Below are 126774 nucleotides of genomic sequence, written 5' to 3' on the forward strand. Positions count from 1 at the left end.
CACTGTAAGCAGTCTGGTCAGCAAACCACCAGGAAACACATGACTCTCTCTCTCTCTCTCTCTCTCTCTCTCTCTCTCTCTCTCTCTCTCTCTCTAACACACCCACACACACGCACGCACACCCCCCACACCCACATACACACACACTTCAGATGTGTAGGACACTGTGTATAGGCCTACAAGACATTCCCCGGAAAATGTGTCTTCTAGTTTAAACAAAACTCTCGATTCTTTTAAGCAGCACTTTACATCCTAAAGGGTTAGGTTTAGAAGGCATGTAATACGCGCGTTTCTTATAAAACACCTTCTTTAAAACGTTTACCTCCTAAAGGGACCTATTTAGAAGGTATGTAAAGTTTTTTTTTTTCATTTATTTTTTCTTTTTTACATTTCTTCGGGTATATCAATGTTTTAGAGTATTTATTTCAGTAAAGTTTTATTCAAAGTCATGCCATTTTCTCAAAAAGTGCAATCAATAAAGTTTAATTTATTTCACAAGCTTACATTCTGCTCATTTATGTTCACATTCAACCACCATGTATTTTCTAACAGTGGAGCTATACAAAACAAACCCCACAATCTAAATTTAATGTGTGGTTGCAAGATAAAAATTCTAATTTATTGAATTAATTAAATATTTAAAGTTGTACACATTATTTTGATGAGTTGTGTTGACATAATAATGTTGATAATTACATCAACTTAATATTGTGTGTAATTTCTGCGTTAATTGATTTAAAACAAAATTTACGTTGTAGTACATTTACATTTATTCATTTAACAGAGTGTTAGAGGACCTGTAGACTGAACAAATACTAAGGACATTACAATTTGAATATCATTTCACTTACAATTAAATTCTACTAAAGCAATGAATTTGGGGCATGTTCTCAGGTGTATAGGCTACACCTGCTAATACATTTGATGGACTATTTTGCACTAGTACACGTAGCTAATGCTAGTCATATTTAGCAGTGTAATTTGAATATCCACTCTTTAGTTTACCGTAGCAGTGGAAAAGAAGGAAAAAGTTTCATTTGACAAATCTGTTCATCTAGAGAGGGCTTTTCATTTGTGCTATAGGAAAGATAAGCATGATTACATTTCTGCTTATTCATGTAAACCTCAACTACATTGTGTAATCTAATTTCATGTATTGATACATTTTTTATTTTATTTTTTAAAATCTTTTGTCATTCGCACACGTAGCCTTCTAGCTCCACAGCCTTTGGACTGTGGATAGTTCTATGAGAGATAAAAGTAGTAGACACAGAGTGTTTATTTTTTGTCTATATTGCTCATTTCATTCAGTGCTTTAACGTCTATAAATCCTGCAGAGATGTTACGTATGAGATTTGTAATGTAAATCACGCTGGATTTTACTTACTATTGTTATAAAACTTAAAGGCAGTCATTTTTCCTGGATTAAAAGACTGCATTCTACTGCAGACAATCTAAATGGAGAAACATAATTTTAAAAATGATTGTCAACTTAACAACTTGTGCTCATAATTATGGTAATGTAGTACATGACACTTAAATTCCTTTTAAATAATGTGAAAATAAAGTGCGTTTGTGTGCGTCATATTTTTGTTTGGATGTGTAATACACATGGCCGTACCATGTATGGTAACGTTTGTGTCACGAATGGATGTGAACCAGATTTAACATAACTATACATATTTTTATGACCTACCACAGAGTGTTAGAAAAACATGAGTGTGCAACTTGTGTGTGTGTGGGATACACATGGCCGTACCAGGTATGGTCACGAATGGATGTGAACCAGATTTAACATAACTATACATATTTTTATGACCTACCACAGAGTGTTAGAAAAAACATGAGTGTGCAACTTGTGTGTGTGTGTGGTGGGGTGGGGGGGGGGGGGGGGGGACACATGGCCGTACCAGGTATGGTCACGATTTGGATGTGAACCAGATTTAACATAACTATATATATTTTTATGACCTACCACAGAGTGTTAGAAAAAACATGAGTGTGCAACTTGTGTGTGTGTGTGTGGTGGGGGGGCGGCGGCGGGGGAACACATGGCCATACCAGGTATGGTCACGATTTGGATGTGAACCAGATTTAACATAACTATTCATATTTTTATGACCTACCACAGAGAGTTTCATATTCTATGTGAAAAGAAAGAACATGTGTGCAACGTGTGTGGGGCGGAAAAACACATGGCCGCACCATGTATGCTCACGAATGGATGTGATCCAGATTTAACATAACTATTCATATTTTTATGATCATGACCTTTGATCTAGATATAGAGAGTTAGAATGTGTATCTTTTTGACCTTTGACCTATACCTGTCAAAACTACGGTTACAATATATACAAACTATTTCTCTCTCACATCACGTGACGTCTTACCTGTGTCTATCGACCTATCAGATCCTGGCACCTTGATGCACCATACCTTTCCACCTATCACTTCTCTGGGGGTGAGAGGCTTTGTGTTTAAGGTCTGGTGGGAATACTACATGGCAATGACTGGCCAGACTGAGAGCAGTGTCAAAGAACATTACAAAGAATAAAAATGCCATGAACTACAACAGTTCAGAAATATTAAGACTGTCTTGCTTTGTTTTTTTTTTTTTTTTGTAATTTTTTTTATTTAGCACCATTCAGGTATTGCAAACTATGTAAGCCATTTAAAAGAGTATGCATTAATTAAGTTATATAGTTTATATATTTTGTAGGGGGTGGGGGTGGATGGTGGTTGGGTGGCAGTCACTTTTGTTGAATAAATTTAGCTTATATTATTTTGTAAATAAAGGTTGTTGATTCACATCTCTCATTCACTAGTTTGAATTATTTGATGATTTGTATGTTTTAAAACATGTTTACCAATGGATTGCACACATCACACTATACTAATTTTGATACATTTCAGTTATAGTTTAGGTACTGTTAAAAGGTCTGTTTATAATGCATTAATTCTCTCATTCTTTCATTGTTATACATGTTTTTGCAGTACCAACCCTTGTCTTTATCCTGGCAAGGGTTGTAGTGGATCTCTGTGTGGAAACCAACATGGACATGGGGAGAAAATGTAAAACTTAGGAACAGACAGTAACCTTAGTTCAAGATTAAGCTGGGGACCATCTAGCTGTGAGGAGACAATGCTACCTGTTGCACCATTGTGCCACCCCATAATGAATTTTTGTGTCATAAGTTTGATGTAGTGTATAGAGATACCTAGTCATACATGACTGCATATAATGCAAGCACATTAGTCCATTAGTCAAAGATGGATATAAACATATTTGTGGAAGCAATATTTATTGCATTGAAATTCATATTTACTGATACATACAAACATTAACTAGGCCTACACATGAACAATTTTAATTGTAGGTACTGCAAAAACATGTATAACAATTGAATTCATACCTTATACACATATATTAAAAATATTTTAACTCCATACATATATAGACATCGGTTATAAACTTTTATCTATCTATCTACATTTACTGTTACAAATATATTATCTAATTAATAAATAATGACAAATATTTTGTAATCATGTATACACATTGTATAAATGATTAAGCCTCTTTTAGAATATTATACAGTCATGGGGAAAAGAAATCATAATCACTGATTGGAAATGCCAATCAGCCTACAACGCATGTCTTTGGACTGGGGTTAACTGGAATACCCAGAGGAAACCCCCAAAGCACAGGAAGAATATGCAAATTCTGTGCACACAGGGCAAAGGTGGGAATCAAACCCCCAACCCTGGAGGTGCAAGGCAAGCATGCTAACCTCTAAGCCCTAGATTTCAATATATAGTCATTTCCCCCAAAATGTAAACCAACATTCAGAAATCAGATGGGGAAAAAATAAGTACCCCTTCCTACTTCCACAATCATTAAGAGAATAATAAGCAGCCAGGTGTTACTAAATAAATACACAAGATTGGTTAATCAACACAAAGTGTAACTGTCTCTCTAAAAGCAGAACTTTTATATAGGCGGTTTGGTGTTCTGGAGCATTCAGGTGTGTGTCTACATCATGTCAAGTAGAAAAGACATCATCCATGACCTTAGAGGAGGAATTGTTGCTGCTTGTCTATCTGAGAAAGGGTTATAAGGCCATCTCCAAACAATTTGAAATTCACCATTCTACACTGAGAAGGATTGTTTACAACTGGAGAGCCTACAAGACAGTTGCCAATCTTCCCAGGAGTGGGGGTCCCAGCAAATTAAGTCCAAGGCCAGACCGTTTAATGCTTTGAGATATATTAAGAAAAATCCAAAAGCTACATCAAGTGAGCTACAGGCCTCTGTAAGCACATAAAATATTTATGTTCATGACAACACAATCAGATAAAGATTAACAAGTATGCCTTTCATGGAAAGGTGGCTAGGAGAAAAAATATGGCCCACCTGGTCTCTGAATGTTGGTTTACTTTTTAGAAAAAAAGAATACTGAAATCTGTTGTGTTTTTGCTGTCACCTGATGTTATTTGTTTGTTTATAAAAGTTGGTGAGGACCACAGAATTGTTGTTTAGGCCCTGATAAATAAAAAACAATGGAGGGGGCTGTACATTATTTTCCCCCATGACTGTATATTGTAAGGGTACAGGACATGTACAATGTAATTTTATAATCTACTGACATCTGTAAAGCATGTGGACTGTAGAACTTCTGATTAAAAATGCTTCTAACTAAAGCTGATGATGATTTTCAATCTAATTTAATGTTGCAATACAGTCTAAAAGGCATTAAAAGTGTTCAATTTCTATCTTAAGAAAAGAATGCTTAAATTAACTGATTTAGAGGTCACAGTTTTCCCTGGTCTTATTTTCTTCAACATTATTTACTTTTATCTTGTGAAAGACCATGCCGTCTGGTTGCTCTCTCCATTTCAGTGTGATGTTGTCTGTTATCCCATGCTCAGTCAGTTTTTGTTTGATCTGAAAAACAAAATATGGCATTTATTAGTAAACAAAGCAGAATATGGCCACTAAAATCTTATGAGAGTTGTGTGCTACTGAGACTGAATACAACAGAAAGATTATAATTGATAAAGTCTAAAGTTCTTAATGCTATAAAAAGGGACTGTATATTAAATTCTGAAGAGTTTGTCAAACCTTCTGTAAGATTGCTGCTTTTACTGCAGGATCATTCACATCCTGATCCGATTTAACCTTCATTCTTATGCTTTGTTTTTTTGTAAAATCTGAAGGCAGAAACATATGCAAAATTTAACTTGCATTTTAAAAGCCATTGAAACAAGTGAAAAATATGCGCCTGAACACAACTTTAACTCACCTGAGAGGCAGAAGAAAGGCATTATCTCAGAGCATTGTGTAGGATAAACCAGGCCATTACTAATACTACCACAATTATCAGTCATCACCACACTCCATGGGTCTTGCCCCCAATTAATGTTAGAGAAGTTGGTCTGGTCTGACCACTTCCATAGGTCTCTGAACAGACCAACCCAAGAATCAGAAGTGACTGTTTGTTGTAAAATAGAATATTCCTGTGCATCTATCACACTAGCCAGGTCTGTGTGATGCTGTCTGCAGTATGTCTGAGCATCATGAAATACCATAGAAGTAGAAATAAGAATGTATCTGCTGGGCCCAGTGTTTCCGACTGTCAGAATTTAAAAACACACAATTAACTACTGATTCAAAAATGGTTAAAATAGTAAACAGTTTGCTTGATTAAAAACATTGACATTTATTAATTTAGATACTTTAACTCATTATTCACAAATACTTCATGTGAGGTTTTTACAATCAGAGTATTTTATATATAATCAGCACTAGTGGTATAAAGTGCAAAGAGGGGTCTATACTGACATTTGAATTTCACACATGTAGATTTTTCCACATGTTAAAGTTTATTTTTTGTTCTCTCGAAAAGATCTATGGAATTGTTATACAGAATTATAAGATTTTCAGGCCCACAGTTTCACACAGATCACGCTATTTTCTGTTTCTCGAAGTTCATAAAGATGTTGTTTCTAATTGGTCTTTCTTGACCACCTGGGTGGTGAAAATCACTTAGATATCTTCTTGTGCATGTGTGCATACATGTTAAGACCTTGCAATAAATACTGCTGTCATAAAGCCATCGTTTCCCTTTCTTCTTTTTGGATTTCAGATTTTAAAATTTCAGAACCCGAAAAACAAATTCCAAAATTAAAATCACAAAAATACAGATTTTCTGTAAATTAGGTCAAAGATGAATCATCCTAAAATATCATGGAAAATCAGACACACATGTGATGAGCTTGGGGCTCAGGTTGAACCTCAGGGAAAGTTGCTTCTCCAGTTGAGAACGACTTTTCTAGGGGTTATATGGAATTCAAATATGATGAGGGCGTGCCTTTCCCCAACACGCAACCCTTGAACAAGATAAACATTGAGCAAGATAAAGTTAGGTCTGGGAATCCCCTACAGTCTCTATGGAGCCTTGTTGGCCTTATGGCACCAGCAACAAACATCATACTGTTGAGCCCATTGTTGAGGGGCTGAGGCCTGGGGATTGGAGGCTCCATCCACAAGTGCGTGAGTTCATACGGCGGAGGTTCGACCGAGCAGAAGCGAACGTGTTTGCCTCCAAGGAGACAACACGTTTCCTGCTGTGGTTTGCTTTCACTCCTCCCACACCAAAGGAAAAAAGGTCCGGTCTGGAAGCCTTTCCCCTGATCTCTCTGCTGCCACAGGCTTTAGTGAGAGTTCACCAACATCGTGCTGCTAATAGCACCGAATTGGCCAGCTTGAATTTGGTTCTTGGAGATAATAACTCTGCTAGTTGGCACTATCTGGGAGATTCCCATTCTTAGGGAACTATTGTCTCAAGCCAGAAGGTTGATTTATCACCCTCAACCAGAACTATGGAACTGAGGTTGTAGAGACCATGTTAAATGCTAGGAATGTCAGTGAGATCCAGTAAACTGTGCAATGACTACTGTCCTGGAGTTCTTACAGGAACATTTCTTAGCAAGGTTGGCTCCTTCTACAATCAGGGTCTACATGGCCACCATTTTGGCCAGCCAAGCCCCTACTGATGGAGCCTCTGTGACAGGCCATACCCTAAGTATGACTGAGTGGATATATTCGCTCCCACAGTGTGAAGCTCACGCAACATTGAGTTCCTTTTGAAAGGGAACATTTGGGTTATGCATGTAACCCTGTTCCCCTGAGAAGGGAACTAGATGTTGCATAGCGTTGTCACACTGACCCTTCAAAAAAATGAAAATACGGAAAAGGGGAAGTAAAAAATACAACAAATGTTGTACCTGCTTGTCTGGCCTACAGTCTAATTCAGTTTCGTCTCATTAGTAAGAGTATGAAAGACTTTCCAAATCAGGTCGACAAAATATGTAGTGTCTGCCTGCTAAGCTGCTAAGTGACTACCTCAATTTGACTGAAGTAGGTAGTACAGCTAGAATAAAACACATGCAAACAATAATACATAACACTATTTGCAATATTTACCAATTACAATTATACTTACAATTTATTCACAATATTTACCAATTACATTAATAAAATAATCTATACCAGTTGTGTAAAACAGTTACTGATTTAGTTACTGACCGACTGCTCTGAACACTGAGAGTCTGACAGATGCTGATTTTTAGATATCAGTTATGTCATTACTGTTTCAATGATTTGCGGTGGATTCTGAGGGTAATGACTGATACATGTAACATTTTTTTCTATGTAAACAAACATGAGATGCTGCATTGACATAATTGATCATTTGATTCACTATACTGAATTTCACCACAAGTGATGACACATTTGAGATGACTGACAGCAACATTGGAAGGTCTCCGAATGTGTTTGCGCACACACACAAGTTAACTAAGTGATTTTCACTTCCTATTTGGATTGCATTAAACCAGTAGTATTTTGTCTATTGTCTCCTTTTAAATGATAGCTCCAATTGTTGTTGTTGTTGTTGTTGTTGTTTTTTTTTTTTTTTTAGATGTGCTGTTTAACATCTTTGACACTTTATAATTTAAGTTCACTGAGCACATTTAAAACAGTTTTTTTTTAACCTTCATTTCCTACTAAATGGTATATTGAATATGATGTTCCTCACCATCAAAGCAAACAAAGGGAAGTGGAGTGGTACATGATGCATCAAACCAACACCACTGATTTAAAGCACCACAACCTTCCATTAGGTTGTTAGGCTCTCCGGGACACCAAACTGTGAAACTTCCTAGTGGTTGATTGTCCATGGACCAGCGCCAGCTATTAGGTTCATTGTACAGGCCAATCCAAGCGCTGGAAGAGAATTGTTGTTTCTGTGCCTCATTTTGAAACTTAATCATGTCGTCATTGCCTTCAACAGTAGCCAGGTCAATGTAGTTGTCTCGGCAGTAAGTCTGAGCATCACTCCAATTTTTCCCCTGTTGGACTAGGTGGTATTTATAAGGTACAGACAGGACGAGGAGGAAAACATCTGTAGATGATATATTAGAATAAGAGGTTTTTACAACACTAGGTCTGCTAAAAAGGACATCTTTCAAATTCCTTATTTAATCTTTGCTTTTCAGGTTTTGAAACAAATATTAACAACAATTTTATTTCTCTCTTGTATATGAAACAACAACCCAAAATTAGGCAAATAGTTTTCCGGATTTTTCTGGCATTGCACCATTTATCAATAATTTGGGCCATTTCTCAATAATGTGATCAATTTTTTAGTAAAATTGTGTGCAAATGTTTGCGTAAGCCAGGCCTATCCAAAAATCTGTGCCAGATTTACAAAAAAGTTTCAGAAACTCTTACTTTCTCCATACTTGCATATGTATATTGATAAATGCCAATCACCCATAAAGTGCAGAACATGTCCCTGACATTAGTTCATTTGCATCTAGTGATGCTCACAAATTTCCATAAAAGGTAAAACTCCCAGAGTGCTGTGAAGGCATGAAATTACGGGTAAACCGCGAAAGTAAGTTTAAGAAGCATAAGTGGAAGTTACTTTTACTCGTGTCTATGCCAGTGAATATATTTAGCAGTGTAACAGCACCTACAATGGCAAAAATATGGAGCAATTACTAGAGATTGACCGATATAGTTTTTTTTTTATAACCAATACTGATACCAATATTAGCATGTTTATGTGCCCGATAACCCGACATGCCGAACCAATATTTATTTATTGTTTTACTTCTGTTTTTGACACAATGTTAACACTTTCACTTCCAATTTTGTCAATTTCTCTTCCTCCTTGGATACAAAGCAAAACAAAACAAATAAAAACTTTTATTTATACACCAAGGAATAGAGGGGTCTGCAAGAGTACACAAAGTAAAGTGCACTGTTACTAAAGTTTGTCACTATTTCTTAGCACACATCTAACACATCTAATTTGTACATTAATGGCTGTTATAGCGGTCCTGCGCACGATTTATCTGTTGATCCCATATTAAAAAACTCATAGCCAATTATGGGAAAATGTTTAAATATCGGGAAGAATATTGGTAAATCCAATTATAGGTCTCTAGCAGTTACAGAAATGACAAATTACAAAAGAGGCAAATTAGGTCATGAATTAACTGATGTGAAAAGAAAAGGGCTTGATATGTGAACAGAGGGGAAAGATACCCAGGTGATCATGGACACCAAACACATGATACAGGGAAACTGGTATTTTTAAATTAAGTGTCTCAGTGACTGAGGCCGAAAGTCTCTCGCACTGATGTGCTCGCTCTAAATTGTTGCACAGCATTAAAAGAAGATATGGCAAAAGTAAATGATTTATGAGGCAGTTTTCATCCTCCAAAAAGTCATTCTGCACTCTATATTTGTTTCCTCATAAGCATGGCTTGTGCAAAATTTTTTGTCAGCTAAGTCTAACACCTACACCTATGCAAAGACCAACATGTCTTTCTTTTATTTGATGGCTTTTTTGACTTGGTTGAATGACTAGTCTTATTTGTTTAAACCAGGGTTCTTCAATCTTAACCACAATGTGCCTGTGTGGCTGCAGGCTTTCATTACACATTTAATAGCACATTTGATAGCTGATTGGAAATTAAGATGAACTGATTAAACAAATATGCTCGGTTGGATTGAAAGCCTGCAGCCACACTGGCCCTTTGCGGATAACAGTGAAGACCTCTAGTTTAAACCATCACACTTATTAGAACATCTAAAGAGTTTTGTCTGTCTAGCAAAATAGCGTGAGTTGGCTATTCACAATAGTTATTTCTTTCCACTCACCTGTGAGAGACAGAAGTTGGAATATGATTCTCCCCATCATTGATATGGTACTGAGGAAATAAGACACGAGGGAATAAACAATTTAAACTGATCTGTGAGAAATCAAGTGAGATTATCTCAGCAGGCCACCTTGAAATAGTGTGATCGGGAAGTAATATTGGTAACTGAAGGCACATAAAATTTTCTTAAATGGAAGTCACTCACTTTGACTTCATCCTGAGTGCTGTACCACAAAGCAGGGCTTAAAAACTTAGGGTTTCAGTAAGGTAGCTTAACCACACATGCACAAGTGGGCTTAATAGGTGTCACAACGTAGGTTAACACCTTGTTAAGTTGAGCCAGACTTTCCTCATCAAGTCATCACCATAGACGGTGTATGTCAAACTGGCATGTCAAAATGCTTTTTAAAGAAAAGGGTTCAATTTCATTTCAATTCACATGGCACTCAAAGTAAAAGTAAATGCAAGTGAAATAATTAGCAGCAAATTTTTATTGCTAATTTCAGCTGCAATGCCACTGCCGTTTGTAACGACATCAGTTACGTGTATGCATATAGAGAAAACAAGCATGTTACAATTTTGCCATGTTACAATTGTGTGGGCATCCCATACAATAGCTCGATCTCCTTTAAGCAAGAATGTAACATCTTTAGTTACCAAACATCAATCAATTACGTTTAACATTAGACAGAATAACAAAAAATGTACTAGCATAAATTGGTTGCAGCACCTTTACTCTATTTCTGTTAAACATAACAATAGTCCATATGGATCAAATGTACCTACTGACAAATAAAATAATTAAAATAATAAAAAAGGAAAAGTATAAAATATGTTAACTTACTGTAGAGCACACTAAGGAAAAATGTCTGTTTTTAAAAAGGACCTCTGAGTCATCGGAACTTCTTCTAGTCTTTGACAAGTTAAGCTGGCATTTTATAAGAGTCTCTCATGCAAAACATCTCCCATTCTTCCCCATGTGACAGTGGAGGATTCAGCCTAGTGTAGTTTTCATCTGATTGGCCAACACTAATTGTGAATTCTAAATGTGAATTATTAAGTACAGTGCCCTCCACTAATATTCAATTCAATTCAATTCAATTCAATTTTATTTGTATAGCACTTTTTACAATAGACATTGTCTCAAAGCAGCTTTAAAGAAATATATAAACACGGTATACAGATATTAAAAGTGCAAATTTATCCCAATTGAGCAACCGGTGGCGACGTTGGCAAGGAAAAACTCCGTAAGATGTTAAGAGGAAGAAACCGTGAGAGGAACCAGACTCAGAAGGGAACCCATCCTCATCTGGGTAACAACAGATAGTGTGAAAAAGTTCATTATGGTTTTGTATAAAGTCTGTTTGGCCTTAGAAGCAGCCGTAGTCCAAGCAATCTAGAATTGGAGAAGATGAGAGCTCCATCCAGAGGTAGGAAATCCAAAACGGATCGGGCAGGTCAGGAGAGCAGAAAGGATCAGGATCTCTAGTATCTCCATAAAATCGTGTGTGGCTCAACAGAAGGAGAGAGGGAGAGAAAAGATTATTAGGACTGTGCTTAGTGTAACAGAAAGTCTAGTCAGGGTAGGCTTGAGTAAACAAATACGTTTTAAGCCTAGACTTAAACACTGAGACTGTGTCTGAGTCCCGAACACTAATTGGAAGACTGTTCCATAAATGTGGGGCGCTATAAGAGAAAGCTCTTCCCCCTGCTGTAGCCCTCGCTATTTGAGGTACCGTCAAATAGCCTGCATCTTTTGATCTAAGTAGGCGTGGCGGATCATAGAAAACCAAAAGGTCGCTTAGATACTGTGGCGCGAGACCATTTAGTGCTTTATAGGTTAATAATAGTATTTTATAATCAATGCAAGATTTCACTGGGAGCCAATGCAGTGCGGATAAGATCGGGGTGATGTGGTCGTATCTTCTAGTTCTAGTAAGGACTCTAGCAGCTGCATTCTGGACTAACTGGAGTTTGTTTAGAGATGACAAAAGCATGAACTAGTATTTCTGCATCATGTATTGACAATATATTTCTTATATGAAAGAAGGCTATCCTAGTAATATTATCTACATGAGCATCAAATGATAGACTGGAGTCAATAATCACACTAAGGTCTTTTACTGGTGTACATGATGAAACAGAAAGTCCATCCAGAGTTATTATGGGATCAGAAAGCTTACTTCTAGCTACACATGGTCCTAACACAAGTACTTCTGTCTTATCAGAATGAAGTAAAAGGAAGTTAGTTAGCATCTAACGTCTAATGTCCTTTACACATTCCTCAACTTTATTAACCTGCTGTCTGTCCTCTGGCTTCGCTGAAAAATACAACTGTGTATCATCAGCATAACAGTGGAGGCTAATTCCATGTTTACGAATAATTTGACCTAGAGGTAGTATATAAAGTAAAAAGCAGTGGGCCTAAAACAGAACCTTGTGGAACACCAAATTTAACCTTGGTATGCGTGAAGAAGTCTCCATTGACATCTATGAACTGATAACGATCGGTCAAATAAGACCTGAGCCAGGAGAGGACTGTTCCAGTAATGCCAACAACATTTTCTAATCTATCAAGGAGAATAGTATGAGCTATAGTATCAAAAGCTGCACTAAGGTCAAGTAACATAAGAAGCGAGACACAACCCTGATCAGAGACCAGTAGTAGGTCATTTACTACTTCAACTAACGCTGTCTCTGTGCTATGATGAGGCTGAAATCCTGACTGATACATTACATGAATGTTATTCCTGTGCAACTATGAGCATAACTACTGTGCTACAAACTTTTCTAAGATCTTGGAGAAGAAGGGGAGATTTGATATAGGTCTATAGCTGGACAGTTGAGAGGGGTCAAGGTCAGGGTTTTTAATCAGGGGTTTAATAACTACTAATTTAAGTGATTTAGGTACATAGCCAGTGCTAAGGGAAGAATTGATTATATTTGAAAGAGGTTCAATTACTCCAGGACAAATCTGTTTAAAGAAACATGTAGGTACAGGATCTAGTTTGCAAGTTGATTAATTCGCTAAAGAGATTAAAGAGCACACTAGCAACAAAGGGTCAGAAAGGTTCTGACCCCTTGGAGGACAAAGGAGGACAAATCATGAATTGCAAATCTATCTTGACTCATCTCTGAGCATGTTTTGATAGCCAAGTCAGTAATTTGTTTAAATATGTAAATGTTTGGTGTATAGCACCATATCTTAGAACAAGGCTGGAATAACAGGGTATGAGGTTTTTAAAACTGGGATTTTTTTTTGGTATTTGTAGAATGTAATATTATTACAGGACAAAAGAGTCCAGTGTGTTTATATAAAGGGTTGCCTCAAGCTCGGTTAATCGATAACCATGGAGAACTGATTCATTTTAGATTGTAGAAATAGATAGAAAGGATAGATTTGTTTTATTATTGGTTTGAGTAAGATATCAATAGCCTATAAGTAATTAATTAAGCAATTATTCTAATGCCTTACATCTTGCTGTGTATTTTTACAACTTGCTTTGTATTTTTACAAAAAAATTAACTTTGACAAATGTATTAAATCTCAGTTTTCAACAGAATAATTCGAAATTATAAAGGGTTTGAGTTCTAAAATAATTTGACTTGACTTCTGGCAATAGCTGAGGGATTACAGGACAAGGCAGTGGGGTTCAACATAATGCCTTTTTCTAACACAAAACAGTCAAAACACAAAAACACAATACTTATTTTACTAGTGAAAACGAAACCTTTTGGAAATGTCCTTCTAAAGACATATCAGACCTGTCTTTGGATGAAAAACATTGAAAAACATAGCTGAAAAAGGGGTTCTTCAAGAAAATGATGAGGCAGCATAAGAGGAAAGTGAAAATTACAACAAATGGCAAAGGAAAATGCAGAGATTGATTAGAAAAGAATAAAACATATAGCTGAAATGCTGACACAGGCAAGAAACTATAGTTATAGTATAGTATAGTATAGTATAGTATAGTATAGTATAGCATAGTATAGTATAGTATAGTATATAATAATTACTGAAGAGGAGAATGAGATGGCCATTGCGGCAGCAGTCAGTGTGTGTTATGTAATAAATTACAATATCGTTATTCAATATCTTTATATCTCCAAGCATTTACAGTAGTTCACATAAGGGGTCAAATGAGAGCTCTATAGCCGGCATAAAGAAGGCATTTGGTTTACTACTCCTGGCAAAAATTATGGAATTCATCACACTTGGAGGATGTTTACTTGGCTTTTTTACTTCATACCAAATAAACAAATCACAGATTTGACACAAAACAATTTTTGTTTTATAGCTGAACATTCTGACTTTGTGAAATATACCTCAAACAAATTAAATTAAATTATTTTAATTAATGGCACATTTTTTCCCCAAATCAAGTAGTAGGAAAAATTGTGGAATCGCTCAATGTTGAGGAAATAATTATGGAACCACCTTGTAATTTGCCTTTTTAAATACCAGTCTAAAAATGCAAATTAATCTGCATTTAAAAGAGAGTCCTTACAGACCTTAACAAGCTGGGAGAGCTGAGTGGACCATGGAGATTATATTCTGACCCCCTCCTGCATCATCAGCGCCACTGAATGGGCACTGGACCAGGCCCTAGCGTGCCTCCCAAGGTCGCACATCCCTGCAGCATGCCCGCCCGGCAAGCAGTTTGTCCCAAAAAACAGCGGATGGAGCTCACCACCTGGGCCCACACGGCAGTGGCGACGTGCCACCCGGGTGTACATCGTACCTGCTGGTTGTTGGCCGAGAAGTACTGGTGGCCCAACATGTCCAGGGAGGTGCAGCATATGGTGTCCTCGTGCCCTACTTGCGCCCAGGCCAAGGTACGGCAGACACTGCCCGCCAGCAAGCTTAAGCCTCTACCCATTCCAGCACGCCCATGGTCCCACCTGACTTCATCACAGACTTACCGGAGTCGCAGGGTAGAACAAAAATTCCTAGTGATCATCGATCAATTTTCAAAGTCCCTGTGTCTCATCCCACTACCCGCCATCCCGTCTGCATTTACCATAGCCGAGCTACTGTTCCAGTATGTGTTCAGGGACTTTGGGATCCTGGAGGAGATTGTGAGTGATCGGGGTCCACAATTCACGTCAAGAGTCTCGGCCATCTTCATGGAGAAGATGGGCATCACCGTTGGCCTCACCTCAGGGTACCATCCCCAGGCTAATGGACAGGTAGAGAGAGAGGGCCAATCATGAAATTGCTAGGTTCCTCCGGACCTTTTGTGCCACGGACCCGGAGGAATGTGCAAATTCCTTCCGTGGGCAGAGTATGTGCAGAACTCCCTACGACACTCGGTGACCCCCTTCCAGTGTGTCTTGGGCTACCAGCCACCATTATTCCCCTGGAACCCCAACCCCACCGACTCGCCATTGGTTGAAGAGTGGTTCCACAGGAGTGAGCAGGTTTGGGAACGCGCACACCAATACCTAGTGCAGGCCACACGCAACTCCAAACGAAAGGCGGATCGTCACTGGAGGGAACACCCCAACTCCCAACCTGGTGAGAGAGTGTAGCTTTCTACGAAGGACCTGAAGCAGCCATTCCTGTGCAGGAAACTCAATCCCAGGTATATCGGACCCTTCAGAATTAAGAGACAAATCAATGAGGTCATGTACAAACTAGAAGTACCCAAGCACAGCCACATTGCCCCGTCGTTTCATGTCTCACACCTTAAACCAGTTATCCCGGGTACATTAGCCAAGACGGTGCCAGGTGACTCACCACCGGAGCCATTAGAGATAGACGGCCAACCAGCCTACCGCGTCAAGACCATCCTGAACTCCAGGTGCAGAAGAGGTAAACTGGAGTACCTGGTCGACTGGGAAGGATATGGCCCAGAAGAGCAGTGCTGGATCCCATCTCAGGACATTCTGGACCCAAACCTGTGTAGGGACTTTCATTCCGCTCACCCAGCAAAGCCTGGACCGCGGAGGAGGGGTAGGCCTCGAAAGGGCTCGGCTCCTGGTGTGAGCCCTTCGGGGGGGGGGGTCTGTCACCATTTTGTCAACCAAAAAGGTTTCAAGTGTTTTTGTAATAAGCATTGAATTTTATTGAATTTTTTGTACAATCATTAGTTTGAGGTATGTTTTATGGAGCCAGAATGTTCAGCTCTTAAACAAAAATAGTTTTTTGTCATATCTGCTATTTGTTCATTTGCCGAGAAGTAAAAAAGTCAGGTGAACATCCTGTAAGTGTGGTGATTCCATAATTTTTTGCCAGCGGTAGTAGGTTTACTGAATTAAAAGAAGCTGATCATGAATTTGTACCTGAATATAATTTGCAAGCCCAGTGAATAATATGCCTTGCTGAAATGCTTTGCATTGATGTTTTGCTTTTTTCACCGCACCATAGGTGTAACAGGGCAGCGTGGGGGTAAAATGCTTTAAAAACATGTTAAATACAGCCATTCTAAAATTTAAGATAAAAAAGGTTTCAAGTGTTTTTGTAATAAGCATTGAATTTTATTGAATTTTTTGTATAATTATCAGTTTGAGGTATGTTTTATGGAGCCAGAATGTTCAGCTCTTAAACAACAATAGTTTTTTGTCATATCTGAGATTTGTTCATTTGCCCAGAAGTAAAAAAAGCCAGGTGAACATCCTCTAAGTGTGGTGATTCCATAATTTTTTGACAGGGGTAGTAGGTTTACTGAATTAAAAGAAGCTGATCATGAATTTGTACCTGAATACAATTTGCAAGCCCAGTGAATAATTTGCCTTGCTTAAATGCTTTGCATTGATGTTTTGCATTGATGTTGTGCTTTTTGCACCGCACCATAGGTGTAACATGGCAGCGTGGGGGTAAAATGCTTTAAAAACATGTTAAATACAGCCATTCTAAAATTTAAGATAAAAAAAAGGTTTCAAGTGTTTTTGTAATAAGCATAGAATTGTATTGGATTTTCTGTATAATCATTGTAAACAAGTGTAAATTTGAACTAATTATAAAGGTTTGGTGTTATAAGACATTATAAGACATTATAAGACATTAAGATATTATAAGACAAGCTAAATAATTAAAGGGTAATAATTTTTTTTTTGCTAACTACAACAAAGAGAAATCAAACACTGTAAGACATTTCAAGTTGGTTAAACTGATATATAATAATTACTGATGAGGAAGAAGGAGATGGGCAGATACTGGTAGGGTGTAAGATTGTACTTTGCAGGGAAGATACAGATGACATCATGATAAGGTCCTCAGAGCACTGGCTGACATTTTGGTGCAGGAGAGATGGAAAAAGCGCCGGACCCACATGAAACCGTATCCATCCATTCAGTTCATCGGGGAGGGGGAGAAACCATCCTCCTATAAGAACAAGAAGAGTCTCCTGCAGTCAGCACAGCGTGGAAGATGAGGGTGGACCTGGGAAGAAAACTACAGTTTCCCAAGGTCGTCCAAAAAAAGTTGTTCCCTGAGGCCTGACATGGTCTGAGGAGGTAAGGACTATTACCCTGATTGAACTGAGGGTCCCATGGGAAGACGGATGCAAAGAGGCCTCGGAGATGAAAGCCACCAAGTAACAGGATCTGATCCAACAATGCAGGGACAAAGGGCTGCAGGCCTGGCTATTTCCAATTAGGGTTGCATGGTATACCGGAACTACAGTAGTATTGCAATACCAAAGCTTCAAAATACTGCCGATGCCATTTTTTTAAGCAGTAGAATTGTCAAAACAGTAGTACCAAAAGTAATGTTGTATGTGCAGCAGTTAATACTATTTTCGCTAAAGAGACACATCCCACTTTTTTTGCAGAATACACGAAGTTTAGTACATTACATTTAAACAACATTAAAGATTACCTTAAAGATTTTTTGTTTGCTACCAAGCGAGCTAACGTTATGCTAACCGCTGTGTGTAAATACTAAAATCACGTTTGTACAAGGTGCTTGAAGTGCTGAATTTGTCTATCAATAAACATGAAATCGCTAAATAACTTTAAAGTGTTTATTTTTGACAGAATGGTCTGCACTTATATAAGGCTTTTATCCAAAGCACTTTACACTGTGTCTCATTCACCCATTCACACACACACTCACACACCAATGGTAGCAGAGCTGCCATGAAAGGTGCTAACTTGCCATCAGGAGCAAGTTAGGGTTCAGTGTCTTGCCCAAGGAGTGCATGTGGGGTCATGCGAGGGTATCGAAATGCCAACCCTACGATTAGTGGACAACCTGCTCTACCACCTGAACCATAACCACCCACAACATTAATACACTAGAACATTAATATAATGCTTTCACTCAAACTATGACTCCCTTTTGCAACCTCTCCTCCTGCTACTGATTCACTCATTTTAAAAGAAACAGCACTAGTACACTTTTCAGAAGACCACTTTAGTGACTTTTTTCCACTCAAAAAGCACCTAGTGACAAATCTAGCAACTGCTCATTCGATGTTGTCAACAGTTGTAATTACACCCTGCTTTTGTAGCAGTTATAACTGTTTGTCTACAGCTTCTCTCAAGGCATAAGGTACCGTTTAACTCCAAAATTTTGGATTGACACTTTCCATGACTTTTGGAAACGCTGAAAACCCCGTTTTAGTTTGAAAACTCTGGGCACGCATTTCAGTGTAAACAGAACAAAATGAAGACTTTTGATAACGAAGGCATATCTCTGCCCACACTCGCCCCTCGATTGGTTCTTCTGGATCACTGCGTATCCTTCCCTGATTCGTCAAGCCCCTACCATATGACCATTATGCTACCTTGATTGTATACACAACCACACGGAGACTGAACCACAAGCCATTGAGGCAAGCTATGATTAGAGCGATCAGCAACAAATCTCATTTCAAGTGGCATAAGCCCTACATGGAATGCCGGTTTGTTGTGCCTGCCGGTGACTAGCGACCAACTTCCTGTTTGAATGTGCATGAATGGCCATATAAAATGCGTATACGGTCATTTAGTGTGGATGGAGATCGTTTCTGAAACACAACGGAAACGCCAGTGTGGACAAGGATCATTTTCATTTTAAAACACTGTTTTAAAAGGAAACGCACTATTGAAAACAGGGCCTCAGTGTGTGTTCTTTCATGAATTACAATATCTTTATCTAATCCTCTTAGAGCAATAAGGGGTCAAAGGAGCTCAGGTTTCAAGAGAAACAAAAGGAGGATAATAAATTGCAAATTTGTTTTGACTCTTCTCTGAGCATCATTTGCTAGGCAAAATGCTTTGATGATGTTTTGCACTGCACCATTTCTTAGAACAAGGTTGGTGTAACAGGGCAACATGAAGTAAAAGGTTTTAAATCTTGCTGAACAGGGTTTTTATTTTCTGTATTGTTAAAGTCTAATATTATTACAGCAACATAAAAAGCTTCAAAGTGTTTTTGGAATAAGTACCATGATAAAAGGTTGGCTCAAAATTTCTGACCATGGAGAACCGGATCATAGGACTATAGTCAAGACCGCCACTGTCGAGTCCAAACCAAGTCCAAAACCAGGACTAGCTGAGCTCAAGTGAAGACCACGTCCAAATGAAAGTGAGTCTGAGCCGAGATTGAGACCAAAATTCAGAAATACTTTTAGGGTCCCCTGTTAAACATCCTGTATACCATGACTGGAATGTACAACTTCTCAAACCAGAAAAAGCAAGGCTGCAATAATACAAAACAGTAGCTACTTTAACCTAACACATATTCTCTAAGCAGAGAGAGACAGAGATAGGCAAAGTTAATTCTTATGGACTAGATTACACTGGTGAGCAAATTATTTACAAATAAATAACTTTATATGCATTTTTAAAAATGAAGAAAAAGTGTGATCTCTACAACATGATCATGGCATGGATTTTGGTTCCAGATGGGCTGATTTGAGAATTTCAGAAACTGTTGCTCTCCTGGAACACACACAACAATCTCTAGAGTTTGAGTTGAATGGTGCAAAAAACCTCGTATGAGCAACAGTTGTTGCGTTTCGAACAGAACTCTGAGGTCACAGAAGGTACAGGCTCACAGAAACTGGAAAAACATAGCCTGATCTGATTAATCTTGATTTCTGCTGAGGGACACAGATGGTAGGGTTAGAATTTGGTGCCAAAAGCATAAATCCAGGGACCCAACCTGCCAACAGTCCAGGATGGTGGAGATGGTGTAATGGTGTGTGGAATGTTTTCTTGACACACTTTGGGCCCGTTAATACCAACCAACCATCGTTTGAATGCCACAACCTATTTGAGTATTGTTGCTGACCATGTGTATCCCGTCATGGTCAGAAATTACACATCTTCTAATGGCTCCTTCCAGCCTAATAATGCACCAGTAAAACTATACAGAGTAGTTATCTGAGTTACTGTAGCCTTTCAGTCAGCCAGTCTGGCTATTCTCCTTGACCTCTCTCATCAACAAGGTGTTTCCATCTGCAGAACTGGATTACATTTTTAATTTATTGCACCATTCTGAGTAAACATTTTGAGTGACTGTTGTGTGTGAAATTACCAGGAGATCAGCAGTTGTAGAAATACTCAAACCAGGACCATCTGGCACCAACAATCATGCCACGGTCAAAATCACTGAGATCATAATTTTTCTCCATTCTGATGGTTGAGGTGAACAATACCCAAAGCTGTAGGCCTGTATTGGCATGATTTTATGCATTGCGCTGCTGCCATACAACTGGTGTGGTGAAAATTTTCTTCAGCCAAAGGTAAAAAACTTCTCATATATCAAAAAATATAGACTTTATTATGCAAACTAAAAAGCCGAGCTGGTCTGCAGGTCAACTGATGGATGCAGCTTTAGCACATGTTTTTATACAATTTCAAAACTATTATCTCTCCAGCTGGGATTTCTCTTCACGCAGTCACAGACTTTGATAACAGCTCCCTGAAGCCTGCAAATTATATACAATATCCCAGAAATAAATTTTTTTGAGAGTGAGCGAGAGAGAGAGACCAGAGAATTTCTAATAATAGATGGGCTCTGGAGAAATATATGAGAGAGCGAGTGACATAGAGCGTTTCCCCATTGGTCTCTCTTTCAGCAAACTAGCCCATTAGCCTAGACTAGACTCCGTGGCTACCTGAGCACAGACATTTCTGGAAAGAACACACACATACACACACACAGGGTTTGTATGCAAATTTTCAGTTTAATGAAAGGATAGCAGAGTATTTAGACAAATGCAAGCTAGAGAGACGGATACAAAAATCTAGGGAGGAGCTACAGGTAACAAGCTAGAAAGAAACATACAGATTCGAGCTAAAAACAAATGAACAGTGTGTACTAGGTCAATGTTTTGGGAGGGGAAGTGAAAGGAATGTATGCTCAGTGATTTTCACTCTAAGATTACATCAGTTTATCATTTAATAGACCTGTCAGTTTTATCTGTGGGTGGGCTTTACAGTCGACCTCTCCCAGTTCAGTTTACCACTGTTGTTCAGTAACACTGAAAGAAAGAATATACAACACACACTTCACCACAGACTACATTAAAGTGTACCCCTGCTTAATAGAGGTAAAAAATAATGAGTTTTCAACAGCGACTTTTCGATTGCCCATAGTGGGTTAAATGATTGTAAAAGACATGTTGAGGTGAGGTGTCATTAGTTCATTAACATAGCTAACGTTATTTAAACTAGCTGGCGTGCTGCTAAGGAGCTACTCTATTGATGTTCTCTGTGATGAGGCCAAACTCCCTATAGGCCTTTTTTTTAGGGCTGCAGGACTCTAGTGTTACTGAACGCTGACGTAAAAATCCAATGTGCCAGAGAACACTCGGTCGTGGATATTAGGGATTGTATCATAAAACAGTAAACTACATTTTCTTACTGTTCATTTGTCACGTTTATTGTATTAGTTGATAAAGAGAACAAAACCCACTGCTTGTTAGGTTTATTTATTATATTGAATAAATATTGTCGTGGAAAACACTCTTTCCAACCTAAGTCAAAAAACATCTGGGACAGAGGGTTTGTAGATGTCAAAAAGTAATCAAACTTTATTGAAACAATAAAACGAGACAGTCTGCAGAGAATCTAAATTATACAAACACACACACAGCCCTGTTTATACACACTTATAATATAACTTGATCACAAAGTGTTCTATGGTTTTAGATTATGCTTCTAAATATTGATTATTAGACTATGCTTCGAAGTAATAATTCAAATTTTGGTTATATATATTGATTACACTTTATCAGTAAATTCTATAATATTTATTATATTTTAAAAATAGAAAAGAATAAAAACAGTACTGTCTGACATATTTATTTTATTTGTTCATTTAAAAAATGTAGATAAGAGCTATTTTCTCTGGGTTTCATTTTCTCTGAGTTTCTTGTCAGTGTCCTCAAGCTGACTCCTGAGGTAAACCTGATGTAAAATCTACTCCATCTGGCTGGTTCTATTTTTTGGCGAAATGTCTTTTTCCTGAGGATAAAAAAGGCGGATTTTAGGAAGAGCAACAAGTTTAAGGAGCGTTTTGATGGCTCGAAGGTGCCATCTATCGGTAAGAAGACATTAGACAAAATACATCTAGCTGTTAACTAAATCAGGGGTTCCCAAACTTTTCCTGGGCAAGGCCCCCCAAATGGCATTAACATTTGACTGAGGCCCCGCTTTTGCAAGATATCTTTGAAACACATTAAATATACAGACTTCTGAATATATCCCCCCTTTATATATATATATATATATATATATATATATATATATATATATATATATATATATATATATATATATATATATAATTACATCTTACATCTTTACATTACACTATATTAGGAATTGATTGTGTGTGTGTGTGTGTGTGTGTGTGTGTGTGTGTGTGTGTGTGTGGTTGTCTGAGAGTGAGAAAGGGAAAACACACTAGTGGGTTCTTACTCCTGTAAGAAACAAATGCAGCTACATATTTCCCCCATCCGTCCCTAAATTAATTTAAAAAATCGTCAGTACATTATTTTCTAGTACGTATATGAATACTGTACATACATGTGTTAACATATATATGTGAACAATCTACCAAATGTTGATGTGTACAGTTGGTCATTTATGTTACATCACAAACTAGTAAATGGCTGAAAATAAACACTGTGCTGCCTTTAACCAATAAACGTGGTTATTATTATCAGATATTTTGATAATAAGAAATCATACTGTATTTAATTTATTTTCAAATGATTTGTATGTGTTTTGAAAAGATATAATAAAATGGATGTAAAACTTGACAGCTTTTGGTACTGCTAACAGCAACCTCGGTTAGCATCGAGCTTTTCTATTATATTACAATTATTTTATTTTAGCACGAGATGAAAAGCTAGTCATTAAGTCATTGAATATAGTCACATGCATATCGGGTATCAGCAAGACATGAATTTACAGTTAAAGAGATTATGACCAAAAAAAAACAAAGAAATATCATGAAGTCAGGGCGAATATTTATCTCAGGAGAAAATGATTAGGTTTGATCAGGTGCTACTTCATTTGGCCGCTAGATGGAGTCAAAGACAACACATCAATAATATTCTGCATATTTATGTGATTAAAAAAAGTGATATAAAACAAAATGATTTGTATGTTAGACTGCTGTTCTGTATTCTGACATACTGTACATCTCAGTCTGCATGACATCTCAGTTTTCATCTGGAAGACATACTTATTCATGGAGTTTGCTTATCTTCCGAATGTCTCAAATACCTATGGCTTTTTACTGTTCGTGAGACATGTGTCTCTGCCTTGACGATGCAACGACAACTTCACTGTCTTTGATACTGAAAGTAAACCTTGAAAACAGTAAAGCAAGAGGAGCCACAGCAGTAAAACGGGGTCAGAATGAGGCAGTAGGATACTCCACCATCAACAAAGAGGTGGTCGTGTGTGTGTGTGTGTGTGTGTGTGTGTGTGTGTGTGTGTGTGTGTGTGTGTGTGTGAGAGAGAGAGAGAGAGAGAGAGAGAGAGAGAGAGAGAGAGAGACAGAGAGAGCATCAAAACATCCCAGTTTACCATAAACCTTCATGCCCAATAATCCATGGATCAGCAAAATCCCTGAGTAGACAGGTTTGACTTAGACTGAACCTACACCTGTGTCCCAAACACAAAATGGAAGGCTATTCCACAGCTGAGGGCTTTGTAGGAAAAAGTTTGGCCCTCTGCTGTAGTCTTCATTATTCTTGGTACTAATATCAAATGGGAGGAAATGTATACATTTAGAAAAGTAAACATGTGTAAATACTAATTAGTAGAAATGATTGACCAGACATCTTTTCAGTGGCCAAATCTGTCATGTTAATTTAAAAAAAAAAAAAAAAAAAAAAACATATTCAAATGAGCAAACTTCATATCCACATTTCTGGGTAATGACTAGAGAACCATTATAAATTGGGATTACTCCGCTGTTAATTAGTGTATTGTGATGTACAGTACCTCGCATAACAATGTTAAAAAGAAACCTTGAGAGTTTGAAGTGTTACAATCTGGAAGTGAAATGGACTATATTAGGATGTCAATATACTGCATAAATGCATCTGTTTCTGAAAGGCCCCAGAGTTAGAGAATATACCTAAACAAACGCATTATGAAGACCAAGGAGCTATCAAAACTAGTTCTGGAAAAAATAAATCAGGGCGTGGCTGGAAAAAAAAACCCCTCAAAATTTGAACATCATGTGGAACACTATTAAATGCATTATTAAAAAGCAAAATAATATGGCACAACAGTGAACAGTTGACTGTTGACCAAAAGTCAGTCTGGGAAAGACTGGGCAAAGAGCGCATTGGTCATAACTGTGATAGTAATAATTATAAAGAGCTGGAGAGATCCACAGATCAGAGAAGCTGTTTACAGGACACTCCTCAGTCACGGTTTTTGAATACTTTTCAAATTAAAGTTAGGACTTCATTGCATTTGTCACTAATTGTATTCTATATTACCTGACATTATAGATATATGATAATAATAATTAGATAATATGATTCTAATTTTTGTTTGTTAAAGAACACCATGTTTTTATATATATATATATATATATATATATATATATATATATATATATATATATATATATATATATATATACGTTTATTACTTATTGTGTGAAGAATCTTTCACACAAGTCCCTGTGAATGAACTGTTACTATAGAAAATATCATTAGAATGAGTGCATTAATATAATATTATCATGTGAAATAGCTGATACGATTTTCAGGGCTATTGTTATGTAAGGAATAAAACATGGAGGGATGTGCTGTTATCAGAAAATAATCCCTGATGAGGTGGTGTGATACCACTCTGAAGCAGATTTTTTCCCCCTATAAACAGGAAAAGTGTTTTATTTCTCTTATACCATTGTGATTTACAAAAGATAAATTTTTTTACTTTATTGTTGAATGACACATTGTCTTTTAACCATTAATAGTTACATTTAATGCTGTGGGACATCTGCAAGACCAGTTAATTCTTGTTATCATGTTATATAAGCTATATAAAATATATCTCTCTCTCTCAGTTAACAAGACAAAACACAGCTTGTCATGGTCCTGAGAAACCAGAAAAGCACAGCCCTCTGTCCTGAAGACCCTCATTTAAAAAACTGACAGTTACAAAGCACTGACACACATTTTTTTAAAGGTATCCTTAAAGAAATCTTCACTATATCAAAGGTTTCTTTTTTGTTAAATAACATGTTTATTTAATATGATTTTTATTAGCCTTAGATGTAGACTGTCTATGATACAAGTCTCTTTCCAGGTTATTACACTGTAGAAATGTCAATGTATTCAAACAACTGCTTTGTTTCCCTGAGCCATTTTTGTATGATTGCCTTTTTGTATGACTATGATTTTCCTGTCTCTGACCGTATGCCTTGGATTGCCCCAGAACTGCCATTGCTGTGATACCTCTTGCCTTTACCTTGATACTCTGTGTGACCACATTAATTAGATTTTCCCTCTGGTACTGATATTGTTTCTGCTTACTTTGTAGGAGCTTTTGTGATGTTTATATGAACACTGCCTTATTAGAACACTGACATATACACACACACACACACACACACACACACACACACACACACACACACACACACACACACACACACACACACACACACTCACACATGGAGACACTTGACTGAAATATTTCTCATGATTTTAAAAGTTTTTTTATCTGAAGGTGTATGATTAAATGTTTGAAATCGGTGTTGTAGACAAAAAATATAATTGTGCCAACATATTCATTTCTTTCAGTAGAAAACTAACATTTTAGTTACTTTAAAAAAAAAAAAATAGATGACTTGAAGCAAAATATTCTGAAAAGCAACCTTTTGTTGCCCCGTCCCAACTTTTTAAGACATGTTGCGGCCATCAAATTCAAATTTACCTTATATTTTTCTTAAAATGGTACATTTACTCAGTTTAAACATTTGGTATGTTTTCTATGTTCTATTGTGAATAACATATGGGTTTATGAGATTTCCAAATCATTGCGTTCTGTTTTTATTCACATTTATTTACATTTTACAGTGTCCCAACTTTTTAGGAATTGGGGTTGTAATTGTTTGACTCACTTTTGGACAGGTCTAGTAATGTATGCTGGTGACTGAAGACATTTAAAAGCCAATGATAAGTGAAAGCATAAAAAGTGCAGGAAGTAAAGAAAGAAAAATGGTGAGGAACCAAATCAGAGACTGAAATGACTTATTAAATTTGGTCTCTAGAAGTGTATTGTTCAGTTGAAATAGACTGAAATAATAAACATGTCTAATGACAGAATAAAGGCAAACAACAACAGCTGCAGCCTGTTGCCTTCAAGTCCATTTTGCATTGCCATCTCCGAGAAAAAGGAAAGAGTGTGTTGTTTGTATTAGGTTGGTGTGTTCGATTTTAGTGCCTCAGCGGTTTGCCAAGCAAATTGTGAGTAAAGTGTGATCCATAGTCATTAGTGTGTTTCTCTTGCCATAAAAATCTACGAAAATCTGTGACAGGAGTGTAATGCCCCAGCAGGCATTCTTCTCTGAAGAGTGTGGGAGGATAAATGTTTCTCTGCACCACTGCCCCACTTCTCAGCCACATATAAACCTTAAATCAAATATTTTTGTTTCCAGGTCATTGTGAATACTTCAGGAACCAAAAAAAAGTTTTTTGTTTAGCATTCTGGAAATGTGCCAGAAATGCACACTTACAGTGGTGCTTGAAAGTTTGTAAAACATAGTAAGATTTTCACACAAGTCCTAAAAGTAGATAAAGAGAACCCAGTTAAACAAATGAGACAAAAATATTATAGTTGGTCATTTATTTATTGCAGAAATTATAGACTATTACTTATCTGTGAGTGGCAAAAGTATGTGAACCTTTGCTTTCAGTATCTGGTGTGACCCCCTTGTGCAGCAATAACTGCAACTAAACTTTTCCAGAAACTGTTGATCAGTCCTGCACATCGGCTTGGAGGAATTTTAGCCCATTTCTCATTACAGAACAGCTTCAACTCTGCGATGTTGGTGGGTTTCCTCACATGAACTGCTTGCTTCAGGACTTTCCACAACATTTCTATTGGATTAAGTTCAGGACCTTGCCATTTCACAACATTATCTTTATTCTTATTTAACCATTCTTTGGTACAATGACTTGTGTGGTTAGGACTGATGTCTTGCTGCATGAGCCATTTTCTCTTGAGATTCAGTTCATGGACAGATGTCCTGACATTTTCCTTTAGAATTCATTGTTCCATCAATGATGGCAAGGCGTCCTGGGCCAGATGCAGCAAAACAGGCCCAAACCATGAGAGCAGTGGCTTTCTCCTTGCAATCCTGCCATGCACACAACTGTTGTTTAGTGTTCTCCTGATGGTGGACTCATGAACATTAACATTAGCCAATGAGAGAGAGGCCTTTAGTTGCTTAGAAGTTACCCTGGGTTCCTTTGTGACTTTGCAGACTATTACACATCTTGCTTTTGGAGTGATCTTTGTTGGTCTGCACTCCTGGAGAGGGTAACGATGATCTTGTATTTCCTCCATTTGTACACAATCTGTCTGACTGTGGATTGGGGGAATGGTGCTCACTCACACCTGATGCCATTAATTGAAAACACCAGACTCTAATACTGCCCATACTTTTGCCACTCATAGATATTTAATATTGGATAATTTTCCTCAATAAATAAATGAGCAAGTATAATATTTCTGTCTCATTTGTTTAATTGGGTTCTCTTTGTCTACAACTCCAATTCCAAAAAAGTTGGGACATTATGGAAAATGCTAATAAAAACAAAGAGAACTGACATGTAAACGTACTTGTATTTAAAAAAAAAAAAAACCAAACATATAAAGACAATGTATTTGATGTTTTACCTAGTCAACTGCATAGTTTTTTGAAGATAAACAATTATTTTGAAATTGATGCATGCAACATGCTCCAAAAAAGTTGGGACAGGGGCAATTTAGGACTAATAGCGATGTGACAAGTTGAGGCAATCGTCTAATCCTTATCATCCAATCTTGCTTTAGCTGAGAATCGAGAGAGCCAGAGAGAAACTGCGCTGTAGTACACGTCACTCTCATACACTTCACACTCTTTCCCGTACTAATACGAGAGAAAGGAGTAACACTTCCTGAACTCTCTCTGACTCAAACTTTTCTTTTTTCCCAAAGAGACAGAAAGGTAATTTTTCTTTTTAGAGATCCTCAGAGAGTTCTTTGCCATGAGGTGCCATGTTGAACTTCCAGTGACCAGTATGAGGGAGTGTGAGAGCGATGACACCAAATTTAACTCACCTGCTCCCCATTCACACCTGAGACCTTGTAACACTAACAAGTCACATGCCCCGGGGGAGGGAAAATGGCTAATTGGGCCCAATTTGGACATTTTCACTTAGGGGTGTAGTCACTTTTATTCCCAGCGTTTTAGACATTAATGGCTGTGTGTTGAGTTATTTTGAAGGGACAGCAAATTTACACTGTTACACAAGCTGTACACTCACTACTTTACATTGTAGCAAAGTGTCATTTCTTCAGTGTTGTCACATTAAAAGATATAATCATATATTTACAAATATGTGAGGGGTGTACTCACTTTTGTGAGATAATGAATGTTTCATTAGAACGGCACCAGACAGAAGTTCCTGCAGCATCTCCTTGGCCAATGCAGATTTTTGATTCATCCCTGAATATCACTTTTATTCAATCATCCACACTCCATGATTGCTTCTCTTTAGCCCACTCTAACCTTGTTTTCTTGTTTTCTGTTTAGGTGTTAGTGTTGGTTTTCGTTTGGCTTTTCTGTATGTAAATCACACTTCCTTCAGCCGTTTTTTTTTTTACAGTTCACTTGCCAAGGGAACTCTACGTTGCATTATACTTGACGCTTTGGGAATGCACCTTGGCAGAAATGGTGTCTGAATATGTGTGAAATCATGCCAATCTGACTGGCCTGCCTCAGTCAGGTGACGAAGTAGAAACAGTTCACAAAGAGCATATAAGGCACCCACAAACCACATCATTCAGCGTATTTACTTTCAGGAAGCGCATGTTTGTGTACTATATGTGATTGTATGTCCTATTGTCTGTCATATTGTTTGTCCAGAAAAAAAGGGAAACTATGAGCAATAGGAGTTTCAGAGGTTGCAACCCACCATGCTCCCGTTTTCTTACAGAGGCTGTGTTAAATGTTTGGAAGCAGAGCATGCTAGGCAAGTCCTTGAGGGGGCTGTCTGTGTGCACTGTGAGAAAATCTCCCTGAAAAAAATGCCGGCCCGGCTGCCTCTCTTCTTGAGTGAAGGGAGCTGGGCATCTGCACCTCATAGGTCAGTACTGGCTGCTGTCGAGGCAGCCTGCCACCTCAAATCATGGGGCTCTCAGATGACTCTGGAGGAACAGCAAGAGACGTTTCACTGGCAGACTGGGGGTGTGGCTACTTATTGGCTGACTGTGTAGTTGCTGTTTAGGTGGTCACATGCTCATTAAGGGGCAATAGGGTTGAGGGAAGGTAGCTGGCTTAGATTGTGTTATTTAAATCATGCTCTTTTACGTGTGGTTTCTGGATGTTATCTATAGTCGCTTTTCCCACATCAACTTTTCTCCCCCCACTCCTCAGTCGTGGTTGTTGGGGTAGTTATGAGTCTACAATATTTCTGAGGGAATATTTTTCTCAAATTTAGTTTCATCGAAATGATATTAAGTTAATACTCAATTAAGCATTGTGAATTGAGTGTCTTCCTGTAGCGTTTAATCTAATGTAACACTCCTTATCAGGATAATCAAGCCTCTTAGCAGCATGTGAATATGTATATTAGAGATAAACTCTGCAGGATGCTAGATCTTCACAACTGTTGTTTATTGTGTATATATTCATTTTCCAGGGCACATGGTAGCTTAGTGGTTAGCACGTTCACCTCACACCGCCAGAGTCGGGGGTTCGATTCCCACAGCTCTGTGTGTGGAGTTTGCATGTTCTCCCCGTGCTGCAGGGGTTTCCTCCCCCAGTCCAAAGACATGCATGGTAGCTTGATTGGTGTGTATGAATGGGTGTGTGAATGTGTATGTGATTGTGTGCCCTGCAATGGATTATCACCCTGTCCAGGGTGTACCCTGCCTTGTGCCCCATGCTCCCTGGGATAGGTTCCCCGTGACCCTGAAAAGGATAAGCGGTATAGAACATGGATGGATGGATATTCATTTTCTTTCACAACCAATGAACAAATATTTGATGGGTCTTATATATCAGTAACCACTTTATCGTCATCTGGATCCTAATGTATCCAGAGCCTATTCTGTAAAACCTGAGTACAAGGTGGGAGTAGTCACCCTCAGATGGGACACTAGTCCATCACAAGATACCATTCAGACCTAGAGGCAATTTAGTATAGCCGAACCACCTACTCATTTGTTTTTGGAAGGTGGGAGGAAACCAGAGCACTAAGAGGAAATGAGCAAAGGGGCAATGAGAGAATATTCATCACAGATCTAGTGATTCTGCAGATCTAGCATCAAATATCCAATACACACTGAGCAGCTGGATAAGATTAGACTAAACTCAACTAGTAAATACTAGTACTAGTCAGTAGCCACTACTACTAACTCTATTCTACTATTAACAGTGTTTACTCAAGTTTTAAATTGGTATCTGTTTAATCAAATTGCTATAATAACTGGAGGTAACAATTCTAATTTAATGTATTAGTTACGTTTATAATACATTTCTTCCAATGAGTGATTATGTAAACAGCTCCCAATTTTTCTCCAATGGGACACACATGACCACTCATTACATTAAACATCTGTTAGCTGTATAGATGTATAGATGTATAGATAGATAGATAGATAGATAGATAGATAGATAGATAGATAGATAGATAGATATAAACCAACCAATATTGATGTTTGTCTTGACTACATGGGGAAACCTAAAAACACCAGTAAATAAGATGGAGCCCACCATCCTTAGAAATACGTCATTTCTATATACAACATAACCCTGAACACATCATATCAGATTTTAAAGAACCGGCTTTATCTGCTCTATACTGCCAGCACTGGTCAAAAGTTACATGCAAACTTTTTATATTTCCATTCCTTGTTAGCTACATGTAGTATATATACACATTATAGCTCCAGTGTAAAAGAAGAATGTCAGACACCAAAGGTTTTGGCTTAGAGATTACATTAATGTAAGAAGGACATTGTGAACATTTCCTTTTTCAACTAAATCATTCCTATAGATGCTATTATTCGGTACATACATTTTTAAACAGACCTTTTAATAGGATTTCTCTTATCCTTCAGTAGTTTATTCAAACCTTATAGTAACACTGTTTTCGCTGATTATCAGCTAGTATGTTTTTTCTTTAGACAACCTTATTTTAAAATGTAGTAGACCTCAATATGCATTGCATCTACTATTAATGTGTATGATGTCATTTTCTATGTCATATAACATTATGCTATCTTACAGTATACTGTCATGGCCTTAGTACAAAGTGCGTTATTTTTCAGTCAATGGTTCAGGCCTGGACCAATCTGTGCTTTCAACCACCACTTTGTATCTGCTTATCGATTTTAATACCACTTTAGGAATATCATCTGCAAAGCCTCACAGCCTCTAGCTTTAACCTGAGTGGATGACATTTACATACAGTATATCCTGATTCATTTTTTGTGAAGGAAAATCAGAAGGTGATTATTTGTACTATATGAAATGGTTTCACCATAGTCATCTCAGACCATGAAGGTCCATACAGTGATATTTTACTTTGCAAACTTTGCTTCAAATGTACAGTTTGGAGTTTTGAGGTATTGAGGAACACAAGGCACATGACTAAGCAAATGACAAACCACACACACACACACACACACACACACACACACACACACACACACACACACACACATACACACACACACACACACACAGAGAGAGAGAGAGAGAGAGAGAGAGAGAGAGAGAGAGAGAGAGAGAGAGAGATTCTAAACCATGCTGTGCTTTTCTTCTTTAAAAGCAATAATGGCAGGAGTAATAAGTCTCCTGTACAATACAGAGCCACATAAAGGTTTATACATTTTTTATTTAATACAACATCTTTAGAACTTGCATAAAAAATAAATACATCTGCAAATTTACAGCTATCATTCCAGACACACTCCAGTGTTTCCTAATGCTTTGCGTCTTCTTTGCCAGAAGCTCACAGCTCACGTCTAATTCTTTCTCCAACAACCAGAGTAGAGAGAATCACATCTTATTAAACATATTTATGGTTAATTTCCTAACAGACAGAGGAACTTCTGGTTTGGTACTCACTCATACAGTATATTCCAACAATCCCTCTTTAATTTAATATCTCTCAATTATCATAGTATGAGAAAGAATTACAGGACGTCCAGAACATGCCCATGGCATTTTTTCACTCATGTTCGCCATTTCTGTGGAATAATTACTGCAGAGCTTGTAGAAATCAAGTGATCTGCAGTGTACAGAGTTCTAGAAGGATTTCTTCCAGGGTGAGCAGAGGATCTTGTGGAAAGCCCTTCTGAAGTCCTGATTAAAGATGGTGTAGATGACAGGGTTGAGCGAACTGTTGCAGTAACCAATCCAGAAGAAGAACTTGAAGAGGAGGTCAGGAATGTGGCATGCTTGGCGGCACACACCATACAAGCTGTAGCTAAAGAAAAAAGGGAACCAGCAGAGCACAAAGACACCCATCACTACAGCCAACACAAAGGTGAAGCGCTTTTCACGCACCTGGGATGCCCTCCTCCTCCTTATGCTGCAGCCACCGCTGTTCTTCCTTCGTCCGCTCGACATCCTCCGAGATGAGAACAAATCCCGGGTCTTGCTGCTGGCACGGGATGCCCTCCTGCTGGTCTCTGATGCCAGTGATACCAATGATGACCCACGTTTTGAGCCCTCACCCTGGCTTCTGCTTGGCGTTGTATCTTTTTCCTTCCAGCTTTTGGCCTCCAAAGTTGAGGTGGGTTCTGGCTCTGCCTGGACTGAGGGTCGTGGCTCAGCATTTTTGCCAGGGGTTCCTGGACAGTGCCCGCTCTCTCTCTCGCCATTCATCTTCACTACTGATGTAGCAATGCTGACGCCATTCTCAGTGTCCAGACTTGACTTTTTCTCCGAAGCGGTCCTTGTTCTCGTCTTGGCCACCCTGTAAATGCGCACATAGACAAGGATCATGATGATGCATGGCACGAAGAAGGATGCAGAGCTGGAGGCTAAAATGTACCACGTGTCATCATTGAGCTGGCACTGCGGGAACTGCCCTGTGCCCTCCGCCAACCCATCATCCATCATGGAGAGGAGCGGTGGTGAGGATATGAGTGCAGAGATGAGCCACACAGCCAGTATGGCAGCCTTGATGCGGCGAGGTGTGCGCTTCAGGTTGTATTGGACGGCACTTGTGACTGACCAATAGCGGTCCAGGCTGATGGCACAGAGGTGCCCGATGGAGGCGGTGCAGAAGAGCACGTCTAGCGCAAGGTATGCACCGCACCACGCACGCCCAAAGTTCCAGTATCCCATCAACTCGTTGGCAAGAGAGAACGGCATGACGAGCGCCGCCACCAGGATGTCCGCTGCGGCCAGAGACACCAGGAACAGATTCTGCGGCGCACGAAGCGCACGGCTGGTTAACACTGCGAGCATCACCAGCGCATTTCCCACCACCGTGAACACGATGAGGAAGGCGACGAGCGCCGCAAGTCCCGCCGCTTCCGTCCGTGAGTAGCGCGTTCCCGACTCCCACGAGGAGTTTGCGGACGAGGACGCGTAGGAGACCTCTGGCGCCTCCATGACGCTGCGCGCAGATTTGTATTATTCCTTTATCCTATTTACGTCCACACGTATAGTCCGTATAGTTTAATCCGTATAGTTTAATATCCGTGCGCAACGGTTCATCTTTAAAACAACGCATGGTTAAAAACCTCAAACACAGGTCCCAGCAACATCACAGTAAGTTTAAACTGTGCCAAATCCCACATCAAGAAAATGAGAAATCCACCATAAATACACTGAAGTCTTGTTCCATGGAGCCTCCTTGTGAAACTCCCTCCTGCTCTCTCCTCAGCTCTCTGTTCCATCTCCAAAGCAGCTCTGAGCGCAAATCCAGGGTTGCCAGAGTGGAGGGATCAACGGCTCCTTCCCTACTGATTTTCACGTGTTAAGCCTCATCCGAATTCAATAAAACTGATATTGATCACACTCCTTCCCTACTGATTTTCACGTGTTAAGCCTCATCCGAATTCAATACAAACCAACTCAAGCTGAGTTTTATTATAAATTGCATTTATATCATAAATTATATCATAACTATGTCATATTTACCAGTTACCACACTGTACCCAAAATGGCTTGCCTTTATTTACTACATTTAACAGCCACTCACTCACTTTATCATGCAACGAAAAACACATTTCTGTTTGTTCAGCCAACCCATTTGAGAAGAACAAAATCCCCCCTTTTAATATGTAACATTCCAGCTGATTTTTCACAGTTTAAATGGATATGGAATAATTAATGAATCTTTATTAATCACATATACTTTAGAGCACAGTGAAATTCTTTTCTTCGTATACCCCAGCATGTTAGGAAGTTGGGGTCAGAGCGCAGGGTCAGCCATAATACAGCGCCGGGTTGAGGGCCTTGCTCAAGGGCCCAACAGTGGCTTCTTGGCAGTGCTGGGGCTTGAACTCTGACCTTCCGATCAGTAACCCAGAGCCTTAACTGCCAAGCCACCACTGCCCTTAAATATTGGCCTGCAACTTATCATAAATATTGGCCTAATAAATATTGGCCTGCAACCTATCATCCCAAATTGTCCCAGTCATGTTCTTATGCACCTTTCATTGAAAGTAGGACACACTGATAGATGTATTCTTAAAAAAAAAAAAAGGTTGGAATGAGAAACACAGGACAAGTAGGACTCGTCATATCTTAAATGGAACCCCGACTGTGAAGACTTGTGTGGCTTATTAAGTTAACACTGACATCCACTATATAAATCTGCTATACAAAACACTCTAGATGTCAGCTTTTAAAAAAAGAAAATCCTTGCGCTTGTAGGCCGCCATTGCTGTTTACATAGCAATGTATTCTGGGTAGTGACGTCAAATGGTTGCGATGGTCTTGATTCTCCAGCGACCCTACAGCGATATAAACATGTCTTCGGTCTTTTCAGTTTGAACCCGAGCATAACATAAGTGTGGAGGTTAATATAGAAGACATTACTCAAAATGTACATCAAAATGAAGACGATCAGAGAGGTGAGGAGGCAAGAGTGGGGCAAACTCGATGGTGTCTGTGCAGCAACTGCATGTCTATGCCAACCGAGAGCGTTTGTTGTTCAAGGTATGGATATGGATTAAACTATTATTTTATGAAGAAACATATTCTAATATCAGTAATTTTAGAGATGATCAGCATGCTGTCGCCATGTTATGAGAAAATCTATGTTATCTAAACATCTTCTCTGTGTACGAAGGTACTCATATCTTTGGAAATTTAAGATTCTTGTGATTCGATTCAAATAAAAACTGTTTTGAGGATACTATCACAACAGCAGCTACATTCAATGTCTCTGTCAGACCACCGATATACAAACAAAGACTTACATAATGGCGGCAACTCACTTCATCTGAAGCCTCATAGTAATCCACTGATCCATAAGATCCTCACAAAAACAGTCTTGTTACACTGGCAAAAAAATCCAATTATGTAAAAATATTTAGTCCACCTTTCAAAAGAGACCAAAACCATGCATGCACTGCAAATGGTTCAAGAACAGCTTTAATTTTACTTTGGGTGTGCCGTGTTTAGGTGTTTTAGGCTAATTTTATGTTATGAACTTGACGTTATGAGAATATACTGAAAAAACAAGATGCTTACAGGTTTGATTATATTTACAGATATCCCCTGTATTATAGCACACAAGAACTAGAAAATGACAGACACAAGCAGCACAGTGTGGGATTATTTTCCTGCTGCAGGAGCTAGTAGCTAATTCTATTGAGTGCTCAAGTGCAACCATTTTCCGTCATCAACTCTTGGCAGCCTCCATAGGTTAAAATATGTATGAAATATTAGGGATTTTTAAAATAATGTACATATTTCATGTGATTCTAACAATGTATTTTAGTAGTAGGAGATGGCATCTATTGCAATTTAAGGCCTACAAGTCTTCATAGTCGGGGTTCCTTGTAAAGGACACTTTCACCTATGAAAATGGTTTAACATATTTTTTATTCCTCAACATACATATTGCTAAATGTGAAGGTTTCTTTATTATTAAGGATGGAAGTTTTGGCAACTATAATTTAGGATGTGTCTATTTATAACACATGTTCACGGGGGTACAGATCATTTGGAAAGGTTGTGCAACCTGGCAACCCTGCTGTTAATGATAGCAAGAGTGAAACACTTGAAAAAGGTACTCTGAACTGGATGTGCCCCATTGTTATGTTAAATATCCATCTGATGCACTTTTTTAAATATAAATTAAGGATAGACCACTCTATGTGTCTGAGAGGCTGTGGATAAGTAGATCCTTTTGATGGAAGCCTGGGATTTTTGGTTACTACAGTAAAAGTTTTATTAATTGTTCGCACTTTTGATGGGTGTGGATCAGTGCACACTTCTGTTTTTTTAAACTTCAGATGAGAATGTGTGTGAGATTTAGATCTTCAAACAAAACACAACATACACATAATATAGTTTTTATTTATAATTTTTTTTTTATTATTGAAGCAAAAAAAGTTATCCAACACCTATCTCCCATGTGATTGACCCCTTAAACTTAAAATCTGGTTGTGCCACCTTTAGCATCAATAACTGCAAACAAATGCTTCTGATAACTGGAGATCAGTCTTTCACTTACTTCTAGGACTAGGACTTACTCCTATGCCTTGGATCATTGTCTTGCTGCATGTCACCCTGTCTTCCAAACAGTTCCACTTTCGACTCATCAGTCCACAGAACATTCTCTCAAAAGGTTTGAGGATCATCAAGGTGTGTTTTGGCACAAAACACATTCAGATGAGCCTTAATGTTCTTCTGGGTTAGCAGTGGTTTTCACCTCGCCACCCTTCCATGGATGCCATTTTTCCCAGCATCATTCTGATAGTGGAGTCATGAACAGTGACATTTATTGATGCAAGAGAGGCCTGTAGGTCCTTTGATGTTGTCCATGGGTCTTTCATCCATATCTAACATCCATCTGGATGATATTTCAATCACCTTCTTCCTCATAGTTTCTGGAATTTCTTTTGACTTTGCCATAGTGTGTTATTAGGTAAGACCTTTTAACCAACTTCATGCTGTTGAAAAAGTTCTATTTAAGTGTTGATGTGATTGAACAGGGTTTACAGTAATCAGGCCTGGTTGCGTCTAATCCAGCTGAACCCCATTATGAATGCAGTTTCATAGATTTGGGGAATTAGTAACTACGGGGCAAATACATTTTCACAAAGGTCCAGTTGGTACTGAATATTTTTTTACTTCAATAAATAACATTATCATTTAAAATGTATTTTGTGTTTACTCAGGTAGCCATTTGTTTTTATTTTAGATTTAGTTTTAATTTCTGAAACAATTTAGAATGAGATCTACACAAAAACAGAAGAAATCAGCATCGGGAAAATACTTTTCCACAGCACTGTTTATCCCAGACCTATGCTGAAGACACCGACCAGTTAGTCAATGAAGAGGTTGAAAATATCACCGGTGTGTGTGTGTGTGTGTGTGTGTGTGTGTGTGTGTGTGTGTGTGTGTGTGTGTGTGTGTGTGTTTTAAACCCCGTAAAGTAGACATGACAAGAAGAGAGCACTGACCTTTTGGGAATTTAAATAACCCCCTTAAAATCCTCCATAGAATCACACTGAGCACCAAGACCTTGAAATTTTAATATGCTCTCTGATGTCTTGCAGAAATCACAGCAATAACTTTGAGGTATTGATGTGGAACTCGACAAAGGTAATTAGGAAAACAAAAACCAGCCTTCAAAACAAGAAAGCAAACAAGCAGGCAGCAGTGCCTGTGGGAAACCTATTGAGTTATTGCTACATAATGCTGTTACAGAAGTTTTCACAAAACACAACCAAGCCTAAACTGTATTTACAGAGTTTTTGGAAACTACAACAATACATAATTTTTGCCTCCTGGACACAGGCAGGCAAGGTGGCTGAGGCCATATTATACTCTGAAACATAACAGGCAGGCCAGGATAAGAACTAATAAAATCCAATACATGACTAGGACAAGGAAAGTAAGACAACTAGTGAGGAACTACAACCCCAATTCCAAAATAATTGGGATGCTGTGTAAAATGTAAATAAAATCAGAATGCAATGACTTGCAATCTCATATGTTATTCACAGTAGAACATGGAAACCATATCAAATGCTTAAACTGAGGAAATACACCGTTTTAAGAACAAAATAATGTCATTTTGAATTTGATGGCAACAATGGGTCTTGAAAAGTTGGGACAGGGCAAGGAAAGGCTGGAAAAGTAAGTATTACTAAAAATAACAGATGGAGGAACATTTTGCAAGTAATTAGTTTAATTGGTAACAGGTCAGTAACATGATTGGGTATAAAAAGAGTATCTCAGAGAGGCAGAGTCTCTCAGAAGTAAAGAGGTTCACCAATCTGCCAAAAAACGTGTCTACTATTTGGGGAACAATTTCAGAATAATGTTCCTCAATGTAAAATTGCAAAGCCTTTGAATATCTCATTATCTACAGTACATAATATCATCAAAAGTTTCTGAGAATCTGGAGAAATATCTGGGGACAAGGTGAAAATTATTATTGCATGCCCGTAATCTTCGGGCCCTCAGACAGCACTGCATTAAAAACAGGCATAATTCTGTAATGGAAATCACTGCATGGACTCAGAAACACCTCCAGAACTCATTGTCTATGAATACAGTTCGCCGTGCCATCCACAAATGCTGGTTAAAACTCTATCATGCAAAGAAGAAGCCTTGTGAACATGATCCAGAAATGCCGACATCTTCTCTGGGCCAAAGCTCATTTAAAATGGACTGAAGCAAAGTGGAAAACTGTTCTGTGGTCAGACGAATCAAAATTTTTAATTGTTTTTTGGAAACCATGTACTCTGCGTCCTCTAAACTAAAAAGGAGAGGGACAGTCCGGTATTTTATCAGTGCTCAGTTCAAAAGCTTGCATCTCTGATTGTATTGGGGTGCATTAGTGCCTACGTCTGGAAAGGCACCATCACTGCTGAAAGGTATGCACAGATTTTAGAGCAACATATGCTTCCATCCATCCATCTTTTTCAGGGAAGGCCTTGCATATTTCAGCAAGACAATGCTAAACCACATACTACATCTATTGCAACAGCATAGCTTTATAGTAGAAGAGTCCGGGTGCTGAACTGGCCTGCCTACCATCCAGACCTTTCACCATTTGAAAACATTTGGTGCATCATGAAACAAAAAATACGACAAAGAAGACCCAGGACTGTTAAGGAGCTAGGATCCTGTATCAGACACGAATGGGACAACATTCCTCTCCCAAAACTCCAGCAAGAGACCAGCAACTGGTCTCTTGCTGGAGTTCCCAGAGATCCTCAGTTCCCAGATGTTTACGGACTGTTGTTGAAAGAAGAGGGGATGCTACACAGTTGTAGATATTGGCCCTGTCCCAACTTTTTTTGAGATGTGTTGCTACCATCAAATTCAAAATTACCTTATTTTTCCCTTAAAATGGTACACATCCTCAGTTTAAACATTTGATATGTTTTCTTTGTTCTATTTTGAATAAAATATGGGTTTATGTGCATCCCTCCTTGTGAGACTATATGATAGACAACTCATTGTGCTTAAGAGGTCAAAGAATGAATGTGATGTGATTCAGTTATGTAACCGTTATCAGAAAAAATGTGTTAACTTTGTGGAGAGGCTAGGGACAGAGGCCATGCCCCCTCACCTGACACTGACAGGGACAGAGGGAATGCCCCCTTAACTGAGGCTAACAGGGACCAGGTCCACACCTTTTTACTGGGACTAACAGGGACAAAGGCCATGCCTCCCTCAAAGGAGGTCGGAGTAAGGTCAAGGCCGAAGATTGGGAATGCATGTTCTTAGAGAATATTGATCTCAAAATTAATATCTTAAAAATTTGATTTACAAAAAATGATCAATAATATAAAGTAGAGATTTTTAAAAATGTAATAAGTAGAAATTGACATGTTTACCATATGTATAGTATACCATACAGCAAGTTGATTACTGTATGGTATACTATACATTTGGTAAATGCTGAGCTTTAGATGGTAAATCTTTAAAGGTGGAGACTCAGCTTGGATCTAGCAAACATGGAAAACAAGGAACATGGCTTTGAAACACACAAACACCACCCCCCACCCGCACTGCCCACCTTAACACACACACACACACATCCACGACTTTGCAACAGTCAAGACATAGACAAACAGAAGATCCATCAGCAGACTCGCATTCCTGACTCATGTAACCTCATAACTTTACAATCTAATCTTGGTTAATAACTGAATAATAAGCCAGGACCTTAAGAGTTTAACAAGACATAAAAAGTATGATATGTAATACATTGTAAGGCTCTATCTGCTGTTGATTTTTCATCCAGATAGAACCTCATGATACTAAGATCATGTGAAAATGAGCTGGAGCAGAAATGTGAAGACGGGTAGAAGCCAGGAGAATTCTGTGACAACCTGCAAGTGAACGGTCACCTGAGAGCTGACCCAGTTACAGCTCATGGTGTAATATACCAGCAGATCATAAGTTTGGCATTTCAGGTTGATCTGAATTTTGATAAATCTATTTAATTCCCAACTGATACCACAGTGCATTTGAATTCTTGATTCTAATGAGTCAGAATCAGACTCAGTTCCAGCTGTAAGTCAAATCACAGCTTTATATTAAGGTGCTCGTATTAATACGTTCTCATTTATGTAGTAACAACTCATGCACAGTAACTCGTATGGCAGATGCATAAAATAATTTAAGACGACAGATTTAAAAAGTGCTGCCCATTTAACGGAGAGTGTATTATCATTGATATGGTAAAGCTTTCTTCAATTCAATTCAATAAAATTTTGTTTGTATAGCGCCTTTTACAATGGACATTGTCTCAAAGCAGCTTTACAGAAATATTTAAACACTGGATAGAGATTTAAGCATGTGAATTTATTCCTATTGAGCGAGCCGGTGGCGACGAAAAACTTCCTAAGATGTTAAGAGGAAGAAGCCTTGAGAGGAACCTGACTCAGAAGGGAACCCGTCCTCATCTGGATAACAACGGATAGTGTAAAAAGTAAAAGAAAGTTCATTATGGTTTTATAATGAAGTCTGTTTGTTGATAGCACCCTCTCCAGGGTGTACCCCGCCTTGTGCCCAATGCTCCCTGGGATAGGGTCCAGGTTTCCCCGTGACCCTGAAAAGGATTAAGCAGTATAGAAGATGGATGGATGGATGGATGGATGGATGTTTGCTGATATAGTCCACTAGTTTCTGTTTATTTGACATTATGGATGGAGTGTCCAGCTCAGCCCTTTTGTAACAGTCAGTAATTTTCAACCAGGTGAAAGTCTTCAGGATATTGCACTTCCTGGTTGTTCAGTAACACGAAAGCTGAATTTATTCGTGCTTTAATACCTTTAAGTGAGACGAAAAAGAGAGTGAGGGAACCAACTACCATAACGTTATAGCTGCCATTCTTTAATAAATATATTTTTTAAAATTCTTGACAAATAGCTGTGGTGCAGGCTGAGAGGAATAAACCACTGGGGGACTGCTGTTATAGGAAAATATCATTGGGGAGGTAATGGAACAAATAACACCACACAGTCATTGATTAATTTCCTATAACAGCACGCCACATCACGTGTTATGCCTTACCTAGCTCATAGGAAGGTATCTAAACTGGCAATGATTGTCCATTTGGTTAGTTGGCTGTCTTGTAGATTTGGCCAACAAGTACACATTTTGCTGAAGAAAAATAATGTCTGCGTGATTGACAAACCAGATGCACTTCACTATAATAATTAAGTGCCAATGAATTCGATGACTCTTAATGAACAAAAGGATACATTATTTGATAATCAGACCAAACCCTTGAGTGTTCCATTAGTGGAACACACACACACGCACACACACACACACACACACACACACACACACACACACACACACACACACACACACACACACACACACACACACGCACATAATTAAATCTCATGAGCAGGGTTTATTTCTTGTAATTCAGTACTCAGCATTGAGTGTCACCCTAATAGAAGACCATCATTATTATCATAATTACACAGCACTCTAGTGATAGTAATTATCTGTAATAATGTTTTTGAAAGCCAAAGAGAGAACCGGAAAGCTTTAAGAGATTATCAGCCTTCTCGCTCCCTTGTTTAATTCAGTCATCAGTAACACTCCTCAAGATGTCAGCGAATAAAGCTTTATTTTAAGCCAAGATGCAACTATATCATCACAGCCAGTTAGGAAAGACATGAAGAAGCAGCATACAGTGAGGGAAAAAAGTATTTGATCCCCTGCTGATTTTGTACGTTTGCCCACTGACAAAGAAATGATCAGTCTATATTTTTAATGGTAGATTTATTTGAACAGTGAGAGACAGAATAACAACAAGAAAATCCAGAAAAACGCATGTCAAAAATGTTATAAATTGATTTGCATTTTAATGAGGGAAATAAGTATTTGACTCCATCTCAATCAGAAAGATTTCTGGCTCTCAGGTGTCTTTTATACAGGTAACGAGATGAGATTAAGAGCACACTCTTAAAGGGAGTGCTCCTAATCTCAGCTTGTTACCTGTATGAAAGACACCTGTCCACAGAAGCAATCAATCAATCAGATTCCAAACTCTCCACCATGGCCAAGACCAAAGAGCTCTCCAAGGATGTCAGGGACAAGATTGTAGACCTACACAAGTCTGGAATGGTCTACAAGACCATTGCCAAGCAGCTTGGTGAGAAGGTGACAACAGTTGGTGCGATTATTCGCAAATGGAAGAAACACAAAAGAACTGTCAATCTCCCTTGGCCTGGGGCTCCATGCAAGATCTCACCTCGTGAAGTTGCAATGATCTTGAGAACAGTGAGGAATAAGGCCAGAACTACACGGGAGGATCTTGTCAATGATCTCAAGGCAGCTGGGACCATAGTCACCAAGAAAACAATTGGTAACACACTATGCCGTGAACGACTGAAATCCTGCAGCGCCCGCAAGGTCCCCCTGCTCAAGAAAGCACATATACATGCCCGTCTGAAGTTTGGCAATGAACATCTGAATGATTCAGAGGACAACTGGGTGAAAGTGTTGTGGTCAGATGAGACCAAAATGGAGCTCTTTGGCATCAACTCAACTCGCCGTGTTTGGAGGAGGAGGAATGCTGCCTATGACCCCAAGAACATCATCCCCACCGTCAAACATGGAGATGGAAACATTATGCTTTGGGGGTGTTTTTCTGCTAAGGGGACAGGACAACTTCACCGCATCAAAGGGACGATGGATATTGGTATTGGATATGGGTATTCCAGCATGACAATGACCCAAAACACACGGCCAAGGCAACAAAGGAGTGGCTCAAGAAGAAGCATATTAAGGTCCTGGAGTGGTCTAGCCAGTCTCCAGACCTTAATCCCATAGAAAATCTGTGGAGGGAGGTTCGAGTTGCCAAATGTCAGCCTCGAAACCTTAATGATTTGGAGAAGATCTGCAAAGAGGAGTGGGACAAAATCCCTCCTGAGATATGTGCAAACCTGGTGGCCAACTACAAGAAACGTCTGAGCTCTGTGATTGCCAACAAGGGTTTTGCCACCAAGTACTAAGTCATGTTTTGCAGAGGGGGTCAAATACATATTTCTCTCATTAAAATGCAAATCAATTTATAACATTTTTGACATGCGTTTTTCTGTTTTTTTTTTTTTTTTTTTTTTTGTTATTCTGTCTCTCACTGTTCAAATAAATCTACCATTAAAATTGTAGAATGATAATTTCTTTGTCAGTGGCCAAACGTACAAAATCAGCAGGGGATCAAATACTTTTTTCCCTCACTGTATATGAGTCTATGCACTGTATGTTATATGTATGTTATGGACTGTATGTATGTTACTATATGTTATGGACCATATTTAGGTCCATTGGGTGATTTAGTGTAGTAAACATAATCCTAATGTGATTTTCTTCTACTTAAATAATTTGTTACACGTCATAAATCATATGTTTCTGTGAACTGTTCACCTTTTTTTGTCTGAGTAACAAACTGAACAAAAAGAATATATAATTGTCTAGCAGTTAAATAAAGAATGTCTTCACACACTCACTTCACACACCATGCTGTCCTGCATAAGATTTTACTAGTATTGTCTAATATTGCTTCCGAGGTGAGACAATAGATCACGTTGATGGCTGCTGGCGCCAGTGTTACCGATGTTCTCCTTTTTGTGGACAACATCCCCCCCACCCACCCACCCACCCACACACACACACACACACACACACACAGACACAGACACACACACACACACACACACACACACACACACACACACACACACACACACACACACACACACACACACACACACACACAAATTAGAGGCTGATTGCAGTTGCGTCACTGATTAACCTTCACTGGTAACAGGCTTACTTAAAGGCTTATAATGGCTCCTATAAAAATTCACAGATGCAGCGGTTCTAGAAGAACATATTTCCGACTGTCTAATGATTAATAGGCAATGTAATATCAGTAACTATACCTCAGGTTAAGTTCTATTATTGTGCTTCACTCAAGTGTGGTTTTTAAGTGCTTCTTATTATTGCTGGAAAGACAGACTCAGTTGTAATGGATGAGGTTGGTCTAATTGACAGGTCACTATGGCAAAAAAAAAAAAAAGTACATCAATCACACGAGGCAAAGAATGAATAAAGTGAGAACATCATAGGCAAGTACCTAAGGCAGCATCTTGTCAAGGGAATCACCAGCATGGTGTTTATGCTTGCTGGTTGCCGCCTCCCTTCCTACTCCCACCTCCACCGCCACTACAGTGTGTTCTGGCAGTATATCTCATAACATCATCAATCTTCATCACAGTTGTGAGAAAGACACCACTCCATACAGGCAATCTAGTTGTGCCCTCTTGCTGACTCCCTTTGACACAAATGCACATCAAAGGAAAAAGTTTGAAGAAATCTTACTTACAAATGACACATTCTGGGCAAATAGTTATAAAGAATAACCTTTAAGGCAATCAGTCATGCGCAGCTGTCTACTGTCTGTATGAAAGCAAATCTATACCAAAATCCAAATAAAACAATCTCAACGCATTTTTTATTTGTAAGGAAATATTTTTCTGTCCTATATTTTATCTAAAAAGTACTTTGGAAAAAAAAAAAGCAAGAAGGCAAAAGTCAAGACTTTCTCTGTCTATAGATGTGGTGAAGAATGATCTAGTGTCTATGATCTTGTAAAATTCTAACAGATGTTAATAAGAATGGGTAAAGAGCCCTCTGACACGGTTAGAACACATCGAGATGAATGCTGTAGATATTATTACTAATAGGATGCAAACATTTGTTAGGTATAAAAAAGATAGAAAATAGAATGGGCATGCATGTTATTAGAAAATATGAATTATTGTCATATACCACAGTGCTGTTGGATTCTCAACAAATTCTCAAATCTGATTGGCCAGAAGATGTTGATTAATTTTCTATGAAAGCAGCTCATATAGTTAGTTGTTCTACAGTGGTACTTGAAAGTTTGTGAACCCTTTAGAGGTTTTCTATACAGTATATCTGCATAAATATGACATAAAACATGATCAGATTTTCACACATGTCCTAACAGTAGATAAAAGAGACCCCAATTTAACAAACATGACAACAATATTATACTTTGTCATTTTTTATTGAGGAAAATGATCCTGTATTTCATATCTGAGGGTGGCATAACTTGGTTGGTCATGACATCGCTTTCAGACAGGAACACGGCTTGGGAGGCCATCTCGTCGACTTGTACAGGAACTTGGCATGCTCTCTGAGGTTCAGGTGTGGGGCAGGCTCTTCCGCTCCACAGAGAGATGACATGATATCCCCAGCCTTACTTTAATGCGGCGCGAATGCTACTGTACAGCCAGCGGGAGGAACGAAGCGCAAGGCGGAGCATGAGGGGGAAGCGATGTTCCACATGAAGCTAGAGGGGGGTGTGATGCTCTCTGCAAGGGGGGAGCAAAGTTCTCCATGAGGCCAGAGGGAGGAGTGATGCTCTCCATGAAGCATGAGGGGCGGAGCGATGTCCTCCGTGGAGCAGGAAGGGGGAGCGACATCCTGCATGAAGCAAAGAAAAGGAGCGACTAGTGTAATGTTCCAGCTTGAGGAGGGTGGTGGTGGTGTGGTTCTTAAGAACCCAGAGGAAACAGACCTGACAACCCATTTATTATTCTGCATATTATTAATTGGTCATTACATTAGAAAACCAGAAGAGAAGAAGTAGCATACAGAGTGAGAAAAATGTAATGGATGTTAAAAAGATTGGTGAGAGAACTTATGAGAGCGAGCACTGTGCATGTTAGAGGGGAAGAAGTGTCAGACAAAGACTGAGTGTGTTTGAATGAATTATCAGTCACCCTGGACTGACCTTAAAAAATGTAAGGCCTTATTTTTACGCCTAATGTGCCTTGTTAATCCAGTGCTCTTTCAGATACATGGCATTTTTGTAAATATTTTCCCTTTGCATTTAATATATTCTGACATGAAGGCCAGAATCACAGCAACAGTCTGATGAGACCCTCTGATGAAAGACTCTTTTTAAAGGTTCCTCCTTCATGCACATTCGCAAAACTTGCACACAAAAACACAGGATAGACATTATTGCACATGATTTCCTAAATTAGGGCTTAAAAATACCTCTGTACAACCTACATCCACAAATTATGTCTCTCAAATGTTTTCCTAAAACACTAGAGCAGGTACATTAACATGTTCCCAAATAACGCAAGCAGGATTCAGGAACAGGTAATCTTAGCCGATGCAGCATCGTCCTGCAACAGATAAGGACAATGCATGACACCAAAGGTCAGATCAGCAGGCTGTTGGACTTTTCAGACCTGCAGTTGCCATGGTGACCCACAATTTCCTGGGGCACACATGTAAGACCCAATCAGCATATAAATGCTAGCTGTGTCACACTAAAGCGAGAGATTGTTCAGAACAAATGTGGCTCCTTTCTAAACAGATAATAGGAAATGGAGATGATTGAAGCATGTAAACTGATACAAAATTGATTGGCATTCTGGGTCAACATTTTTTCTTTAAGCATGCTATAAAACAATTAAAAGCGATTGGGGGATATAAGAATTATAATGCAAAACCATAAAAAAGTAGAGAAGAAATACCCAATATTCATAAAGCAGATTAAATTCATCTGAATATTTAATAATGACCAACTATGTATATCAGAAAAAAATTTACAAGGCCCGTTGTTTTTTTATTTTTTTATTTTATATTTTGCATAAATGTGACAGTTCTACATCACGGACAATAAAGATATCTAATATTTCCTATAAAATAACTCAGGACTACACTACTAATTAAGGTTAGTTTATTCTTATATTAAAATGGGGTCAGCACCCTTTTAATATAAGAATTAACTAAGCTTAATTTAACTTAATTTAACTCCTAAAGTCATAAATAAACTGACAGAACAGCAGAAGAGTGAATAGGGAGGTTTCTGTTACAGCATGTATCTGAAAGCAGTCGAAATCAGAGGCTCATTCTCTCTAATCACTAATGTCCACTCAGAAATAAATATCTCTTGGAAAAAGGCACAATTATTGACAGAGTGAATTCCAACTTACAACTTAAATACAGATTTATAATTGTTAATAAAATAAGTACATTATGGAAACATGATGAAAATGTATTTCATGACAAATCATCATCAACAGAAATATTAAAAAATGAAGCAACTTAACTAGAAACGTAGAAATTAATATATTACACACATCTTGAACTCAGTATACCTAAGACTCATATTTAAAGTGGCATACATTGATCAGCCATCACATTAAAACCACTGGCTGAATATAGTGTAGGTCTTCCTTGTGTTGCCAGAACAGCTCTGACCTGTCGAGGTATGGACTCCATAAGACCTCTGAAGGTGTGCTGTGGTTTCTGGCACCAAGACGTTAGCAGCAGATCATTTAAGTGCTGCAAGTTGTGAAGTGGGGCCTCCATGGATCAGACTTGCTTGTCTGGCACAACCTACAGATGCTTGATCAAACTGAGATCTAGGGAATTTGGAGGCCGAGTCAACACCTTGAATTCTTTGTCATGTTCCTCAAACCATTCCTGAACAATTTTTGCAGTGTGACAGGGCGTATTATCCTGCTGAAGGAGGTCAGTGTCATTAAGGAACACTGTTGCCATGTAGGGGTGTACTTGGTCTGCGACAACGTTTAGGTAGCTGGTACAGATCAAAATAATATCCACATGAATGCCAGGACCCAAGGCTTCTCAGCAGAACATTGCCCAAAGCATCACACTGCCTCCAACGGCTTGCTTTCTTCCCATAGTGCATCCTGGTGGCATCTCTTCCCCAGGCAAGTGATGTATATGCACCCAGTTGTCCATATGATGTAAAATAAAACGTGATTTGTCAGACCAGGCCACCTTCTTCCATTGCTGCATGGTCTAGTTCTGATGCTCATGTGCCCCTTGTAGGTGCTTTCAGTGGTGGACAGGGGTCAGCATTGGCACGCTGACCGGTCTGTGGCTATGCAGCCCCATACGCATCAAGCTGTGATGCACTGTGTGTTCTGACACCTTTCTATCACAGTCACCATTAACCTTTTCAGCAATTTATGCTACAGTAGCTCTTCTGTGGGATAGGACCAGACAGGATAGCCTTCACTACCCAGGCGCATCAATGAGCCTTGGGTGTCCATGATCTTGTCACTGGTTCACCAATTTTCCTTCCTTGGACCACTTTTAGTAGGTGCTAACAACTACATACTGGGAACACCCCACAAGACCTGCCGTTTTGGAGATGCACTAACCATGTTGTCTAACCATCACAATTTGGCATTTGTCAAAGCTGCTCAGATCTTTACGCTAGCCTTTTTTCCTGTTTCCAACACATCAACTTCGAGAATTGACTGTTCACTTTCTGCCAAATATATCTCACCCCTTGACAGCTGGCACTGTAACGAGATAATCAGTGTTATTCAGTTCACCTGTCAGTGGTTTTAATGTTTTGGCTAATCGGTGTATAAATAACATCGCTTTAAAATAGTCTCTAGGTGGAACTGCATATAGTTTACAGTCAACAGTCAGTCATCCATAAATCAAGAGAAAGAGTAGCATTTTACATGCATGTACAAGATACTGGTATAAATACACAAATCATTGCAGTAAGTGGATCTTTATCTTACAGAGAAAAGGCTATACTGACGTCAAGGATGCTGTTGCAAGATCTTGTTCATGACCTGCTGAATTGAAGACTTTTTATACGATTTTATTGTACTTTTTCGTACAATTTTATACGGCCACTTATAGTATATTAACGTCCAATATACAAACAAATATAAATATACATTAAATTGTGTTATTCAGATCTCAATACTGAGAAATTTGGGAACAAATTAACCTTACCAAATACTGCAAGTAGAACTCAAGGTCATGAACAGGTTATCTTCACTGATGCAGCATTTTCCTGTATCAGATAATCAGTTAATACATGTCACCAAAGTTCAGCTTAGCAGCCTGCTCAGACATTTTCAAACCTGTTCTAATATCTGGTGTTATCTCTGTTGACCTCCTGTGGTTTTAATAGTGATTCCGGACATGCGTATGAGACCCAATCAGCATATATGTAAATGCCAGCTGTGCAACAGTAATGAACAATGCAAAGATTATTCTGAATAAGAGTGGCTCCTCTCTAAAATGCTGCTAGGAGATGTGGTCCTTGAAGGTCTAAAGGTGCATAGGGAATAAGGGTGAAAAAATCTGATGCTCCACGTGCTTTCATTCATGTTAACATTAGCATTCTGCTAATAAGTTTTTCTTTAAGCATGCTGTAAAACAATTAAAGCAATGTAAAGAGGGAAATAAGAATTTGTATGAAATACACAATAAATACTACAAAAAATATATTTTCAGTTTTAATTGTACTATAAAACAATAGTATAAAGCCGATAAAATGAGAGAAGAAATATACAATATTCAAAAGCTGGTTAAATTCGTCTGAATATTTAATAATGCCCAACGTTGTATATGCACAATTTCCCTTCATTCATTCAAAAGAAGATACATGGCAATTTCCATAGCCACAAATACAAAAATAAGGAATACGATTGTGGCACTTGCAGATGTGATTATAAATATTGCTGCTATTTTCATGACCAGGAAAATAGCAAAAAGAATGCAAGAATTTTACTACTCTGTCCACAGTGAGCCTCATATGGATCCGTCTGTTTTTTGCTCAGTAGGTAATGTTTTGCTGTTCCGTGTTTGCAGCTCTTATACGTGGTCAGAGATGTCCACTACTTTATTAAGGGACAATAGAGTATGTAATTGATTAAGGGCAAATATTAAAGCAAATTAACAAGAGACATGTTGCTGCAGGCAGCTGAGCGTGTGGTGACTCATCTATAATCAGCCATGTTCACACGGTCTGTCCTCACAGCTCTAATGCTCGAATTATCACACTCACACTCACCCACACACACACCCACACAACAAAACCCACATGATCACAGTCTCATAGCTACACAACACCAGCTAATAAAACTGGGCCTTCGGCTGCCTCAGTTCAATCAGATTTTCTGGCACGTATGCCACCCGTTCAGTTTGATTTCGCTTGGCCTGTGACTCTGTGAGTAAGTGGAGTTGAAGCCTTTAACACAGACCTGCGGTCCAAATCAGAAGCGTGAGGAAAGATCTTGGCACTTTTAGAACTTAACATTCCTCACTGTTTCTCTTCTGAGAGACACTTTTCCAACACACTTTTCTCTTTTTCTTCACATCACTGTTGTCATGGTAAAGAGCAATGGCATCATTATTATTAAGGTGATAAATGATGTCATCACTGCGGTGCCCCTCCTCTTTTCCACTGTTCCATTTTCTGAAGTCCTGCCTCCCGCCCCAGTGCATGCTGGGTACCCACTCTGTGTGCAGTCTCTGTTGCAGTGATGTCAATTTGTGCGTATTTCGTGGTGCCTTTTCCTGCAGAACAGAGATTTAAAAAAACGTTAAGAATGAAACCACATGACAATTATATTATTTATTATATTATTTATATGAATTATTGTCAGGAAATGCGTTTGATTTAAATGTAAATTGTGAAGCTCTGAAAAGTGTTAGGCCATGTTTTGACTGGAACTGACAGACACAGAATGCCACTTTCACTGTGCATGAGGAATGAGCACACAGGCCACACCTCTTTCACTGAGACTAACAGTCTCATACTGTTGCTGTAATTAATTATTGTAATTAAACATTATTATTGTTGTTGTTGTTGCTGCTGCTGCTGCTGTTGTTGTGTTGTTCTAATTTTCTAGATCCACCTTACATTCTCCTCTTCTCCAAGCAGGACTATTTGTGAAGGAACTGTTAGTCCTGTTTATATAATTACAAGAAAATTTAGACTATCACTGTAGCAATAAATTAACCTTTCCCACATGAGCTAATAATGATCCCCTACTGTGACAGACATGGGTTGTACAGCACTATGATTCACTTCTCTGTGCCACAACTGCTGTCAGTAGCCAAGGCTACAAATGTGAGGAATAGAATTACAGGTAAATCAATTCCGGCAATGCTTTTGGGTGTAGAAGGAGAACCCTTGAGAATATGAAGCACTTTTCTATCCTGGCCAAACCCTACTCTGATGCTGTATTTAGTAACCATTTCACATGTTTATAAAGAGGAAATGGAATGACTTGCATGAGTCAGCATTATGGTTTATTGATAGTATCGCATCACTAATACGCACATTTCCACTGAAGTTCCTGAACCATCTGAAGAACTAAAGGGTTGCAGAACTGCAAGGAGAATGACAGTATGGGAATGAGAACTGTACAAGTTCTTGGTTTGCATTTCCACCAGACTGCAGAGACATGACGATTATGTAAAACAAAATAAGTGAAGCAAACTGTTTGACATGTAAACATTTTAGGACACAGCAAAATTACATTACTATTGTGCTATGTTGCATAAATATGTTGTTAACATTAATGCTGCTTTTTCTAAATAAGCTGCACTTTCAATGCCCTATTTCTCATGCATAAATGTAGTTGATATCAACATGGTTTCATTTTGGTTGTGCCAGTGTAACCATGGGCAATTTATCACTTTTGATTAACGCTTCTGTTAAGAGTTTCAGCAAAGTGAACAAAGTTTTAAAGTGAATGTCCCCTTCTAATTATAAATATTTTATCAATGTGTCAAGTGACTACTGTTACTGTTCTGTAGCAATCCCAGTCCATGTAAATAATGTAGTATAGCCTAAATTATGTACATGAAATGAAAAACAAAGCAGCTATAATGACATACTGCTCCAAAAGAGTCCGGGGTATGGACTCGTGTATTCAGGCCAGCAGTGTAAAAACCACCCTGTTACCCTGGAGAGGTTAATTGTCTAGAAAGTATTTAAATGAAACAAAAAGACCAGAGATGTTGGCACATTCTTCCTCTGTAAAACGTTCAACTGCATTTTGTATGTACATTTAATTTAGTTGAGCGGTTTATAAATGGTGGTTGCAGTCTATTTAGGTCAATATTTCAAGGGTGTTAAATATTTTCTCATAATACACAAACAAAGGTTCAATAAGACTAATAATCACAGTTGGCAATCAGCCATCATCCCCACTTTAACATCTGCAGGTTAAATACTGTGTGTTCTCACCTCTGACGGTGGTACCGTGCTCCTGCAGCTCCAGCTCCATATAGTGCAGCTGCTTTTTGGACATTGGGCTGATGGGAATATTTACATATGTCACTCCTCCTCTCGGTCGTTCACTCACCCCTGTGCCATCTGGAAGGAACAATAAACAGAATATAGCTACAAGCAGCAATTATCAGGGTTCAACCCGTTTATGGCCCTTAAAGACATTAAAATATATTAGTTAATATTGTGCAATCCTATAAGAACCTAAATCAAAGAAAAAAGAAGATAATTTTAAGAAATATCGGCCTTCATTAACCTTGTCTAATAGCTGCTGAACACTGATCGACCAATGGCGGCCATGTTTTTCAAGATTCACAGTTGTCCTCATATATGCTGATTGGACCTTGAACACCGACAATTCTTGCAAGATTTATTTTTCAAGTTTATTGGACCAACGTTCCACATTTACTGCCAACTGCATTTTGTTTTGTTCTGCTATAGCACCACCAACTGGTCACGCTCAGTAATATATATATATATATATATATATATATATATATATATATATATATATATATATTTACATCTATCCTCAAATTGAGCCCATATATAGGTACCCAAAGTTTGGTGAAAATATCTCATTCAGTTCAAGAGTTATAGCCATTTAAGAAAACATGGCCACGCCCACTTCAAACTTTATGTGCCCTTGTGAAGGTAAATCAATACTTTTTTTATTTATAATTATTGATCTATGTAGCAATACTATTATTACAGTTGAGCAAAAAACCTAGGACTAGGCTTTTGAAATAATCTCAAATATTTAATGAACGATTTGATTGACAGCAGTGGTTCTAGAGGCAAAGTTGTTCAGAATGAGGAGCTCTACTGTATGACACAAAAAATAAGTGTATGTCTGAAACACTGAATAATATACAACCATTTATACAGCCATTTTCATGTTTTTTTATTATAGCACCACTAAGTGGCCAAACTCCTTCATTTTTAACAACTGACCTCAAACAGAGACCTTACATAAGGGTAACAAGTTTGGTGAAAATTTCTCATTCTGTTCAAGAGTTAAAGCCATTTAAGTAAAAGTGGCAACGCCCACTTCAAACCTTTTGATATACCCTTGCAAGGGTAAATTAAAAGTTCAACTTTTTTTTTTGATAAATATTGATCTAAGACGTCCAAAGTATTGTCCCTCTTGGCTTGAAACCCTAATAAATGGAAATGCTCTTGATGCTTCCACTAAGGCAGGTGTACGCAAGCATACAGTATGGCTTAATATACCACTTGCACTACACATCCACACTCCACACAGAGAGAGAGAGAGAGAGAGAGAGAGAGAGAGAGAGCTTGATCGACTGTAATTTACTGCCATTCATGACTACTGTGCAACAAGAGACAGAGACAGAAATCCATTGTTTTCCAGTGACGTGATAACAGTGGAGATTAATAACAACAACTATTAGAGTGGTTATAGTTTTTATAGTCGTTTTTAATCACAGCTTCAAGCCTAATTGACCGACTGGTGACATGAAGTAAATGGGTTTCTATTCATGTTTCTTTTGGAAGTTGAGCATTTCCTAATCTAAATTTATAATAACTTAAAAGTAAGTGTAAATTTATTATTTATTTTGGACTGGGAAGTTTAGGGAAAAAGCTGCAATAATGCTGAACTCATTTTAGGTAATGAGACACATTACAGCTACAGTTCCGTATTGAGTGAGCCAGACCAACAAAATCCATTTAGTACACCAAAAACACGTCAACATTTCCTCTTATATTCATTTATCTGAAATGTAGATACAGATATATTTTGCACATGATGTAGTGTTACAACCTGGAACTGAACTTGACATCATTGGGATTATACTAGGGATGCACCGAATGTTCGGGAACCGAAATTATTCTGCAGAAAATAGCAAAAAAAGCACTTTCAGTGTTCTGCTGAGTAAGTGAAAAGGCCGAATAAATTTTACTGAACAATGACGTGTTTGATGACGCGACCAAATAGCCTAGCAACCAGAGTGAGACGCGCGAATGTCATGACCTCCACTTCTGGCAGTGCACTCGAAGAGATGAGGGGGCGTGCGCATGCACGAGCTACGTGCACGAGTGGTCAGCGAGTGTATGCTCTTTGGATGTTGGCAACCGTGACATTGCTTACTGTGGACACGTGCGTTTGTTTTGTTTCTGCTCCGGAGTGTTCTGTCATGTCGCGAGACGTAAGGGAGTAGAGTACGGAAGCAGGTAAAGACGTATATATTTAAGGGCAGGCAGACAAATCCAAATCGTAATCCAAAAAAGGTAGTCAAGACAGGCAAAGGGTCAGGCGATCGGCAAACAGGCATAAACGGGGCAAAGCAGGAATCGAAGTCGCGGTCACAGAAAACAGGGTCAAAACCCAAAACAAAACACATGAACTAGTACTATGGACTCGGAGCGGAAAAACCAGTGGGGGCTAAATGAACTAATCTATAGTTTAAACTAACTAAACCTATCAAGGATCATAACATTAACAACGTATCTAACTATATTATATCTACTATAATACTCCACGAGGTGTACAGGGACGCGAGCGGTATATACAGTATCTCATAAAAGTGAGTACACCCCTCACATTTTGTAAATATTTGATTATATCTTTTCATGTGACAACACTGAAGAAATGACACTTTGCTACAATGTAAAGTAGTGAGTGTACAGCTTGTGTAACAGTGTAAATTTGCTGTCTCCTCAAAATAACTCAACACACAGCCATTAATGTCTAAACCACTGGCAACAAAAGTGAGTACACCCCTAAGTGAAAATGTCCAAATTGGGTCCAATTAGTGTCAATTAGTGTCATGTGACTTGTTAGTTTTACAAGGTCTCAGGTGTGAATGGGGATCAGGTGTGTTAAATTTGGTGTCATCGCTCTCACACTCCCTCATACTGGTCACTGGAAGTTCAACATGGCACCTCATGGCAAAGAACTCTCTGAGGATCTGAAAAAAAAAGAATGGTTGCTTTACATAAAGATGGCCTAGGCTATAAGAAGATTGCCAAGACCCTGACACTGAGCTGCAGCACGGTGGCCAAGACCATACAGCGGTTTAACAGGACAGGTTCCACTTAGAACAGGCCTCGCCATGGTCGACCAAAGAAGTTGAGTGCACGTGCTCAGTGTCATATCCAGAGGTTATCTTTGGGAAATAGACGTATGAGTGCTGCCAGCATTGCTGCAGAGGTCGAAGGGGTGGGGGGTCAGCCTGTCAGTGCGCAGGCCATACGCCGCACACTGCATCAAATTGGTCTGCATGGCTGTCGTCCCAGAAGGAAGCCTCTTCTAAAGATGATGCACAAGAAAGCCTGCAAACAGTTTGCTGAAGACAAGCAGACTAAGGACATGGATAACTGGAACCCTGTCCTGTGGTTTGATGAGACCAAGATAAACTTAATTGGTTCAGATGGTATCAAGCGTGTGTGGCGGCAACCAGGTGAGGAGTACAAAGACAAGTGTGTCTTGCCTACAGTCAAGCATGGTGGTGGGAGTGTCATGGTCTGGGGCTGCATGAGTGCTGCCGGCAATAGGGAGCTCCAGTTTATTGAGGGAACCATGAATGCCAACATGTACTGTGACATACTGAAGCAGAGCATGATCCCTTGTCTTCGGAGACTGGGCTGCAGGGCAGTATTCCAGCATGATAACGAGCACTGCCTTGCTAAAGAAGCTGAGGTTGAAGGTGATGGACTGGCCAAGCATGTCTCCAGACCTAAGCACTGTTGAGCATCTGTGGGGCATCCTCAAATGGAAGGTGGAGGAGCACAAGGTCTCTAACATCCACCAGCTCCGTGATGTCGTCATGGAGGAGTGGAAGAGGACTCCAGTGGCAACCTGTGAAGCTCTGGTGAACTCCATGCCCAAGAGGGTTAAGGCAGTGTTGGAAAATAATGGTGGCCACACATAATATTGACACTTTGGGCCCAATTTGGACATTTTCACTTAGGGGTGTACTCACTTTTGTTGCCAGCGTTTAGACATTAATGGCTGTGTGTTGAGTTATTTTGAGGGGACAGCAAATTTACACTGTTACACAAGCTGTACACTCACTACTTTACATTGTAGCAAAGTGTCATTTCTTCAGTGTTGTCACATGAAAAGATATCATCAAATATTTACAAATATGTGAGGGGTGTACTCACTTTTGTGAGATACTGTATCCCCAATATAATCAACCGTATAGAACCAAATAGAACCATTTTTTGCACTCTTGTCAATGCACTTTTTAATGCATTTTTTTGTTGTTGGCTACAGAGTGTTACATTCTTTCAGCAGTCAGTTATAGGCCTAACATAGGCTATTCAAGGGGAGTTCAAAGATGACCACATAAAAATATTTTTATTTTACTAATTTATTTATTTAAAGTTATATTGTGCCTTACTGGTAGCCTATGCCTGCTGGAATGAAAAAAAAGTTCAGTGTTAAATAAATATTTTGAAATTGTAGTTTTTGTAATTGATTTTTTTGTTTGAAAAGCAAGACAAAATAGTAAAAAGCACTTTTTGACTATTTAATTTATGCAATGGTGAAAAAAATGGCAAAATAAATAGAAAAAACACAAAAAAACGTGTTCGGTAATCGGCCAAGGTTTTCTTTTCGGTGCATCCCTAGATTATACTGTATATAAAATGGATTTAACTGATGAGACTAGCTAATTTCTTTTAAATTTTTCAATTCAATTATAGTGTACAAGACTATTATAATTTAAAACACAGATTCTATATTCAGTGGTGAGCCCTTTATCAGGCTAGTCCAGGCAAGCGGGGCATATGTTTGACACCACTGATCTAACATTTTAAAGATTTGAATAGTTAAATGGTACTCATAGCATTAATATGTTAATATACAATTAATTGTGTCTTTAACTTTAGTTTTGTAATGAAAGTGCTGGAAAAAGATGGAGAAGCTCTGATATAGAGGCAACATTTTTTTCTTTCTTCTCCTTCTCTCTGTATAAATATTTGTTCTTTTGTATGACAGCTCAGCAGGCATGTGGGCGCTGACTAATGACACAAGTGGGGAGTAGGCAGATCTCTTTATGACATTTTTTAGGTCCTTATACTGTTATTGCACCACACACACATACATCTATTGATCATCCTGTAAAACATTATGAATGTCTTATTATCAGCCACTTCCTCACACAGAAGAGCAACTGATCTTAATGATGCTATTTGGAAGACATTCTGTCCACGTGGACTGATTCACAAGGTGAGGCCTTGGGACACGGCAAGAAAAGTAATAAAAAAGGAACGGGAATATTAGATTAATTCTGAAATAAACCACCCTTGCTGTCTGGAATGAAAGTAGAAACTCTGTTGATACCAGTCCAGTGTATAATAATGGTGCAAGATATAAAATGTATGTTTATTTGTAAAATAGTGATGAATTAATTAGTATTAATTAATTAATTAATTAGTGTCAGCTTAATCACACTATGCCTAGCACAAACTGAGGAAAGTGAATCTGAAGCAGGGGAGCGCAGGGCTAAGTGTAGAAAACTAGGTGACCCTTCCAATATTACTGCATGGTCAAGTAGACAGCATTTGCCTCACGAGGAACTTGTTAATTCTTGAACAATCCGATCACATTTCTATATGAATTAATATACAGTGAACAGAGTTTTTACAGAATGTTTGTTTTTCTTTATTATTTTAAATGTGTGCCTTTTAGCACCATTTTGAAACCTGTGTCCAACTCTCAGCAGTGCTAGCCAGGCTTAACCCTCTTACCCCGTATGGCCGAAAAACCGGCTTGCCCGTCTTTGATCTATTCCCGTAAGGATGATATACCGGCTTGGTTGTCTATGCCAAATACCCGTAAGGCCGATATAGCGGCTTTACAGTGTAAACGTTATCCCCATAAGGCCGGTGTACCGGCATTACTCTGCTATGATTCCTTACTTATTTAATTATTATTTTTTAACCCGGAAGGTTGAGGACGTCATGACGTGATTACGTTATTACGCCGGCATTACGATGAAGATCCAAGCGTGAATATTGGTGTAATAGTAGAAGTGAACTAAAAATGCCAAAGTGAAAAGCTAATCGTGTTTCAGCTAAAGTTACACCTACAGTGAACACAGGTACATCTAAAACAGTGAAAAAAAAGAGAAAACATACACAGTTACACAGGCGAGAGCGAGGATTCTAGATAGTGACAGCAGTGAAAGTTCAGGCGATGTTGAAACCGAAACCGAAACTGATAGTGACGCAAACTCTCCTGATTCAGACCCTGATCCGTCTTCATCTTCAGCATCAACCAGTGCGACTGACACTGCAGGGGTCTGGAGTCATAACGTGACCATTCCTGTGCATTCGTGAAAACACTACCTGCTGGTCGGATTATCACCAGAAACTTGACTTTTGGCGCTAAAATGCATTTATTTATTTATTTATTATTTACTTGATTTATTCAAAGGCATTGACCACGCTGATGCTTGTATGGTACTTCAAATGAGTATAAGGATTTTAGCGAGCATTTTTCGTCATTTCTTTAGTTAAAAATTGTGCTCTAAGTGGAGTAAAAACACTGAACTGCTTCATTTTCAAAGTAATATTACACAAATACATTATTATAAGTTGTTTCAAGGCCTAAAAATGTTAAAATTAAAATGTTGATTTTGGGGCCAATTTTGGCCTGGGAACTCAGGGTTGGCGTGCTGTTTCTATGGGGAATATAGGGTTGTGAGACATAATACTGTGGGAACTAAGGGGTAAGAGGGTTAATTTCAGCCTCCATATGGTAGGGTTTCAGGGTGTCCAAACTATTTACTCACATAATGAGACACAGGAGTCATGCTATGCACTATTAACACCGTGGAGTAATTAACATTTCACTTCTTCCACTTTTTTTTATTTTAACTCATTAGTTAATTATAAAGCAAAAAAAAAACAAAATGTATCACATAGTGGAGTCAAAGAGGGAGGGGATAGCTGTGGTGCTGAAGATTGTAGGCCAAGGCATGTTTAAGACTAATGCCAATATACAGTGAATCATTTGAAACAGGGCCACTGACAATTTAGATTTGAAAACAGTGGAGAACAGAGTAAATCCATCAAGAAAATGGGTCTGGAGGGGTCAATCACCAAACTTCCCAGGCAGAGACCCAATCAAAGTCTAATGAAACCCTCAAGAAAAATACAGTCTGGTTTATGCTGCAACTGTCCTCATCTCATCTTGGTTGGACAGGCAAAAGAAAGACCAAGAACCACCAATGACTGGTAAAATGAAGGCACTTTACAGAAACACATGACAAACCAGCCTTGAACGTTTTCTGCCCAGTAGTTGAAGGATCCTGGGGTTCAACTGGAGAGTTTTGGTGTGAGCAAAAACTCCTATAACATTCAGAATATGTATAGATCAAAATAATGTCGACATGCATGAATGGATGGAAAACAATGACAATGTTCATACTGTAGCCTGAAAAAGTATTGTACATGAAAGAATAAACAGCATCATGTCAACTGAATATTCAGATTTAAGCTCAAAATTTCTTTGCATTTCGGGTCTCAGTCAGGGACTCCCTAGCCTTAATAAAAAGCAACTAAGGGCCAACCATGACACATATCTTTCAATAAAGAAAAAGCAATGTCAATTAATCACATAGTGTGCACTGACGCTAAAAGGGACTATATTAAATTTTGTGCTAATGTGTTGCCAGGGAACATAACTAGCACAGGTACAATGCCTTTTAATATAACAAAAATATATGATCTCAAACATAAGGGATAATGGTTTCACTTGTTAGCTCCTAAAAACAAAAGTACAAGGGCTTTTATTTCAATGTTATATTAATGGAAAATCCAACATAGAAACAGCGGAGACAGCAAACATTTGCAGAATGCACTGTAGGGATATGGCAGGGACTCTGCTCAGCTAGTTAGCTATGTACGTTAGTGATGAGAAGTGCAGTGGTGCTGATGGTGGTACTGGCATGAAAGTGAAGTGTTAGAAGCTTGATGCAGCCTATTGAAGGTATTGAGATGGAATGTGGAATACATGATATTATCCTTCTCAGTGTATCTGCACTTGATAAAACCAGCATGAACAGTAAGAAAGGAAATACAAATTTGGGACAAGCAGCATTAAGGAGACTGAATGTGTGAGACTAACTGGATTCACAGTCCAGTGTGCCTTTATAATTTTTGATAAATAAAAACTGCTAGGCCAAATCGAAGGTAAAAACACCTGAGCTTGGGATTTTGCTGTTTTGCATAGATACTGTATGTCCAAAATGATTTTTCTGATGGTGGAGGGTAGCTCTATCTCAACTCTGGCAACAGCATAAATCTTGGGAATAGGGAGTATTCTATATTAATACCATTGCTTACATTAATGTTGTTGCAAGATAAATGTTATTTAGCAAAGAACTCAGTTCTGAGTAAAGAGATTTCTTCACAACCTGTCATAAAGACTTCCCCTGGAGCATGTGTTAGCTTGCAGTTAAGATGCTGCACGATGTGGTTGGAAGCTACAAGCTATACCCTGGCAATTAGGCTTGTCATATTTAGCTAAGCAGACACAGAGTGCGTAGATTTTAGCATATTGGCTGATTTATACACATTTAAATTCTAAATGGGGGAAATGTGCCTCTGGAGCCATACCAGAAGTTAACTCAGTCCAATTCCCCTGAAGATTATAGTCAACAAAAAGATCATGCCTCAGTTTAGCAAGTCTGAATCAGTGTGAAATTAAAGGGTCACGAAACCTCCCTCTTTCAGCTCAAGTCTACCTCTCAATGTTTTTGAAAAATGCAGCTTAAATGGGCGTGGATGGCTGTGCGAAGAAGGGAGGGGGAGTGGGTGTAGCAGGGAAAGTCAGGAGAGTAAGAGGGAGGCGAGCCTTCAGAACACTCACAATAAGGATGGATAGTGACAAAGTTTGCAGATGAGGCAGCGGACTTGTCTCCTCCTGAATCCCCAGGGCTAAATGGAGACACAATAGATAGTAGTGCAGGTCCTCTGCCTTATCTATTTAAACCATTAGCCCCTGGTGTGACTATACATGAAATAAAACCGGAGGTAGCGTGGATGAAAAATGTCGGAATGGTAGTTAGCTAATAGGCTCGCGCTTATCACGAATAAAAGATGAAGGCTTTTCCCTTCAACACGGACTCTCGTTGCATAATTTTACAGGAGATGGCCCATGAAGCTTTAATATTATATCATATATTGTATGTACAGTTTTTATAATATATTTTATTATCGTTTTCCTTGAGCCGGAGGCAGCGCGGATGAGAGAAATGTCGGAATGGTAGTTAGTTAATAGGCTCGAGCTTTTCACAAATACAAGAGTGAAGGCTCTTCCCTTCAATGCGGACTCTCGTTGTATAGTTGTATGCGACGGCCTGCGGAGCTTTAAGCGGTTAGTAAAAGTGTCATGGTTAAAATTAGACACATACACATTTGAAGGGATAGAAAAGTCCTCGGACTGACTACCGCATCATTGTGTAGACAAGAACTGCTTTCATGAGCAAGTACGAAGTCCACCTTTCTCCACTTCTCATAGCTCTCCCGAGAAAACACACTCGAACTCTTACACCACTGAAACAAACACCTGCGACCCATTTGAACGCCTCTCTCATCTACTACATCTGTAGGAAAGCAGTCATGTGCTGTCATGAATAATTAAGAGCCAGCATCTTCTCATAGGATAAGAACACACAGGCTCATGAATAATTATGAGACACCGACACGTCATCGAAGAACTATAGTACATTGCCAGGTCACCGCCTGTGACGTGGTACAGGACAAGATTTTAAACCAGGAAGACAAAAATTAACCATAAATTTTCTCCTACAATTGAAATGAGCAGATGCTAAGATTGTCTTTTATGATGTGAGATATGAACAACTCTCGAAAATCTCGGAAAATGTAGTTTAGTGTTTCATGATGCTTTAATGATATATTTGCCAAGGGTATATAGAAACACAGGGCCAGTGCTAAATAAATTATCTGATGATTATATAAATAACTAGTTTAAAACATTTTGTATAATACAGCCAGTATTTATTTTTTCATTTCAGTTGGCTTAAAACATTTCAACAGCTCTACAGCTCTGTCCTTTGGCTTTGCACCTCACATCTACAAGAAAACGCTAGCAGCAACCCAAAATACATCAAGTTTGTTTCATTTCCTGCAGTTGAGTTGATGCAGGGGTGAATCACTTTCTCACTGTACTCGAATCATAATAGAGTATGCTCGGAACCCGCCTAAGACCACCTTGCTCTTGAACCAAATGTTTTGGTCACCTGCCTAAAGGAACCACACGAAGGGGAAAAACGCACCATGGTTTGATTTGGACTAAACGATGCATATGTGAAAGCACCACAATCTAACCCTAACCTACACAGTGTGAATGTGTGTACCACAAAATGAAATGTATGTATCACATAAGGAGGTGTATTGAAGTCTGAGGAACACATGTTGTTCTACATTGTCAGAGAAAACCTGTAGTTGCTCACCTTCAGGATCGTCAGTGCTCCTCTGCTGCCCAGAGCTGCCCATCAGGTCATATCTGCTCTTCTCATCTGACTGAAAAAGAGTCACATATGTCACTAGGTGGTAAATAATGTTTGCTATGTAAGGAAGACATTTAAATCTTCTAGAAGAGAGAAGGCAGTAACAATGTGCTACAATGCTGTGGAAAAAGTATTTGCTGATTTCTTCTGTTTTTGTGTATATATCATACAAAATAGTTTTAGAACATTCTCCCAAAAGGTTTGAGGATCATCAAGGTGTGTTTTGGCAAAATTCAGACGAGCCTTAATATTCTTCTGGGTTAGCAGTGGTTTTCACCTCGCCACTCTTCCATAGATGCCATTTTGCCCAGTGTCCTTTGATGTTGTTCTTGGGTCTTTTGTGAAGTAGTTGCTGTGCTATTGGAATAATTTTTAAAGGTTGGAAGGTTCACTACTGTGCTGAGTTTTTCCATTTGGAAACCCTTCCCAGACTGATGCATTTCAATCACATTCTTCCTCATCATTTCTGGAATTTCTTTCAACTTTGGCATAGTGTGTTACTGGGTAAGATCTTTTAACCAACTTCATGCTGCTGAAAAAGTTCCCTTAAGTATTGATTTGATTGAACAGGGTTTGCAGTGATAAGGCCTGGGTGTGTCTAGTCCAGCTGAACCCCATTACGAATGGAGCTTCATAGATTTGGGGAATTAGTAACATTTTCACACAGGTCCAGTTGATATTGGGATAGCTTTTTTGCTTCAATAAATAACATTATCATTTAAAAACTTTATTTTGTGTTCTCAGGTTGGCTGAGAACAAAATCTTAGATGTTTTAATTTCTGAAACAATTTAGTATGATATACACAAAGACCAAAGAACTCAGGATGGGCAAATACATTTTTCACAGCACTGTATTTGGGGTAAAACACAACGGATAGAAAATAATATGACTAAAATACTAAATTGTAATTCAATTAAGAATCATATCCCTGGAAAACCATTTGGAATTTGGAAACCCACCATGATTATTATGTATTTAGTCTATACTACAGGTTTTCATTCTAGGCTGGGTTGGTGCATTCAGAAATTCCCTGTGTGTTCATTAAGTGTTTTTTTTTTTTCAAAGGGATGTTGGCAGAGAGAAAGTCAGCGAAAGAAAAAAAAAGATGCTCCAGTATGAAAAGCTTCTTTCTCTATGATTGTCTTGTAGGAGGGTGTGAAAATTCTTTGTCCAAACTTTTACACAACACACTCTGTTCAGAACACTGGGCTTATCACAAGCTCTAACTAGCTTACACACTTAAGTTATGACAAACATGATGCTGTTTCCCCTGCCTTCTCTCTCTCTCTCTCTCTCTCTCTCTCTCTCTCTCTCTCTCTCTATCACAGCCTGTCTATGGCAGTGCCAGACCCTTCGTCTCATTCAGTGTTGAACCTCTGAGCTCCTGTCTGTGGCTTGGCCCTCCATGATCTCGTAGGTGGGATCCATTCTCCCTCTCTCTGCATGACTTCTCTGCTTCTTATCTGTACAGGAAAAAAAAAAGTAATTCGATGGACTATGTTGATATTACAGTATGCATGCACATGAACATGAGCCAATAAATGCTATCTGGGAATCACTGTAACCCTGAGTAGCATCTGGACTTCAATGACTTCAATCATATACATCTTTGGTCTGCTATGGCTTATAAGATCAGTTGTGGAGTACGTGTTGTGATGATCAGGTTCATGTATTTTGTGACCTTGGTGCACAACAGATCGATCAGTCCACATATATATATATATAAGTGTTTAGGATTAGCTTGATATTTTCCATACAAGTCTATACACTTACTCATGCCTTGAGAACGTAGGTTGAGATCTATGCTAGAGAGTCAGCTAAGCCTTCTCTCTGAATATAGTTGGAACATTTGTCTAGCAGTCTGTGGGCTGGTGCTTCAGATGGCAGCCCTAGCTATACTGCCAAAATGCCTTAGCCTAAGGAGTACCATTACTCAAAACTGAGCGTACCACACATCACTTTAAAATAATAACTGCCACACTGACTTAATTTGAAAGTTTTTGTCAGAAGCCAGAGATTCTCTCTAACCATCCATAACTCCAAAACAGCAAGTACAAGAAATAATTCGATGAAATGGTTGGGGGGGTGAGGAGGTGGAAGCAGCAGGCATAATGAAGGAAAACAGGCCAAGAAAGGAAGAGGGCATGCACCCAGCAGGAGGAAAAGATGTTTTATTACTTTGTCAGAGAGAAACAAACACAAAAGAGAAGAAAATGTTCAGGAAAGATCTTCAAAAGCAATACAAACGAGAAGTGAGTGTTGTTTTGTTCTCTTGGGTTAGACAACAAGAGTGCCCACAAGAGTTTAGCTGAGACTCTTGGTTGATCCCTTACCTCCCAGTGTTGTTTCTCCATTACTGAGCTGTAAAAGTGGCTGGGAGGTGGATGTAGGAAGATGAGGAGGTTCTTCCACAGGAGGGGTCTTTGAACTTAATCCCCAGCAGCTATCACTCAGGTCCTGGAGAAAGGGAGAGTGACCCTGCCCACCAGTGCTCTTTTGTCCAGATGGGTGGCTCAAGCTACTAATTACTGGAGGAACAGCCTTGGGCAGCATGCAGCCATCCTGACCTTTTCTACATTGTAGGCAGTTCTCATAGATTGTTGAGCGAGAGGTATGGTGGGAAAGAACGGTGGGATAAACTTGGCAAGATGAAAGGCACTGAGGTGATGCTAATGCTGAGGCCATCGGGATATATGAACCAGATTGGGGTGATCCCAGGCTATTGTTCCCTGGAGGACAATAAAGCCTTATCAGATCAGGCAGGCTTGGTATAATTGGTGCTATGCCAGTTCTCCCTTGAGAATAATGTCCTAACAGATCAGACAGACTCTCTATATAGCTCTTAGGGCTTCCCTTTTGCAGCTTATCTGTTTGGGGATTCCACTCCAGATTGGTGGCATGAGCTGACGTATCACTGATGAGACTCGTCGATTTTCCACCTGCTGAAGTAACATCTGATGTTCTGAAAATGGGACCTTTAGAAAGTTTTTACTTACCTGCAGTTTTACATATACTATAATCAGACTATTAATCATTAATCATTGTTATGCATGAAAAATCATAGGTAAACAACTGCTGGGCTATTTTCATAGTTAGCAGCTTAAGTCGAAAGGTTTTGTCAATATTTAAGCGGGGAAGTTTTTAACATATGGGTTACACAGATTCTTAAGTTAATTTTCTAGGTGTGCTATTCAATTATGCAATTGATCTCCATGTAGTTGTGCCTCCAAAGTTCCAGATTTGTCCGAGATGAGATTTTACAACACTGTCTTTAAACATAAGCACATGCCTTTAAACTTGAACAAATCAGGGCTAGAACATACGGACCCACAGAACATTGAACGTGATTTGAGAATTTCATTGTTCACACATCAGATGTATTCTGAACGATATTACTCTGAACTGAACAATATTATTTTGAACTTGATTAAACCCATGGAAGAAATGACAAAACGTCACATCAAAACATTTCTGGGTACGCAACTGGACAAAACTCTCTACCAATCAATCAGCATTCAACCAATATATAACACCACAATGTGTCATTAGCCTGTCGGAGGACTGATTGCCAGCACTTCTCTCTCACGTTTTCACGTATGGTAGGTGTACCTAGTAAAAGGCCCAAGGAGTGTGGATATAAGCTAGATGTACCTAATAAACTGGCAAATACATATTCTATAGTAACATGAACCAAACTGTGAAGCATAATGCTGATTTCATTGCAGTTAGCAATGGTAACAAATGGTTACCTCAAAAATTCAGACTAAAGTTAAACACTTGGGAATGTTTTAAATGGACAGCTTGCATTACCATGTGTTGGTGTATGGTGTCACTTACCAATGCTCTCAGTGAAATGAATAGCAAGAGGTGTGATTTTGATTTTGACTCTAAAATGTTGTTATAAATGTAGCCTAATGGTTAAATTGAATTTTACTGTGCTGAATGGTCCTGAAGGTTCTTGTGAACATAACCTAATTAAATTACAAAGCATTAGAGTGCAGCTGTTCATAGCTGTTCAGCATGAAGAATGTCCTACCTGGCACGCCAGGCTGTAGTGAAGCTCCTGCCTGAGGTAAGGGTGCTCTCTGTTCAAGAACAGAAATCATCAAATTAGTTAAAAACTCACTTACTGTATAAAGTAGGACTAAGGGAGGATTTAGATTTCCATGCCTAACAGATATACAAAAATACATTTTACATAAAGATTTATTGTTAGAATTCAACATCTGCCCTTCGACATCCATTAAAAGTGAATCTAGAGATTTCGCATATGTTTTCTGTTTTCTCAATATGTGGTAAAACTCCTGTCTGTAGCACAGTCCATACAGATGCACTAACTAAATATCAGATGAAAAATGTTGTAGTATACCTTTAACACCTTTAATTCTGTTTACACACGCTCAATCTGGCCGCATCCTGTCTCCAAAAGGTAGCACATCCTGCACTACATTTTCCAGCCATTCTGCTTCGGAAGTGAGTGACTCACTTTGGGCCGTAACAACTAATCGACAACGTTGATAACGATAGTTGGTAATGCATTTCATTATCAATGAGTTGGTCTGTATTGTGAAGTACGCTGTGGCATTTGATGGAAATTGGATGTTACAAAACAGTACGACCTCCTCTAAAGTATGGAAATGCTTTAAATTATACTACGCTGTTGACCTCATGACACAACTTGTGCTTTCATGTGAGCAATATTAAATTTGTAGTCATTCATTTACAAGAATGTGAGAAACTGTGGAAACATGATGTCCTTGGTTGAACCATGATTATGCTTAACAGCTGTGCATTCATGCCCTATCACAAAACATCATCTCATGCTACTTTGGACAAAAATTTGGTAGCTTGTATGACAACTTGAAGTGTTAAAAATGACGAACGCAGCCTTAACTCAATGATTACTTGATGAGACGAATGTATTCTCACATTAAAACGCAACTCATATCAGCAAGTGGTGACGCTATTTGTAGAAATAGCATACATAATATAAGTATTTTATTTATTAATATATCTTGCATGGTCAAGTCACTGTTTCACTTTAGATTGAAATTAATCCCCATAGGCTCAAGGTTCCAGAAGTAGCCAATTGACAGTGCTGGGATTTGAACTCATGACCTTCCCATCAGTAATCCAATGTCTTAACCACCAAGCTACCACTTGGTTAGATAGTTCATCTTTAACTGGAAAGAATTACAGAATACCATCTCCATGCATGAGTCTGGACATCTCTGATGGATACTTGATAATATTCTTAAACTTTACAGATTATCTGATAAATTTCAGTAATGTCGTATTGCAGTTATTTAATTAAGACTAGTTAAGAGTGCTATAATAGTATTAGTTGGATGAAATGCTGTACAGAGATATTTTTTAATAAATATATTTGGTATCTAAAATACAGTATTTAAAAAAAACAACCCCACTAATAAATAAATGATTGACTAATTATCACAATAATCATTACCTGCAGCCCTAGACTCAATAAAAATGAAAATGATCTGTGTGAGAGAATGGACCTCCTCCACACAGTGCTACTACCAAGGTGCAGCATTGGCTGTCTATCTGAGGTATATATTCTTCTGTTTGATCTAGCAAACAAATGTTAATTACAGCAGTGAGTCACAAAGAAATGTTAGCATCAAAGAGCATTTTACTGTGCATTATCTGATCACAGCTTCATAAGAGCACTGAGGGTGAGGAGATAAAATGTAATACCTCTTTTATACTACTTCTTTTATCATTTATCTTTTAAATAATATTCATTCAGGTCTGGTCTTCAAATGAAGACTCAAATAGCACAATAAACTGTTAAGCTAATGTTCTGCAAAAGACTGAGAGAATGAGAGAGAGAATACTTGTGTGTGTGTGTGTTGCTATAAGTGCTATCCAACACATTTATCTTTTGACTAGAACTGTCACAATTTGTTCAAAGATTCGTATATCTCCTGCTTCAAATGTTCCCACGATGTACCTTCAACTGTATCCACCAGCAGCTCATGTGTCTGAGCTATATTAAATCATTTTTCAATCTTCTATCTTGTGGTGTCTTTAGAATCTAGGAAGCTGCAGAAAAGAAAACAGGACTCCACCGACATCATGTTCTGCTTATGATGCAGACAGAAAATATTACTGAAAAGCAGAACATTGCTAGGCAGTGCTTGAAAAGCCTATTTTGCTAGGCTTCCCAAAGTAAGTAGCCTATTTCTGTGGTCGAGTTTTCAAAGTAGCCACCTTAATGTTGTTATCTTACAGAATGAACACTTAACACAAATCAGTAGCGATTAACTTGTCATACATTGCAGGGCTAGTGGTCAAAATCCTAAGAGTGTGGTGACAGCAGGTCCTAATGCCCTGTCCTTGCATGTCAGAACTGCTGTAGTGGCCGTGAATAAACCTCTCTAAATGCAACATGACACCACTATCTGCTCGACCCATAGCATCTCACTATGGTCTGGGTATCACTAACATTTTAGAATTTTTTTCTAGAATAAAATATATAATTAGTTGGGTTCAAGCAAGTAATCATTACGCAAATCAAACAGTGTATTTGTTCGATTTGTGGGTATATAATTTCCTATCCATTCAATATTTATTCATCTTGGTCAGGATCACAGAGAATCCATAGCCTATACATGGAATGTTGGGTACAATTCAAAAATACACCGGTCCATCAACAGATCAATTTAGCATAGCCAATCCACCTACCAGCATGTTTTGGGGAGATGGGAGAGGGACCAGACAAGCTAGAGGAAATATGATCAGGCAGGCTGAAGTCTCTTCTAAAGAAACAATTTCTACAGCTGTTTGCCCAGAGAGTTTGTGGGTTTGTGGAAGCTATCCACTTTCAGCTCACAGGCTGTTTTTACTCTCATTTATGAAGTTTGTGGAAATAGATTTCCAGTATCATCCAGGAGAACTCTTTCAACTACAATAAATCTCAGGTTTTCAGATAAAGACATCCATCCATTTTCTGTACTGCTTATCTTACTGGGTCACGGGGAGCCTGGCTTACTGGGTCACGGGGAGACTGGAGCCTATCCCAGGGGGAATGGGGCACACCCTGGACTGGGCGCCAATCCATCACAGGGCACAATCACACACTACAGACACATTTTTGGAAATGCCAATCAGCCTATAATGCATGTCTTTGGACTGGGGGAGGAAACCCCCACAGTACAGGGAGAACATGCAAACTCTGCAGACACAGGGCTGCAGTGGGAATTGAACCCTCAACCCAGGAGGTGTGAGGCAAACCTGCTAACCACTAAACTACCGTGCCCCCAGGTTAGGGCCTTTTTACCTTTTGTTTATTTTATACCTACTGCTGTTTGCTGCTCTTGCATGGAGTATTTTTTGTTTTATTCACTAGCTTAGTAAATATAACATGCCAGTCCTGACTATCAGATTATTAGAGACATCAGGACTGCAACAAGTAACTGAGACAATAAATAATATTACAACCCCAATTCGGAAAAATCTGGGACAGTATGGAAAAAAGAGTCATTTGAAAATTCAGTTCACACTGTACTATATTGAAAGCACATTATTAACACACTATTTGATGTTTTACTTGTGAATTTAATTTATTTTCAAAAATATACACTAATTTCAAATCTGATGACTGTAACACACTCCAAAAAAATTTACGGTTTACTTTGTATCATCAGCTTTTCTTTTAATAACACTTATTAAGCGTTTGGGCGCTGAAGACACCAGTTGGTTAAGTTTAGCAAGCAGAATTTCCACGATTCATCCATTATGCATTTCTTTAGCTGCACAACTGCACGAGGCCTTCGTTGCCTTATTTTGCGCTTCATAATGTGCCACACATTCTCAATCTGAGACAGGTCAGGAATGCAGGCAGGCCATGCTAGCACTCGCACTCTCTGCTTATGCAACCATGCGCTTGTAACCCGGGCAGAATGTGGTTTGGCGTTGTCCTGCTCTGAATGGCAGCATATGTTGCTCCAAAATGTGTACATATCTTTCTGCATTAATGGTACCCTCACAGATGTACAAGTTACCCATGCCATGGGCACTGACACACCCCATACCATGACAGACTTTTGGATCTGACGCTGATAACAGCTTGGTTGGTCCTTTTCCTCTATGGGCCAGAGAACACGACTGCTGTTTTGTCCAAAACCTATTTGAAATGTTGACTCATCAGACCACAAAACACGATTCCACTGTGCTGCTGTCCATCTCAGATAAGACCGAGCCCAGAGAAGTCGACGGCGCTTCTGGACAGTGTTGCTGTATGGCTTCTGCTTTGCATAGTAAAACCTTAACAGCGGCGAATGGTGTTGACTGACAAAAGTTTACCAAAGTTTTCCTGAGCCCATGTCAAGATATTACAGACTCATGACGGTTTTTAAGCCAGTGACGTTTGAGGGATCGGAAAGCACTCGTATTCAGAAGTGGTTTTCGGCCTTGCCCTTTATGCACCGAGATCTGACCGGATTGCTTGACTCTTTTAATTATATTGTGCACTTTAGAAGGTGAAATGTCCAAAATTCTACCGATTTGTCTTTGGGGAATGTTGTTCTCAAAGTGTTGGATTATTCGCTGATGCATCTGTTGGCAGATTGGCAAGCCTTGTACCCATCCTTGCTCTTGAAGGACTAGGATTTTTTTGGAAACTCCTTATATACCATGATTAGTTGATTGCCTCACCTGTTTCACGTCACCTTCTTATTTCAACTCCTCCCATCGCTATTAGTCCTAAATTGCCCATTTCCAAACTTTTTTGGAATGTGTTGCATGCATCAATTTCAAAATAAATGTTTACCTTCAAAAAACTATGCAGTTGATTAGGTAAAACATCAAATATCTTGTCTTTATATGTTTTTTTCTTTTAAATACAAGTGAAAGTAAATTTACAAATCACTCCTCTTTGTTTTTATTAGCATTTTCCATGGTGTTCCAACTTTCACAAATCTTTGAACTTGAGTGGCACAAATTGCTGCACAAATGTTTAGCAAATTGAGAGAAAACAAGAAACCTTGAAAATACAACTCAGTTCTGGGCAATTTTTTGGCTCAAGATGACTAAAATACTCTAATTATGGGCATGCTTCCTAATCTGGTAAAACTGTAACGATCAGTGCAAAAATAAACAGACAGAACAGCAGCTTTCTAATATTAATTATTTCTAATCAGGATTAAAATGGCTTCTGTTATATTTTTATAGCAAATTTGTTTTAACCACTAATTAATAAGATCATTTACCTTGAGTCCTGCTTGATATTCTGTAATACCCACTAGTGTGTGAATGGTTGCGTACCTTTAAGCCACCACAGATGGGGCAGGTGGTGAAGAGCATTCTAGATGAAGTCAGATGGGGACAGCAAATCAGGCAGTCAGAATGTGTGTCCATGCTTGATGAACCCCGAGCCTCCGAGTCTCTGGGAGATTCAGGAACAGAGCATGCAGCAGCTGAGGCTTCACTCTGCTCTTTAATTGTTTCCTCAGTCTGTTCACTGGCTGAAGCTTCTTTCTGCTCTCTGGCTTCTTCAAGAAGACTGCGGGGCGTGTCATACAGGTAGCGTAGTGATGAAGGCACTTGGTACTCATGGGTGTGGCTGACTGGACAGGTACAACGATGCTTTTCTGGACTAGAGAATGGCGGTAGGCTGAGCAGAGTACCATACTCCTCTTTGGGACTCCCTGTGTCTAGGCTGCCTGTGTAGGATGAAAAGCTGCCAGAATAGGAGGAGTGGCTTCCTGTGGCAATGCCGCTGTCTGAGGAGCTCTGTCGGCCAATTTCCTGAAGTCTCCGTGAGAGAGTGGGCTTTGATGGCAGTTTGGGCCCACTGGCTGGATTAATTGGCAGCTTCTCCTCTCCATGAGAGGCAGTTCTAGTGGACTCAGCTGTGGTGGTGGGAACCGGCTCCACCCACAGGGCCAATCGGCTGCTGATACTGGAATCCGAGTGGCTGGTTTCTGAGTCGGAGGACCCGGATATGCTGCGGTCATCTCCAGCTACTGTGGAACTGAAACTGGAGGTGGATGCTAACACAAGATACAGAAAAAGAGAGTTAGACTGAATACACAGTCTTGGTAACCAGCAACCATAACATCAATCTTTTTTCTTGATTTAACTCATTAAAGGTGATAAAATGAACGCTTTTCTGCTGTACCACTTGGGACTGTAGAAACCTATATTTAACATGTAAAACCTAGAAAAACAAGCACCTGCGTTATGAGAAAGCAGGCTGAGCCTCTTCTCCAACTCTTCAGCCTCTTGGTTCAGTCGCTCCTCTGCTGATGCTGCACTGGCACTCGGCTCTGGGAGTCACACAGATGGGAAAATTCACCAGGAATCTCTTAATCTAGGTATTTTGGGATACACTAAGCGGAGCCTCCTATTCACTTTAATACTGTTAACATCTGCAATTTCATCAGTTAACAGACAAAGAAAATACTCAAGGATAAACTCTGAGCAGTTCATTCATAGAAGTGGTCAAATGCAAGACTATATTCAAGTACTATTAACGTTTTCATATTTTCTTATATTTCATAATAATCATGTTTGAAGACAAACAGCACACTATGTAGGTCTTACAACACCACTATGTTATAGGGCTGTATTCCACCTGGGCTGTCAAAAGATATGTCACAGCCCCTCCAAAAGTATTGGAACATCAAGGCCAGTGCTATTGTTTTTGCTGTACACTGAAGACATTTAGGTTTGAGATCAAAAAGATGAATAGGAGACAGTAGACCACAATTCGAGCTTTCATTTCCTGATATTTACATCTAGATGTGTTCAACAACTTAGAACATGGCACCTTTGGTAGCAGAACACCCAATTTTAAGGTGAGCAAAGGTATTGGAACGGACAGTCTTAAAGTAAAATTGAGTAAATAACACTTAATATTTGGTTTCATATCCCTTGTTTGCAATAACTGCATCAGCGACCCACTGACGAGTACATCATGAGTCACATCATAAATAAAGATTAGTGATCCTATTCCAGCAATGCAAGCCCAAGCCATGGCACTAATTCCACCATGGTTGACTGATGATTCTGTGTTTTGGATCATGAGCAGATGCATTCTTTCTCCACAGTTTGGCCTTTCCACCAGTTCGGTAGAGGTTAATCTTGGTTCCAGAACTTTTGTGGCTCATCTCTGTATTTCTTTGCAAATTCCAATCTGGCCTTACTGCTGGTTGGTGATGTCTCTGATGTTTTTGGGATTTTATTCACAGCTCTCACAATGTTTCTGTCATCAGCTGTTGTTGTTTTCCTTGGCCGACCTGTTCGATGGCCGGTTGTTAGTACGACAGTAGTTTCTTTCTTTTTCAGGACATTCCATATTGTATTACCTATGCCCAATTCTTGTGCAATGGCTCTGCTCGATTTTCCCTGTTTTCTCAGCTTTAAAATGGCTTGCTTTTCTCCCATAGACAGCTGTCTTGTCTTCATGTTAGTTTATAATTTTTAACAATAGATGCAGTCTTACAGGTGAAACCCAAGTTTGAAACTCAAACCAAGAGTAGACATTCAGAGCTATTAATAACAGGGCATACCTGGGCAACAAGAAACACATATCAGTTACATGGTCCAATATTACTGAACACTTGAAAAATGGGTGGGTTCAAACAAGTTTTTAAAGTTTTTAAACACATCTGGATGTAAATATCAGGCAATGAAAGCTGAAATTTTGATCTCATATTCATATTTTGATCTCAAACAAAATGTCTTCAGTGTAAAGCAAAAACAAAAGAATTTGCCTTGCCGTTCCAATACTTTGGTAAGGGACTGTAAACAGTTTGTTAGTAAAACTTACTTATAGACTTATAGATTCAGGTTTATGCTGCTTACCTTTATTTTCTTTGAGAAATTTTTTTTTTTTTCTCTCAAAAGATGAGCTTTTCAAATGAATCTAGGTCACCCCTTTAGAGCAAGTACTGTATTTGCATTGAAGCCTATAATAAATCAGGTGGTAATTATTATTTTTATAACTGATAATGAAGATTTCAGTTGTTAAGTAGAATAGAATACAGTTGCGATGTGATGTAGCACAAAATCAATAAAAACTGTTCAATATATTAATCAACCTGCTATCCGTTATATACTTTTCTACATTGTTGTAAAGATGTAATGATAGGATTTGAATATAAAAATGCTGCCCTCTCGCAGTGTATGTTTGTACTGCAGAGCCAGTGGAGATGAATGTAGAGGGTGGGGTGTTGAAGCAAACACCTCTGTGTTTGTCTAGCATTTAACTACTATTAATAGGCCATGCATATGGGAATGATGGCATACAGCCAAATGAAACCATGGACACAGAGAGACCTCTGCTGATCTTTTGACAACAATGCTAATAAAGGATATTAAACCAACTTTTAGGAAACTTTGGAAAATATTTTTCTTTGTCATATGACAAAGCCAACACATTTTGATTCCAAGGCGAATTAACTGAGAAGTGTGTGAAATTTGCAGACCCAACGCATCTGTTGCCGATTTCATTTCTAATCAATGACTTCATAAACTCAGGCACAGTGGAGAACAGAACTGCTCTTATTACAGCACTGTGACAGAGATGGAGAAGAAGGGGAGGAAAGGGAGACTATGTACTCCACTACAAGTGATTGAGTGTGCTGGAGGCTCTGATGAGACTTTAGCCCTGACCTTGCCTTCTTCTCACTCCCTATTTATTCTGTCTGTGAGTGTAAGAATAGTTGATCAGCTCAGATCTGATTGGCTAGTGCGAAGTGTGAGAACAGGAATACCCATAAATCTTAGGTGCCTGATGCAGCCACACATGTGTTAGCCTCTAATTAACTAGCTGATCAAACACATGTATATGACCTATTACCAGCCTGTACAGGATTTCACAGAGTTTTTTTTTGTGCTTATTGAAGACAAAAATGCTTGATTTTGTGGCTCTTTTTTTTTACTTTGTGATGCAGCTTGGGGAGTTTTTGTGCTTTTTTTGTTGTTGCAGAAACCTACTTGAATTGGCGAAACTGCAAATGCATGAAATTGTTTTGCACGGTCTTTTGCAGTGATGTCTATTGGTAAGTGAGACCTTTTCTCTGTACTCATGCTAGACATGAATTGAAGACGGCTTTGGCTGAATGTGTGTTGTGTTGTCGTCACATGACGCGTCATGGCCTAAAATCTGCGGTAGTTTTGAAAAACTGCAAGCTCCTCCAAATATTATGGAGTTTGCATGATTTTGCGTTCATTTCTGTGATCACAAAATTCGTAAATCCTGGAGGGACTGTATAACCTTCACCAGTACACAACTGAAAATGAAAACAGCAAGGGCTTGGGCTCAGTAGAACATGCATAATGACATGGACATAATTAACTGACATACAGCATTTTGTCATCATTAAACTGTATCTTTCTCATTCTCTCTTTTTATTTCGGCTTTTCCCTAGTTCAGGGGTTGCCACAGTGAATCACTTTTCTCCACATGCGAATCAACCTTAAAAACATCATTAAACTGTATGATGGTTATTAATATTTGACACTGTACTCATTACTAATGTATTGCCACACTGTATTCTTATAAACCTACACTAATGAGGAGTCATAGCTGTTAACCTGTTGTAGCCAGTATTTTCAAATGATCATAGGCACACACACACACGCACACGCACACACACACACACGTTCACACCTGGCAGCAGCGGTTTGATTCCAAAGGGAGTTCTGGAGGGGGAGATTCCGCGCACAATGCAGTCAAACAGAAAACTGATCTGCTCCCCTTCAGCACAGGATAAGAAGAACACACCAGCCCCTACACACAGACACACAGACCTTTAACACGTACCTTTTGGCTTCCATTATAAATGATTGCCTAATAAACAGTTTTACATTCTTTTCTCTGTACAGGTATTCTAAAGATGTGATGTATAGGGATTAAATTAAAAACAATGGAACATTACTTTAAAAACGTGACAAGAACAATATTTGTGTTTATTCAGGATAACAATGTAGTCGTATTAACACTGAGTATTATTACCATAAAAACACTCTGCTGTGCAGCTACAGGGCATATGTACAGCATAAATAGTAACATGTTACTGTCTGCTTCTCTCCCATGCGCAAGTAGAAAAACCACACTTCAGAAATACTCTGAGAGCTGGCCTTGGGTGAACGTGTGAGGGTCAGTGGGTGGATAGATGTCTAGATTTACTCACATGTGTGATGTATGTGTGACCTCCCTAGGCTGGTGGTCAACAGGGAGACTTATGTTAACTTGCTAGCAGCTAGACCACCCAGAATGAAGACCCTCCACCACCAACACACACATTTGTCTAACTCTTCTTCTGAGTGCCTTCCACTGACATAATTATTAACACAGCTAATTAATTTCATACCTACACCTAAACCTAACAATAACCTTCTCTTCACAAACCATTACATTTTTAATTTAATTTTATTTTAATTTTAAAAAACAAACAAACAAAGAAAAAAGCAAGGTTTCCTTTGACCGAACAAAATTGTCAGACAGTCCTATTGTTATCTGCAGCATGTGAGGCATTTAAAACACTCTGACTCATCTTACAGGTGATGAAAAAAATTGGCACTGTATGGACAGACTGCATGTCAAGGGATTAAACGAAAGACAGCGGTGTTACATAAGCAGCATACCACACATTCATGTTGTACAAACACAAACACATCATTGCTGACTCTTTACTAAACATCTGCACAACATTAGATACTGAAGAACCATGAAACGTCAAAAGACTTTTGCTGCATGTTAAGGGATAAAACCTTTCAAATTTCTAACACTACCTGCATCAGGACTGACAGAGAGTCAATCAGTGCCTTGTTTCACATAAGCAAATCTTTACACTTTTGCAAGTTTCAACAACAAACATCCAACATATTTGGATCATGTACTGTATAAACACTAAAGCTTTGGTCCCCAGTATTCTGTCTGATTTTTCACAACCCTCACAAGGATGACACCAGAACACACTTACATGCCCTGCTTACTTACAATAACCACAACGAGTGCCACCCTCAAACACAAAGCCATTGGGGACTGGGCCGTATCTGCGCAGGTCCAGAAGGTTCCACTGGCCGCCGATAACAGGGGGGACGTCCCTGGCAATGACGAGCAGATTGTTGCACAAATGAAGTGTGGCCAGACCAGTTTCCAGCTTAGTACCAGGCAGGACCGTCACCTTAAAACTGTGTACTATTTTGTAGAAAGAGCAAGAGAGAGACAGAAAGAGACAAAAAGTGCATAAGAGGGAGTTAAATGAAAAATCCACCCTGAAAGTATGATCTTTAATGGCATCCACGATTTATTTTATAATTAACCTTTTTTTTTAAAAATTATTTTCTTTAAATGTCTCAACAACACCTTGAGCTATTTTCACTTTAAGTAACGTTTCCCTACATTACTCACAATGCTGTTCAACTGCCCTGCTGGGAATTCAACTCTTCCAACAGAGCGCATGATGCAGCAGTGCTGTAGACGTTTAGTCTGTCCAGCTGTCTCACTTCCTTATCTGTACACTCTGCTCAAACAGATCAGCTTCCAAAGCTTTCACGCTATTACCGTTGGAGGTCTCCTTTAAGAGAGACAAGCCTGAGTGGCTTGATGCTGGCATTATAATGCAGCGTTACCCTTTTCAATCTAAAAACAAAAGTACTACTGTTAATTATGCTGATTAGTTACCTCAAGATAAACGTAATTACAATTAGAATCTTCTAGCTCTGACCTTTAAATATTAAGCTAATTACCATAATATTGAATATGAAAACCTGTTTGGTTTTTCCTTCTTACAAATCTAATGCAATCTTCATCAAACTTGACTGAGATGATATACAGACTGTACCTGAAAACAAGTTATTGGATGTAATTTTCCTTTTCAGAGGAGTTTGCCCATAATACTGTACTCTATTTGACGGTGCAGATGCCAAACAGCAAATGAGGCAATATATCTTTTACATATTAATACCAAATTGGGTGGACATATATTATATGTCTTTGAGGTATCCTACCAATTTTGACATGTTTCTCATTAGGGGGTGTTATAACATTCAATTAACGGTTAACCTCTTGTTCAGTTGTCTGTCTACTGCCTTTGACACAGTGAGTCAGCAGATCTTCATTTACACTCTCATTAGTCTCACCATGCATTCATTTGATTTGTGAATTTATTGTATTGTATGTACTTGTGCTCTTAGACTGAGATGTTCCTTTTCTTGACTGATAATTTTGTATACAGTTTATGCAAATAGTCTTTGACCACTCTAGCACTTGCACGAACTAGCATTTCTCTCTTGTTTTTAGGTTACGAATCCTTGCAGATTCGCTAAAGACTTTGCATTGCTACACCTTCAACTATTTGCACGTTTTGCATAAATTACTCTGGATTAAAGTGTCTACTAATTGACTAAATGTAAATCCATGTTGAAATTTTGTCCACTATAATCCCAGATCTGCAATTTGCTTTCGTGTGTGACCTGAAGAGACGTGCACAAAGCCCTGACCTCAACCCCACTGAACACCTTTGGGACGAACTGGAATGTCGACTGCACACTAGACCATCCCCATGATTGACCTCACTAACTGTGAAATGTTTGTTAAAGTGATTGATAAATACCCAAACACATCTGTTCGGCACATGGGCAGCGAGTAATTTGGCCTCACCTCACTGAGTCATCGTATTTGAGTGTGTATGTGTGTTAGGTCCTTGGGCAAGACTATTAGTCCTCAATTGCTCAATCTTGTCACTTTGTCCACTTTGTTGTCATTTTATGCTCTGTTTTTTTCCTGTGCACTTTGCTGTTGTCACGAGTTCCCCTCGCGCTAGCGCTGTATTACACAGCACGTGTTAAAACCCGAAGCGTGAGTGTGCACTTCCGGGTTTTTCAGTGACACTGACTTTGTTTACTTTTGACACGTGCATTTCTTTTGATTTCTGTCCTGTCTCCACCCTGTATTGTCATTGGTTGTTCCCTTATGTGTCATCATTAGTCTCCGCTGTTTTGTGTTCACTGTAATTGCATCCATCTCAACCGCCTTTAAGTGACAGCTGTATGTATATTTTTCAATGGCTGCAGCCTAGTAATCTAATAACTCTAGTGGAATAGAAATGTTTATGCAAACACCTCAGGTGGAATTGCATAAACCGACTGAGGGCAATCCGAAATAAAATTTCTATCCAAATGAATGAGGTGGGTAATCCGGTTAATAATCCATTAAACAGAAAAATCACAGGCATGTACATTTATGTGTCTGATTACTTTTACTACAGGAACGAGCATGTGTTTGATCTCAGTAAATTTCCGCATGTAACATTCAGAAATGCTCTAAAACATGGGAGCAAGACTTTGATAAAACCTGCATTTCTTATGTTATTCCCATATTTAATATCCTTTAAAGTTGGCATTATTATAAGATGCTCATCTCAGTGATTGACCTCACTAATGCTCTTGTCGCTGAATGGACAAATCCCCACAACCCTGCTCTAAAATCTAGTGGAACACCTTTCTGAAAGAGTGGAGGGTGTTATAGCAGGGGGGAATAAATCTGGATTGGGATTTTCAAAGAGTACATATGGGTACAAAATATCAGGTGTCCACAAACCTTTGGCCATATAGTGTAACACTAACAAGATTTCTAAAATTGAAACAAAAGTTTTCATAGTGATGTAAACACACAGACCTGAGAATTCTCACTAAATCAAATTATGGCACATTGTACACACAATTATGTAAACATGCTGAGATGTGTTTCACACACGCACACACACACACACTTTCTCAAACAAGATTACTCAGTGAGGTGAAGCCAAATTACTCAGTGCCCATGTGCCGAACAGATGGATTTGGGTTTATCAATCGCTTGAACAAACACTTCACAATAAGGGCCCTGTTCCAATTAGTAATAAATAACACCTGCGTCAGTGTGATAACACGTAGAACATTGCTTGCAGGTGTTTTTTCTTAGTGTCTTGTGTTTTGAGATTTTTTATTTTTTGTGAGGTTGCTTTGTAAGAATGAACATAAAAGGGCATAAACATTAACGATGTGTCTATAAGAGCTTAGAAAGACCCGATTTATGTTTTTTAGCCTTGTGTAGCTGCACAAGCCATGACATATGGCTAAGATAGTGTAGCTTTTTACAAGACAGTGAAAAAACACTGGGAGAAACGTGTTTAGAAATAGAGCAAGTGAAATACAAAGTACATTTGCCTGTGAGTTACTCAGGGTGATAATGGTAGATTATTTAACAAACTAAAGTTACTACAACTAGCTTAGGTAGTTGGCCGAGAACTTTGGCCAACACAGGGTCATGGGAAGACTAGAGCCTATTCCAGGGGACTCGGGGCACAAGGTGGGGGACACCCTGGATGGAGTAGCAACCCATTGCAGGGCACAATCACACACACACTCAAACACTACAGATAATTTAGAGTATTTAAGGGTACGTTTACACGATAATGATGTACTAAAAATGGAAACGTTTTTCCTTTGCATTATTTTATATATACAAATATTTACTGTTGAAATGTTGTAGGTGGTGCTGTCGAGCCATTTTGCCACGCTCAATTCTGGAACCCCTATTAGATGTAAATTTTCACCAGTTCTGACGCGTCTGAAGTTTCGTGAGTTTTCAGGTATGTTTAGGCCCTCTAAAATGTGATTCATTTGAGAAAAGAATAATACTAATACTAATAATAATTGGAGCAGATCCAATAGGGCTTTGCACCAGCGGTGCTCGGGCCCTAATTCTAAGATTTTGAATGCCCTTCGTCCGCGTAGATGTGGGTTAATAATTTGGCGTAGGTAACAAATGCGCCTCCGATGGTCATAGTAGTGATGCAGTATATCTACACTTTGCTGGACAAGTGTCAATAATCTCAAAATCTTGAGCAGCACTAACACAGTCCTGTACTTCGATGTTGTAGTTTTAAATGTCTCGCGTGTTGTTCTGAAGTATTCGCACACATGCCTATAGACTGAACATGTAATACGCGTGCGCATGACGTCATGGTTTTCACAAATTCTCATTTTTGTATGTTTACACGGAGATGATAACGGCACCGTTTTCAAAAACTTGCACTTTGAATCCCGTTTTCAAAAGTTTGCGTGTTCAGGCCCCAAAATGTCTGGGTTACGCATGTAACCCTGTCCCCTGAGAAGGGAAGGAGGCGTTGCATTTGGCACAACAGTATGGGGAGCGCCCTTGCACGCATTTCTCATACTGTTATGCTAAACGCAACGTCGAAGTTCCCTTTGAAGGGGAACGCCATTGTCGTATAAACGAACAGCCAAACTGTATAACCTTATTCCTGTTGAAAATATTGTTGTGTAAATGGCCCCTTAGAGAACAATTTAGAAGTACACTGCATGTCTATGGACTGGAGGAGGAAACCCCCGAAGCATGGGGAGAACATATGGGAGAACTCCACACACACACACAGGGTGGAGGCAGGAATCAAACCCCCAACCCTGGAGGCGCGAGACAAATGTGCTAACCACTAAGCCACCATTCCCCCTGTGTGTTTATTCTATAACAGATGTGATAACAGTAACGTGTTCTTCACGTGAGATTATACGATGAAGATCAGCTAATGTTCTGCTTACGTTATCGATTAGCGTGATCCGGGCTGGTGCATAAAACGGGGTCGCGTAAACAGAGCTTGAGCTAATAGGGATATTTTTTCTGTCGATTAGTATGTTTTCTTTATATTTTGCCACAGCAACTAACATATTTGTAGCTGCCTTGTGAGCTTCAAAGGTATAGCCATACTCACTTTGACATCCGCTGCCTTTAGTGGCAATTGCGTTGCATTACTTGTTCAAAGACAATCTCAACTAGCAAGCAAAAAAGTCTTTTATAATGTGTGATTATTGTCTGTAACAGCAAAATCATACAACAAAATCGTTCCAAAAAAAATCATTACTAATACAACATTCAAGAAAATAAAGAATAAATACCTACAACACATGAAACCATCATTTTACTCCAACATGATCAAACGTTAAACAGCTGAACACTCGAGCATCAGTACAATCAATTTTTTTTACTAAGCTCCTATTTAATTATGATGCATAGAGTACATGTATTTATGATAAATCCACGTACTACATGAAGGCATCAAAACATTCATATTGGGGCTGAATGTACCAAATGAGAAAATATTTGATGACGATTTCTTGTGTTAATTCTTCCTTCACCAAGTGATGCATCTTCATTATTTGGATGCAATCAGGAACAATTTCAAGTATTCTTCCTATTCTTGGTACGTTATTTCAACGGTAATATACAGGTAACTAAGATGAGAATCCCGAGTCTGGGCAGACTAAAAGAACTGACACAAGGTGTGTGTAAAAGAACTTGTGCATTACACTATGAGGTTAAGTGCATTGAGGGGTACTTGATAAAGGAATGTGGGGCTGGTTGACCCTGTCAGCACCGAGTCTGATACATATTCATGAAGGGCCACAAATCAAAACAATGAAGTAAAGAGTCAAAGTTCAAGATGCGTGCACACACACACACACACACACACACACACACACACACACACACACACACACACGCACACACACACACACACACACACACACACACAGTGACAGCAAGCAGGTGACTTCACAGCATGGCGTGCCAGCCCCCCTCAGTATAGTAACTGCAAATCCCCACTGCCACACACACACACACACACACACACACTCACACTCACAGGTCACATTGGGTTATTTGCTTGTTAGATTTATGAGGGTAATGACTGGAATGCACATCAAAGCCTGCCATTTAACAGACTTCTCTCTATTGCTTAAGGGCACCTTTGAGCTTAAACACATTTCTATACATTTGCTCATTTGTATTTGTTCCATAACAACTTGTAAGATGTTTAAAACGCTTTAGAGCTAAGCGGTTTAAGGTACAACATTACACTAAATCAGTATCCTTATCCTCATAATCTGCTCTACAAAACGTATTGTTTTGCTTTGCTGGTACACGAGAATCAATATGGCAGTGGTCCATTAAGGATCTGTGTCAGTTCTGAGCTCCCAGGACTACCACAGAGCCACTGTTAGTTCCCTGAGCAAGACTATCAGTCCTCAATTGCTCAACTTTACGGTTGTACTAGATCTTGTCACTTTGTATAAGTCACTTTGTCCACTCCGTTGTCATTTTATGCTCTGTTTTGTCTGTGCACTTTGCCGTATGTGTATTTTTCAATGGCTGTGTTTGCATGCACCCGAATAATCTAATAACTCTAGTGATAGTGCAGTTGGAAAAGAAAATGTTTACGCAAACACCTCAGTTGGAGTTGAGTAATCCAATCGATACAAATGAATGAGGTGGGTAATCCGGTTAATAATCCATTAAACAGAAAAATCACAGGCATGTACATTCATGTGTCTGATTACTTTTACTACTGGAAAGAGCATGTGTTCGATCGCAGTAAAGTTCCGCATGTAACATTCAGAAATGCTCTAAAACACGGGAGCAAGACTTTGATAGCACCTACATTTCTTATGTTATTCCCATATAATAGCTTTATATAATATACGATACTCATCTTATAATATTTCCAACTTTATAAAGGCTATTATATGGCATTATATTATAAATGCATTACACTGACGTATAATGAATGCGTTTTTGTTTTTTTTTTCAACAAGTTGAATGAAAGTTTACAGTGATCACAAATGCTTTTTCTCTCCATTTAATAATCACACTTGGGTGACTCATTAAACATGAGCAGTATGATAAAAAAAAAAAAAGCTGAATGTGCTGACTGGATTCACTTGCTGCATGTTGTTATCTTAACTTTGGATCATGTAATGTGTAATAATGCATATAAATGAAGTATTACACCCCTAATACATTGTTTAGAAGTTGAAGCAACTGTGTTGAATCAGGATAAACACAGTCTGTCCGTCAAGTGGGATTAGAAATAACTGCACTAGAGACTCTGGACATGCAACCTTAATGCACTGTGATCATTATTTCAGTTCTAATGCGATATTCAAATGAGCTAGCTAGCTAAATTTAAGTGTGAAAAGCTGTCAACAATAGCAGGAATTGGATCATCAGCGTGTTAAACTGTGCAGCCTGTACTTGCTATTTTGGCTTAGAAAGCTGGCAGCTGTGGACAACAATTGGATACTGACAGCAATGGAAACACTATTACAGCAATCTACTCATTAAGGATGAACGAATGTAAACTTATATGGTGGGAATGGATTTTTTTTTATGTATATATAGTGAACAAAATAAAAAAACACTGAGTGAGCAACAGTTCTGTGGGTGAAAACGCTTGTTGATAAGAAAGGTCAGAGGAAAATGGCCAGATTGCTTTGAGCTGAAGGGAAGGATGTACTAACGGATATAATCACTCTTTACAATCTTGGTGAGCAGAAAAAGCATTTCAACATCGAGCCTTGCAGTGGATGTGCTACAACAGCAGTTAGCCAAGAACACAAATCTCAACAACCATTAAAATAATAATTTTAGCATCCAAGAAAATTTCTTGCACGCAGAAATATCTTGTTGATGAGAGAGGTCAAAGGACAGTGGCCAGACTGATTTGAGCTGACAGGAAGATTTTCTTAACTTAAATAACCACTCTTAAAACTGCTGTAGACAGAAAAGCATCTCAGAACACGCAACATGTTTAACGCTGAGGCAGATAGGCTACAATGGCAGTAGACAACATTAGGTTCCACTCCCGGCCATGAACAGGAATCTGAGGCTAGAGTGGGTACAGGTTCACCATAACTGGACAGTTAAAGAATAGAAAAACATCAACAATGTGTGTCCACCCACACAACTGCTGCTCACTGGATATTTTTTCTCTGTAGATTGTTGTGTGTGAAAAATCACAATTTCCCCACATTTTTCAGGTCACATCTTTCCCCATTCTGATGTTTCATATGAACTGATGCTCTTTATCTGTATCTGCTTCTTTGCCTCATGAATGGCTGATTGGACAACTGGATCAGTTCCTATTAAAGTGGCCGGTGAGGGTACATGCCATGATATAAACACAGGGTTTATCCCTATATGGCATATCAACATTATGGACACTTGCATTCAGAAACTAAACATTTAAAATTCGAATGCAGTTTTAAAAGGACTTAGACAGCTATTCTTTGTGACTGAATGGCCATCTGATCACTGAAAATGCATATTAATACCAGCACATAGTCATACTCACCCTCCCCTAGATAGTAGCGAAGCCGAAGGTCCCAGGCCAGTAGGGCCTCCTTACTATCAAATCCCAGCTGAACGATCTGATTAAGACTGAGGATTGTCAGGGCATAGGCGACTCCTTCGCTGCTCCCTCCTGCCTCCAGACCACAGATGTGCTCCAAAACCACGCTGGTCCGCTCCTTCACACCGCGCTCCTTAGACACCAACAACACCAGGCAGTCTGTGACAGAGAAAGAAACTGAGAAACAAGCGTTGGCGATATATAAATATATATGTGTCTTTCATGCTAATAAAACACCTTGACGTGACCTGAATTGGCAGAGAGATGAGAGGAATATGGGGTGTTAATATTCATGGAAATAAGCCAAGTGTAAAGTGTCCCTGTTGTTCCCAGTCAGAGGAAATGCAGCAACTGCGAAAACATCACCCTTCGTTCTCTCATCCACACCATCTTCCATTCGCCACATCACATGTATTGACCATGGACAGCTGTCACAACAGCTACATCGAGAGTGTGACCTCTACACTAACACACATTCATACACACTCATACACAAGCAACTAACTGATGCATCAAACTTCATGGGGTTAATTTACATATTAACATATTAACTGTGGCAAATCTGTCATTAACTGTCCTGCTGCACCTCATCCACTGAATATGTTCATAGCACTAGCATGGGGCAGCACGATTCTTGCCCAAATGAGGGAAGTGAAATGCGGGCAGGATGCAATCCTCCGTAGACCCTGTAAGCAGCTTTCATTCTTTTTGTGGGTGTTAATATGTAAATCAATGCCATGAAGTTTGATGCATCAGTTAGTTGCATGTGTGTACGAATGTGTGTGAGTCTAATATACACAGAACCATTTCTATTGTAAGAAATACAATAGAAGAAGAGGAGGATTAGAGAATAAATCAAGTCAGTTAGGGCTGCACGATTATGGTCAAAATGATAATCATGATTATTTTAATCAATATTGAGATCACGATTATTTATCATGATTATTAATTGGTTTTAGGGACAACATATTTACATTGCACTTTCACATTTAAATAAACAGACCGCTGATTTCAGCTCCATGTTGTGCTACATTCCTGCTAATGCACAAATCTTTACATCAAATTAGACTGGTCCTTAAAGTGCATCATCTCGTAGAAGCAAAATATAAATAAAATTGTACCCAAAATATAGGATAAGTAAAAATAAAAAAGACATCAAGCAAATGAAAATATGCAATCAAATATAACAATACGCAACCAAATGAAAACAATTCAGGCCTATGCAGAAAACGCAATGACAGTGTTTACAGGAGGAGAGATGCAGCCAGATCACCCAATAGAGCGGTACAGGGATGACGTCATTCGGTACCGGAACCCGGACGTTAGCATCACACCGGTTCCCTCGACAAAACCCAATAGGATTTTCACATAGGCTTTTGGATTATTGCAAAATTTAAGCTCTGTAATCAAGAAACATTTACAATACTAACACGTTTTGTCCATCAAGATAATTTACACAAATCAACACAACGTTTATGAATTTTGAAGCCTAAATACAATCGCCAAAAATAAAAAGCTAACCATTCACTATAAAGAACTACATCGTTTCTGGGTTTTGGTGTTACAAAATGACGTCATCCCTGTGGTGACTGGCTGTAAGTTTAGGAAGCGTTTGATTTGATCTGCAGCGGCGTTTTCTATTAGTGGAGGACGAACTTTAAACGTCAGTATCGCAGTCGATCATGTTCATGTAATCGTGGGCAGTCAAAATCGTAATCGAGATCGATATTCGATTAATTGTGCAACCCTAAAGTCCGTACATCAGAAATGCGTGTGCACCATGGTGACTTTTTCCCACATAAAGTCTGAGAAAAAGATTTATAATATATATATATATATATATATATATATATATATATATATATATATATATATATATATATATATAATTTACAACATGAATAAAATGCTATTTTCGGCTCATCAACTCTGACGGTGATTTTACGCTGAGTATCCTATCACGTCAGCCAATTATCCAATCACATAATTTGTTGAGGCAAAGTCACATGACTATTTTTTTGAAGCGCATCGAGGAATTTATTCAGTAAATGTCTTTGCATCGAAGTTTACACTGCATGTCTTCTTATATGTTTTTGTATGCGCATTTTGGAGATTTTATTCGCATCTACTGTTTCCATCCAGCGTTTTTGTTTATACGACATCCCAAAATTCGCATAAAAATACGTGGACGGAAACAGGTCTACTGTTAACGTGTGACGTGAAGCAGTGAGTGATGGGATCCGAGTGTCCAAGAGTTAGGGTGTGTGTGAGGTGTTTAGTGAGGTGTTGAGATGTTGAGTATGATGGGTGTTCGCTCTGTGAGAACTTGACCTCAGGTCAAATCTATTTCATGACCCCTGTTCAACAGTTTTACATACCGAGTCCCTAAAAAAACGCCATGATCTGATCAGTATTCCTCATCCAGTGATACTCTGAGTTCGAATGGGTTCTTGGTCTTGTACCAAATATATTCAAACGCACAACCGCTGTGTCTTTAAATGTAATTCAACACATGGTGAGCTAAACTGGGAGAGCCCGAGTTGTGAATGGGGAACATGATATACAAGCAAGTGTTGCAAGGATATCTGCTGAATATATAACATAACGCTAAGTCAACTCCTGCACAAGGAAGCAGACTATGAAAGTTGAACACAAACTTAAAAACACAACTAACACACATTCTTTTATACGTATATATAAAAAAAAGACATTGTGAGGACCTGCTAGTTTCCTGTCCTTATGGGGACATTTTGTGTGCAAAGCAAGATATGCACCTAATGAGCCAGCTGTATTGTGTCATGTATACTGGTTGCTGTAACATTTTACACTGTACCAGTGCAATTGAAGTCAACTGAACACTTTCTGAAAGTAAATTAGAGCATGCCTCGAAAAAGAAAAAAAGTGTAAAGTTTTTAATAGTAAACTTCCTCTAAGGTTACTTGTAAACGAAAGGATTTTGTTGCTAGGTCTGTCTGTGAGGGCCGCAGTATCAGATTTAACGGTTACATACCCGCCACCGGTGAGGGCTTACGGAGAACTACCCACCGAGCTTTCCACTGCGGAATATAAAAATAAACACGTCAAAACAAGCCTCAAGGTTAAAGAAAAACAAAAACGAAGTCTCTCTTGGAATAATAAATGAGTGAATTAAAAAAAAATAATTAAAAAAAAGCAGAAGCTCACTCGCCTTTTTGCCGTCTCTGACTTTAACGTGTCCTTCCGCGACCGATGAATCCGTCATCTTCCTCCGCTCATGGCTCCTGAACAGCTGCGGCTCCGCGGCGCGCGCGGATCACTTTTCAAAATAACTGGCGCCGCCGCAGAGAGCCGCACGCGCAATGAAAAACAAGACTTCCCGCGTCGACGGAAGAGCACAGGTGACATGGAGGTGGGTTTTTATTGATTTATTTATTTTGTTTTTATTTTTTTTATTTTTTTGGAGATCTTGGGCATAAAATCATAATATGTGGGCATTTGGTCCATATTTATCTCCTAGTGGGAAAAAAAAAACAATAGAAACCATCACAGATATTCTAATGGATTCCACTACAAATACCATTTCAAACCATCAGCTAACCATTAAAACCATTACCTTTATTGTTCCTTAATGGTATCCACTAGACATAACATAATGCCAATAGAAGGCAACAAATAGAAAATAAAGTGGAGAGCCACAGGGACCATTACCGTTTCCGTTAAAACCAATTATAACCATTAAAACCATTACCTATATTGGTCCTTAACGGTATCAACTAGACATAACATAATACCAATAGAAGGCAACAAACAGTAAAATGTAGAGAGCCACGGGTACCATTACAGTTTCCATTAAAACCATTGCAAATTCTTTTAGGATTTCTATTGTTTTGTTGTTGTTGTTTGTTTGTTTTGCTTGTTTGTTTGTTTCTTAGGAGGGACATCTTGAGAGACTACACAGGCACCAAAAGTTTCCCTCAATAACATAGGGCTGCTGTTTTTTTTTTTTTTTTACCATTAACAAAATTTGGCCAAATGGTGATGTTTGCCAAATAGCCTACTTGTGGATAATACAGGGTGATATCATATGTATAGCTTAGCCTTTCCTATGAAAACACCTCATCTGATGGTATCATACAGTATCAGTAGCATTGCAGCACCACAAAGTCACATCAATTCTTTATCCTGGCCAGGGTCGCTGTAGCTCCCGAGCCTATCCCAGGAACACTGGGAGAGAGGAGAGAATACCCGCTAGATCGGACCCAGTCCATTGCAAACACAAATTCACACACTTGCTCACACCTAGAGTAGCCAGTCCACCTACTGGCGTGCTTGTGGGAAGTAGCAGGTCAGGTATCGACTTTTGACAATGCCACTTATGCCCTCAAGTGACCCTATCTGAGCAACATCAGAGGAACCCAACTGACCAAATATTTCTGACTGACCATAATGCTTAGTGAAGAGTAAAGCAACAGGACTCATCCTGCAAACCTTAGAGTAAACACAGCCCCAATCGTACCTGTGGATATGTCCTGGATCGAATCCAGATGTCATGTGACTATTTACAGTACCTGCCAATGTACACTATGCAACATTCTTACACAGCGAACTGAAGAACTGCAGAATAGTATTCACATCGTTGTCTGTTTTTCATTGTCATTTTTATCAACTGTTGAGTGTCTTTCTTTTTCCATCACTCCACATCCATGTTTAAACAGTTGTCTTGCCAGAAGCTGGAATTTATCCAGTTAACAGGGTCAAAGTTCAAATGCTTCAATTAAACAAGAAAAACAAAAGTGCTACACAAAGTATCACTCAGCTGTCAGAAGCAGACAAACTCGACCGGACCTAAACCTATATGTGCTGAGCCTGTATTCCCAAAAATAACACAACAAGTGGACGACATTCAAGTCTATGTCAAAATGACACTGTTTATTCAAGTGACATGAGGCTATAACAAGTCATGGTTTCAATATAATTTAATAGAATATAAAACATACTCTTCATTCACAGTTCTTTAAAAAAAAAAAAAGTCTGGCAATACACACGGCAACTGCATGCTAACACACATGCTAAAGTATTTTTTTCCGGGAGGGTTTTTTGCGTCGGATGGTCTGATTGATCCAGGAGATGTATTTGGTGACTTTGGTGTAGACACCTGGTTTCCCTGTTCGTCCACAACCATCACCCCAACTAATGATACCATAGAGAAAACTCACTTCGTTACGCACACATGCCAGTGGTCCGCCGGAGTCTCCCTAAAAGCACACAAAAACAAACAATTTTATTTTTTTACATTACTGTGGATAGTGAAATTTTCATTTTTTACACCTTTAACATTATGCTACACTAGTACAAATAATGAAATTACAAAATAAATACTTGATGAAATTCAAAAGACAAAGAAAATAGATACATGCCCTTTAGTAGGTTAGGTTTCGCAGATGTTCCTTTATTATTACATGTAACAAAACTGGTCAAACAATATATGCTTATATAATAATATAAAAGATATAATATAGTAACAATAGAGAAACAAACAAAATGATATCAACATGATATTAATAATAAAGAGAAAACTAAATGATGTTAGTGTAACTAGCCATTATATCTGCCTCCATCTTCAATCTAATCCTCAGATTTTTTTTCCACCAGACGTATTCATTCTCTTCTGTTCTATTCTGATCTGGAGATTGAGATTTTGCCTCACTTCTACAACGTTTTGATAAATTACTGATGACTGAGTGATCGTCTAAACAACTATCTAGGTAATATTTTTCCAATCTTCAACTCTCCAGTATCGGTGTGCCTGTGTCTTCCGGGATGCTTTTCTGCTCACCATGGTGGTAAAGAGTGTTTATTTGAGTTGCTATAGACTTCTTGTGAGCTTGGACCAGTCCAGCCAGTCTCCTCTGTACTCTCTCTTTAAGTAGGAATTTCCACCGGCAGAACTTCTGCTCACTGGATGTTTTTTTTTTTTTTTTTAAACTTTTCACACCATCCCGCATAAATTCTAGAGAACGTTGTGCGTGAAAATCATATGAGATCAGCCGTTTCTGAAATATTTAAACCAGCTCATTTGGCACCTATAACCAAGCCACGGCCAAACTAGCTGAGGTCATACTTTTTCCCCACTCTGATGTCTGGCGTGAACATTATTAAATGAAGCTCTTGACCTGTACAGTATCTGCATGATCTTATGCATTGTTCTTCTTCCACATAATTGGCTGACTGCACAATTGAATGAATAAGCAAGGTACAAGTGTTCCTATTAAAGTGTCCGGTGATCGTATATTGACCACACAGTTTTTGGAACTGACTCAAATTGGGTTAGTTTTACCTAAGCAACTGTTAGAGTGCAGCTACTTGTAATGCAACTGTCAATATTGTACCAGCATTTATCAGCATTACAACATTGCTGAAGACCAAGGACCAGCCAAAGGATTCAATGATGAAAGCTTACTTTTCAATGCATTTGTTTAAAGTTCCTCTTTAAATACTCTCACTCTAGCTTGTCGTACAGAGCGCCCATGTGCTACTACATTGGAAGATTATGGTTCTCTTACCTGGCAAGCATCCACGCAGCTGTCACTACCTGCACACAGCATCCCCTCTCTCACCTCTGAGCCGTACACCTCGGGAGAGGAACACTTCTCATCCGGAATAAGCTTCACAATTCCCTCTCTCAGGGAGGAATACGAGTTTCCCTCTAAGACACACACACACATACACACACTAGTTTAATAGTATATGTTAGTGCAGGTGTTAATATTTTATGTAAGTTAATTTAGCTCAGTGTGCTGCTGAGAACACATTTTCTGCTTACAAGCTGTCTTAAAGGAATACACTACTGTTATTCACTGTAATCTCTATCCACAGCTCTAGTGTAGGGCAAACCGCACAAGAATTTTTCCTGAACTGAGAAAAGAACACAAAAGGTTTTCACTAGAAAGTCAGTTATACCAGAAATAACTGATTATTTACATTTACAAAATTCTGGCAACAGATGATTAAAATATGCGACTATGCTGTACTATGCAATGTTGAACAAATGTCAGACCCAATCATTACACATAAAAAAATTAAATACTTAGGATGAGATAGAATGAGAGAATGCCTTATTAAAGCTGTTTTTATGTATAATTATCCATCACAGTAAATGGAATTCTGATCATTACACAAAACGGGTTTTGTTTTATCATGGTATGCTTAGTCTTTTCAGTAACACATAACACCACTTCTTTCCACATTATACGAATTGGGAGCTTAATTAACAATTACCAATATTCAGTGCGTTTACATGGACAACAATAATCCACTATTAACCCAAGTAAGACGATACTCTGATTAAGAAACTAGCACGTAAACAGCCATTTTTTATTACCTTAATCCGATTAAAGTCATACTCGAAGTAAACACAAATGGAATTAAGACATGTGGGGTACTCCTGTTTTAGTCGTATTATCGACGTGTATTACAGACATGTACACACCTTAATCACATTGTTAACGTCGTGTGAGAGTTTTCAACGCATTTTGCGACAGGACATGTACACACACGGCAGTGCTCAACCGTTTGACGGCAAAAACGAGAGCACGGCTTCGTCCGAAACCGCGTACTTGCCTACTATAGCCCGGTAGTAAACGAAATACATGTATCCCGGCCATTATATAATAGGTAAGTACGCGATTTGGGACGCAGCCTACGGTTTCAAGCAGTCGTCTATTTGCACATACAGCATGACAAATAATTAACCGCACTTGAAGTGTTCATAAATTTTTTAAAATAAAAACACTCAAAGACGAACTGTATGTTGATACGTGAAATTCTGGAGGGACGTCGGACGTAATGACGTGCTGTTAATCGCTCTATGTTCTATAACATGTAAAACGGGTACATGAGAGGAGTATTCTAAAAGCAACTCATGTAAACACCTTAATCACAATATTGTCTTATTCAGAATTAGGTCAATAATTAGATTACTGCTGTCCATGTAAACATAGACAGTGTTGTCCATGTAAACATACTGATTGACTAACAAGGAAGTCTTAGCAGGCAAAGAGACGAAACAGAATTTTATCACAAAACCCCACTGTATATAGGATGAACATGAATTCACTGATCATAGTTCACCTAAATAAAGCTGTGATGTAAAAGGGAACGTTTTCAGAGGCATACAGCTTGTATGTCTTTCCCACTTTACTGAATTGCCTTTTCCACCTGGTCAGTTTTATTGGTGTTTGGTCTGATCACTGATGAAAAAGCAGAAAAGTGTTGTTCAAAAATTGTACATGCTATGGCTAAACTATACAGCCCCATTCGAAAGTATTGGAACGGCAAGGCCAATTCATTTACTTTCACTATACTGTGAAGACATTTGTGTTTGAGATCAAAAGATAAATATCAGTGAGGTGACAAATCAGAATTTCAACTTTCATTTCCTCATATTGACATCCAGATGTGTTAAACAAGCTTTTGTTTGAACCCACCCATTTTTTCAAGTGATCAAAACAAGTGACTGATGTTTCTTACTGCCCATGTGTGCCCTGTTAAATTGATTGTTTAAAGAATTAATATGTCTGAAAGTCTACTCTTTGTTTGAGCCCTAGGTTTTGCCTGTGAAGGCTGCATTTGTTGTTAAAAATGATAAACCAACATGAAGATCAGAAAGCTGTCTATAGGAACAAAGCAAGCCATTCTGAAGCTAGGAAAAGAGGGGAAATCTATCAGGGCCATTGCACAAGCATTGGGCATAGCCAATACAACAATTTGGAATGTCCTGAAAAAGAAAGAAACCACTGACAACCGAACATGGAACAGGTCGGCCAAGGAAAACAACGACAGTTGAATGGAATCTGTTCCATTAATTTTGCTCGCCTAAAAACTGGGTGGTTTGCCACAAAAAATACCATGTTCTAAGTAACACATCTAGATGTAAATATTAGGAAATGAAAGCTTCTGATCTATCATCTCATATTCATCTTGTGGTCTCAAACCCAAATGTATTCAGTGTATAGCTAAAAAAAGAAGAAGAAGAAAAAAAACTTACTCCAGGTTATCCGGTGTCCTCCCTGAGTCCAAAGACATGCATTGTAGGCTGATTGGCATTTCCAAATTGTCCATAGTGTGTGAATGATTGTGTGTGCTATTGTGCACTGTTATGGGTTGGGACCCTGTCCAGGATAGGATCTAGGCTCCCCGTGGCCCTGTGTAGGATATGCACTATAGAAAATGGATGGATGGGAAAAAAAGGCCTTGCCATTCCAATATTTTCAGAGGGGACTGAGTGTTGGCAGCTCTGCAAGTGCATTTAAATGAAAAGCGCTGTAGAAAATGTATTGCATAATGTTTATTGATGGAATTGCCCTACCAACAACTTCCATTGTAAGACTTTGCATTGAGTTTACAGATTTGTTAGCAAAGGAAAGCCTTTCAAATTTCCTGTCTGTAGAAAACCCACACATTACACATTTTTTTACTATAAGGCTAAATAAAGCTAGATTATTTCTTTAATATCATGACAATGCAGTCACATACTGCTGGTTTAAATAGCAGAAAGGTGGTGTGCAGTGTGTGTGTGTGTGTGTGCGTGTGTGTGTGCGTGTGTGTGTGTGTGTGTGTGTGTGTCCACTTACTCTCCTGCATGTGTCCCCAGCCTGTGATAGTGCAGCATGTGTAGTCTGGGAACGTCATGGACTCGTCCGGCAGACAGATTGGCCGAATAAACTTGGTTTTACGAGCACAGCGACCATTAACCTTCTTCAGCTTCACAAGGGCTGTAAACCACACACACACATACACATAAAATTAAATCAGCAAATTGCCAACTATTAAGCTTTAATTTATTAAAAACCAACGTCATACTTTTGTTATCCATTTATAGTTAAATTTACTGTCATGGAAAGTCCATGAAACTGGTTATTACTTATGTTATAGCAGTTACAAACAATCATTTATGTCCCCAGCCTCTCATTTTCTCTCTCCAAAAGATAAAGATAAAAATGCAGGTTACAGAATAACCACAAAGCACAATGGTGGAAAACGCTAGATACAGTGCCCCCACAATTATTGGAATGCTTAGAAAATATGAGCAAAGTAGGCTGTGAAAATTTTTCTTTATTGTTTAACCTTTTGATCTGTTGTTCAGAAAAATTCACAAAAAATACTCTGCTCTCGTGGATATCAGAGAATTGCAAACAAAACACATGTTTATAAAAGAAAACCTTTGAGTCAATACTTTGTGCTACCTCCCTTATACGAGTCCTCTCCTACAATGCCTGATGAGGTTGGAGAATACATGATAAGGGATCTGAGAACATTCCTCCATACAGAATCTCTCCAGATCCTCCACATTTCGAGAACACTGGTGTACTCTCCTCTTCAGTTCACCCCACAGGTTTTCTATGGGGTTCAAGTCAGGGGACTGAGTTGGCCATTGCAGGACCTTGATTTTGTGGTCAGTAAATCATTTTTGTGTTGATTTTGATGTATGTTTTGGATCATTGTCCTGCTGGAAGATCCAACCACGGCCCATTTTAAGCTTTCTGGCGGAGGCAGAAATTCAGTTTTCATTTAATATCTGTTCATTTAATATCTGTTGAGTCCATGATGCCATGTATCCTAACAAAATGTCCAGGTCCTCTGTCAGAAAAACAGCCCCAAAACATTAAAGAGCCAGCACCATATTTAACCGTGGGCATGAGGTACTTTTCCATATGGCTACCTATCTGTGTGCACCAAAACCACCTCTGGTGTTTATTTTGAAAAAGCTCTATTTTGGTTTCATCTGACCTTATTCCCGATCCCATTTGAAGTTCCAGTAGTGTCTGGCAAACTGAAGATATCTGAGCACCCAATCTTGAACACCTGATTCTAATTGTATGGATTTGAAGGTGTGATAAATGTAAGGGTGTACTTACTTTTTCCATGTGACTGATCTGTTTTTTGTTCATTTAATTTGTGAAAATTACAACAAAATGTTAATTTTACGTGTAATTTGATAGAGTATCAACTTTATTAATAAGCACTGTTTCAAGCAGGATCAAATGCTTGCTTGTCCAAATATGTCAAAAAAAGCCAACCATTTCCCTGGGGTGTACTTATTTTTTTCATATGACTGATTATGTGTAGCATCCACCATACCAAGTCCCTGTGAATTAACTGTTACTACTGTGATCTGATTTGCAGCCAAAACTACTATCTGAGCTGCTGTTATAGAAAATCAATCAATGCCTTCTAAACAGTCTTTGGAAACACTGCACATGAAGTCATGTTCTGTGCTTGCTATTTAAGGCCACTTACCAATATCATGCACTGTTGGGCTGAACTGAATGTACTGGGGGTAGAACTCATACTTCTCTATGCCATACGTTTGCGTGTTGGAGCTTGAGTCGTTAAAAACGTGCTGACCAAGGACTACACGCACCGCTGACAGCAATGGACTGAGAGATGAAGGAGAGAATGAAAGAGATGGAAAAGGTCAGGAATAAAAATTATTCAACCTAAGTCAAATATTCAGCATGTGATTTATTGGAGAGTAAATGTAAAGCACACGTTCCCATATTTCTCCCATGTAACCCAATAAATAAAAGGCCAATAAAATCAACCAATACTGTATTTCCACAGCATCAGTTAAAACCACATTTACAAATGAATGCTTCTGTATGTTGAACAGCAGTGAAACAAACTGTATGACACAGCAATTTACTTGCTTGTAGTGCATGCTAACCTCACAAGTTTCCTAAAAGTTTCACATAGTAAACGATTTAAAGAGAGCAAAATAATTTTTTTCGAATCGGTTTTTCCCAGAAATTTCCAAAAATGGGAATATTTATTGCTGTGACTGTTTCTGGATTTAGGACTCAATATTCCATGCAAAATATTTTGGATTTGATTGATGGGATTAGTATTAGTTTTATATTACTGGTGTATGTTTGATTTCTGGCCATATTCAATTCATCACTTCTTGTACTAATCTGTATTATTTTTCCATTGGTCAGGCCTTATAAAGTGTACACACACACACACACATACATACTTGCGGATGAAGCAGTGGGCGGCCGACACGACCCAGCAGGATGAGATGAGGCTGCCAGCGCAGAACTCATCGCCGATATACAGCGCCGCCATCCAGGGGTGACAGCCGGCCATTGCCGAAGTGCCTCCTATGATTCGTCCTCGAGGAACTCGCTTTGGGTGTCTCCTGCCACAGCTGGGATTTGGAATAGGCACAGGAGTGGGAAGAGAGGTTGGCGTGGGAGCTTTACGAGAAGCTATAAAGGGAAAGGAGAGTCAGTTCTTACTTATATACATATACAAAATCATTCAAACACCTAGGGGTAATAGAGCATTGTTAATCAATATATATGTTTTTGGAAGGTGGGATGTAACCAGACAGTACTCAGAGCTCGAACCATAGGACCCTGGAACTGAGAGGTAATCGGTATTTAAGTTCCACTGTGCCCACATTGGGGTGTTAATGTAGTGAGTGTATACTGTAGAGTATATAGAGGGCCATTTGAGACTCAGTCTGATGGTATGTGAGGCGAGGCTTAAATATAAACAGTATCTCTGCAAAAAAAAATTTTTAAAAAGGCAAAATTATCTGAAATATTTACTTTGAAATTACTTCGACTCACATGACACTCTAAGGCAAGATGGCACATCACAGTATTCCCAGGAGATCACTCCATTATTCATTGTGTAACACCAGGGCTTCTTGTCATTATCAGGGTTCCTGTGCACACACCCAATCACAATACAAACAGTTACAAAGGAATACAATTGCATTTAGTCTAATACACCATAAGTGGTAAAAATCATCATCCAATCAGAATGCTCCTACAGAAAATATGACACCTAATCAGAATCCTTAAACAATAATGGAATCATACAGTTAGAATGCTGACACAGCAATTTTATCATCCAATCAGAATACCGTTACAGTAAATTAATTCTTTCAACTGCAAGAAGGACCTTAGTCGTTTCTTCATTATGATCTATTCTATGCACTTGCACTTTTGGCTGTGGGCTGTATTCACAGTTGAGTTTAGGGCTGCAACTAACGGTTATTTTCATAATCGATTAATTGGCCAATTATTTTTCGATTAATCGATTAATCAGATGGGGGACAAACTTTCAGTACCATTTTTCTTTTATTTATAACTAAATCCACAAACTGAGTGTTACAAATATAAACTTCGGACTAAAACTTTACACAACTGTTTGTCCAATTATATAAGACTGAAAAGAACACACACACACACACCAGAATATATATTATTAATTTAGGACTCTAGTTTAATTCAGTACTTTTTGTGCCTCCATAAAAATAATGCATAAATACTTATATATAATTGAAACTAATATATAAGTTTATATTATATAATAGTATTTATGCATTACTTTGTATAAAAGGTAACATTGACATAAACAGTAAAATGAAGAAAGTCATTGTCGGTGACTCTGGGTATCTGTGTAAGCTAGCGGCATCGCAGTACGTGCGTATGACGTCATGCGCCGTCGACTAGGGAACAGCTTATACTTACACTAGGAAGCTAGTGTTCCTTTTGAGATAACATTACCTTTCTAAAATTCACACACTGGACAGTAGAGTACACTGTGCATAGTGTAAGTGTATAGTACATCATTTGGGACACAACTTTAGTATTTATTCTCCGATGTGTGTTTTCGGAACAGAAGTAAAGTAGTGAGTAAATGCACCCCGTGCCACGCGCAGACCAACTAATCGATAATGAGATTCATTGACAACGATTTTAATAATCAATTATTATCGATTTTATAGACTAGTTGTTGCAGCTCTAGTTGAGTTATGCCCAACCGGTCAAAAGTTTAGACACCCTCATTCTTTATTTTTATATTTCAGTTTAAATTTATATTTTTAAAAAGTAGTGAGGATTTAATACCATTGTTATTCAGACCTCAGACTAAACTACAGACGAGAGATATACACACAGGGTGGAGTCTGCTAAAAAGAGAGGCGTTTATCAGTTACACTTGATTCTGACCCTGCACTTTCTATACATGTGTGATATCAACTCAAACGAGGAGCGGTATTAAGTCCAGCTCTACTGTCTGACAGATTGATGTAACCACAATATATCATGCCGATATGTTTGTTTCAGTAAATTAATTCTTTCGGCTTACTGTACAACTGTGGACAATACTAGAAGGTCAAAGTTAAATATAACAATATGACACTATTAATTAATTAATTAGGTAGGTAACAGAGTACAGCTTAATTTAAAGAAGATTAATGTAAAAAAAAAAAAACAGTTTTGTGCTATTTTTTATTTTAAGTTGTTGAATAGTGAGGGAAGCCACATTAAATGAAACCAAATTTACAAAACTAATGTGATCACACTGCAACTAAGACTAATTCTGTTGCAATATTGTAGCACCACTAGACTCCTACCAGATGTTCATTTCAATGCTTAACATCATCTCATTCATATATCAAATTTAGCTTCTCACCATCATCAACATTTTTTATTTTTCATTTGTCTTTTGAGTTTTTTGACAGCATTTTCCAGCACATTGAAAAGAATAATAATAATAAAAAAAACTGTATCTGCTTCTTTAGTTTGCATTTTCTATCCCCCCCCCCATTTAAAAACCTTGTCTTAGATGTTTCCACTCATGCAGAAATCTGAAAAGGTATGAACTACTCACAGGTAATTTGTACAATGTGAATGGGGAGACCAAGAACTTAAGTCCCTGTGTGACCCAATTTTGAATACGCACAACATTTGGAAACATAGTGCTGTTTGCCATTTCTATTAATGATCAGTTGACCATTGCTGTTGTTCAATGTTGTCTACTATCAATCAAATAAATTTAACATTATACAGAATCCTATTTGCAGCTGTGTTAGGTTACAGTTAGTGTTATAGCAGATGCACATGGACATGGTGCACTTATTCTAACCTGCAGAACGCATGGTCCCCGAGTCCCCGCTTGGAGGCGTCCTGTACAGTGTCCGGCGAGAGCTCATTGTACATGAGGTCTGAGCTCCAGGGCAGGCAGGAGGCGCCAGAGAGCGTAACGTTCACAGTGCCACGATACTGTACACCTCTGTCCTTATAGCATTTTTCCTCAGGTGCTAAACCAAATGCACAGACACTTGATCAGTGATTTTGTGTTTGTGTGTGTATGTGTGTGTGTGTGGTCAGTGTTTGTATACTTACAGATGCTACAGTATGGTCCTCTGTAGCCTGGTCTGCAGGCACACACTGCCTCTCTTGTTGCTTCGATTATTCTGCAGGTTCCTTCATTCTCACAGGGATTAGTTAGACATACTAACCCCCCCCACACACACACACACACACAGAAAGAGAGAGAGAGAAACAACAGACTAAGAATGGTATAAGAAATGTGAGTTAGGTTTGTGTATTTATAACAAAGGTACTACCTCCGTAACGTGTGCGCTCACAAGACACTCCGCCTCTGCCGCATTTGCACTGCTCAACGTTACGCAGGTGGATTCGTCCCCACACCTCCCCGATGTTGTAATGCCTCAGGTGTAGAGGTTCATAGCATTTTTCTATTAATCAGAGAAAAGAACAAAAATGCAAACCATCAACCGAAAGAGGGGAAACTTTTCACTCTGACCAATATGCAAAACTCACCAATACACCAATACTGCCACCAACTGTAAGCAGCTAAAAATGATAATGAATTACAATGTGATATGATTTTATATGGTCAGAGATTGAACAGACACCTTACTAAATACCTGTCAATTGCTTAAAAAAAAAAACTCAACAAGAAACCTATAACAATAATAATAATAATAAAAGAAATGACCAGAAAGTGTTGATTTATTTTCTATAACTGCAAGATTATAGCTGTTATAGAACAGTTGATGGTGAAAGTTTCTTTGAGGAGACATTTATTAATTGTTGGAAGGAGTCTCCAGTGTCAGCGCTTTGCAACAGTCAAAAGTAAATCCGTAACTTTTTTCGGACATCTTCAGGACAGAGGACTTTGCGCTTTACAAATTTTTTTGATAACATAACCATAAAGCACACTTGGTGACAAAATGCATTTTTGATCATGTTAACTTCAGAAGAGATGGACAGTAGAGGTTGGCGAGGTAAAGACTATTTGTCTTTGAAGTGATAACAGAAACTAATTTATTTGGTGGATGTTACCCAACATTAAACATAACTATAAATTAATAAAAATCATGTCATGTTCTTTAACTCTTTTTAACAGAAGACAAAATAAATTAAATTTCGGCCTGTTTTGGGTTTGCCTGCATTCAGCATTGAATTTATCTGTGATGTCACACTCCACAGTATTGGTTAATGGCTCATGTGAAAGTAGACACTGGGGGCTTTAAAGCGCACCTATTATGGTTATGAAATGTGCCTAATTTTGTTTTAAAGGTCTCATATAATGGATTTACATGCATCCAAGGTCAAAAAACACTTTAATGTGCTCATAATTTAAATTTCAACATTAGATTTTTCTCCCCAGTGTCACAAACGACTCGTTCAATCATCCGTTCTAAGGGAGTCATTCTAAATTCCTCCTTTCAGACAGCATACTCTGCTCTGATTGGTCAGATGTCCCAGTCTGTTGTGATTGGGCTACCGCTGTCAGTGTGTTTCAAAAAGGAAACACCCACTACCGTAACAAGTTTAAGCTCCATCTGTTCGGAAGCAGCCGATGAAGACCAGAGTTGGGTTTTTTGTTACAAACCTACGTAGGTTAGTACAGGAAGTATGTCTGGAACCACTAGCGACTCATTTCAGCTGTTCAGAATCGCTTTCTTCTTTTGGGAGTCGATAACTCTGTTTGTCGTGGGTTTTGATTTTTTGAAACTTTGCAGACGTTTTACATTCACAAACAGCTCTATAACACACTACATGAAAGGTAATATTTGGAAAACCATAATAGGTGCACTTTAAGAATTTGCAGTTTTTCATAAGTACAGGTGTGCCCAAAAGTTTGCATACCTCTTGCAGAATCTGCTAAATCTTAATACTGTTAACAAAATAAGAGAGATCATAAAAATCCCATGTTGTTTTTTATTTAGTTCTGTCCAAATTTCACTATTTCACATAACAGAAGTTTACATATAGTCCACAAGACAAGATTATAGCTGAATTTATAAAAATTACCCCGTTAAAAAGTTTACACACCCTTGATTCTTAATACTGTGTGTTGTTACCTGGATGAACAACGTACTGTTTTTATCTTGTGTGAGAGTTGTTCATGAGTCACTTGTTTGGCCTGAGCAGTTAAACTGCCCACTGTTCTTCAGAGAAATCCTCCAGGTCCTGCACATTCTTTACATTTCCAGCATCTTCTGTATATTTCACTCCTTTCCAACAGCGGCTATATGATGTTGAGATCCGTCTTTTCACAGTGAGGACAACTGAGGGACTCGTACACAACTATTACAAAAAGGTGCAAATATTCACTGATGCTCAAGAAAGCAACATGATGCATTAAGAGCCAGGGGGATGTAAACTTTTGAATAGGATGATGGGTGTAAATTGTAAATATTTTGTCTAAAGATCTTTTTTTTTTTTCATTTAGTACTGCTCTTCAGACGGTAAATAAGATGGTTACATGTCTCCCAGAAGACAGAATACTAACACTTTACACCAATCATCCTGTTCAAAGGTTTACACCCCCCTGGCTCTTAACGTATCGTGTTGCCTTCTTGAGCATCAGTGAATATTTTTCCTTTTTACTTTGTACTTCTCCTGCTGTAGGTCTGTGGCACGTAATTCAACGAGTGAAGCACATGACTATTTCCCTTCAAATGATTGAATAAAATAATTTTCATATTTTGTTACATTGTACTGAACATTTCGTTCTTTTCCAAACTGGATTATTCTATTTGTCACACGATCCCAAAGTGTGCCACCGAAAACTTTAGTTCTGACTTTTCTTATGTTTGTTTCATGTCTGAAAAATTAAGTTGAAATGGAGACAAATGGGTACACAATGTCCACAAACTGCATTTTATAGGTTTTAAATATCTATTGTGGTCTAACGAGAAACAGACCTAGGTTCATGATTGGGTCAACTGGAGCCTAAACAGCTTAAATGACTAAGCTGGGTTTAGATGCATGTACATGTCTGCATTCTTATTATCCGCAAATGTGACTGAAGTCTGAAAATAACCTTGGCACTTGACGTTTGCAATGATTGGACTGGATGTGAGAATTAAATCAGTTTATACGGTCAAAGAAAGTGTGTGAGCAGGACATACTGGAGTGAGGCTGAGATTAAAAACATGGCTATTGGCTATTATTGTAAAAATGCACACATGCAACCATGAAAAATTCCTCATAACCAAACACAGATGATCAGCTGGACACAATCCGTAATTTAGAACTGAAAGTCCTTGTAAGCGAACAGACAAATGGCAGAGATAAAAGAGCTGGCAGATAGGGGAAGGGTGTAAAAAGTGAAACGTGATCATTAGCCTAATAAAAGAGAGGAGTATAGATGAGTATAACTGGGTGTGAACCAACCTTTTAGAACACATATACGTAGCCTTTTCCCCTCCAGACTTGGCGTAAACCTAATCTGGAAGTTTCAATCTGTGTGCATACGCAATAACTGGCATGTGAACATGTATCAATCCCAATATGGACTCACTGGAATGCAAATGTTTGACGTGAATGGTGGCGTTTCAGTGTGTTGTGGTTTTTAAGTGTGATTCACTCACTCAGCTCACACTTGACTCCTGTGAAAGCATCTGGACACATACACTCAAACGAATTCCGGTAAGGAACTGCAGTACACACCCCGCCGTTCTTACATGGGTTTGGATTGCACAGGCTTTGCTCGCTGATACTGTGGAAAACAGCTGAGGGGAGAAAGAGAAAGTCGTCAGGATCTGACTTCTGTATCTGAGTTTACATCAAACAGATGGTCCACATGGGGACGTTCCACTGAGTCATTGTTTTTTTGAAACCGCAGACAAATCTAAAGGCCCTTTAAAAAACTGCCATGGCTCTAAAAAGGATGTTGGTTATATAATACAAGCTGCAATATTGGAAGGAGATCCTTAGATCAATTATTTTAGGTCACAGTAATGTGCGTCCAGTATCAAGTGGGCCATGTCAAGTGGGCATGTTCTGCATAAAATCACAGAATACAATTAGCATGCGGATGAAAATATCCACTTCAATTTACACATATTGTATTATCTTGTTTGACTTATAAATATAATCACAAAAGTTTGTATTCATAAGCACAAACAAAGATATGTTTAAAAAAACAAATATAATAGGGAACAAAAGTATTAATTACCAACTTAATGGTATGGTATTATGGTATTTAGTACTTTCCTGCAAATCCATTGCTGGCAGTTCCTTTGCTTTGAGTAACGTTACTTTAAGACATTAAGAAGAAATTTGTTTTTTGCAAAACTGTGGTTCAATTTTGGCCCACACCTCTTGACGTGGACATGCAATTTCAAAATCCTCTACAAATAAAGTCAGGAGATTACAGTAGCTAGGACACGTAAGCACCATCATCTTCTTGTTAAAAAACCTGTCTGGAGTTTTTATGGCTGTAGCTTTGGAGCCGTTGTTTTCTCCCCAAATTCATTAACACGGCCGATGACATTAAATTCTCCTCTAATACAGTATATCCCAGTACATCAATCCACTCATGTTTCCTTAGATGACATATAACTCCCCCCGAACATATATTATAATGCTCCCAGCTCCATACTTTACCGTGGTTATGATGATCTTGAGAACACACACGCAAGCCTTTTCCCTCTAAACATGACAAGCTGATTTATTGCCAAAGAGTTCTAGATTTCGTTCTGTATTGTCTAAAGGCTTGTGTGCAAATTAAAAAAAAAAAAATCATTGTTTATTGTTCTCTGTGTAACTGTTGTTCCTGCTGCTCTCAGGTCATCCTACAACTCTTTTCAGGTGACTACTGGCATCTCACTTACCTTCCTGTCCACTAATCTGAGACTAATCTGAATAAGTTCTATTTAAGTGTTGATGTGATTGAACAGGGTTTGCAGTAATCAGGCCTGGTTGCGTCTAGTCCAGCTGAATAACATTATGAATGCAGTTTCATAGATTTGGGGAATTAGCAACTACAGGGGAAAAAACATTTTCACACAGGCTCAGTTGTTATTTTATAGCATTTTTGCTTCAATAAAGAACATTATCATTTAAAAACTGTATTTTTGTGTTCTCAGGTTACCATTGTTTTATCTTAGATTTTGTTTTAATTTATGAAACAATTTAGTATGAGATCTATACAAAAACAGAAGAAATCAGCACAACACAGCACCACAGAAAAAGTCTCCAGAAGAATGTTGGTAGATGCTACCAGCCAATTTTCTTATAAAACTGTACAAACTGTACCTGAGACTACTGATGTTATTTTAGAGAGTAACAAGTAATTTTGAAGCTTAGAAAAGACTCACACTCACACAAACACACACACACACACACATACACACACAGTGCCCTCCACTGATATTGGCATCCTTGGTAAATATGAGCAAAGAAGGCTGTGAAAAATTGTCTTTATTGTTTAATCTTTTGTTAAAATAATTCACAAAAATACTCTGCTCTCATGATTATCAAACAATTGCAAACAAAACACAGGTTTATACAAAAACAAACATTTTTGTTAAAAATAGGTGTGCAACAATGATTGGCACACTTTTAGTCAATGCTTTGCACTACCTCCCTTTGCTAAGACAACAGCTCCGAATCTTCTCCTTTAATGCCTGATGAGGTTGGAGAATACATGGAAAGGGATCTGAGACCATTTCTCCATACAGAAACTCTCCAGATTCTTCACAGAGGACGCTTGTGGACTCTCCTCTTCAATTCACACCACAGGTTTTCTATGGGTTTCAGGTCAGGGGACTGGGATGGCCATGGCAGGGCCTTGATTTTGTGGCCAGTAAACCATTTTTGTGTTGATTTTGATGTATGTTTTGGATCATTGTTCTGCTGGAAGATCCAACAACGGCCCATTTTAAGCCTTCTGGCAGAGGCAGTCAGGTTTCATTTAATGTCTGTTGATATTTGAGTCCATGATGCCATGTATCCTAACAAAATCTCCAGGTCCTCTGGCAGAAAAACAACCCCAAAACATTAACATGAGGTACTTTTCCATATGGCTACCTCTCCGTTTGCGCCAAAACAACATCTGGTGTTTATCTGATGTTTTGGTTTCATCCAACCATAGAACCCGAACCTATTTGAAGTTCCAGTAGTGTCTGGCAAACTGAAAACGCTTGAGTTTGTTTTTGGACGAGAACAGAGGCTTTTTTCTTGAAACCCTTCCAAACAACTTGATGTAGGTGACTTCGGATTGTCGTTTTGGAGACTTTCTGACCCCAAGGCGCAAACATCCTCTTCACCATGCGTTGAGATAATACAGACACACATCCTCTTCCAGGTTGATTCACAACATTTTTAGTTAACTGGAACATCTTAATTTTATATATATATATATATATATATATATATATATATATATATATATATATATATATATATATATACATATCACACACACACACACTGGGGGAAATAAGTATTGAAAGTGCCAACATTTGTTTCAGTAAATATAGTTCCAATGAGGCTATTCACATTAAATTTTCACCAGACTTTGGTATTAACTCAAGAAATCCAAACATTAAAGTCCATAAATGGAGTTATGTGTAATAAAGCACAATGACACAGGAAAAAAGTATTGAATATGCTGAATGAATTCGTCTGAAATACTCGTCTGACTATTCCTCTGACTCCCTGGTCAGAAATCTTGCGAGGAGCTCATGTGCGTGGCCGGTTGATGACAGAGTGATGTTGCTTCCACTTGTGGGTAATGGCCCCAATGGTGCTTACTGGAGGATTCAGAAGTTTTGAAATATGTTTGTATCCGATTCCATCAGTATGTTTTGCAACAACAAGGTTGCAAAGGTCTTGGGAGAGCTCTTTGCTTTTAACTATCATGAGATGTTTCTTGTTTGACACCTTGGTAACGAAAAGCCTTTTTATACACCATCAATTTACTAACCCATCTGATATTAATTTGCACAGATAGGGACGTATAATTACTTACAGATTGCAGCTGGCTCCTTGCCTTACCTTGCCTTGGAGAACAGCTTTTTCTTAGCGTGTTCAATACTTTTTTCTGTCATACCACTTTATTACACATAACTTTATTTATGCCCTTTAATGTTGTGAATTCTTTATATTTCCAGATTTCATGAGTTAATACCAATGTCTGGTGAAAATTTCATGTGAAAAGCCTCATTGGAAATATATTTACTGAAAAAAATGTGCTGCTTTTCCCAGTGGTGATGATTACTTCATAACCTGGATAGGTAGTCGGCCACTAGGTTCTGCCTTCCAGGGCAATGTTGCACCTGAAAGGTAGGACAGGGTTGGAGGGCCAGGTACCATCTTTTCACTAGGGCATTGTGATCCTTTACCGAGTGGATCCATGTCAATGCTCGATGGTCTGTCTTCAGGTCAAACTCCCTCCACAGGAGGTAGTACCGGAGAGCTTCCATGGACCACTTAAGAGCAAGACACTCTTTCTCTATTGTTGAATACCTGGTCTCTCTGGACAATAGCCTACAGGGGCTCAAAGGGGGAGAATCCGGTCGAGGCCTGAGGTACTTCCCTGTATGCAAACAAGACCAGGGTAGCCACTTGTCCCAATCCTGCCCCTAGTCCATGACGAACTTCCGTACCATGGACTTCAGGGTCTGATAAAATCTCTCCACCAGTCCATCAGTCTGTGGGTGGTAAGGACTGGTTCTCAGAGCAGTTATGCTCAGTTGCTGGTTGCTTTCATCAGACGTGGAGTAAAGTTTGTCCTTCATCCGTCAATATCTCCTCTTGGTTTGTTCTGACCAGCTGCCAGAGAGTATTGCTAACCAGATGCAAAGTTTCCATTTTAATAGAGGTCCTTAATATTTAATATTTTGGGGTGTCCTATGGTTTAGTAAACTTCTACCTCTTAAAGGACCTTTTAAGCAGCCGTGGAACTTTTTAAAGGCTAAAAATTGTAGCAATTCAATAAAGTCATCACTCGGAGCAATCTTTCAATTTAAAATAATAAGCTAATTTGATAAAAAGTTGGAAAGTATTTATCCATGTCAAGTATCCAAAGAGTCAATTCGATGCAGACCTGGCAGTGGGCAAAAGATAAGTGGAGTTGGAGTCTGGTCCATATATAATATATACTTTTGTTTTGTTCTTATCTATAAGTAAATGACATTATGTGTGTAAATCTGAAGTGAATATATGCACTGGAAGTATATCAAATAACATAACCAAAATACTTAATACTTACTGAATGTGTTTTTTCTCACTGTATATTTCACATTAATATCACATAAAAATGCAGTAATGCCCAACATTTTCTACAACAAAAATCTGACTGTATTTCAATTACTAATCCAAATACAACTTGATAGTGATAACAATTTTCAAACCCAAATGTGCATGTTGCGTGTAAATTAATTCTGGTTAATAATTCTCAAACTTGTCTTTATTTATGCCCATATATATAAAACACAATGCCAATTTAACTTATTAATAAGAACTGCTTAGGATACTGGCATGGTTTTAAAATTTATTCTACAAATGTATAATGTAGTGTAACTTTGTCATTTTAACAATATACTCTCTGTCCAAAAAATGTTAAGATTTTGTAGTTTCATACAGTTTTGCAGAACACAGGGCTGGTTTCTGTGCTGATTTTTTCAAGCAGACCTGGCAACCATAGGCAGGACACCTAATATTCTTGTGGTAAATGTTCTGGTACTTTATGTAGTGGAAACATTTATCTATCCATCGATCCATCTATAATATGTAGTACAATGACGAATAATTCTCATCCAGTACTTGCGTGCAACTTTTGTGTGCTTCGGTAGTAAAGCACACACATGCTGGAAAATTTGCTTCCAGCTGCACGAGTTAGCATGTTCATTCATCTAAACATGCTGTGTCGAGTGTTTAGATTTTGTTTTTTACATCACCACTACACTTATTGCTCAAGTGCATGGTGACACAAACAGATTCCACCCACAATGTGCATGTTCGTGAGCTGAGTAATGCACTCCTTACACAGTTTGGTGTGCGTAAGAGAGGAAGAAGGATTTTTCCTTACTGTTAAAGAGGCGTGTGTGCGAACTACAATATCCCCACTTCATGTCCCGGTCGAAGTTGTTGGTAAGTGAGCACCTGGAATGAAGGAAAAGTCCAGATGTGTGCATGTGACATTGTCAGAAGGCTAATTCAGTCAGACAGATAGAACAGATGTAAATCTGAAAGGAAAGGGAGAAACTTTCCACCAGTCTAAACAGATAACAGACAAAATTATAATAAATAGATTATAAACGTTATTTAACAGACAAAAAAAAAAGGGGGAACATTTACTGAACATTTATAGAAGTTTAATGGAGTCTCCAGTGTCAATGCTTTGTAAAGGGCTTTCTTACTATCTTCAAGACAGAAAACAAAAGAAAGGCTGGTGACGGAATAGCAGTTTATAGCTGTTGTGAAGTGATAATAGGAATTAACTTGTCTCATCGACATTTGACAATGTTAAATGCTTAAAAAGCATGATGAGTCGGTGGTATAAGAGGAATGAAAGACTATACATGCTGTTGTTAGAAAATAAGCAAAGCCCCAAAGCATTTTATTCTGGATATCATGTACCACAATATTTAATCATATCGAGGTGCTAATATATACAATGGGGTCCAAAAGTGTGAGCCCTGAAAAGCAGAATCTTTAAAATATTAACATGAATTTCAGAGTTTCTTAGTTTTTGGGTCGTCCCATTTTTAATGACAGTGTGCACTCGAGCTGGCATGGTCTCCACATATGATCCATTTGAGGTCAAATCCATTGGAGTGTATTCTGAACACATGCTTCAAATAGAAGAGATTAGGTATGAGGAAAATCTGACTTTTGTACAAAGCAGTTAACATGGTCAATATCACACATTACATTTAAATAGGGATCTACAATTTTAACATTTTCTTTACTTTCTTTGTTTATAATATTTCAAAATTCTAAAACCTTCTGTTTAGCAATTTTAAATGAAAAATAAATTTTAAAAAAAAGATCCTAGATTTTCAGTGTGGTTTCAGACTTTTGGACCCTGCTGTAACGACCTCCTGTCTCAACTATAAATTATTCCATAAAGAATCATCATTACACAGTCAGTTCATTGGCTGCATTAGATGGTATAACTATGTTACTTGTGTGTAGTTTGACTGTTTATGTTGGGCAAATTAACAAGGCAGACTTGAACAGGATGATAAGAACAACAGATCTACCAATGTACAGCTCTGTATACACAGAACTTTTGTAGTTGCCTACAAAAGCTGGTGAAAGCAATCATAGCTAAAAAATAAAATAGTCATGGCTATTGCTAACTGCACTAAACCAAAGGTACTTTCATGTGTCCAAACATTGTTATGCCTAAGTATGACTGCGGCTTAATGCTTGCTGGTTAACAGCAAAAAAAAAAAAAAAAACCTACCAGATTAGATGTTACCAGATGGTAATTCAAATACCAAGACCAAATTCATCAGGAAGGTTTTGATAATCAGCCAGCATGGCTATCTCACAAATCTCACTCTCTCATTGAGGAACCTTTCTATAAGCTACTTGCCATGTCTAACATTTCCCTTCAATAACAAGTTGTTCTTTGGTTGCCTTTTTTGTAGCCAGCTAATACAACTTGACAAAGAGTCAGAAAATGAGCTCTGAAAATGAATGTGAATCAGCAGACATGTTATGGTGATTAAACTTTGGCATTGGGTAACTATAGACATTTAAACTAAACCACAAGCCAAAAGGCAAGCAACAACAGACTACAGCTAAAGAGAAAAAGAAAACCCACTAACAATCAGCATCACTGGTATGTGGTACACATTATGACTCATGTCAGTGTTTATAAAATTTAGTTTTAGTTTAAGCTTGACTCTAACGACAGTCATATACATAACTAAACAGATACAGGTTTGGGAGGTATGAGTTGTATTATACGTGGCTAATATGGGAAAACACGAAATAGCGTAATGCTGTGGGCTGCAAGGAATGCAGACATCACTGGTTTAATGCCGAGAGAGCCAGTGGTTTCAGAATTCTATTCTCTTTTAATCCCTAGATGGCTTCCATACTGAAGACTATTAGCAAAGGCTTTCTACTTAAAACACCAACAACCTACACAAACACACACACACACACGCAACAGTGCCCTCCACTAATATTGGCACCCTTGGTAAATATGAGCAAAGAAGGCTGTGAAAATTGTCTTTATTGTTTAACTTTTTGACCCTTTGTTCAAAAATTTCACAAAAATACTCTGCTCTCATGGATATCAAACAATTGCAAACAAAACACAGGCAGATGGTGGAAATGCATCAGGGCAGGACAATAATTAAGAAGATTCTGTATGGAGGAATGGTCTCATATCCTTTGCCGTGTATTCTCCAACCTCATCAGGCATCATAAGAGAACACTCAGAGCTGTTATCTTGGCAAAGGAAGGAGCACAAAGTATTGACTAAAAGGGTGCCAATAATTGTCGCACAACTATATTTACCAATTTTTTTTTTTGATAAACTGTGTTTTGTTTACAATTGTTTGATATCCATGAGAGCAGAGTATTTTTGTGAAATTTTTTTTGGAACAAAAGATCAAAAGGCTAAACAATAAAAACAATTTTTCACAGCCTTCTTTGCTTATATTTACTGTCCAGAGTGTTCATTGTTTAGTCACCCAAAAAAGAAGCGATTTATCTAGATCAATTATAGCTCCTATTCATATTTCCAAATATGGTTGGTATAAATATTCTAGCAGGGCTGTCTTCTTTAAATATAAATTACATTTCTGACATTCACATCAGATTATTTGCTGTTGACAAATATCTTAATGCGGAATATTTGAGCCTAGACTGTAAATTCTTTGCGGCCATTCAGTGACAGTCATGTCCGAGTTGTACACAGTGAAACGCTACCTAAATCTGATCTGGATTTGTGCTGAATAGTATCAGAAAAGTTCACTAGACACGGTATCAGAATGTACTACGAAGTTGGGATGCACTGTTGCTGCTAGTCAAAGTGGGGTCCTTTTATTATAATGTTGGAAAGATTTTCTTTTTTAAGGATCAGCAACGATCATGTAAGAACAATGGAAAACACGTACAATGAACATCATGAATGTGCATATGCCCAGTGTGTACTGGGTGCGTCTGAAATGCGTGTGCACCACTGTGAACTTGTTTCCCATGCAAAGACTGAGAAAAAAAAAAAAGACGTGTCTCCTTCATCCAAAGCCTGAACTTTCTAGTTTCAGGTCTTTTGTGCATTTTTTAGATGTAGTTTGAGTGCTAATTTTCCTGTGACCTGGCAACCCTGAACACTACCTTCACTGATTTCAAGCTTCCAACATAAAAACTTAGACTTTTTTGTTTCATCTTCTGGGATCCCAGACCTCACGCGCAAATGAACATTGCCTCTCCTGTTCGTATCTGTATTTGTTTAGAACGTATTACCTGTTCTAACTAAATAATGTATTCATATTTATTTACATCCCTAGTGTGGTATGTTGTGATGATATTCATTCATAGGTTAGACAACCTCATCACCATATCATTTCACCTGACGTGTATACACGCTGGCATTTCTTTGCTGTAATTTTCCTTCTGAAAAACCAAGCTAAGGCACATGCAAACATACATAAAGAAGCAGAAAGTGAAACTGTTCAGACTAATGACTAATGTAGACAGAGAGGTAAAGGCATATTCTGAAATACATACAATAAATATAATGTTCAATGGTGCTCAGTTTCCCCGAAGGGAGGGGGTATCATGTCCTCAGACAGTTTGGTACAACCCCTGATAAAAACTGCTTTAAGATGTGCCAAATGTGACAGAAGAGAAGTTCTCTTAAGCTGTAACTTGATATCAGCTGATCTACTTATGAAAAGGAAGCAATGAGTAAATATTTTAAGGGCAGTAGTAATGTCAGACATGCACATACACACACACACACATACACACACAAACACACCCCTTGTAAAAGGTGGAGTCTGAGAAGTGTGCTTTGAGATTTTGTGTGTGCTTCTGCATAAGTGAGGTTTCCTGATTGCGTCTATACTGTATGCAAGACTGATTTTGTGTAGTGATTTTGTGTGTGTCCACAAAGATATCTGACTGTTTTGACCTTGTGGGGACATCTGACTGGTCCTCATAACTAAACTAAAATAGGTTCCAGAAACTTTCCTTTCAGTTACTGAGGTTAAGGTTAGAGTTAGAGTTAGATATAGGCATCACATTAATAATTTGCATTAACAAACATGTGTGTGTGTGTGTGTGTGTGTGTGTGTCTGTGTGTGTGTGTGTGTGTGTGTGTGTGCGTGTGTCAATGTGTCATGTATGATGTAGAATAACTCACCACCGCCTGCCAGAGTTGAATGTAATGCACTGATGATAAAGAGTCCCACCCAATCTGAATGGAAACTTACACTCCCTTCCCTCTATGGTGAGGACTGAAACACGCACACGCACAGAACACCTTCTGACATTACACGGCAAGATGAAACATATCTAAAAGCATCAAATATTTTTTAAATCATTAACACCCATTAATGACAAATGGTTGGCACTGCACCTCTGCACTACATCACAGTGTAAACTGAAAGCCCAGCACTGTTTGTTGAAGATCTAAAATCTTTAACTTTATCAATCTTTAACTTTATTCAACTGCATTCTTTTTTCAAGCAGCCACCATACCTTTTTGACTTGCCGTGACCGACTGTGTGGAGGTAAAGATCTCAATACCAGGAGGCTGCTTGCGCTTCAATGTGGGCAAAGAAAAACAAACAAACAGAAACTTGAATTAAAATGATATCATGACAACACATTTCATTCTCTTTAAGCATTTGTGATGACTAGTAAGTGTGCAGGACACAAATAACCATATCTTTCTGAAACAATATTCTTTTTAAATCATTCTTCTGGCTCTAAACGATTAGTTGGTCCAACTTGCAAATAGTGTAATCAGTAATCCCTATCATCAAAGATTCAATCAAAAAGATTCAATTGGCATGGTGTATACTGGTTCACACTTAAACTGAGGATAATCATGCTTAAAAAATGGAAGCAATGGAAATAAATGTTGTACAGAATGTATCTAAATGGCAAGACAAAAATCTGAACAAATCAGTGGTTTGAATTATTTTAGTGTATTGAACTAAATGACATGAATCATTCAGAAAAATTTGCACATCACCCAAGCTGACCTTTCAAGCTAGTCCCCCTAATATCATAAGTACTATTTATTAATTAAAATCACCCAAAGCAATAATGTTACTTATTAAAAGCTGCATTAATTATTTGTAAGATAAAAATAAATTGAATATTAAAAATGAAAACCATTCATCATTAAAAAGAAAAAGGAAAACAGTTCAGTAGAGCTAGCGACCAAGCATTAGCTTGCTATTAAATAAACTAGCTGCCATTGCAGTGAGAGACTGTCGTTGAAAAATGATAGCTAAACATAAATGAGTAGCTTGCTAATACATCAATAAATAAGTTGTTAAATTGTACTACCTAAATAGTACAGTATAAATAGTTAAATATTGTTATATTACTGCATTGCTGAAATCTCAAATCGAATAGGTCAGAAGGTGTGCATTGGCTTCGTGTTACAGCATGGTTCAGAAAGTAGTTCCGGCTGTAACATGAACCATAGGTTAATATTAATGTGCTGGTTCTACCATGTTATTTTTTCTACAGCAACAAATCGTGTTATTTAACAAAGTAAAATGTACAATTGTTGATGTGGTGACTTTTTTAAGAGACATTTATCTACAATTTATGAAAGGAGTCTCAGTTGTAAGTTTGTAATAGTTAGTTTCCCAGCTTAGGAAAGTCTTCATGACAGAGTTTACACTTTCAGGTTTCACAGTAAAGTGAAAAACTGCTTTTTTTGCGAGAGAGAGAGAGAGAGAGAGAGAGAGAGAGAGAGAGGCTGGTGAAAGAATAACTGTTTATCACAGCTATAACGTAAGTGAGAACAGGAACTAACTTGCCTCTCAGACATTCCACAACATTAAATCAACATTAATAAATGAAACATCATAGTCATGGGCATATCACTGAGGCATAAATAGAATAACACACTCCAGACTGTGCTGTTATATGAAAATAATGCATGGAAATAATGGCAAACTGAGGGTGTGATGATTTACCAATCCAGGGCCTCGGTTGATATATATGACTTAATGGTGCACCGTACCCTCTACAACACTAGACTACATACACTACATTCACGCCAGTAAATTGAAAACTTTGGTTCAATCTAAGACCCTTGGGTTATTTGGTTTCTCTCTGTGATTGACCCCTTAAATACAGTATGTATAACTCTCCCTGCTGAACCCCCCCCCCCCCCCCCCCCCCCCAAAAAAAAAAAAAAAAACACCACAGAAATTCTAATGGTTTAGACTACACTACAGAAAGCATTAAAAACCATTACCAATTGGTTTCCATTACGTAGTATGACGTATTAAGCACTTGACTCCTTACTGATATCCACTAGACATAACATGCAGTAGAAGGCAGAAATTCCCAGTAGAGACCCACAGGGATGGATCATTACAGTTTCCATTCAAACCAACACCATTACCATTATAAGCATTACAAATTCTACCAGGGTTTCTATTTCAGGGTTCTTTATTTCAGCAGGGCTACAACAAAGGGTTCTATGAAGAACTATTTCAGAAAAGGTTCCATGTAACTTCCTTAAGAAATCATTCCGCTTAGAACCTCATTGATACAACATGGTTTCTGAAAAGAGCCCTTTACGGCTCTGTTAAACATTGTGAGATGACGGTACCAGTTTGGGAGCAGTGAACTTACTGTTTAAAAAAAAAAAAAAAAAAAAAAGACAGTTTACAAAGATTAAGGTCAAAATGGTTAAGACCTCCTGAGGCACTCTTTAGGAACTTTGGAAGTGTAGCTTTAGAGAGAGAGAGAGAGAGAGAGAGAGAGAGAGAGAGAGAGAGAGAGAGAGAAATGTATTTCATGACTGAAACTAAAACCCTTTAACTTATTAAAGTTACTTGTAGCTGAACATCTTCCCCTCAGATCATTTGCCGCCACTTACCACTCGCACGCCGCGCGCGCCGGGCTGCAGCGTCAAACACGTCAGACACGAGACGAAAATTCGCGCGAGAACCGACCTCTCGAGGACGACCATTTCTGGGCGAGCTGCGTCTCCTCTCTGAAAACCAGTAAATACTGACAGTATAGAGAGAGAGAGAGAGAGAGAGTGAGAGAGAGAGAGAGAGAGAGAGACCCCTCCGCTCGGAGTAGTGTCACAATCCGCGCACTGAGTTGTGTTAAAAGCTTGCGTCATTTTGGCAGAGGACTCTGGGTACGCTTGCGCCCATCGCGGGGGTTGTGAGCATATCTAACCCTGTAGAGCCTCTGTGGACTCACACACCTGAGCTGAAACCGCACACTACCTGGTGTGGCGTGCTGTTCTGACATGCACTGGCTCAGCGGTTTCACTTCAGGTGGTGTAATATTTGACACAGGCCACTATACGGTCAGGTAATATGTGGGTTGCAACTCAGCTCGAGCGTTGCCAGAACCACGTTTTTCCCCTCAGAATTGGGAAGTTTTTGAACTTTTGAACTGTGACCACTAGTTGAGTTGTAAGGTTGGAATTTGGTCTTTTGGATTAAAACACTCTTCCATAGAAACAGATTTCACACAAAAGTTATTTATGAGCTTTGCAAACAAAGTGCTTCTACACTCCTACATCCGCAGAAATTTGCTTGCACAGCTGATAAGGGATTTTGTGCAAAACTTCCTGTTTCTGATGAAACTTTAAGACTTGGAAACTAGCAAGACGTTTTAGTTTTAGAAGTTTTCATGGAGGTTGGTGAATAAATTTAAGGTTAATAAGTTTCTTTGAATAAAATAATGACCACAAAAACTCTAAACTAAAAATAAAGACTACATTTATTAACTTAGTAGCTGTCTGGTTAGGATCATGTTTGAATTAGGCCACTCATTTGTTCATATTGTGGAAAATGCACCTTATGATTAAACGTTTGTGAACACCTGACCATTAAACCCATATTTTGGCCTTCCCCAAAATTTTGGAATTTCGGAAAAGTTGGAAGCACTCAGTTGTATAGAACGTCTTTGCATGTTGTAGCATTACAATTTCCATTCACTGGAAGTAATTGGCCAAACCTGTTGGCCAGCATGACAATACCACTGTGCTCAAAGTGAGGTCCAGGGAGCCATGGTTTGCCAAGTTTGGAGTGGAAGAACTTGAGTGTCCTGCACAGAGCCCTGACCTCAACTCCACTAAACACCTTTGGGATGAACTGGAATGCTGACTCACCCCAGACCTCCTCGCACGACATGACCTCACTAATACTCTCTTTACTGTATGAACACAAATCCCCACAGCCACACTCCAAAATCTAGTGGAAAGCCTTCCCTGAAGAGAGAAGCTTATTGTAACAGCAAAGTGGGGATGAACTCTGTGTTTATCCCATTATTGATTTGATACATATGGGTGCACATATAGGTGTGATGGTCAGGTGTAAGCCATACTTATGGCTATATGGTTTATAGCCAACTATATTTATTACAAAGGATCGTGGGAAGGTTACAAACTAAAATATATAAAATTCACTCTCATGAGTAATATAAGGTTCTGGTTTTTAGGCTGCTACAGAAACCAAGAGAAGACTGGCTGATCATTTTATTGAGCATTTTTACACCATCAGGATGAAAGATTTTTCCTTTCCAGTGGCAAGACACTTCAACAATGATAGACATACTATTAATTACATCCCAGTTTTCATCACTCGTTGTTATGGGAACAATGTGGAAAGGGCAGAAATGTAAGGATTGATTAATTTCTGGTGCATTACTTTGTGGTTGGTTCTTATCAAAAAGATATTTCCTACATATTGGCACTTTTTAAATCATTTTTCTATTATGTTTGTACACATTGATTATAAGATGTAGCCTTTCTTTTGTATGCAGTGTACAAAACATTTTTAAGATTAACAGATACAGTAGCAACATTATACTGTAGCTTTAGTATTCACATTTGTATATTGAGTTAACCATATTTGTCACTTCTCAGAGTCCTAGATGTGGCTGGATGTATTTGTGGTATCGGACAGTGGTTCTCAAAGTCAGGTCTTTTTTTTTGTTTTGTTTTGTTACAGAGGAAATCACAACTTACATAACTAACTAATTAAAGTTGTTATATTCATTATTAATTTATGCATTTATAGTTACTTAGTTACATAGTTATTAGTTATAGTTTCTTAGTTTGGTAATGTGTTAAATAAATGGAATGTGTTAAATCCAAAAACAATTATATAGGCCTATAAATAATGCCAACTTACTTTAGACCTAATGTGTTATAGCAGTGGATGGTCCAGGAACAAAACGTTCTCCGGTTCCAATAAAGACCCAAAATATTATTGTACACATTTGTACATTTGGCTTGAAAATGTTTGAAAATAGTTGACCATAGGGAACAAGTCAAGAAGACATTTACATTTCATTATGATTTAATATAATGACTTACTTTATTTATTAATATTTAAAGACAATAAACCATTCAATGTACGGAAGTGGTTATATATGAAGATTAAAATGTGCTTGACTGATGCACATGAAGCCTCACACCTTTTTCACTTGCCAAGTGTACCATCACATGTATTCAACAATTTCATATTTGTCAGCTTTGAGAGCTCATAAAATTTGACACCCCCCCCCCCCCCCCCCCCCCCCCACACACACACACACACCCAAACACCCACCCACACCCCCCGCCGACTTTTCTAGAGTATCATCATGTCCTTCTTTTTTTATGAAGCACTGTTAAAACTTCACTGGGTGTGACCTGTTGTCAAGGCAACCAACAGAACAGTTTTGTGTAATGGAGAGTCTCGCACTGTGTGCTAACACACTTCTGAGGTAAAATAAACCTGGAAAGTTCATTGAGTCTGAAACCCTGAAAGTATAGTAGTGATAAAGTCTAAAGTACGTTTCCACAATTAGACTTTCGACATTTAGAAAACTGATTTTATACAACACAGCCAGGTGATAGGGTAGTTTTTTTTTAAAAAACAATACATTTCCTTGCCAGTTGATTGCTGAAGTTCATTCATGCATTTTCATTAGCTGCTTTATCTGGGTCAGGGTTGTGGCAGATCCAGAGTCCATCCGGGAAACACTGAGCAGGGGAGCATACAAACATTCAAGCACTCACCCACAACTAAGGGCAACTTAGAGTAGCCAGTCCAACTATTCACATGTTTTTAGGAGGTGGGAGGAAACCAAAGAACCTAAAGGAGACCCGTGTGGACACGTGGAGAACAGGCAAAAAACGCAGCACAGACAGGTTCGAACTTAGGTTCGAACTGTGGACCTTCAAGCTGTAAGGCGGCAACACTGTTGTGTCATCATGCCACCTTGCAGATGTTCTTTCAAGTATTTTTGAATTTGAACAGAAAATGACTTGTATTTATGCAAATGAGACTTCATTTAATTAAATGTGTCAATTTGTATTTTAAAGTTGTTATAATTAAAATATTTAGCCCATTTCACTGTGAACACACTCTCAAGAAAAAGACTTATACAGAACAGTTTTTTTCGGATATCATTTCTTTATTGTTGAATTAATCGTACTAATCGTAGGGTTGGCGGTTTTAATTCCTGATCCACATGACTTCACATGCCGAAGTGTCCTTGGGCAAGACACTGAACCCCAAGTTGCTCCTGATGGCAAGCTATTGCCTTGCATGGCAGCTCTGCTACCATTGATGTGTGAGTGTGTGTGTGTGTGAATGGGTGAATGAGAACCAGTGTGAAGAGCTTTGTAGAAGGTTAAAAATGCGTGATATAAGTGCAGACCATTAATTAAGAAAATACCATACAGTGTCATTTTAATGCCATTTTCAGTATATTATTTAAAAAAATCCAACAATAATCAACATTTTGGGGAAGTCCTCTGTAACGTACTTCTAAATGAACAGGAATGAAAATTCTCAGTTCTTGCTATAGAAGAACTAAAACAGATTTTTTTTTTTTGGGGGGGGGGGGGGGGGGGGGCAGTTTTAAAAATAAATGTGATCCAATGCATTTCCATTCTAGTTAGTGAGGTTTATAAGGTTTATAAAGAAATTTATCATGTATTTCATTATGACACATATAGTATATATCAGGAAACAAGCTTTTTAGAGATATATGCGTCTACATTCACAGAACACTTTATTAGGAACACTGTAATAATACTGAGCAGGGCCTCCCTTTGCTCTCAAAATTGCCTAAAATCTTTGTGGCATGGATTCCACAAAATGTTGGAAACATTCCTTTGAGATTCTGGTCCATGTGGACATGACTGCATCACACAATTCCTGCAGATTTTTCAGGTGCACTTTTATGCGGAGAATCTCCTGCTCTACCACATCCCAAAGGTGTTTTATTGGATTCAGAGCCAGTGACTGAGAAGGCCACCTGGAACTCATTGTCATGTCCATGAAACCAGTTTGAGATGACTTTTGCTTTGTGATATGACGAATTATCATGCTGGAAGTAACCATTAGAAGATGGGTAAATTGTGGCCATGAAGGGATACACATGAAGGGATGCACATGGTCAGCAACAATACCTGGTCAGCAACAACAGGCTGTGGCATTTAAGCCACTGATTGGTATGAACAGGCCCAAATTGTGCCAAGAAATAATTCCTCACATCATTACACCACCTCCACCAGCCTGGACTGTTGACACAAGGCAGGCTGGGCCCACGGGTTCATGCTGTTGGGGCCAAATTCTGACCTTACCATCTGTGTGCCTCAGCAGAAATCAAGATTCATCAGACCCGGCTACGTTTTTCCAGTCTTCAACTGTCCAGTTTTGGTGAACCTGTGCCTGCTGCAGACTCAGCTTTCTGTTCTTGGCTGATAGAAGTATAATGTGATGTGGTCTTCTGCTGTTGTAGCCCATCCACCTGAAGATTTGATGTGTTGTGCATTCTGAGATGCTTTACTGCTTAAGTGGTTATCTGATTTACTGTAGTTTTCTGAATCAGTCTGGCCATACTCCGTCTCTGTTTCTGTCTGCAGAAATGTCCAAGAATGTTGTGTGTGAAAATATCAGGAGATCAACAATTATATAAATACTCAAACCAGTCCATCATCCACCTGCAATCATGCCACGATCAAAATCACTGAGATCTCATCCCCCCAAACCCCGACCCCCACCTGACGGCTGATGTGAATATTACTCAGAGCTGTTGATCCGTATCTGCATGATTTTATGCATTGAACTGCTGACACAGGATTGGCTGATTAGAGAATTAGGTGTACAACTGTTCCTAATAAAGTGATCAGTGAATGTGTATTGCTAAGTTAAAGATAATGCGATGGTTAAGACTGGACAAAACTGGGGAAATAAACATTTTCTGTTGAATTTTGATATTCTTCCATCTACACCTTCACAGAAGACATGATATAGGTGTCCACAAAAGAGGCTACAAAATAGTCACTTCTAGCTGTGGTGTCTTGCCTTAAAGTTTGGATTTTTAAGGTATCAAGCATAAGTTGAACTTTGCTTTTCTGTAAAGGGGCGCACGGTGGCTTAGTGGTTAGCATGTTCGCCTCACACCTCCTGTGTGTGCGGAGTTTGCATGTTCTCCCCGTGCTGCGGGGGTTTCCTCCGGTTTCCTCCCCCAGTCCAAAGACATGCGTGGTAGGCTGATTGGCATGTCTAAAGTGTCCGTATGAATGGGTGTGTGAGTGTGTATGTGATTGTGCGATAGATTGGCACCCTGTCCAGGGTGTACTCCGCCTTGTGCCCGATGTTCCCTGGGATAGGCTCCAGGTTCCCCGTGACCCTGAAAAGGATAAGCGGTATAGAAGATGGATGGATGTTCTGTAAAGCTGAATGCACTCCGGAAGAAACTTTAAGAGGAACCAGACACAAAAGGGAAACCATCCTTATCTGGGTGACACCAGATAGTGTGATTATAAGTGTATACTATAGATCCATATAAGTGTGTTAATAGGAACTTGAGTATGCGCATCATTAGAACTTTAAGTCTATCATATCAAAAATGAAGTTATCAACTCTTCAATAATTGAATATTGTGTGTAAAAGCAATGACATACAGGATTTCAAGATGGTCAATGAAAATCCAAAAACAGATTTGATCTTCTAGATTAAAAATATAATGTTAGTATTCATATTGTTTTTTGAATAAACGTCATACCAATTAAGCCTAAAAATGTCAAGTGGTCTGCTTAAAAAATCCCACATATTATGCACCTTAACTAGATGAATAGATGTCATAATAAATACTTTTTCCATTCCAGTTCCAGGGATACCTTTGAATTTTGTAAGTACAGACATTGACATTTCAACATCTATATAATCTATATATAATCTATATAAATTAAATAAGATGTTAACGTTTCTTGGAAATCATGTATTATTTATTTAAACTAATCTGGTTACATTAGTTAACTAAAAGTTTGCCCTATATGTCATCATTTATTGATGAGTTTAACCATTGTGTATAGCTTCAAGTTTTAATTTGTTAAAACACAAAATGTGTTCAGTGATAAAGTAATTCATTCTGACAGCCAAATCTAAAATTCAACAGATAAACAAATAAACAACTTTTTTTTTTTTTACAAACAATTGATCAGATTTTAGTGTCACAGGAGCATGCTAAGTTAAAGAGCACCTATTACACCTTTCATGTAGTGTGCTATAGCTGTTTGTGAATGTAAAAAGTCTGCAATGTTCCAAAAATAAAAAGCGCACGACAAAATGTGTTATCGACTCCCAAAAAGAAGGAACCGATTCTGAACAGCTGAAACGAGTCGTCAGTAATTTCAGACAGACTTCCTGTACTAACCTACATAGGTTGGTAACAAAAAACCCAACTCTGGTCTTCATTGGCTGCCCACGAACAACGTGTTGAGGTTGCGTCCTGAAAGACTTAGGTTCATGTCTAGAAGACGTTGTTTTCTTTGCTGAAAAAGCAGAACCACTTTGCATGGACTCCCAAAAGATGAGGATGTAAAGTGTCAGTGATTAGAATTAATTTTAAAATGATACCACAGCAGTTCAAGTAAGACCTTTGTCATTTCCCTGATGACTGCTTCTCAAATCTAGCTGAAGTCAATGCGGGATTTGAGAAAGGATTATCCATTAAAGATGGGGCCGTACCCACTTTATTTGGACGATCTTGCACCTCTGGATCACAACCTGTAAGCATGATTAATTATTTATGTATATATTTTCTACTGAGTGTTCCATATGTGTAGTTTTGTAAAGTAAGTACAGCCATTGTGCAGCTGTTAGCCTGTTAGCTGTAAGCCTCTGCTAACCAGCTAACTCATGTTATTGCCAACCTACATATAAACTTACCACTGAGAAATGTCCTGCTCTCATCGTGCTTGCGATGGTGGTTCGGGTTTATCTTCCGATGCATCACTATTGGACTTGGGCTCAAATTGGTAAGGTAAAACCGACATTATTACAGATAGGCTATGTTAAACTCGGATATGGTAGTGGGCATTTCCTTTCCGACATGCACTGTAAGTGGTAGACCAATCACAACAGACTGGGACATCTGACCAATCAGAGCAGAGTAGGCTCTCTGAATGGAGGGGTTTAGAATGGACGGATCCTTGAACGAGTCATTTGTGACACGGGAAAAAAGGTAATGCTGCAATGTAAATTATGAGAAAATTAATGTCCATTTTGACCTGTAATGCATGTAAACCTACTGTATGAGAGCTTTAAAACAAAATCAGGCACATTTAAAAACCTTAATAGGTGCTTTAACCAAGACTAAAGTCTGGTCTGTTATAATCATTAAATTACTGTTTTTCCAACCTTAAATAGTAGACAAGTTCTCATAGCACCCACAAGAACAACTGGTGTTAATTCTGAAAAGATGCCGGATATGATTAAAACAGTTTTCTACATATATAGATATATCCAACACACCAGCAAACCTACATCTGAATGGCTAAAGAAGATAAAAATGAAGGTTTTAGAATGGCCAAGTCAAAGTCCAGACCTCAACCTCATTGAGATGCGGTGGCGAGAGCTGTGCAAAAACGAATGGCCTCAAACATCAATAAACCGAAACAATGTTTTAAAGAATAGTGGAGCATATAAAGGTTTATAATGATCATCCATGTCTGTAGACAACTGCTTCAAAGTTTAACTTTAATCTGTTTGCAGGTGGCAAAATATCTTACACGTATTTAAGCACAAAAAAACAAAAAATCAACTCTCCTGTTTGGCC

The 126774-nt window shown here is 38.6% G+C and overlaps 4 protein-coding genes across 11 annotated transcripts; all 4 read right to left on the reverse strand.

Moving 5' to 3' along the window:
• Positions 1–3294: 3294 nt before the first annotated feature.
• LOC108260638 (putative C-type lectin domain family 20 member A) lies at positions 3295–11239 on the reverse strand. The gene is made up of 6 exons (XM_017461057.3): positions 11078–11239; positions 10235–10284; positions 8100–8465; positions 5304–5633; positions 5123–5211; positions 3295–4945 (listed from the first exon to the last, which is right to left on the reverse strand). The coding sequence occupies exons 2-6, from the start codon at positions 10272–10274 to the stop codon at positions 4805–4807; spliced, it is 966 nt and encodes a 321-aa protein (XP_017316546.1). The 5' UTR covers positions 10275–10284; positions 11078–11239; the 3' UTR covers positions 3295–4804.
• A 21547-nt stretch (positions 11240–32786) lies between these two features.
• Positions 32787–34764, reverse strand: LOC108260662 (alpha-2C adrenergic receptor). The gene has a single exon (XM_017461095.3). The coding sequence runs from the start codon at positions 34487–34489 to the stop codon at positions 33173–33175; it is 1317 nt and encodes a 438-aa protein (XP_017316584.1). The 5' UTR covers positions 34490–34764; the 3' UTR covers positions 32787–33172.
• A 13446-nt stretch (positions 34765–48210) lies between these two features.
• On the reverse strand, positions 48211–90917 carry LOC108260483 (protein Dok-7). 7 transcript variants are annotated; one of them, XM_017460816.3, is made up of 13 exons: positions 90606–90898; positions 90429–90474; positions 87362–87577; positions 79165–79365; positions 77833–77952; positions 74390–74482; positions 73479–74206; positions 68227–68275; positions 66524–67129; positions 65565–65653; positions 64133–64202; positions 53637–53765; positions 48211–51955 (listed from the first exon to the last, which is right to left on the reverse strand). In XM_017460816.3, exons 1-13 carry the CDS (start codon positions 90657–90659, stop codon positions 51816–51818), a joined length of 2541 nt encoding a protein of 846 aa, XP_017316305.1. In that variant the 5' UTR covers positions 90660–90898; the 3' UTR covers positions 48211–51815. The 7 variants fall into 7 exon arrangements, 6 of the variants coding, with proteins under 6 accessions (XP_017316305.1, XP_017316304.1, XP_017316306.1 ...); XM_017460815.3 differs by having other exon boundaries at positions 66524–67132; XM_017460817.3 differs by having other exon boundaries at positions 66524–66919; positions 90606–90895.
• A 1382-nt stretch (positions 90918–92299) lies between these two features.
• Positions 92300–118960, reverse strand: LOC108261008 (hepatocyte growth factor activator). 2 transcript variants are annotated; one of them, XM_017461812.3, is made up of 14 exons: positions 118568–118954; positions 116194–116257; positions 115856–115949; positions 111554–111627; positions 106107–106247; positions 102825–102956; positions 102601–102711; positions 102341–102515; positions 100033–100130; positions 99432–99666; positions 98696–98835; positions 97030–97170; positions 93961–94103; positions 92300–92652 (listed from the first exon to the last, which is right to left on the reverse strand). In XM_017461812.3, the coding sequence occupies exons 1-14, from the start codon at positions 118817–118819 to the stop codon at positions 92467–92469; spliced, it is 1986 nt and encodes a 661-aa protein (XP_017317301.1). In that variant the 5' UTR covers positions 118820–118954; the 3' UTR covers positions 92300–92466. The 2 variants fall into 2 exon arrangements, with proteins under 2 accessions (XP_017317301.1, XP_053533600.1); XM_053677625.1 differs by lacking the exons at positions 92300–92652; positions 93961–94103; positions 97030–97170 and adding an exon at positions 97665–97938 and having other exon boundaries at positions 118568–118960.
• Positions 118961–126774: the final 7814 nt, after the last annotated feature.

Source organism: Ictalurus punctatus, chromosome 29, assembly GCF_001660625.3.
Source record: "Ictalurus punctatus breed USDA103 chromosome 29, Coco_2.0, whole genome shotgun sequence".
Classification (NCBI taxonomy): Eukaryota; Metazoa; Chordata; class Actinopteri; order Siluriformes; family Ictaluridae; genus Ictalurus; species Ictalurus punctatus.

Coding starts and splice junctions, on each gene's coding strand:
- LOC108260638 (XM_017461057.3), bottom strand. CDS start 10,274: ATGATGGGGAGAATCATATTCCAACTTCTGTCTCTCACAG. Junction 8,466..10,234: donor CCAACTTCTGTCTCTCACAG/GTGAGTGGAAAG, acceptor TATCATCTACAG/ATGTTTTCCTCCTCGTCCTG. Junction 5,212..5,303: donor GCCTTTCTTCTGCCTCTCAG/GTGAGTTAAAGT, acceptor TTCTGCCTTCAG/ATTTTACAAAAAAACAAAGC.
- LOC108260662 (XM_017461095.3), bottom strand. CDS start 34,489: ATGGAGGCGCCAGAGGTCTCCTACGCGTCCTCGTCCGCAAACTCCTCG.
- LOC108260483 (XM_017460815.3), bottom strand. CDS start 90,659: ATGACGGATTCATCGGTCGCGGAAGGACACGTTAAAGTCAGAGACGGC. Junction 68,276..73,478: donor CCATCTGTGGTGGCTTAAAG/GTACGCAACCAT, acceptor GTTCTTGAACAG/AGAGCACCCTTACCTCAGGC. Junction 67,133..68,226: donor ACTACAGCCTGGCGTGCCAG/GTAGGACATTCT, acceptor ATGTTACTTCAG/CAGGTGGAAAATCGACGAGT.
- LOC108261008 (XM_017461812.3), bottom strand. CDS start 118,819: ATGACGCAAGCTTTTAACACAACTCAGTGCGCGGATTGTGACACTACT. Junction 100,131..102,340: donor GGGGACCATGCGTTCTGCAG/GTTAGAATAAGT, acceptor GTGTGTGCACAG/GAACCCTGATAATGACAAGA. Junction 92,653..93,960: donor GCTGCGTGGATGCTTGCCAG/GTAAGAGAACCA, acceptor GTGTGCTTTTAG/GGAGACTCCGGCGGACCACT.